The following is a 111,501-nucleotide window of genomic DNA, read 5'->3' on the forward strand; positions in this document are numbered from 1 at the left end:
TTGCTTTCTGTAGCTCTGAGCCAATACTAACAAAGCAAAAGGGGGTTGTCGGTATAGAACCAATGGAAAACAGGGAAGGAGCACGAGGCGGAGTTGCGAATCCTGTCACCAATTGGAAAGAGGGGGTGGAGCCCGGGCCTTGTCAAGCGCAGCCAACCAGAGAGAGGAGCGGACTCTAGGGGGAGGGGCCTTAATGTTTTTCCCCAATCGGACAAGGCCAGGGGCGGGGCATTCTCTAGGGTGCCCAATGAGGAACGCAGCCGAAGCGGGCCTGTCAAGAGAAGGGGCTGGGGGCGGGGGGATGGTGAGTCGGAGATAAACACTCCGCGGCGGTGGCGGCTGCTGCTCTTCTTCGGGTTCTGTCACGGTGTTGGCGGTGCCCAGCTCACCGGCCCCCCTCCCCCTTCCGGCGAGCGCGGTCGCCAAAGAGGCTTTCTCAACCCTGCTCTGCGGGGTCCACAGCAGGGTGCGGGTGTCCGGCGGCGGCGGCGAGCCCGTGGGCAGTGGGGGTTGGTCCCGCGGCTCCGGCCCCCGGTGCAGAATGGCGGCGGCGGTTCGGATGAACATCCAGATGCTGCTAGAGGCGGCCGACTACCTGGAGCGGCGGGAGAGAGGTGCACGGGGATGGGAGGGGTCCGTCCCGAGCCGGGGCCGGGGGCTTTGAGGGGCCCCGCCGCGGGTAGGGGCTCCCAGCCGCTCTGGGGGTGGTTGGAAGCGCGGAGAGCGCGACCGCGAGCGCTCCCAACCCCTCCAGCTCTCCCCACGCGCGGTCCGAAGGGAGGCCACTGCTGCCCCAAAGGCGATGAATGGAGGTGGAAAAGGGGCTGCTGCCCCCCGGGGTCCCGAGCTCCGTCCCCACCCCGAAGCGAATGGGGTGCCCGGGGTCCCCTCGGCCAGGCCCTTGGTTTACCTCACCGGGGCTCGTCCCGACCGGCCCCCGAGTGGGCCTGGCGTCCCGTCCCCCAGCCGGAGGAGCAGCTCCTGCCTTACGCGCCCCCTTCCCCGCCCTCTGGGCTCCGGGTGTATGCCCTGCACCTTCGCCTGAGGCTGGTCCCACTTAAAGCACACCAACCTGCTGGACTTTGCCAGTGGGAAACCCAGGCACCACGAGCTTAGCGACTTGCCGTGTCTTTCTCAACAATGAGCAGCTGGAATGCTCCTTACACCTGCTCCGAACTGAGGGTATTCACACAATTTTAAAAAACAATCATTGTTCTAAGAATTCCACTTTGCTTCGTTTATTTCTTTCCACGATATTCTTGTATTGAAAAATAAAATTTAAAAAGGAAATGCTGTGGAGGGGAGAGAGTATTGAATGTTCTAGGCTCATTCATTAACTGGATCCTTCGGTTTTCTAGAAGCTGAACATGGTTATGCCTCCATGTTACCATACAATAACAAGGACAGAGATGCCTTAAAACGGAGGAACAAATCCAAGAAGAATAACAGCAGTAGCAGGTAATTTGGTAAATATTTCTTTTTCTCTTTTAGATTATACTGCAGATGACACAAACTGCAGAATGGAAGTTGCCTGTTGTGATTATAACTAAATACATTAGCAATCATGATTCAGTAAGGCACACATGGTCTTAAGCCATTGGAGGAAGCAGCCCTTCTGTTTGGGTTGAGCGGACTGAAAAGAGTAATGGAAATGTTTTACATTTCTTTATGAACTTTTAAAATTAATTTTGCTTTTCTTCCCTTTTGGAACAAAAATTTTTGGAAACTTCCAGTGGGATTAGTTAATGGTAACCGTATTTTGCCTTCAGAAGTTGCAGATTCAGGGCAAGTTTTCTGTAATTGAAAATGCTGGATATTATCCATTTCTTTTACTTTTCATAGTGAAGATTTTATAAACATGTTAAAGTATCTGATTTATCATAGGTGGTAGGAATTCATATTCAACATGTAAATTAAATGCAGTTATTTGCCTGATAATCTGTCAACATCTATTGATGATGGCAAAGAGGAGTGGTTGACGTTGAAGCCTGCCTTTTTGGTGATGGAAGAATGAATAATATTAAAATATTAATATGCCACAGTCCTTTTAGGTTAGCCTTATAGTTCTTAAAATCCGTGAATCTCTCTGGGGAGTATGTGGTTAATGTCCAGTGAAGTCACATTAAAGCCCTGAATATAGTTTTCCTTATTAATGATACTGCCCCCTTTTTTCCTCTCTTTCCACTTAAAATATGTTAGCTAGGAAATCTTCTAGATCTGTTTAATTACACTTTTGATTCCAGTAAATTAAGTCATTCACATCTTCATCACTGATTTAGAATCCTTATTCCTCTCCCGTTGTCATGAATAACTCCCTGCAGGTAACTGTATTTGATTAGCCTCTGTGGCATAATACAGACCACTTAAACCTAAAACTTGTACTTGCTGTTGCTTCTGTCCTTGATTCACCCCATTGTTGGTAAAAACACAGGATGCGAGCAGCACACATGTGCTGAGCTCTTGAATAGGAAGGCACGTGAAGGATGAACCTGGTAATTAACTACCCCTGTGGTTTTTCCTTTCCCTCCCATCTTTCACATTACCTGAAGGTGGTGCCCAGTAGATGTGCGTGTGGGTCCTAAGGGCTTTTAAGAAGAATGTTAATACTGATTTGTGCAGCGGTATAAAACAATTCAGCAGTCTTGCATTTTGTTACATTATTTTTAAACTTTTGGAAGAACTTTGAAGGCTTTTGGTTTATTTTTCTTCAAAAATGTAGTCCATTTGTTGCTTTTATGCTTATCCACCGGTAATTTGGGAGGAATTGTCCACACTAATAGTCAAGGTTTAATCCTTAGCACTTTCTTTTTCCCTAAGTTTCACAGGAAAGTTGGAGGAGGTTCAGTGGTGGGGAGAGGAATATGATGTTGTTGAAAGAGAAGGAGGCCGGTCCCAAAAGGTGATTAAGAAAGAAAAATAATGATAGTTAAGAATCGCAAGCCAAGAAACAGATTCGTTCTCTTTAATATCCAGCATTATTATTGAAGAAATAGCTGTAACTTCTGTTTTGGAAAAGCTCTTTTCTTTTAATGAGCTTGGTTTGCTTTCCATGGTTATCACATGTTTCCCATATTCTTGACTAATCATGAATTAGTGTAATAACCTCGGTGGTGCAGGGATCTTTGAGAAACCATGATTAAACCTGGAGATGGCACCAAGCAGATGTGAAGCAAGAGCAGGTTGTTTTAAATGTGATCACTTCCTTCATGCCCTGTTTAGAATGACTCTTCCTGAGCAGTGAGACATCTCCCCAGAGAATGCAGTTTGACCCCTTGATTTGAATTCGACTTCTATCCAAGGCCATGTATGGTCAGGATTTTGAACTGAGGTGAGGGCTATGGAGAGATTACTTCTGGTTTACATAACCACTGGATAACAGTGTATTCTTGTTAATTCAGGTTGAAATGCTGTGCTCGTTGCTTGTAGAGTCAGGGGGCTACTTTTTTCTAGGACAATTAAAAAAAAAAAAAAGATTTAGCCACATATCCAGCTTCTTGGGAACTGAAAATGCAGATCTTAATCCAGTTTCTCTAGTTGCTTGTTTAAAAAACAAAACCAAATGGGGCGCCTGGGTGGCTCAGTTGGTTAAGTGTCCGACTTCAGCTCAGGTCATGATCTCACAGTTTGTGAGTTCCAGCCTCGCATCGGGCTCTGTGCCGACAGCTCAGAGCCTGAAGCCTGCTTTGGATTCTGTGTCTCCCTCTCTCTGTTCCTCCCCCACTTACACTCACTCTCTCTGTCTCTGTCTCTCTCTCTCTCTCTCAAAAATAAAGATTAAAAAAAAAACTTTAATAAAATAAACAAAACCAAATGAAATTTTGAAATTTTGAATATTGATTGTTTCAGAATCATCCAGAGAACTACTGGAATATAGGGAGGTGGAATCTTTTTCTTTTTTTTTTTTTTTCTTTCCTACTGATTTTTGAAATGAGTTACTAATTATTTAGAATTGAAATCCAGGATTTTTAACGGTATATTTTGTTAAATTGGTCAAGCAGGCTTTGGCATTCATGTGAAAGAGGAAGTCCACACCTGCCACCTAGCTCTTTTACGCAACCATGGCCATATAGCTGAGCTGATGTGGAGTCTTTTTGAACCCAAGGACTTTTTCCTATTCTCATACACTCTGTAGTCTGGCTTAGTTATCTTTTTGTTAGAATATATTTTTAATGGTGACATTTGACCTTTACCAGTGATTTCAGAGTTATCAAACATCTTCAATAATCCCATGAAAAATAATCTTGACACAAGGTATCTATGTGTTCTTATAATGCTTTAATTAAAAATGTTTACCCATTAACAGAGTTGGCAAGCAATCTCTGGACAGGATTTTTGAAAGGCTTACTTTTATTAAAGACACTCCGTTCCAGTCACCCAAATGCACTTCAGTATTGCTGTAGCCATTAAATAGAAGTCCCCTTGTAAAAACCATGATGTGTTCAATACTCTTAAGTAATCGAATAAGATCTGTAGTTTCAAAAACTGTTCAAAGTTTGGAAGGAGTTGTACTTCCTATGGAATTTGTTAAGTTTCTCTTGGGGATTCAGAATTTTTCTTATTTGTAAATATCTTCAAAGAATCCAGAAATTTTTGGTAAGAGTGCCCTGTGTGCTATTTTCTGTAATCAGAGATTCTATTTTCAAATATTCACCCTTCTCTACCACTGTCCTGGGATGGTCCTTGTCTATAGTTAAACAGGGAAATCCTGACCAGCTGCTGTTATATACTTTAAAAAAATCTGTCAGACTTTGAACTTGCTATTCCCTGTTAAAACTAAAATGCCACGTGCTTTAAAGCCAAAGGTTTGCGGTGCAGGCCTGACTCTTGTTAACTATGATATCCTGCTGGCCGTCGCAGGAAGTAAACCTTCAGAAAAATGTAACTGAAGAAGGCAGAGGGAAAACCAGGTGAATCAGTGTAAATCTTTTAAGGCAACTAATTGTGAGGTCCTTTATCTAGAAAACAAATATTCTAAAACTTAAAATGTTGTCGTTATTTTCTTGGTTTTCTTCGTGAATAAAAATTGGTGTCCCAGATCCTTGTGGAAGACAAGTTTTAGTGCTAGATTGAAAATTTCTCTTCCCAAGGCTGCAAACCCACATGTACACCCTGCTCCCCTTCTCTGGTCTGAATGAACTTGGTGGTGGTTGCCCACCTGATACAAATGCGTGGCTGAGTATTCGTGGAGGTCCTGTTTCTCCGTGATTACTGTGAGAAGTTCTCTGTAGGCCCAGTAAGGTTCTGATTGTGGCCACATAGAATTCATGTCCTGAGCCAGGGTGTTATCTCCTGAACTGGTTAGATTCCAGAGAGTTTCCATTAAGAAAGGTCAAGATTCAGCTCCTTTATAATGCTGGGAGGTTCCTCAAGCTTATGATTAGTTAGGGAGGAGTTGTGTAAGGATAACACTGAAGTGGCCGTGTTGACTGGCTTCTCGGGATTTCTGTGTAAACCTGTCCATAAATTCTTAGACCAGACCTTATATTCAAGGTCAGCTATAAACACATTAATAATGGTATTTCACATTCACCACAGCTTTCGTCCAAAGCTCTCTAATCACTTTTACAGTTGCTACCTCATTGATCCATGCATGTTCAGTAGATAATTGACAGTAATTTTTACTCCCATTTTACAGAAGGGTTAACCAAGGACAAGATAGTAAAGAATGTTATTTCTTCTACAGTACTGGTCAGTGACAAAACTGGACTTCAGATTTCACCCTAACTGTTGCTTTAACCAGTCTATGCCATCTTTATGTTGAGCTGAGTTTTAGAAGCCCCTTCCTGAAATCATTTGGTAGCTAGTCATCAGTAGCGTTTGTCGGGTTGTACGTGATCAAATAATTACATCAGGGAGTAGAAAGGTTGAGGGAAGAGGTACTATTTTTATCCATTTAAAATTGTGTCCTCTTGTCAAACAACTTAGCATAAAGTTTTGGCGTATATACCCCACCTAGAAAAAACTGCAGGACTAGGAGGGGGCTCTACCTCCACTGTTGTAACTGCAGCCTGAAAGCTTCGGTGTTCTATAACCCGAATTCGTATCCCATTGGGCAACTGCTTTTCTCTTTGTACGTAGAGACCCCTGTTATTTCCACCAGGGATTCCACACCTCTTAACTTTGTCCCTTCTCCTTGAACTCTATTTTAGATATTTACATTTATCTAACCCCTCAGAGGGACTAATTTATTTAGCAGAACCCACCGAGTTTTTCTCCCTTTGTCAGTTTTCTCTACTACCAACTTTGGAGAGAAAGAAATTAAAGAATTGTTCTGGTGTTGAAGTAGTCCTTTAAGACAGGAAGAATCTTACTCTTTTCTTCTTGTTCCCTCTTTCAGATCAACTCACAATGAAATGGAGAAGAATAGGTGAGTTGGGGATTTTGCGGGTGGGATAGGGGCCATTTTGATGTATACTCTGTTCGTTGAGACTTGGTTGCTTTTCTTGTCTTTTCCCACAAATAGCACCTGATACGAGAGTTTACTCAGGCCGTCTAAGCAGCACTGCCCATAAATCACTTAGGTAGATGAAGGGCTTGCAGGTTCCAATAGACCACACCCCACCCCTCACTCCTGCAACCTGCTTCTCCTGAGGAGTGCCTTTCCTGGTGACTGTTTCACAGGCCAAAGCATTTTAGGTCATGAGCAGTGTTTCACAAATAGTGTTTTTAAAAAAATTACATGCTACTGAATATAATTGGTAGTTCTGTCTTTAATCATGTACACACCCAGATATATATAAATACACATACATATGTGTGTGTGTATTTACAGTTGTGAATAAAGATTCCAAAATTCAGGCAAATCTATGCATAGCACAAAATGGTGATTCACTAGAGGAAGCCTGCCACCCTCACTGGGATCCATCTGGCTGAGCCTGAGTTGATCTCTCTCACCTGGATTGCCTCTTTGCTATTTGTTTAAATCTTTATTTTCTAAATCAGCTTTGCCCCACCTTCAATAATGTAGCCTACTGGTTCTTGACTCTGGTCGTACATTAGAGTCGTTTGCAAAGTTTTTATTTTAATGTTTTTCTAAAAATATTTTTGGGGCGCCTGGGTGGTTCAGTTGGTTAAGCGTCTGCCTTTGTTTCGGATCATGATCTCACAATTTGTGAGTTCAAGCCCCACAGCATGCTCTTTGCTGTCCATGCAGAGCCCACTTCAGATTCGTTCTCATTCTCTCTTTCTCTCAAATAAATAAATAAATAAATAAATAAATAAATAACTTAGGGATGCCTGGGTGGCTCAGTCATTTAAATGTCCGACGTCAGCTCAGGTCATGATCACACAGTCCATGGGTTCAAGCCCCACATCAGGCTCTGTGCTAACAGCTCAGAGCCTGGAGCCTGCTTTGGATTCTGTGTCTCCCTCTTTCTCTGCCCCTCCTCTGGCACGCTCTGTCTCTGTCAATAATATTTAAAAATTTTTTTTAATTAAAAAATAACTTAAAAATATTTTATGTTAAATACATTATATATGCATTTATATATTTGGGGAGAAAAATTTTATTTCTGCTGATTTTATAAAATAACTTAGAGAAATTTTCAGACACATGAGAATGAATAATGTAATCAAGTCCTATGTGTCCATCACTCAACTTGAACAATTACCAACATTTTGTAAATCTTATATAATCAAAACCACCCCTCTCCATGGAGTATTTTAAAGCAAATCTTTTATCTCTAATAAAGACTTTACAAAAAAAAAGTAACCACTTGCTTTTACCATGCTGGGGGTGGAGGAATTAATGGTAATTCTTTGTAGAGCTTTTAAAAGAAAGAGAGAAACCAATGCCCAGACCTCACCTCTAGCAATTCTGATTTAATTGGTTTGTGTTGAGACTCTGCTCTAGTATTTTTAAAAGCTCCCCAGGTGATTCTCATATGCTGCCAGGGCTGAGAACCATTGAGCAAGCCTCATTCTGGTCTCTGAGCGCCCATCAATTTGAAATACAGGCTACCCGTTCAGACTGAGTGGCTTTCTCAATGCTCTGCATGAACAAGATGATGATGTGTAATAATGGCTCTGTAAATACATATGGTTATTTCATGCAAACCTTCTATGAGTTTGAAGAGGGGGTCTGACTCTGAAAGTCAGGATCTGAATGACCTGTTTCGTCAGTGAAAGGACAGACCAGACTTACTAGGAAAGAGAATCTTGGAACAGAGTGAACATTTAGCATTCTTCCACTGAGGAATTTTGTGTGTGCACATGCGCGGGGTTGAGGGGTTGAGGGGCTGCATGTGCCTCGCCGCACATTTGCCTCTCCCCAGCCCTCTTCTTCCCTTTTAATTTCTCTGTGATTATGACTGACTGTTGTAAGTCAGAGCTTCCTTTATGCTTTAGGGATTTACATATCCTGAATTGAGAACTCAAAAGTATCTTTTAAGGTGGAAAAGCAGTCAAATGTGGCTTCTCTTTCTCCTCTTTAGATTTTCTCTCAACTTTATGCCTTTGGGTGAACTGGGGACACTGGGACTCTTTGTGCTGAAAAGTCTTCCAGTTCTCCTCCCCCATTCCCGACCTCGTAGGCATTTATTTTTTTATATTTCCATTAGCCACTTATTTTTATTATTACTAAGATTTTAACCCTTCAGATCAGGGCTCTTACACTTACTACAACTCTATGCCTTTTACCTCTGCAAGAATGTCACACGATGTCAGTCATAAATAAAGGTCATTTGGACCTTTTATTTTAGCAGTTCAGGGATATTTCTTTTTTGCCTACTGTGTCTCAAGAACTTGTGCTCCATACTAGGTACTAAATGAGGTCACACTGGGGTATTAAATCAGCATGGTCCCCATCCTAGAGAAATGTAGTTTGTCTAACGAGAAAGACACAGAGACCATTTCAGTGAGAATACTATGTGCTAAGATGGAGGTATGCACAAGAGGCTCTGGAGGCAAAGAATCTAGAAAACTGGAGTGGAAGTCACCACTGGGCAAGCTGCTTTTAATTCAGACTGCTTCTGTATGACCAGTCAACTTTTGCTTGTTGAAGGGTTAGATATCTGGTTTCCATATTGTCCTTTCTGTTCTGGAATTTGGTCTTTTAAAGTCCTGACAATTCCTTCTCTAGTCTAGAGCACATGAACAGAAAAGAAGGAAGTAAAGACTCAAATTTCTTTAACCAAGCATTGGTTGCTGCAGTCCAAGTGAAGAACAAAGTTATCAGGCTCTTCTCCCCTTATTAGTGTAGATGCTCAAGAATCTTCCGGTTTTGAAGTCAGTTGAATAGTTGCTCTTGTAGTCTCCCTGGTTTTAGCGGTTGATTCCTGTAAAAGAATCCTACCTAGCTTCATGCATATATACTTTAGCCATTCTTTACCTTAAAACGTCACATAAAAAAATTGACCTGTCTCTCAAAACCTTAGGAAAAGAACTTCTAACAATGGGAATTATTTTTCTCTTTGATATTGCAGGGTTGATTATACTTGGGTTAGATTTTTAAACAGAAACCTTTTCTGTGACACTTCAGAGATTCTGAATAATTATATTTGGTGTTCCTTTGGACTCTACTATGAGAATATTAGACTCAGCACCACGATATTGATAACCTTTGCATTGGTGAGAAGATAAAAGCCTTCTAGAATGGTGGAGGTGGGGGTATTTTCCATTCACTAGATTAGAAGATGTTAGAAGAAGCTGTGTACTAGGTGCTGGGAACACAGAACCGGGTGAAGACGAAACCCCTGGGGCGGAGGGTTCAGTAATATCACTATAGATATGAGTGCCTGTCCCTTAGCCTGTGTTTCTCTTAACCTTAACGAATTTTGTGGCTCTAGCCTCCTAAGGAAACACCCTTGAGTGTGTGGTGTTTTTCTTTGTAAAACTAATCTTCTAGAAAATTTTGAGAAATATAGAAAGTCTTTCTAAAAACAATTTATATCCTCCATAATTCTATCAGCCAGAGGAAACCAGTGAACTTTGAAGTGTATCTCAACAGTTGTTTTGGAAGATATAAAAATCACCTGTAATAGATCTTGGGACAGTTGACGGCTGCTGACACTCCTGCTAAGTTCCATATCCATCTAGACTTTTGTGTATACTTTTTTTCATCAACATGGGATCATATAGTAGATATTTTGTATCTTCTTTTCAAGCTATATTATGAATATTTTCCAGTGTCCTTAAGTCTCCTTTTCTAACATTACTTTTAGCAAAGGCCAGTATTTACCTCAGACAGATGTGCCATAACTCGTATAACCAATCCCCTGTTTATGTTCTTCCCAGTATTTTGCTAATATGAAAAGCACTTCCTTAAACCACCTTGTAGATAAATCTCTGTCCAAAATCATAATCATTTCCTTAGGGTAAAGTTATAGTTATGAAATTAACAATAATATACATTGTTCTAATTTTTAGTGTTGACAGCTGGATTGTCCACCAGGCAAGTTATAGGCTGTATCTTCTGTATACTTTCACAAGGTGATACTCTAAGACCCTTATGAATTTGGTAAATAAAAAACAAAAACAGACAACTTGTTTTAGTTTGCATTTCTTACATTATTAGCACAGTCAAATAATTTTCGTGTGTGTGTGTGTGTATCACCTGTTAAATAACATTTGCCCAATTTTCTACTCTGACGTTTCTTTTTCCTTCTTATGAAGAGATTATATAATATAAAGGATATATATGAAAGAGATTGCCCCTTTGCATATCACATAATTTTCTAATTTATCATTTCCCTTAACAGAATATTTTCTCACTGTTTTCTCTCACTGTTTGAAGTTGCTGCCTCTATTGTATATTAAATTCTTGTTTACTGCTGAGTCTGTTTCTAGACGACTACTTCTGTTCCACTGGCCATCTGCTCTTCCTGTGCCAGTGTCCATTGTTTTAGTCACTGAGGTTTTGCCATGCACTTCAAGATCTGGTAAAGCAGGGGCGCCTGGGTGGCGCAGTCGGTTAAGTGTCCGACTTCAGCCAGGTCACGATCTCGCGGTCCGTGAGTTCGAGCCCCGCGTCGGGCTCTGGGCTGATGGCTCAGAGCCTGGAGCCTGTTTCCGATTCTGTGTCTCCCTCTCTCTCTGCCCCTCCCCCGTTCATGCTCTGTCTCTCTCTGTCCCAAAAATAAATAAACGTTGGAAAAAAAAAAAAATTAAAAAAAAAGATCTGGTAAAGCAAATCCCTACTCTTCCCTCCTCCTTTTTTAATTTTACCATGATCTTAGCTATTTTCACAAGTTTTTTTTTTTTTTTCCTGATGAATTTTATAGTCCATCCATCTCCCCATCCCTCAAATTCTTTGGGGATTTTCAAAATAAATAAAAAATTTAATAATTTCAATATAAATTAACTTTAAAAGTTCACGTCCACATATTAGCTCTTTCCATCCAGGATGTGATGTGTGTCTTCATTTAGATCCGTTTTCTGTCTCTAATGTTTTATGGTGTTTCCCCATAGATCTTGCATATTTCTTTTTTTTTCTTTAATTTTTTTTAATGTTTATTTTTGAGAAAGAGAGACAGCATGAGCAGGGGAGGGGCAGAGAGAGTGAGGGAGACACAGAATCTGAAGCAGGCTCAGGCTCTGAGCTTATCCGCACAGAGCTCAACATGGGGCTCGAACCCACAAACTGTGAGATCATGACCTGAGCCCAAGTCGGACACTTAACCGACTGAGCCACCCAGGCGCCCCTTGCATATTTCTTGTAAAAGGTATTACTGCATTTATGTTTTTTAACTTTTGTTTATTTATTTTGAGAGAGCGAGCCTGTGTGTGAGTGGGGGAGGGGCAGAGAGGGAGAGGGGAGAGAATCCCAAGCAGGCTCCACACTCTCAGCAAAGAACCCAATATGGGGCTCGATCTCACGAACCACAAGATCATCATCTGAGCCAAAATCCAGAGTCAAATGCTTAACAGACTGAGCCACCCTGAAGCCCCTACACATTTTTAGATCACTACTGGATTCCCAATGTAATTGCTAATTAATTCTTGTTGGAATATAGGAAATCTTTGAATCTTTTGTTGTTATTATATGGCTTTGTTGATGATAATTGTATTTCCTTCTCTTAGCTGGGAATTCCTCTAGTCTGAATGCCTTTCAGTAGCATTTCAGCAAATGGAAACTGAGGGAATGTATATAAGCTGCAGCCAGTGGGTCAGGAGTCAGGTGCTAGAATGGACTCCCCCCTTCCCCCACCCAAAGAAGGCTCTGGTATCTTCTTTAATAATAGACACTCATTTTTCTGGAATGGTACGTATGCAGGCCTTGCTGGAATTAGGCAGCTGGTCTAGAGAGATTACCTCTGCTAGAGTCTTCTGAGCCCATGACAAAAGATTTTTGTGTGTGCTCTGTGGGGAGGACTCAGCAGCCTGATCTAAGCTATTATTTTCATTTGGTCTAACAGTATTTCAGTGGCATCTGGTCTGGCATGAGAAACCATTGCAATCAGGTCTCTTCTGGCAGGATATTGTAATTGATTGCAGGTCCCTATAGTTATTTCTTTTGGGTTTTGGCTTTGCAAATGGCCAAGCTCCTTATATCAGAAGAGGGTAGGGGCGTAGCTTTTGCATCGGGTCCAAAGTTGTGGTAGGCATTGCACCATTCTTACTGCTTCTGAACTTTCTTGACCACATTCAGATTGCACTCTAGGGTGTTGTAACAAATCCACATTGCTTTGTTGCCACATGGGGCTAAGGGCATGGCCCAGTTATTACAAAGAAGGGATGTAGTTATCAGTGTACAAATCTGGTCTGTGTTGATGGTGTGGAGGAGCCCCCAGATTTGTACCACTAGAATCTTTCTTTCTTGGACTATACCTCTTGAATAGATGGCATCTGCCCTTGGAAGAACTTGGGAGAAGAGACGTATGCTGATTATTCAGTGCCTGGAATACTGGGACTGAGAGTACTGGGAGTATTCACTGACCTTTTTGTCATAGTCATTAATAGTCAAAGGGTGAGAGAGCTATAGCAAGTACTGACTATAATATGTACTTGGATGTTTTTAAAATTGGGCTCCAGAAAGGAAATATTAATGAATATACTTATGTATTTCATACTTTTAGTAGAGAAATGATTTTATAGCTTTAAAATGTAACCGCCATGCTCCCATATAGCTATAGCACATATAACTACCTTTGTGTTTTTAACAAGGATTACTTTCACCATTATGAGAAAACTTCAAAACCTTCTAAGGTTCCAGTTAAGTTGGTAATAATGATGCTTTGGGCAATTATTTATAAAGGGATCAGTTTAGAGAAAGAAGGTGAATACTTTTTTACCTTAAAGCATGACCTGTGGTCTTCACGTGGACTTTTTGTTTAACCTGGCGAGGCTCTTTCTCAACCCCAAACCTGGAGAAAGTTAGTATCTCTTGTGACATAGAATCACTTTTAGGGTCTAATTTTTGACCCCTTAAGATTATTTGTTTCTTCTTACTCTATACTAAACCTGTTTTTCTCACTATATAGCTTATATGTACCATCTCTGAAATTTTTATTCAACCCCCAATTATCCTGTAGGATTTATGAAGCTATTTAATTGGCTGGATCTGTACCTACACAAAGATAGGAAATAAGATGGTGAAATTTCAGCGTTAAATAGGCTATTGTTTATCGTTTGGTGTATTTTTTCTTCTTCTTCAGTTAAGAATCTGAAGCCCAGGGGCGCTTGGGTGGCTCAGTCACAGTTAAGCATCCAACTCTTGATTTCAGCGCAGGTCATGATCTCACAGTTCATGAGTTCGAGCCCCACGTCGGGCTCCATGCTGATGGTGCAGAGCCTGCTTAAGATTCTGTCTCCCTTGCTCTCTGCCCCTCTCCTGCTTGCACGCCTGCACGCTCTGTCTCTCAAAATAAATAAACCTTAAAAAAAAAAAATCCAGTCCAATTTTGATGAAAAGTAGTCCTCAGTGAGGTCCAGTGTATTGTGTTTAAGTGGGGTTTTTCTCAAAGAGAAGGGGCACGAATTGCCTAAGATGCCAGTTTCTACTCTTGGATCAGCACCTGCAGATGCATTGTTATTTCTAGGCTCCAGTGGGTTAACAGGACATAAAGTCTTGGTCTTTTCCATTATTTGATAATGAAAGAATAGTCAGATACATAGGAGGACTGCAGTGTATGAATGAGTGAAGAAATGAAGGTGATCAATTTGGAAAGGGGAAGACAGGTGATGATAGTCTATGAAAGCTTGACAACCTTTGCGAAGAAGTTAAGTCAAACAAGGTATGGGTGAGGGCAAAGAATAGGTTTGGTAGAGGGCCAAGAGGACCCTGTTCTAGAACTTTCAGTGGGAGCTGCTATTTGTCATGGTCTGAAGGTAGCTCAGATCAATAATTCTGCAATAATATGTTTACGTGTTTGATCCCCAACTAAATTTTAAGAAGCTTCAAAGGCCAGGACTTGGTCTAACTCGACATCATATCCCAGCACCAAGTAGCAGTGCATAGTAATCCTTTGGAAACGCTGGTGGAGTAAATGAATGAGAGAGCCAGGTGCGTGTCTCTAGATTTCCACCAATGAACTTATTTACTTATCTACCCTTTTCACTGGCTGCCTAGCCGTACACTCTGCTCTGACCTAAGTCATCTTTGTTTTCTGCGCTTTACTGTGAAAGGAGAGTGTTCAGTTATACCTTCAGTTAAAAAAAAGTAATCTCTGATAACCGTGCCTCCCTCACAACACAGACATGTGCCTGATTTGATGCCATTCCCAATCGTGATCACATTCAAGTCAGGAAGGACTTTTGGGATAACAGCAAATTTAGGAGCACTGTCTGCAGATAGCACAGTCCACCTATAGTCTTAGTCTTTTCTCATTTATTCCCCAGTTTACAAATCTGCTGGCCTGAGAGGGAGAGAGACCCGGATAGAATTGAGGAAGCTGAAGTCTGGAGGCAGAAATAAAAAGAGCCGCATTCAGAGCTAAGGGCACGCCACCTAGCCCAGATGCCCTCTGTCTGTGCCAAAGCTCCAGTAGGAGGTAGTGCCTCTTCGTTAATGACTTCCTTTCACTTGGATATTTAGTTTCCCATAAGTCATGGCCGAACAGAGTTAAGGAAAACTGACAACAGAAATTGTGGTATCCAAATATATTTTATTTATTTATTTAAAAAAAATTTTTTAACGTTTATTCATTTTTTGATAGAGGCAGAGCGTGAGTGGGGGAGGGGCAGAGGGAGAGAGAGACACGGAATCTGAGGCAGGCTCCAGGCTCTGAACTGACAGGACAGAACCCGATGCAGGGCTCGAACTCATGGACTGTGAGATCATGACCTGAGCTGAAGTCGGACGTTTAACCGACTGAGCCACCCAGGCGCCCCGACCAAATATATTTTGTATTTAAATCTTTAATATATTTGGAATGGATTTTTTTTATTTTTTATTTTTTTTAATTTTTTTTTTCAACATTTATTTATTTTTGGGACAGAGAGAGACAGAGCATGAACGGGGGAGGAGCAGAGAGGGAGGGAGACACAGAATGGGAAACAGGCTCCAGGCTCCGAGCCATCAGCCCAGAGCCCAACGCGGGGCTCGAACTCTCGGACTGCGAGATCGTGACCTGGCTGAAGTCGGACGCTTAACCGACTGCGCCACCCAGGCGCCCCTATTTGGAATGGATTTTGATGTTAATCTCCCCACTCTCCTATTTTCTGAATAATCCATTCTTTTCCCAAGGACCTGCAGTGTTCTCTCTGTTATAGGTTCAATTCATACCTATTCTTAGGTTTATTTCTGGGAATTTTTGACTCTGTGCACTTGATTTGTATATCTATTCCTGTTTTAGTGTATACTGGTTTTTTTTTTTTTTTAATTATTGAAGCTTTATAATACAGTTTAAGATCTGGTACAGCACATTCCTCCTCATTCTTCTTCTTTTTCAAAAAGTTGGTAATCCCTCACACATTTATTCTTCTAGATAAAGTTTAATTTCCCAGCATTAAGAACACTGTTGGGATTTTTTTTTTCTTGGAATTATGTTAAATTTGTGGACAAACTGGGTAACATTGACATTTTTACTTTTAGGTTTCATATCTGGAAATGTGCTTTTTTCCATTTAGATTTTCTTAGATCTCTCAGCAAAGTTTCATGGTTTCCTTCCTAGACCTTCTTCTGAAGCTGTTTTAAGTTTATTCCTAAATATGCTACCCTTTCTTCTTGCTATTGTATGGGAGATATTTTAGGTTCTTTGAATGTAGATAGCACATTCAGAGATGTGCTTGCATTTCCAAGGTCAGTATTTGCCCCTGTATTTTCCTTCGGCTGTTGCGGTGCTGCTGTAGCTGGGAGAGGAGTGGGTACGCTTCAGACACTTCCCTCCCAACCTTTGGGTCCCTTCTATCCAGGCCTCTACATGATGTGTGGCCATGAAAGAGTCTTTCCTTTCACATGAATTAGCTTTATAAGATCCTTGCTTATTTTTATTTTTATTCCAGCATAGTTAACATACAGTGTTATATTAGTTTCAGGTGTGTAATAGAGTGATTCAACAATTCTTTACTCAGTGCTCATCATAAGTGCCCTCTTTAACCCCCTTCACCTGTTTCACCCATCCCCCAATCCACCTCTCCTCTGGTAACCACAGCTTTGTTTGTAGAGTTCAGAGCCTGGTTCTTGGTTTGTCTCTTCTTCTTCTTTTTGTTTTTTTTTCTTCACGCGTTTGTTTTGTTTCAAATTCCACATGTGAATGAGATCATATGGTATTTGTCTTTCTCTGACTTATTTCACTTAGCATAATACTCTCTAGCCCCATCTGTGTCATCGAAAATGACAAGATTTCATTCTTTTCTATGGCTGAATAATACTGTGTATGTGTGTATATATATATACACACCACATTTTCTTTATCCATTCATCTGTTGATGGCCACTTGGGCTGCTTCTATCATTTGGCTATTGTAAATAATGCTGCTGTAAACATAGGGATGTGTCCATCCCTTTGAATTCGTGTTTATTTGGGGGGTAAATATCCAGTAGTGCGACTACTGGACCATAGGGCAGTTCTATTTTTAACTTTTTGAGGAAGCTCCATACTGTTTTCCACAGTGGCTGCACCAGATTGCATTCCACCAACAGTGTAATAGGGTTTCTTTTTCTCCACACCCTTGTCAACACTTGTTTTTGTTTATTTTAGCTATTCTGACAGGTGTGAGGTGACCTCTCCTTGTGGTTTTGATTTGCATTTCCCTGATGATGAGTGATGTTGAGCATCTTTTCATATGTCTGTCAGCCATCTGTATGTCTTCTTTGGAGAAACGTCCATGTCTTCTGCCCACTTTTAATTGGATTATCTATTTTTGGCGTGTTGTATCAGTTCTTTATATATTTTGGATACTAAGCCTTTATCAGATATGGTATTTGTAAATATCTTCCATTTTCTGTAGGTTGCCTTTAAGATTTGTTGATGGTTTCCTTCTCTGTCCTTGCTGACTTTTTAAATGTAAAAAATAGTACCTTTAGCATAAGCAAGCTCTGTATTTCCATAGAAAATAGGTTAACATTTTCCATTAAATTTCTTTAATGACAAAAGATAGCTTTTCTTTAAGGAAGAATTGGATTTTACCAGATAGCCTCTATCTACCTAGTGAGACACTTTGAGTTAACTATTGATTTTAAAAGGAATTATAGTGCTATAAGTATCTGTTTGTTCCTGGTAATTATCAGTCTACAGAGGAAGTTAGGATTGAAAGAATAACTGCTACCAGCTGGAGAGCACTCCTGTCAGACCCTGGCCAGGGGCTTCCATACCTTGTCTCCATTAATACACTGGCCCTCTCAGGTGTGGCCATCCTCTATCTGCTGCTGAGGAAAGTTGTTATCTGCTGAAGGTCACACAGGGAGTGAAAAAGCCGGGATCCTAAACCCTTACTCTTACATATGACACTAACACTCGGTTGTGTAGTGACTGATCTATTCAGAATACTAAAATAACTAAAAACAAAAATGGAAATTGAGATCCTTTTCAAAACCTTACTGAAGAAAAGCTATAATTTGATCTAACTTCGTTATCCCTAGTTATAGGGCACACTTGATTCTGAGCTTTAGTGATTATAGCTCAGATCAAAGATTGGCCTCTTTATGCTACCATAGACCAAAGGTATATCAGTCCATTCAGAGTAATTAAAGCGATATTTCTGAAGAGTCAGCACATGAAGTTTGTCAAAGTTCGTGACCTAGGTACAAAGCAGTTGGATCAACGTAAACAGAAGAGGCAGCTGGGAGCAGGAGGGAGCCAGGACCTGGCACAGCCCTCTTGTGCTGGGGTGGGAGGCTGGTAGGCAGCTCTTGGCAACAGGAGGAGGACTGGCTGAAGAAGATGGGATGAGAGAAGGTCGAAGTAGGGATCAGACAGGAGTATCGAGTGGCTTCCTGTTAAGTCCATGTGGCAGAACCTCTACTGGTTCTCCAAAGGGGAGTTAGACCAGGTCCAGAGCAGGACATTAAGCCCCTCCTGGAGGACCAGAGTCCCGGGCAGGGAACAGTCAGGATTGGGGAGGAGAGCTGAGACGGGTGTTTGTGTTACTTGCTTTGGATCTCGTGCTTCATGGGTACTGTCAGACTTGGCTGAGGGATTCCAGATCCCAGGGTGCGCGCGTGTGTCTCAGGGTCAAGGAGCCGCAGAGGGGCTATTTGCTTGCTTATCTGGTTCAGGAATTGATTTTCACGACTATGTGGTGGAATTGAGACCGCCCCCGTAGACCTCACCCCTTCCCTGCATTGGCCTAGGTTCCAGCCTGTGGATGTCTGCAGGCAGGTGGTAGGTGGGCAGGGCAGCCATCGGGCTGGAGCAGCGAGGTGGCGCCGGAGGAGGCCAAGGCAGGCACTGCCAAAGACAGAAGTTGGCTCTGGATCGGGACAAAAATCCAGAAAAGGCTCCGGTCTTATTTTCATAGAACCAGGCCAGAGAACACTGAATGAACATGTATTACCCTTAGCTTGAATTATCAGATGGCTTATTTCTAGTTTCACAACTGGAAGCGTTCTTTGGAAAACCCACATTTGGGTAGTGAAAATTACACTTCCTGGGCCAGACTCCTTGTGTAACTAGAAATGACGATGCATGGAAAGATGACTTTATTATTTTATTTTTATCAGTAGACAAACTTCCTAAAAAATTTACATACTCATATTTGTAGATAAACCCACATCATAAAATGACTAATAGGACCCTGTTCTGAATCATGAAGTCTTTGCAGATAACAAGCAAGCTGAAAAATGTCTAAATCTAATTTTAATTTTTACACTTTTTTCCTAACTTGACAATTAGTCTATAAACTTTGGGAGAAATAAGTTGGGTAATTGTGTAAGTGACTAGTTCTACTTTCTCATGGTGTTTCTAATATGAGCTGTTTTCATGGCTCTTTTTGAGGAAGATATCATTCAAGGTGAACACGGACATTTTGCACACAGGTTCTGCTTTCTTCCCCTCATGTAGTAGAGGGAGGAGCAAACCTCTCGTGTGAGTCTTTGCTTGTGGCCATTCCACATGGACAGGTTTTTAGGGCAAGTGGAAGTCTTCTAAAATAGTCAGGCATTTTTGTCCCATTAAATCTTCTAGCTCAGGAGTGAAGGCTGTACTCCAGTTTGTTTAGGCTGAGCGGGCCCTTGGAGCGTCTAGGACAGCTCCTTCGAGAGCTAGACAAGGAAGGAGGCTTGGAAGCAGATGAGGCTAGGGGCAGAAAAAGATGTCTGATGCATCACTCGTTAGATCTACCTGGGGGGAACATCCTGAAGTCTTGATGAGAAGGGTGAGAATTGCCTTCCTTGGTCATTTTCATGCTTTCTGAAGCAGTTTTCTTCTTTTAGTCTGCATTCCCAACTTTCGCTAATAGGTTCAAAAATGTTAAGGCGGGGAGGGGGAGGGCAAATTAAGCTTTAAGATTGTCTCCCAGTTCCACTGGAGGGTAGCCTCGCAGGCTCCCAAGAGCTCTGGTCCAAGTGGTCGTGTATGGGCAGTGGGCATGTATTTATTTTTTTTTTAATTTTTTTTTTCAATGTTTATTTATTTTTGGGACAGAGAGAGACAGAGCATGAACGGGGGAGGGGCAGAGAGAGAGGGAGACACAGAATCGGAAACAGGCTCCAGGCTCTGAGCCATCAGCCCAGAGCCCGACGCAGGGCTCGAACTCCCGGACCGCGAGATCGTGACCTGGCCGAAGTCGGACGCTTAACCGACTGCGCCACCCAGGCGCCCCTAGTGGGCATGTATTTAAAACCCCAGGAGCCTAAGCACTGTTGGTGGTGCAGGTGTAGAGACAGACCCTGTCCTCTAGGAGCTTACAGCCTAGTTGAATAGGTGACATGAGCCATTCAGCAAACATTTATTAAGCAGGTGGGAGGGAGAGGCCCTGTGGTAACTCAGCAATGATTAAGTGGAAGTCCAACTTTCTAAGGAGTTTCTAATGAATGGTTAAGTACCAAATACCAAACAATTCAGGCAGAACAGTGAACTTCCTGATGAGTAGTATAAACAAGTGCTCAGAAAGCGGAGGAATCAACTGTGGGTTGGAATGGCCCGTGAAGGCTTTAAGGACCCAGTAGGCTGAAGCAAAAGCTCTGAATTTTGGCCGTTTCTCCCATTCTTGGGATCTGCTAGGTTCTAAAAGCACAAAGAAGGGTTTCAATGAAGTGTTAATTTCTAAAACTGGAGGGACTCTTGTGCTCCTGGCCAGCTTGCAGTAAAGGTTCTCTCTGGTGGCTTACTGCGGTTCCTGCTTCATGTGGCCTTGCTTTCTCCCCTCTGTCCCACTGCACCATTTCGCCCACTCCAAGACCTGTGTGTGGTTGTCTCTAGCCGTTCTGTGTGCCTGTTAGTGTAGCAATGCCAGTGATGTGCATTTTCCTTATCTAAAAAAAAAAAAAAAAAAAAGTAACTTTTTGAATAGCAGTTTACATAATTGAAAAACCAGAAAATATATTCAGGAAAAATCCACTCCCTTGTCCCTGCCTATTCCCTGACTTCTCTCTCCCTGCCACTAAGTTTCTTATTGATCACTCCAGACTTTATGTTCACATAAGAGAACAAAAATATATTTTTCTTCCATTTTACCAATATACAGATGGCATATTGGATGCATGGTTTGATATCGTTCTTTTCCCAATATATCTGAGAGTTCTTTCCTCATAGTAAATAGAAAACCTTCTGCTGCTTTTCATAGCTACATCATATCCCACTGTCTAGACCTACCATAATTTAACCAGCTCCCTATTGATGGCGAGTTGGGTTGTTTTGTTCTTTGCATAAAGCAAGCTGTGATGAATAACCATATGTGTCATTCACATGTATAAATACTCCATATAGCAGTGCTAGAGTTCTAGTGATCCTGAGTGGGAAAAGAGGAAATATGGGTTGAAAGGATTCTCACCTTGGCGTGTTCTGTCAGGTCACATCATAACCCAGAAAACTGGAACTAACCTGGTAAATGTGCCTCATAAGAGTAGACAGGAGTCCCTGCCCTAACACTTGTACTATAGAGACACTTTACACAACCCGAGTTTTTGCTGCTTTGTGGCTTTCACCAGAGCTATCCAATTTCCAAACATGTTTGGCTAGAGATTTTTGGTGGCATTTGCCGTTACTGGGTCTGGGCAGCCTCATACTCTTTAAAAAAAATTTTTTTTCTGTTTATTTTGCAAGAGAGAGAGGAGGGGGAGAGGGAGGCAGGCAGAGCAGGAAAGGGGGACACAGAATCTGAAGCCGGTTCCAGGCTCTGAGCTGTTAGCACAGAGGCTGATGCGGGGCTTGAACTCACAAGCCACGCGATCATGACCTGAGCCAAAGTTGGACGCTCAATCTTAGTGCTACCGTGACCTTGTTTTCCTAGGCGGGCCCATCTTCGCTTGTGCCTGGAGAAGTTGAAGGGGCTAGTGCCACTTGGACCTGAATCGAACCGACACACTACGTTGAGTTTATTGACAAAAGCCAAATTGCACATAAAGGTAGGTATATCCTTGGGATTCCTTTCAGCTTGACCTTAAGTAAAGGTTTGCCTGTTGATGCAGGATAGCAAACGTGTATCTCTAGGACAGTTCTTTCCCCTGAACTCCTCCACCTTGCCTCTTAGATGAATCCCAGGCATCCCAAACCCAACATGTCCAAGACCCCAACTGTTTCTCACTCCTATGTAGCAGAAATTAAATGGCCCATCCAGTTGTCCATTTGATTAAGCCAGGGTCACCCTTGCTAGCTCTTGCTGTGTAGCCACGGTGTCTAAGTCACCTCTAAGACCTAAACATTTCATGGGCTCGTTTACTTCCGTTTCACCCTGCCATCATCTACTGTGGTAAACTCCAGAGAAGCTTCCCTGTATGCCTCTGGCCACTGCTGAGCTAAGCTCCATGTTTCCCAAGAAGAATCCTTCGAAAGATCAAATCAACATGTCCCCCTTTTTCAGATTCTTCAGTGGCTCAGGACATACTCTGCAGCAGGCCCGCCCCAGGCTGTCCGACCTGGTCCTTACCTGCCTGTACAGCGTCTTGTGCCATAGGCCTTTTCAGCCCTTTGCACTTGTGCCGTCCTACACAGGGCCTTTGTATGTGCTGTTCCCTCTGCTTGCTAGGCTTTCCCCTCCCTTCCTCACCCAGTTCACTTCTTGTCATCCTTCAGACCTTAACGTAGATATCACTAGCTCAGGGAAACCTCTCCTGCCCTGCTTACAGGCTTCCTGCCCCAGATGGACCTATCGTTGGAGAGCATACTCTCTCAGCGCTGGTCACAGCTGACATCTGACCATGATTTGTATGACACTTTGGTGGTGGTCTCCGTTGTTGGAGGGGACCAGGTCTTTATGCTCACCTGCCAGAGGGTCTGAAACAGAGTCCTTGCTTGGTAGTAGCTTGAATAGCGGAGGGGAGGGGTATTCAAACTCCTGAGAGCCACAGCGAAACTCACTGTTTAGCGTGTTTTTGTAATCCTTTAGTCACTAGTGGACAAATGTCACTTTAGTTGTGGTTAGAGGCCTGTATACATGACAATTGTGGGGGGCAGTGGGGGAAGAACCTCTATTCAGAGCAAAATAACTACAGTTAAACAGCCTTGTAAAAACAAGTGGTCTACAGAAACGTGTTTAAGCTCTTATGTTGGACCGTTTGGAATCTGGACTTCAAAAGGCACCGTTTGGTAGCAGGAAACAAACAGAAGTTAATTGGGATTTGGCACGACTCAAAGTGTTTCTCTAATCGGAATGTGTAGCTGAATACCCGTACTTGTAAATGGCAGCGCCTCACGGCTGCCGCTGCACGCAGCGCCCCAGCTCAGAGAGGCGGTCAGGGCATCCCCCCAGCCAAGGGGGGGCTGCCGGCCGTGCCCATCCCCAGGGCCCCGACAGTGCAGGTACCCGCGGCTGAGTCAATACAGAAGAGGTTAGACGAAGGCAGGAGTCACTGGCCAGTTTCCTGCCCTGTGAGAAGCTAGATAAGTGACCCCAAATGGCTTTGGGGAAAGGCTGACACACAGCTCAGTGTGAGAGGGGAAGATGCAGAGTCATTGCCAATTTTGAAATCTGCCCATGAGCTCCAACAGCTACCCCTTTGGCTTGCAGAAACTTGAAGATTGTGACAGAAAAGCCATTCACCAAATAGACCAGCTTCAGCGAGAACAGCGACACCTGAAGCGGCAGCTGGAGAAGCTGGGCATCGAGAGGATACGGATGGACAGCATCGGCTCCACTGTCTCCTCTGAGCGCTCAGACTCCGACAGGGGTGAGCCCCCCACCCTGCGTGTCCCCCGACCCGGCCCAGGCAGCACAGGGGAGGAACTCGGAGCCCACGGGTGACTTAGACTCGTTGAGTAACGTGACATCCGGTAACAAGTCCCTCTTTCCTTTTTGCACTTAGGCACCAGGTCCAGAGAAGGGCCTGGCGGGGCTGGCTCGGATTTCTGGCCTGAGCTTTCAGAAGCATGGCTTCACCAGTGTCTCTTGTCCTCCCCACAGAAGAAATCGACGTGGACGTTGAAAGCACAGACTATCTCACGGGGGACCTGGACTGGAGCAGCAGCAGCGTGAGCGATTCCGACGAGCGGGGAAGCATGCAGAGCCTCGGCAGTGACGAGGGCTACTCCAGCTCCAGCATGAAGAGGATAAAGCTCCAGGACAATCACAAGACGTGTCTGGGCCTCTAAGAGAGCGTGGTCTCCTCGGCTGCCTCCCGATGGTTCTCTCGGCGGACGGGCTTAGGTAGTGTATTGGACCCGCCCACAGCCCCCCTGCACGTAAGCTTCCGTGTACCACCTCTACCAAACTCAGCTTTGTAAACGTTCTCGCGGAAGTGCTTAGGATTGTGGGTTTCTGATTGCATCCACTAGCTTCTCTCTCCCTAAAAATTCATCCGAGAGACTGTACATTCCAATCAATTTGAAGCACCCAAGAATTCTTAGACCGAATAAGCAACTTTCACATCTCAGCAGTTTCCCCCTCTTCCTTACCATCCCCGTGTAGTCTAGCAAACCTTTCTTAGAGTTTTCTGGCTATGTTACTCACCTAGCAGAAATGTCCGAATGTGTCTTGTGCTTAGGAACCTGAAGGAAACAAACTTTTAAAGTCGAGATCCTGATCTCAGAACTCCAAAGCAAGCTTTGAAAGCGGCGTTTAAGAGCACTTAACTGTGGACCTCACCCCCCGTGAGGAGTCAGGAATACCTCCAGAAAACACCCCCTCACACACACCCTGCGCTGCTTCCCCGACCCGCGACCCGTGACCCGCGTGTGGATGGGAGCAGTACTTCTCACTTTAGAATGGACATCTTGATGGCAGGTCTCTGGGGCGGCACAGCTTTATCAGAGCTCCAGCGGCGCTCGTTCCCACCCACCAGACGGTACAATCTCTGCGATGTGCTCTGGGCCGCGCCGTCCCCTGCTGTCCCAAGACCCGTTTTCCCCTCCAAGTTTGTTATGCTACTTGTCTCTGGAACATTTTTTTTTCCTACCTCAGAGATAAATGAGATCTCCATTTCCCACTTAACACAAAGCGATTATGCCTTTTTTTCACCCCCAAATAAGTGACACTTGGTCCAATTCTAATCTATTTTCCTATCTAACTTTCAGCAATAACTGAGCTTTGGCACTAGCTGAGCTAGTGTCCATCATCAGTGAAAGGAAAAGTCCACATTTCTACTCTGTTGCAGGTGAACAGGAGGGGAGGGTACAGTGTTATTAGAATTCCTCTCCTTATTTTTGGATACGCCCAGAATCTTCTTAATGGAGGCTTTTGGGTTGCTAGTTTAAAAGGCTGATCTTTCTTTTTGGTTATGATTTCCCCCTTAAGTGGTCTCCCACTTTGTAGCATTTTTATTTAAGCTAAAACAGAGCACATGTATATGTACATAAGACACATTAAATCTATAAATACTATTTATTCATTTTATATAAACTAATGTAATGGAAAACAAATTCTTATGACTTTGTGCTTTTATAGATGTTCTAGAAACTTTGTATGTAGGTATCTACAAAATTGGTTCGTTCCCCTTAATATTTTTGCATTCATATTTTTGACGTCGAGGTTTTCCACCTCTGACGAGTCTTTTTCATTGAATTTGAACCATTTGTAAACCCTGTGACGCTGAAACAGAGTGTGTGTCACAAAGTGACGAGAACATTCCTAAAGTCCACAGACGCACTGCAACCTAAGGGCTCCAAGGCTGCACCAGCCGGCGGAGGGGTGGGGGGGCGGGCAGCCGCCCAGCGCTCCCCGCCGCCTGCGGTCTCTGGCCCCCTCCCAGCCTCACCATGCCTCCAGCGCCTCCGCCTTCCACACAACTCAGAGTTCAAACGTGCTCCACAAGGAAGCTCATTCTGCACGTGAAGAGCGGGCCAAACAAAGATTACTTTTGTTTTTTCATTTTAATGATTCTCTATTAAAAAAATTTTAATCGGAAGTAGTCGATTCCTAAATGCTTCCAAACTCATCTGTCATTCTTCTGTTTTTGTTTTCTGTTTTTTTTTTTTTTTCCTTCATTTCAGCTTGGGTGGGGGGAGGGGCAGGTGACACAAAGGATTTTTTTTTAATTGGAATCTTTTCCAATGACCAGCTGAAGATTTGCACTGAAATACAACTTGTATGCCTTTTGCATTTTTAAAGCCTGCTTCCTGAATTTAAGCAGAGTGATAGTGTTGAAAGAGCCAGCTCAGCCTGTAACATGTTTGAAAAGATGTATCTGCACTTTGAGGTCCCTTTCGAATGCCATTCACGAGACCTCTCAAGCATTTTAATTGCTACATTCAAGCGCCTCACAAGTCCAAGATGCCAGATGCCTTAAGGCATCGAAAACTCAAGACTTTGGGCAAAGCTTGTGGGCTTGCATCGGGGGAGGGAGGGGAACAGAATTTGTGTATTTGTTTGATTTCAAAATAAGGCATCTGAGAGATGCCATTATTTTCTGTGTTTAAGTTAAACTGCATTTTTGTCTTTTGGTTGAAATGTACTGTCCCAATATAAAACAGTAATTATTTGACCTTTGCACTGTTTGTCTGGTCCTTTTCAATTTGATTGCATATAGAAATGTGGAATTTGATCTATTTTTAATGCACTTGTGATAAACTGACACCAGGGTTAGACATTACTTTTCAAAGCTCAAGGTAGACCGAATCGGCGTGCCAGATAGGCCTCTAACCAAAACTGTAAATTCAGGACCAGCAAACTCAGCCCAAGGCAGCTAATCCTCTTCCCTACGCGGGTGATCGGCAGCCCTCATTTGCCAACCTACCCTCTCATTCACTGATCCACCAGCGTGACTGTTAAGAGCTATAAAGTCTTTTTGGTTGTTTTGGTTTTTTTAAGCAAAATGAAAAACCTTTCTATTAGGGTTGTGGGGGGGAGGGGAATGGGCAAAGATATAAACCCCAGCCTTTAAAACTTTGACAATTGTACGTAAATATAGATGTGTGTAAATATAGGCACATGCATATTTTTATGTAAAATTGATTTTTAAAAACTGAAAAATCTATACTCTTACTGATACCATCGCAATGCAGATGGGAAGGTAAGAGTATGTAGTCCAATTTCATGCAGTGAGAAAATACCGGTGCGTGCTGTTAACATCCCAGAACACAGCTTTCCACGCCTGTTGGCTTAGAATGGCAGGTGAAGCACCCAGGGTATTTTGTTTGGGTTTCTTCTGCTAAGCAAAGATCTTGAATTCTCCAAGGTGCTGATAGTGACTGCTGACTCCTTTCTCTAGTCACAGACCTAATGTTAGTTTGTGATGCTCTTTGAATCACTTTTTTGAGCAGGACCTAAATTCTCCTCCCAATAAACCCAAGACTCCAATAATGCCCAGGACGATTCAAAATTGAGCACTGCAATAGGCCCCTGACCCTGCAGTTGGCCACTTGAGTGGTTTTAGTTTTTAAAGGAAGCATTTTCTTTTCGCCTCTAAAAAAAAAAAAAAAAAGGAAAAAAAAAGAAAAAAAGAAACAGAGTCCTTACCTGGGTTTCCTATGGGCCTCTCTGATCTGTCCCTTAAGTGGCCAAGAGCAAATGCTGGGGTGCAGGGGGAAAAAATGTCAACCTAGGATGGTGATGCTCAAGTAATGGTCAAGTGGAGTCTTGGGGCTCACTATGAGTATTATGGACTTTTTTTCTTCTTGCCTCTGCCCCATCCTTTAAAGAAAAAAACTATTTTTAGACAGCATATACACATTAGGCTTTTATACCATGCCATATTGGCAAGAATACCACTTTCATTATGCTTTATGACGTATTCCTGAATCTGTCTTCTCTTCCTCCTCCACTTGCTCCTCAAGCTTCCTCCTTTACCTGCCCTGAGTGTTGAACCCCAGGAAGTCAATGGCTGCAAGGTGATTTCCTGCAGGTCAATCTGTTTTTTGTGTGTGTATGTCTAACTCTTGGATGCAGTATGCTTAGGTAGCTGGCTACTGAGTTTTAAAATCCTTTCTGGGAGAAGATGACCCAAAGACCCTTTTAGAGGGGGGGTGGCTTTTCTCATTCAGATCTCTGTGACTATGGGATATTTTGTTTGCAAAGATATCCGGGGGTGGGGAGGGGTGTGTGTACTATATGTGACTTATCATGATTTCTTCATTAATATTTATTACATGGATGATTTTCTTATACTACATTCTTCTGAAAGAAGACGACACTGCCTGGCACTGCCTGAGTCAGCTATTAAATGGCTGAAGAAATTGAGTATCTTGGTCTTCTCTCAAAATCATAAAATGAGAATTAGTAAGGCACCCAATTCCAAGATTTATCCACATTTTTAAGTTTGATTTCTTACTCTATGGGGGGTGGTGACTTAATGGGGCATTCTTCAGTTTAGCTTTTACCTGAGAACCAAACTTGCCTTTACCCCCGGTCCCTAGAATTGGTGCTCTGGGAATATTGCTGTTAACCATCAGTGTTGGGGGCCATCTTCCTAATGGTAAACACAGCCTACAGAGGGGAGCAGCAGATGAGAGAGTATGGAATTCTGTTTCCAGATGTTTATTTCTTTATGTAAATATGACGCCAATGTAAATCCTGTGTCAAGATCTAGAGAATGGTGCTTTTTACTACAGTTAGCACATGCATTTTTAGAACTACTACATGTTTTAGAGAATCTTTGCTGTGTATATGTAAACTTCTGTATCGTTCCACCGTTCACAAATAAATTATTTCATTATTAAAGAAATTTGGGTCTTCCTGTTATTTTGTGCCCTTTTGGGGTTTCTTTCTACTTCCAGAAATGTGTTAATCAGACTTTTTAATTTCATGGAAAATTCACTGGCCAAAAGTTTCGAGCACTTAGGCTCTGTGAGAACACTTCAGATTGTGTGGCTCGGGCTGACCTCATGTGTTGATCGGAACCGATGCTGGTATAGCTGCCCCTCTTACCTGTTTCCTGTTCCACACTCGCCCTTGGGTCACTGGTTACCACGCAGTCACCTCTGCTGATGTGGGCGACCAAGATGGCACCCGGTCTCTCCAGCCCACGCTCTGCTGGGAAAGACAGAGATGGGAGTCACAATTTAATACCACATAGTTGTGGAATAAAGTTGGGCAGGGACAGTGCCATGAGAAGTCACAGAGGTGGTGCCATTCAAGTTGGGCCCTGGAGAAAGTAGGTGTCAGCGAGGACAGGAGCCTAGAGCAAAGGCAGGCGTTAGGAAAAGGGGGCAGGCCCGCAGGGCTGGGGCGTGGCCTGGAGGCCAGAGCACGTGGCGAGCGATGGGACACGTGCAGGGAGGACAGACTGTGAAGGACACATGAGATTTACTGAGAGGAGAGAAGGCACCTGCTTTAGGGCATTAATTTACATTCATTCATTCATTCAACATATAGGGGTTGAGCACCCTCTCTGAGCTGGGCTCTGTCGTAGAGCTGAGGACACATCTGTGGACAAAACACAAAACCCTGACCTCTGGTAACACTTTCTAGTGTCACTGGCTCTGGACCTCAAGTCCCGCCCAGCTAGCCTGATTCTTCTTGCTCCCTCAAGAAAGCACTTGTTCAGAGTCGAGTGGAAAGAAAAAGGTGGCTTTCTCCTTCTTTACTAGGGACCTCCTCTTCTTCAAACCACCTAAAAATTCCAGAAGGTTTCTGTGGGGCCCTGGAAGTTATCCATGATGGTGTACACTCGGCAGGGCTTATGAAAAAAGGATCTTTCTGGTGTTTCTACTTGGGAGAAGTAGCCTTTCTCTTCCGCTTTCTCCAAAAAGCATGGGCCGAGCACTGGGCCAGTCTAGGATGTGAGATTCTAGAATCCACCGCTGTGGACTCCAAACTGAACCCACCAGGCAGTGAACCGTCAGCAAATGGACAAAAGCTGTGCTGGCCCACAGCACCAGGCCCCTGCTCACTGTGGCTGAGGGAGAGGAAGCTCTGGGCCGCAGATAATCACGGAGGCAGCTCTCACATAAAGAGCAGCCCCCACAAGATGACAAATCTTATTCCCAAGGTTTCCTGACTTTGCTCGCTCACAGCAGTCTGGTGAAGTGTCCTTCTTTCTGCCGTATGGGTCCACATCACCAAAATGGTCAACTCACGGGTCCTGAGGGCTCTGCCTCCGCGCCTCAGGGAGCTCCGACGTCAGCTCTGCTGGTGACTGCGGCCACTGTCCCGGTCTCTCAGAAGAGGATGCAGGCAGAGGGAGGGGAGGCATTTGGCCCCGAGTCCACAGAGCTGGGGGGGCTCGAACACCAGAGCCCACCTTCCTTTGCCTCAATTGTTGCAAGAGTGGTGTCAAACTCTAATCAGTTTTCCATACATCGCATTTTCTTTTTTAAGCCTTTGGATGCGGCCGTTTTCCAAGAAGGGGCCTTAGGCCCCAGTTAATGAGGCAGAAACTGGGAACGCACAGGGCAAGTGTGGATCACCACTGCTAAGTCATCATCCTCACCTCCATCTTAACATCCCTCTCTGCCTCTTGTGAGGAATAACCCCTGACCCTTGAAACTCATGGGGGTCTTGTGACAATAACCCAGCATGCTCCTAGAGGAGGACATTCTGTATAGGACTCGAAGACATTCTTTCTACACCAAGTCTTCTTGGTTGTAGACCCTGTGACATCACTTCATTCAACTGTTATTTACTTAACACACTTCCACGCAGGCCTTGGAGTTCCCCTTAATCAAGTGCCACTTTGGTCCACCTCTTAGATGTCACCATGACCTAGATGAGGAGGAACACGGCAACCCTCTCTGTAAAGAGACTCTGGAGTAGCAGCCTCTTGTTCCCATCGCCCACCTGGGCCTTCCCATTAATTAAGGGCATTGGGCTTCCCATGGCTGGGGGCTCCAGAGGCAGGAACCCTGTAGGAAAGCACTGTTCAGGGCTTGACACAGACTAGGTGGCAAGTCGGCCCTCTGCCCACACTGTCCCATGTGGAATTCAGGGGACGTCCTTGTGGGGACCACACAAAGCAGATGGGGCTGCTCACTGACTAGAGGTGAACGCTCGCCCAGAGGAACAGGAAGCTGCATGCTGGAGGAGAGTCACTGACCTCCTTTCAGCAGACAGGGGGGCAGGCTGTGCCAGGCCACAGCTTCTGGGACCCTCCCTCAGTGTGCACAAAGGCAGCATCTCTGGTGAAGACAGGCTCAGGATTTAGTGGGACAACTGGGGCAAGAGCCGGGACAGAGCAAAGGGTATAGCCCCAAGGCCAGGACGGGGCTGGTGGACTGGGGACTCAAGGGCTGGAGAGGTTCACTGAGGCGCTGAGGGAAGAGAGAGGAGTCTTTTATCAGATGCTCTCGGCCTGACCCGGGGCAGAGGTGAGCGATGACAATCACGGTGGGGAGCTCTGTGTCAGAAATAGGTCTACCTTTAAGGAAACCATGGGCCTGGGAGAGAAGACACGTGGGAGGGCCTAGAGGACAGAGGAAAGGGAGAATCAGTAGCCCAACCAAACTTGCTGGCCAGGCTGGATAACACCCAGCAGCAGTCCCCAGCCCTGCCCCAGAAGGTCTGGGAGACCCAAACCATCTCCTGGAAAGGTCACTTAGTTAAAAATGTCTGAGAAATTCTTGCCTTGCCTTACTGATATTCCCATCGCCCAGAAGGGATAGGATGCTGTTATCATGGAGCACTGGAGTGAATTCTGATCAGCAGTGGAATGAGAGATCGTCTGGGGGAATACAATGTCCTTTAGATACCCTGGATTGGAGGGGGGGGCGGTGGTCAAGCACACGGACTCTGGTCAGATGGATCCAAGGGCCAATGCCTGGGGCAATTGTCCTGGGCTCTATGTTCCTGTTCCGTAAAGTAAGGATAATAATAGTATTTATTTCCTGTGGCTGTTGGGGGGATTATGTGAGACAGGGTATGGAAAGAACCTAGCCCCATGCCTGACTTTCAGGAACATTCAGCACATGGGAGCAATCAGGATTATTTTACCAGCAAGGAGAGAAACCCCGCACTGTCAGAGACATAACTAAGGCTTTCAGAAGACAAAATTCTAACATTCAGAAAAGAAATCAGCCTGGAAGGGAAAATTACATGAGATGGCAGGGAAGTGTTCAAATATGTTGTTCTGACTGTGCTATTTAGACAACAAACAGCAGGCAGGAAGTGGCTAAACTGACAGGAGAGAGAGGAGAGTGACTCAGGGATAGAATATGGCCAAAGGTGGGGAAAGGGGCATTTTTTTTCAGGTTATACCTCACCTAGATGCTGTTCAAAAAGTCAAAACAAATCCTAAAACCCCTCTAGCTCTGCAAAGCGGCTCAGAGACTCTCAAGGAGAGACCAGGAAGTACAGGACTGGTTAAACCAGAGACACCCTTGCTAAAATGCCTACATTTTGCAGGCACCTAATCAGAAGAGTGGGAGGCGCCTTAGCGACTAGGTCTGCAGGTGTCTTTCCAAAAGCAAATTTAGAACAATAGTTAGAGTGCTAGCCAGTCAACAAAGACTCCACATTTCGACTGTGAACTCTGCAACTGCCAGGGCTGTGACCGTTCTCCACAACTTGGCAATTAAAAGCTTTGGTCAAAGCAGCTGCAGGGCAAGCACAGACCAGCACAGGACACGGAACAGCATGGAGCCTAGAAGAGGCATTAGTGGAAACAGATGGCCAAGAGAGGACTTGGGTGAGGCACTGCTTTCTCTTTCCCACACTTAGATCCCTCAATGATGGGTGAAACTACTTTTCAGAACTCAGAGCAGGAATCTAATTGCTTTTCCTGAAGAATGGGTGTGTGTTTCCTCAGGGAAAAGGTGAGTCATTAAATGGATCACCTTTCTCTTATTGCTTAGGCTGCCAGGAAGCTCAGAGCCAAATTCACACCTTGCCTTTAGTAATTATGTGAGACCTTGAGATTTGTATATCTAAATTCCCCCTAGTCTTTTCCCTGACCTTGATTTTTATTTAAAATTTCTTTTATTTTAATATATGTAATTTTGGAAGTCATTTAAGTTCACCTTTGCAGAGAATAGGGAAGACACAGTTGTATAAGAGTGCTACCTATGTATGATAATAATTTTTTTTAAATGTTCTGTTCCTCTCTTCAGCAAGCAGAGAGAAGGGAGGTTGACTAAGCAAAGGGTAAGGTTATTGGGGTCCAGAGTGCGGAAAGGGAAGGTTAGTATGGGGTTTTGTTTTTGTTTTTTTTTTTTAAGCAATGGAAATAAACTTGCCAAAGGCTAGTAGGGAGCTGCATCAAGGCTGAAAGCAATCCTTACTTGTCTGTAGGAACTAGGGCTCCTCTGGGGGTTTCCACAGAGGCTGGAGGCAGCGGCAGAGCTGGCCTGGGTCTGAGTCACCTGTCAGAAGCAGAAAGAACACCACCCTTTCTCCCCAACTCAAGAAAGTTCATTGAATTGCAAGTAAATGAGAAAATTGTTTTCACCCCACTAGCCTGGAATCTGCTCTGTTGTGTATTTCCAAAGAGAAAATCAGTATTCAGTAAATTTCAGTATTAAAAAACTCCTTGTGGTCCCACGGAGATTAAATTAGTGGATGCAGGTCTATCTACAAGAAGGCATCCAGTGGCATGAATGGAACATGTTCCCCAACCCTGTCCCATTCAACATGAACACAATAATTTGGACTCAGGTATGGATGACACGTTCTCCACATCGGAGGATGACCCCAAGGTGGCAAGATGGCACTCAGATTGCCTAACAGAAGCAGGATCCAAAACTTCTTGAGCACTAACATGAGGGGGCATCTCAGATAAGTGCATTTGAAGAGATTAAGTGCAGTCCCCCACCCCATCCTTGGCTGTGGACATGCCAGTCCCAGAGGGGAGTGCTACCTACTGCCGCGGGTCAGAGAGGAAAGGGGTCTCAGTGGCCAGTGTCTAAAAGTGAAGGGGCCACCACAGAGTGAAGCCATGGGGAGGTCACTGGGAAGCTGGTCTCCCCCTGTCTGCCCCCAGGATCTCCAACAAACACCATTATCCTTTTAAAACAAACCTCAGATCCCAGCCTTCCTCAGTGCAAAAGGCAGCTGTGGAACTCTCTCAGTGGAACATTAGAGCCTCCTCAGTGGCAAGTACCCACCTGACCTGGCCTTGGCCACCCTCCTTGACCTCAGGTCCTGCCACCCTGCCCCATGGGCTGTTCCCTAAACACCCCTGGCCTTTGCACTTGCTACTCCTTCTGCCCAGAATTCCTTCCCCTGACACCTCCGTGGCTTTCCCCTTCCTTCACTCCTGTCTTTGCACAGAGGTCACCTTATCCACGAGGCCCCTGACCCCCTCTGTATAAAACTACACATCCCTCCTCACTTTCTACCCACTATCCCTGTCATCCAGACTCATCTTTTCGTACCACACGACATTGTTTTGTCTGTCTGATATTAAAATGGGATTCTACAAGAGCAAAGACACAGCTCTCCACACCGGTGGCGCCCCGGTACCTACACCCATGCCTGGCACACGGCACGTTCAGCTGTCCACATTTGCACACAGATGGACAAGGAAGTGAATAGGAGCAAGAGACAGACTTCAAGCTCACAGCTGAGGCAGGATGAGAGTCTCTGGGGCCATGTGGCCCAGAGGGCAGATGGTGAAACACGGTGAGTGAGGGGTTCACTACAAATGAAGGACTTTATCACGGGCGGGGTCGGACGAAGGAGGGCAGAGTGCCACGGAAAGTACCTGTGCTTTAGAATAATCCACACGACTTGGTCAAAAACAAAAGCAATTTGATAGAAAACAATCTGGTTTGAGAACAAGTTGGTAGGAGTGCGGGGAACAATTCAGCCCAAAGGACAATTCGGTGGAAAAAGATAGTCCGCATCATTTTTCAAAAATTGGGATTTGGGGGTGCCTGGGTGGCTCAGTCAGTTAGGCATCTGACTTGGTTCAGATCATGATCTCACAGTTCATGAGTCTGAACCCATCATTGGGTGACCATGAGCCCCACTTTGGGCGAGCCCCACTTATCTCTCTCTCTCTCTCTGCCCCTTGCTCACTTGCACCTGCTCTAAATAAATACACTAATTAATTAAATAAAAAGCTTAACTTTTTAAAAATGGGATTTTGATGTAGAATGGAGTTGGCATGCATCATTTTGTACCATCTCAAGTATTTTGCCTTACATTTCTAGTTAATATTCTAGCAGCCTGTCTTAATACTGTTCATTTTTAAAAATGTATTGTGAGGCACTCCTGGGTGGCTCAGTCAGCTAAGCATTGACTCGTGACTTCAGCTCAGGTCATGTTCTCAAGGTTTGGGAGTTCGAGCCCCACATAGGGCTCTGTGCTGACAGCACAGAGCCTGCTTGGGATTCTCTGTCTCTTCCTCTCTCTCTGCCCCTCCCCACTCTCTCTCAAATAAATAAACATTTTTTTAAAGTGTATTGTGAAAGGCCATGCACATAAAGGTGCAGAGAACATAAATGTTCTGATTAGTGAAGTATTGTAAAGTAAACGCCCACATAAACCCCATCCACTCAAGAATCAAGACACTGCTGGCCCCCAGATGTCCCCAGATGCCCTTCCCGACACATCATCACAGCCACCCTGCTTCTGTCGTAAGCATATACTTTCTCTTGCCTTTATAAGTCTGCCTCAATGTGTATCTCTACACACCATGGCTTCATTTGGCCTACTTGTTTTGGATTATTATCTAAATGGAATCACACTGCACATGTTGGTGTCTGGCTTCTTCCACTTACCATTATGGCTGTGAGGTTTGTGTGTTCTGTGTGGCTGCTTTACATTCCGGTTCCTCACTGTGTTGTGAGGTTTGTAATGGCAAAATGTTGAAAACAATCTGAATGTCCAAGATAGGGGATTAGTTACACAAAGTATGGAGAAAATACTATGTCATCCTATTTTTGCTAAAAAGGAAGAAAGAAAAAATAGCAGAGTAGAAGAATGAAGGAAAATGCATCCCTGTAAATGTCCATAATAGAGAAAGGTCTGGAAGAATAGGTCATGTCTGACCTTGGGAGGGGGGTGGCAAGTGGGTATAAGGTCCCTCATGGAGTTTCTTTATAGATTTCTGGATTGACCTAATTTTCTGGTTTTCCCATAATGAACACTCACTCCTTTTGTAAAAACACCAAAAACAAATTACTAAAAGGAATTTAAACAATGAAAAAAATTAACCAAACAAGTAACAAAAGGATCTGAAATTTGGGGGGGGGCGTTTAGGGGAGTTCTTCCTCCCAGTTTATTCTCAGCCAATTATGTCTCTTCTACTTGTTTGGTAATTTTTATAAATTTTTACAAATTGGCAAAACAAAAAAAAAGTTTTCTAACCACAGTGAACATGTTCGGAAGTTTCACAAATACCTTACATACTGTTTAGTTAACCAAGACCTACTTATTGAACATTTCAGCTTTTCACATTTGTTTCCTCCCACTTTGTCTTTCCTTGCTCTATTTATAATAGATGAAAACAAATTCGTTTTTACCAAGTCTGTGTGGACTGCCCCAGCAGTATGAATTGAACATTCTGGAGTAAGAGGGGCTTAAACTCTAACTCAGCTCAGCTATTTACCATTTGAGCAATGTTGAGCCAACTAACCTCCCCCAATGTCAATTTTCCCATCTGTCAAATGGAGATAAAACCTACATTGGGGGGGGAGGGGGGTTGTAAGACTTAGAAAGAAACTGCCAAATCAGCAAACTGTGAGTTACCTCAGGCCAGTTTCTCAGCCTTGGCACTGCTGTTGACATCCAGGCCTAGAGGATTCCACATTGGGGGACCACTCTGTGCATTGTGGGAGGCTTAGCAGCAGCCCTGGCCTCTATCCACAAGATGCCAATAGCACTGCCCCCCACACCTCTCTGAAGTCTGTGACAACCCAAGAGGTCTTCAGACATTGTCAAATGTTCCCTGAGGGGCAAAACCACCCCTATTACCTCAGAAATTGGTCCCCTTTCCCCACTGACCCTGCTTATTAGCCTCTTCACCCTGTACCTGGGCCATTGCTGTCTCCCCAACAGACAACCCCTTCCATCCGGTCTTATGCCTGTGCCCCTTCCACAAGATGCCGGAATGCGCATCAGAGCAGGACATGAAAACAACAGTGTGTGCTTTTGCTCCAGATTCTTCTCCTGACTCTTCCATCTCAGGCAAGTAGCCTGGCCTTTTAGGGTTTGCTTATGTTCCTGGGCTAAAAGCCAGTGTTACCTGTAAGACATGGTGCTTTTCTTCCCCAACTTTTGTATCTGCCTAAACCCATGGATGAGAATCTGTCCGAGCTCCCTGGACAGGGAGGTGTGGGATGGGCTCAGGTGTATATGAGATGAGGAAGACAGATGTGCCACAAGGGATGGATGGCGGTCAGTCTTGGAGTGAACAGGCACCCACCCATATGTCACTCAGTGGCCTCACCCTAAAGAAGTGGCAGGACATCACAGGGAGGGGCTGCCTGGTGTCCCTAGGAATGCAAGACCTGAGACCCAGGCTGCTAGTACCCCTGTGCCTAGCACAGAAAGCAGCACAGCCACATGGCCTAAAGGGATCACGTGAACAGGACATGGGCATCTCCATGATAACAGCATACCAGGTGTCCATGACTAGCCTCCCCTCTCCCCACAAGGCTTCAATGCTGCATAAGGTTCTGAGAAGGCCCCCAAAATGACTGAGACTTCTCAATAGTCCAGATGTAGTCAGCTTTAATTTTGGAAAAACATTTTAAACTGTCATTTCCCACACATCTCTGTGTTTGTGAATTGGGGCTCAGATGCATCACTCATGGAGATGTCATGTTAACTGCCTCCCTAGAACACTTCCACAGCTCCCCACTACCTAAGGATGAACGCCCTGATTGCACACAGTAGAGGAATCAGGTGCTCACTCTCCACGCTGGCTCCCAGCATGTTCTGTCCCAGAACAGACATCACTAATCGATCACAGCATCTTTCTGGCTGTGTCTGAACACAGGCAGGACCAGGATGCTTTGCAGCACCACCCACCAGACAGCTGCACGGATCTGGTTGGTACTAGAGATGAAATCAAGTATTTTCTCTACTTTAGACCTACATCCACCACCACCTCTCTCTCTCTCTCCCTCTTTCACACACACACACACACACACAGACACTTTACTGCTTCTTGAATTGGGATATACCATTGGCACATACATTTATGTTTTTTTCCAAAAATAATTATCATATTTATAATGTACTTTTTAACTGAGTGCATCTTAAAGCTGAAGGAATCCATCATCAATTATCCCAGGCCTTATGGAGCCACCTCAAAAGTCATACAAGACCCTCCACACCTGGTTCTCTGTCTCCCCATCCCCAATCACTCAGTTAGCCAGCCCAGCCCCACTGGTCCTTGCTCCCTTTCCTCACCCTCCTCCCTCCACCCCACTTCTTCTTGGGAACAGCCACTTGTCTTCAGCTTATAGATCTCCTCTGTGAAGCCCTTCCTTATCCCCACCATGTGACCTTGTGCTCCCAGCCCTGCACAGATGGGAGTGGGGAGGGGACACAGCACGGAGCCACTCTGAGGCCTGGGGTTCCTTTACAGAGCTGCCTCCTTCCTCAGACTATAAATCCCCGGAGCTCAGGGCTCACTTCGCACACTTCCTAGGGTAGGAAGATGCTCTAATAGGAGCCCAGAGAAGCGGGGCGAGGGGAGGCAAGGCTGGCTGAGGACAAGCCGCACAGACAGCATGTGCTTTGGAGAACTGCCCCACTCCAGGCTGAGGGGAGGCTGGCCCACAGTATGTGAGCAGGCAGAACTTGAGAGCCAACGTGTGAACTCACACGGAAGAACACAGCAGCTAGTTGGAAGAGGTGGTAAGCGTGGCCTGACCAGAGTTTGCCCTCCTTACAGCCCAGCCAGGGAAGCCACATTCATTACCTGGATTGCTTGGCAACAGGGGAATCTGGATAGGACAGTGACTGATGGAACTAGAGCGTGTGGTGGCATCAGCTGACAGCTGCCTCAGTAGCTCTTCAGTGGCTGGGGACCAGGTGGGCAGGCCAGGTGACTCCTCTGGGGCATGGAGGCCAGCTACTCCCTCAGCACTGCCACAAGACGTATGGCCTCCAGTCTCTAACTCCAGCTGCCCTAACAAACACCTTGTGTCCTCAAGACAAACTAATACCTTCAGGCTGACACATAGGGCCTCACACACCTGGGAGCCTTAGGTCTCCTTAAGATGACTGCAGTCTGATTTCATAATTTATTTTTCTTATTTGCTGCCAAGGACCACCCACACCTGAGTAGGTGATTAATAAGTGGTTGCTTGTAGGTTTGTTTTTCACAGTCATATGGGCTAACAATTCTGAAACTACTTTCTGGGTATTCTAACACTAAGAAAGTAGGTCACTTGGAGTCAGATTTCTCATTGGAGAAAGAAGTTGCAAATGTGGAAAGGGAGAAGGTTAGAATAAGCCCTATGGTTCTGGGTTGAAATTGGAGGTATCAGTATGAACTCATTTTTAATACAGAGATAGAAACACATAAAGATATACTGTTGGGTTTTTTTTTTTTTCCCCTTAGATCTGACCACCCCAGTAGCAATGTAATAGAAGGGTATCCCAGTAACAAGGAACACACCTAACATCCAGATCCTGGTTTCTGAATATCAGACTCCACCAAAAGGAACAAGGGCTCCTTGGAGAAATGGCCTATTCCAAGGCTGGTACAGCGAAGATACAAGATGAACCTGGAATATCTCATTACAGAAAACAAGTAAGGGCCCAGATTATGATGGGGATATGGCCCAAGAAGACAGAAGCCAATTTGAAGAGGTTCCCAAGGCCAAATCTAAAATAATTTGAGGGCCAAAATAATGGTAGTAATCGACCATAACTCATGGAATAAAATAAGAGTCTGAGTCTATGATGACATGAATAATAGACAGTAAGGGAAAACTCAGAGTTGAAGGACTGCATATAAATGTAGGGAGCAGAATTGGAAACATCATTGGCAGACGAAGATCATCCATGGATCTAGTGGTTAAGTCTGACAAGACAAGAAACAAGCTATTTGTATAGTCTCACAGGATCAACCCAGAAAACATTAATTATACACAACAAAATAGTCTACAGTGGATAAACCTGGGCAGACACTTTGACCAATGGATTTAAGTCATCACCAGTAATGAACCAACAGGCACCTCGAGGCTCCCGATGTGCACTGGGAAGGACACATCATCACTTTTCTGGGCATTCCCACCAAAAATGCATGACCCGAATCTAAGCCCAAGAAAGCATCAATCCGCCAAAGGTAGATTCATGTTCTACAAAATAACTGACCTGGCCTCTTCATAAATGTCAAGGGCATGAAAGACAGACTGAGGACTCATTCAGGTTAAGGAGGCCAAAGAGGCATGGCAACAAATGCAGTGTGTGGCTGGACTGAGTCCTGGACCAGAAAACAGTGGTTTTCTTTTGCTATAAAGGTCACTGTTGGGATAATTGGAAAAATGTAATAAGGTCTGCAGATCAGGTAAAAACAGTGGTATACCAACGTTAGTTTCCTGATTTTGATCACTGTATTGTGGTTATGTAAGAGAATCCCTTGTTTTTTAGGAAATAGACACTAAAATCTTTAGAAGTAAATGCATATCATATTTGCAATCTTCAAACAGTTTATACACATTGATACAGACAAGGAGAGAATGAGAAGATAAGATTAATTGGTAAAATGTTACTATTTGGGGAAACTAGGTGAAATGGATGGAAATTTTTTGTACTGTTTTTGCAGCTTTTCTGAAAGTCTGAAATTATTTCAAAACCAAAGTTTAAAAGTAGAATAAATGTTTGCTGGATAAGGCATGAGGAATTATGTAGCGTAGTGTGGGGAATCAGTAGCCATTTAGGATGTGGTGGTCATTATTTGAGAAGTGGGTACCTTGCAGGAGCCATGAGTTGCCCCTTAACTAGATTGTTCTTGGCCAGAGCTTTTCAACATTCCTGTGCATGAGAATCACCTGGCAAGCTTGTTCAGTGGAGACTCAGGTGCAGCTCTGGGGGGACGGGTAGAGATTCTGCATTTCTAACATGGTCCGGGGGCCACTGATGCTGCTTTTCTGCTGGCCCGGGTGTCACCCTTTGGGTCACAAGGGGGCATAGACAGGTGGGATGTAGACCACAAATTCTGCAGCCTGGCTGCCCGGTAGGACCCTGAAGAACCAGCTTTAATTGATCCTCCCAGGTGATCCTAATGTGCAGCCAGTATTAAACCTTTACAACCTTCCCTGTCTCCTTCCCATCATCTCAAATTCAGACCCTAAGTCTGAATAGTACCCTAGCTTCCAGAGCTACACTCGCCGCTGCTGCTGTACTCCCATCACACACTCAGAAGCTGGAAGGGTCTTTCTGATCCTCCACGGTTTAAATGTTTGTGTGCAGGTTACGCACAAACTCCTCACAGGCACAAAGCCCTCTGCGATGTGCCCACAACCTACTTTTCCTAGCTGCTCTCCAGGGCTCCCCCCTTGATGCTCTTCTCCCAGAGGCTCATGTCACCGTCTTGCAGCTCAGGCTCCACCTTCACGTATTTGCATTTGTAACCACACACACAGCATTTGTCTCAGGTCTCTGGCCCCCAATCCCCATCCCAGGTTAAGAGCCACCGCTTAGTTCCTTCCTCCATGGGAGCCTGTGCTTCAGAAGTCACCAATTTCCCCTCTGGCTGGACCCACCTTGGGGCTCATTTTTCTCCATGGGAGAGAGCTGGTGGCTCAGACCAGCTCCCCTCACTCAGAACAGGGGAGCAAGCATCTCTGCAGCTGAGATACAGGTTACCCTGTTCCTGTTCACATAGGACGGGGCTCAGCAGCTGCTGTACCTGGGGAAGGGCAGAGCAGGGACAACCTGGGTGTTGGCCGGGAGTTCCAACCTGGCACCCAACTCCCCATCCCCTGTCCACCTCCCTACCCTCCCACGGCTCACCCTCCCTCCTTCAGCCCCGCATGTGCCTCGGATCTGAAGGACCTGAAGGAAAATAGGTCACAGGGAGGTGCCACCTGGGTTGTCCCCTGAGGGGAGGGCTTGGCCTAGGAGAGAAGCCACATTTGTTAGGAGCTGAAAACCAAACTTGAGAAAGGGACCTGGGAGGCACAAGGAGACCATCCCCTTCCCCAGTCCTCCTACCTCCTTCTGGAGTTCTCCCACCTCCACAGCCAGGCCTCTCACAGGGCACCCCCTCTCCAGGCCTCACTTTACCGGAAAAAGACTTCCTTCTGATCCAGCACCGCCCACCGCCTCACGTGCCCTGAGCCTGGAGCCAATTCCTTTTAATACGCTTGGCTGCGCAGGGATGGGCTGCAGTAATCATGAGGATTAGGGCTGCACCTGGGCCTCAGTTTCCAGGAGAATCACAGCTGGACTCTGAGAAGGAAGCAAGCACCCCTGGCTCAGAGCAGCTTCAGGAGGGCCAGGGTCAAGTCCCCAGGGGCTTCTGAGAAAAAAAAAAAAAAAAAAAAGACTCATCCCTGCCTCTGGCTCCTGCTTAGCTATTTGTCTCTCCCCTGGGGATGGATGTCTGGGTGGAAACTTCCAGGAGAGGCTCATCCCACCTTCATGAAGGGAAGATGGCCTTCATCCTCAACAGCCCTTGACGCTTTGTACCCTTGGTCTCCCTGCAGATCTTTTCGCCTGGGTGTTTCCAAATTTCCAACCCTACTGAGTTCCAAAGAGAGAGGCAGAAACCTGGGAGCAGATATGAGGTAGAGCCCTAAAAGAGATGAACACCCCATTCCCAGATCTAGGAATGTCCTCCCCACTTCATCCCATCTCTCTCGTTTCGGGCCCCAAGTCCCTCCAGGAAGGAGCTGTCCTCCTGATGCCAGAGCCCCCACTGCTACCTGCTTCTCTGTCCTCCAGACTCCCTTGGGCTGCCCCGTGCAGGTCAACACTTGTCCCCTCACCTTTCTGCCTCCAAGGCCGCCTCTGTTTCCCCGGTGGCTGTAAGAACTATTTGCCAGGCAGGTACTTGCCCACTTGTTTACAATAACCATAATCTTCCTATCTCCAATCAGCACCTCACAAATAACTTTAGGGTCACTCTTGGGGATAAGAGGCAATTTGGATGCAAACATATTGGAGTTTGAAATAATTAGAGGAATTATGGAAGAAATAAGTAAAAATATTTGAAACTGAGGCTATCTTAGAAAATCCAAAACATATATACAGTCACTGTGTATATATTCTCTTACATCTCCAGGCTAGTCACTCACTGACTAGATCTTCCTTCTCTTTGACATTTTCTACCTGTTGTACCCAGCCTCTCACATCCATTCCATTCATCCCCAGTCAACACATTATGTGGTTTTTCCATGAGTCAATTTTTATTGGTTTTTGAAGTAATGAATTATTGGCATAAGGCTCGATGGGTTTCAAAGCAATGACAGAAGGAAACTACATCATACAGGTAGGTGGGAAGACCCAACAGGAAAGAATCCCAGAGCAGCTGTGACCCTCATCCGCAAGCACTGGGTCTTGCCTGTGAGGATCTTGCAGCCAGGACCCAGCCCAGCTGAAATAAACTGCATGCACCTCAAGGTGACTGAGCCATAACTCAGGGGATCGATCTGACGGGGTGCCCCAGTTCTCTCTCCAAGACAATCACTTCTAGCCTTCTTGGAACCTTCTTCCAGCCTTAAATCTTTGGCAGCAATAACCGCTTGACCACCACGAGGACTCTCCCTCCCACTGAGATGGCCAGCCTGTTCTCCCTCACCTGTGCCTTTTCAGATAGAAGCCTCCCCCACCAGCGGCAGCTTAAGGCCCCTGCAAAGAGGAGGCAAAACCCAGAGGGCTGGCAAAACCCAGTGACCCCAGTGAGGATATCTGCCCTTCCCCTCCATTGTGGTGGGTCTTCCAACCAATGTTTGGGGGGTAAAGAAAAGGGGGCTTCTCAGTAGGAGAGCTGCTGTCCCCCCTCCCCTGAGGAGGGCTCCTCCTCTATGAGCTCCAGGTCGAACTCATCTTCCAGGGACCCTCCAACAGGCAGGAGCCGGAACTTCTTCCCCTTCAGGGTGCACGTGCGATGCTCGAAGTCCAGGACGGCATTGTGGTCCTGGAGCACATCGGTACCAATGATGGCTTCTTCAGCACTTGCATTGGCCACTAGGAACTCTGCCTTCAGCTTCAGCTTGCCCAGGGACACCACTGTATCCCAAATGCCCAGGATCTTCATTTCAGCCCCATTGGCCACTTTTACCACATTCTCAAAGGGCCGCAGAGTGTCCAAGTCACCATCTGTGACCTCCTCCCACAAGTTGGGGTGGACCACAGAGACCTGGGCCCCCGAGTCCACCAGGAACCTCACGGGCACTTTGCCAATTTTCCCCTTGAGGTAGTAGCCCTTACCCATGCTGTTGGCAAAGACGATCTCCTTAGGCAGGTGGCTGTGGGTGGCCTCGGGCCCCCCGAAGGCCTTCAGGAGGGTCTCTTTCACAGCCCCATAGTCTTCCTGGTCCTTGGGGCTGAGTCCACTGTAGACCTCCAGGGCATCTCCCCTGAGGGACTCTTTCAGGAACCTTAGTTTGGTGACATGGTCCCAATGGTTGAGGTCATTGATGGCCTCGAAGCGGTGCAGCCAGAGGTGTGGGGCTACGTTGGCTCCATCAAAGGGATCCGGGATGAAGGCATGCTCCCGACGGCCCTCCCGGCTCCTGGCTCCACTCTCAGCCATCCCTCTGCCCTCCTCTGGAACTGCAGCAGCAACCCACACCAAGTAGAGAAAACCACAGAGCAGTGTCGGCGCAATCACGCTGGAGAACAAGGCCTCTCTAAGCAGAGTGTTGTTTGGTGCCCGTCTGGGGCAGGCAGAAGGGACCGGCGCAAGCTGGCTGACTGACTGCTGGACACAGAGGCAGGCAGCTGCGATAGCCTGCTCACTCTGCAGAGCCTTTTTGATGCCTGGCCTGGGCCCCCAGGGCTCCCCATTCTCCTTTGTTCTGGAAGCCCCGCCCTTGCTCATCCCCGCCCTCCTGCCAGCATCCTGCCCAACGAGCAGGATCAGTGCCTCACCCTTCTGCATCCATCCTGGGACTGGTACAGGGCAGCCCACGGTGCAAGAAAGTCCATCCTCAGTCAGAGGGGACCTACTCAGGTACCCTCCCCAGCCTGTGTCCCAGAATATACAGATGAGGACACGGAGTATGTTATGACATCCAGGTATCTGTCCTCAGCTGGAGAGGGAAGAAGGAGGGGAGGCAGGGACCAAAGGCCCATCAGCTTCTAGGCTGGGGAAGCCCCTTTTCCCTCAACCCCAAGTGACCACTTTGAATGGCTAAAGAAAAGGCACATGCATTCACTAGGCTCCTACTTTATGCACAGCACGGGGTAGGTAGGTGTTTTTCCTACATTCTAAACCAAGCTTGGAATCCCATAAAATTCTCCAGAGAGGCAGAGAGAAGACAGTCCCAGAATCAACAATGCACAGAGATTTTTTTTTAAATGAGGGGACACATACACACAAGCATTTGCCATGAACTCAACTGCTACAGTCATTTTCCCTCATTCATCACATCCGATCCAGAGTCAGCACTTTGTGGGGGACCAGACCTCAGCCGGAGCAACCTTGTTAAGGCCCTAAAGTGGGTTGGTGCCAACCCTGAACTTCTGGGAGGGTACACCGGGATCCAGATGGGCTCCAGCTCTGGGCAGACCCCATCCTCTATGCCACTAGTATTGTCTCCTCCCCTCCTGTTCCCTCTCACCTTCCAGGAACTTTCTAAGAGAGCCCCTTCCCCAAGTGCTACAGCCCTCCTTCTCCCCCCTCACCTGCTCATTCATGGAAAGAGCAGCCAGAGAATCTCACTCCCTTATGTTCTGAGAAGGGGAAATGTCCACCATGTTGGCAAAGCCAGTGGTGAGGTTCTGGAAGGCTTTGGATGGAGGAAGTTGGCTGTGTGATCTCTTGCTGAGGAGGGCAGGCTGCCTTGGGCCACCCCAGGGATTCCCAGAAGGCAGATCTGTGAGTCCTAGGGTTGGGGCCAGTCTGTGCAGAGAGACTGGGGCTATGGAAGTGGGGGGGGGGGCACTTTCATGACCCCATTCAAATGTTCAAGGGGTCAAATGACCCCTCCATGGAGTCTTCTACTCTGCTTCTCACATGTGTGCCCACTCCCGGCCAAGCATGTGTTGCCGTGCGGTGTGCTGGGTCATTCATAACTCTGTCTCCTGCAATGACATGGAGTGTGACGTTCACAGAAACCAGACACATGTGACCATCTCCATCCCCATAGAAATTTACTCTCAGGTCAGCAGGTGTTCCCTGCTGGTCTCCAGGCCTGGCTGAGTGCTGTCACCAAACAGGAGGGATTAAGACAGGAAAGGAGCAGGAAGAGCAGAACACCTGTAGCTCTGGGCTGTTTTTCCTGGCCCAGAGCCTGTTTCTCATCGGCTCCCTGTACCATTCATCACCCAGTGTCTGGCTGACTCCCAGAGGACCCTGCCTCTGGACAGTCCCGTGGTCCCTGGCCATACAGAAAGATATGGCCCTGCTGCTCTCTCAGCTCCTTCCACCTGACACAGTGAGCTAGCAGAGAGGCAGCTGGGTCAACACCTCTCATCACAGCTGCCTGGCTAAGTAAGGTGGGGCCCTTGTACCATTCCAGAAGCCCAGAGGAGGGAGAGATGGAGTCACTGGGAAGGAGTCAAGTACAGGTGGGTCTCTGAGAAGATTGCACAATGAAAAACCTGCACCCAGAGAAATGGCCTGGCCACAATACCAGGAAGCCCCTTCTACAAGTGGACTTTTGTGGATAGATTCCCAACCCCTGGGATGGGTGTTGTGTTGTTCTGTGGTTCAGGGAACTAACCTAGTGGCTTCCTGGCTACCTGGTGTTCATCACCCTGCACACCTGGTCTCCTGGAAGTGGGAGTGTGTGAGGCAGCTGCATGTGACTGAGGGAGGGGAGAGGCAGGGTGGCTTGTCAGATGGCAAACTGCTAGGTGCTCCAAACTAGGGCTTGTCAAACCATTGTGGTTGGCATGGAGTCAGACTTCCCCACTGCTCCAGATTAGAAATAGGTAGTCCCTGGGCCTTGGGCTGTGGCACTTCACTTGACTAGGTTTGCTGTTCACTTTGGCAAAGTCATTTCACATCCATCACCTCAGCAGCATCATGGTAAGCCGCAAGGCTGACCAGCCAGCCTTCCCCCAGGACTGAAGCACAAGGAGCATGAAGGGCTAAATGGCCTGTCTCAAGCCTGGGCTCATGCACTGTCCAGTGCGTGCATAACATTTTGCAATACAGCCAGGGAAGTGGGAGTCTAGGCTCAGAGAGGCATGCGGATGGGTCCTGGGGGCTTGTGTTGTTGACGGCCTCTGGTGGGGACAGTGAGCTAATGGGAAGTGAGTGAGAGCTGGCTGTTCAATATTCAAGAATTCTGTAAGTCAGTTGTTAAACCAGTGGCAGCTTGAAATTGGACTTGGTGGGAGTATTTACACCACAGACATTGGAAGATTCTTAACAAGGACTTTTTTTTTTTTCCTGGAAAGCCAGCTGGTCATCACACCCCTGCATGGGGGCCTTTGTCACTCCCTCTCTCTGGGGCAGGTCAAACCCCACGGCCAGTGATTAACAACTTTATCGAAATCTCTACTCCTGCTCAATCTCTTGGGCCGGAATCCCCTTTCTTGCCTACCTTGCCCTGTACACTTGCCCAAACAACCTTTACACTCCTGGGTCCTTTGGCTTAAGGCCATTGGCCTTCCTCAGGGAGGCCCTCCAGGCATTCTGTTCACACAGTCCCATCTGGAATCCCCAGGACAGAAGACCACAGGAGTCTCATGGTTACTAGGGGAGCTGGAAGGGCTTGAGTTTAGGGACCGGTCTCTGGCTAGGATCAGGAACATGGTGAAGTAACTTCTCAAATTCCCTTAACCCTTGGGAGAAACCATACCTGGAATACCCTAAGGTATGAGTGGAATACCCCACTCAGGGACCTTGGAATTGTTATGCTAATGCTACAATGATGAGTTAAACCAGCTGGGGCAGGCCGGGTGCCATTGCCTCCTCCCAGAACCTAGAAAATCATCGCTAATTATTGACAAGTATAGGTATTGGGGCGGGAACACCCTCTTTATTATCCATTAGCATCTCCTGAGTGTGCTCTGAAGCAGGCACACCATACTTAACTGGAGAGGAGGTAAATCAGGGCAATAAACAGGAAGGACTTAAGGAGTCCCCACCCTCCACACCCCCTCACTGAGAATTTGGGGCTGTGAGCTCTGCTGCCCCAGTGCTGCCCCAGCAGAAGCTGATCCCCTTTGCCATCTCTTCCCCACAGGTAGTTGTGCTATGTGGCACAAGATCAGTAGAGGGCCCATCAGGGCTCCCAGGAACTGAAGCCGTTGGTGGGCAGTGGGGGGTCTTGGAGGGGGCGTGCACATCCCCAGGAGACTATTTTTAGCGAGAAGCAGAGAGACACCTGATGGTACCCGTGATGAGGTCCAGACTGAAATGTAAGGAGGATCAGGAGATGCGCAGGCCACCTGCTATAGCTCCTCTCTGGGCTGCCTCTGGCTAACACCATACACTCCCCAAATCACCCCAGGAACTAGATGGGGAAAGAGCAAAGGGATTCAAGGACTTACCAAGGTAGTAAAGGAAGGCTGAGGGGAGAAAGGAGGTGCACACTCTCCAGCCAGGGATCGTGGGCGTTCAACCTATAAAGTCACATGGGGCTCCGCACTCAGAAAGGCCAAGCTCGGTTTGACGTGCTGCTGCAGCTGTCTTGAAATTCCCAGTAATTTTGAACAAGGGGCCCTATGCTTTCATTCTGCACCAGATCTTGTAAACTATGTAGCTGGTTTTTTCTCCAACTGATCTGATGGAGACTTCTTTTACATACACACACACACTCACACACACACACACACACACGACACAAACATATACATACACACACATACCCCTTACCTCACACCACACATATATAGGCTATCCACAAAAAAACACTCCCTGCACCCTGTACACACATTCTGTAGTCCAAAACCTATACCATCCATACACAGTCACACTACAGTTCTTATTTCAAAACAGCTAAGAAATTGTGCAACTTGCATATAGAATTCAGCTCCCACCTTTCATTTCACAGATGTATTTGCACACACATTTACACTGAGTATTAAAATCATATTTATTAGAGGCATCTGCTGTTTATTAGCCTCTGGGCACACTTGTTAGCTCAGAGAACTAGACAGGTCCCCATCACCATGGCTTACAAGCTAATGAAAACAGGATACAGATGTTTAACAGCCCCTTTTGAAGAGTTTAAGACTGACATGTATATGCAGACTGACCATGTGAAGCAGTCCCAGTCACAGCCACGCCACTCTGAAAGTGGGTCATCCTGCCCTCTGCCTCCCCCTGACTGTGTGAGGCCAAGGACATGATGTCCTCCCTTCTTCCTCTCGCTGGGTACTCACCACCATGAGCTGGGCCCCGACTGCCTGCCCCACTCCTGCACAACCCCCCCAGCCTAGGCTGAGGCCTGGGCCGTGGGGTTGGTGTGGGTGTGTGCATGTGTAGGGTGGGTGGCACAGCTCCTAGGAGCAGGGGCCACAGCTGCTGCTGGCATTCTGCTTCAGTGGGGCATGGCATCAGGTCTTCAAGCTGAAAAGAAGGGCAAAGATGTGAATTCTGCACAAAAATCTAATTAGGGATTCAGATCAGAGACCAAGAGGGTCTGGTGGGCTCTGACCAAAGCAGGGCATATGGGGAAACCCAAGACACCAGCAGGTTCCTATTTCCAAACCACAAACCCTCAGACTACAAACACCACTGTTCGGAGCAGAAACTACCCAGCACTCACACCAGTCATGGCCAAAGGTACTTAGGAAAAATAGTTTTTCCTTGACTGGTCCCCCTTCTTGGTCCCACTGCCCTGACTAAACGGTACTTCTGCCTGTAGGGCCCTTCCCCAGTTCTCCACTGTTCCAGAACTTCTTTTTTTCCCATTTGAATTGCCCTCCACCCTCCTTTGCCATCCAGTTCAGAAGCCCTCTAAGAGGAAGTCACCCAGCTTAGCCCACCAGTTGAACCCACTCTGTCAACAGGCAGCAAGATGTCTGGTGCCAATCGTGGAGGGTCCCGAAGAGTTGTGGAGGTGTTTAGGGAACAGCCATCTCAGGCCCCAATGCTACTGCCAGTCCTCCAGGCCCAGGGTTGGGGCCAGGCCAACCAAGAGTTAGAACAAATTGCTGGCTAACTCCCTAGAAGTCCAACGTGCCAAAAGTGGTTCTTTCCCTGTTTTTATCTTTCAATCAAATATGAGTATCACTTAAGATTTTCTCAAGGCCTCCCTGCTCCCCTCCTCACAGCCTGGCCCTCCCAGTTGGGTTCCCACCTTCTTCCCAAGTCCTGATGTCCCCACCCTAAACCAAGCCCTCATCTCTTCCTGTTCTGATTTCTGCCACCCTCACTCTGGGCCTAGGGGTTCCACCTGGCCAGAGGGCCTGGCTCTAAGGAAAGACCCTCTGCAGACCCCTACCTCTTCTCCCATCTCCATGGTCCCCTTCAATTAATTGAGCGAGAGAGTAGGACTTGTAAGACAGTCTAAACAGCTCTGGGGGCATTGGCCCACTTGTGACAACCGCCCCTGAAATTTATGAAATGTTCGGGCAATCAAAATATACAGATTGGGTATTCTCCAAATACAAGTGGGTTTCTAATGACCAGGAAACTTGGTTTAGAGCTAGATACATAGAGGACTTTGGTCCAACTTAAAATACCTCAAAGACAGCTTTGAACTGATCCTGAAATAGTTTTAATTACTGCTAATGATAATTAGTATTGTGAACAATGCAAAGCCTCAGAGCAAGGAACTGCTTCTTGTGAGTCCACTGCCAACTTAGATCTGCTCCCAACTTACAGAAGACAGGGGGACAAACAGGGGGCACCTTCCCTCTGGCATGTTGAAATGGTATCTTTTCTTTACCATCTGGAAGAAGTAGGGGGAGGCAGGAAAGGGAAGGAGGGAAAAACGGCAGAGCCCTAACATGTATAGAAATCCCCAGGTTATTGGTAGCAGCAGTAACATACACTTATTGGGCACCTATTGTATTCTAGACACCATGCTGGTGGGTGTAAATTAATAAAAGGCAAGAGTCTGCAGCATAGATGGGAGTGGGCAATGCCAAATAAATGGGCTGATTCAGTTCCATACATATTTCTTGAGGCCAGCTGTGCCTTACGTTGAGATGAATCAGCGGAGCCCTACCCTCAGAGAGTGCTCAAGTGAGTTGGGGAGAGAGGCTCAGACACAGATGTCCCAAATCCAGAGATGAGTGTGGGAGGCAGGCAAGATGGTGGTTCAAGGAGCACTGGACAACTCATCCCACAGAAATCAACCAATATTACCCAAGAAAAACAAAAATGAGAGGAATGTTAAGAGGAAACCTGAATTAGCACTGAAACCAAGGAATGAGGGCACCCACAAACCACAAACTTGGATCAGTTGTTGCTCTCTGCAGTCTCTGTGGAGGGCTTCGGGGGTGAGGGTCCTGGGACTGAGCCAGTTCATATGGACACACCAATCAGGAAGGTTTTGAAGAATGGGGTTATTTTCTGGGTAAAAGAAGTCCAATTAAAAATATGTACATAAGGGGCACCTGGGTGGCTCAGTCAGTTAGGCATCTGACTTCAGCTGAGGTCATGATTTCGTGGCTTGTGAGTTCGAGCCCCACACTGGGCTCTGTGCTGACAGCTCGGAGCAGGGAGTCTGCTTCAGATTCTGTGTCTCCCTCTCCCTCTGCCCCTCACCAATTCACACACACTCTCTCTCTCAAAAATAAATAAATGTAAAAAAAAACAGTTATCTTTTAAAAATATTTGTACATAAAATCACAGAAAAAAAAAAAAAGACTGGAAGGAAATACACCAGAAGAGTGATAATACTTACTTTGGGGTGGTAGGGTCATGAATGATCTTAATTTTCCTCTATATACATCCTGAGAATATATTCTCTAATAAGAAAAACATTATTTAAAAATAAAGAAACTTGTCCTTGCAATTTCTGTAAGCTTAAAATTATTTCCAAATAAAGTTTTCAACCAGGGATATATGGGAAATCTCTCTGTACCTTCTGCTCAATTTTGCTGTGAACCTAAAACTTCTCTAAAAAATCTATTAAACAATTTTTTTAAAGTTTTTAAAAAAGTACTTACAGAAGGGGGGCTCATACAATAATACTGACAACCATTATAATCACTGAAGTCTAATGATAAGAGGGTTCGTTTGAGTTTCCCACAACTTTTGGGCGTGTTTGAAAATTTTCCACAGTAAAAGGTAAATTAAGTAAACTAAAGCTCTGTGCCAAGACCCTCTCCAGCCTGGTCTGCCCAGTTCTCGGCCCAGAGCCTGCATTCTAGATGTCACCTGGTCCTGGGCACCGGAACCACTGTTCCCCCGGGACTGGCAGTCTCAGCTGTGAGTGTCTCAGGATCCCTGCTCAGCTGCAGAGATTCTCAGCTGACTCTTGCCAGCAGGAGTGGCCTGCACACTGGGCCCCAGGCTGTGGGCTCAGCACACAGCCCTGCTCCTCCTCAGTCCCTTCCCTTTCCCCATGGCAACAACACCAGCCTTGCCCCTAGCACACCAGAGGCATGCCCCTTCCTGCCTGTCTGCCCACCTGCCCACCCAGCCTATTGCAGGTCTCTCTGTCTTGTCACGGGTTCCCCTCTCTCATCCAAGTCAACGTGCACCCGTGTCTCACATCCTAAAAAAATAAACCCCTCACGTGGTCTTGGTCTATGACCAAGCACTATCCTTGGTCAATGACTCCTTCTCTCCTTCTTTCCTATTTCTGGAAAGGCTGGCCTACACTCAGGGTATTGGCATGTTGATGGTGGGGCACACAGGGCTGAAGCCCAGCCCGCATCCTCTGGCCAGGCCAGCGTGCTGGGATGAGGGGGTTAATCTGCCTGGAGGCAGGGGACCCCTTTCTGATTTGCACAAAGGTGCAGCCCTGCTTCCTCCCTGCCTCACTGTGTTACCCCACTCTCTCCCAAAGCCTCTGGCTCCTGCCCCACCACCCACCTCTGCACCCTTGCAGAGGGTGCATCACTGGCCTCCCAAATGGCCACATCCCATGGCTCCTTCAGGGAATTTGGTTTTCTGAAGCATTTGCATGACTGGTTTTCCCCCTAAGTCTTTTCTGCCCCATTGGCTCCTGGGACCCAAATTTCTGGATCTTGTGCCTCAAAGACCACTCCCCTCAGTCTCTCATGAGCTCCTTTCTCCCTGAGGCCCCCTTGATAGTGCTTTCTCCTCACTCTGCACTCTCCCCAGGCTGTATCCCTGGCCTAATCTCTCTGCTCTATTCCAGCTGTCCATTGTCATGCCCACCTATAGGTGCCATTTTCTTTTCTTTTCTTTTCTTTTTTTTTAGTAATCTCTACACCCAACATGGGGTTTGAACTCATGACCCTGAGATCGAGTCGCACACTCTACTGACTGAGCCAGTCAGGTGCCCCTTTCAACAGTGAACATGTTATCTTGTCCCTCGGACCCTCTCGGCCCCCTGTGTTCTTTTTCTGGGCAAAAGGTACCATCACCCAGCCAGTTTCCTGAGTCAGCCACAGTGGGGGTCACCCTTGCCTGCTCCCTTCTCTCAGTGCCCAATCCAATCACGGACGGGTGGCCAAGTTCTGCTGGCTCCTCCTGAGTCTCCCCCCTGCACCCCCACTGCCTTCCTTCATGCCCAACGATTGCAGTAATGGTCCTGCAGGTCTCCTCTCCATTAATCTACTCTCCTCAGGCTGCCAGAGTCCTGAGATGTAGGAACACTCATGTCATCCTTCTGCTCAAAATTCCCCCATGGCTCCTCATCCCAAAATAAAATCTCGGGGCGCCTGGGTGGCGCAGTCGGTTAAGCGTCCGACTTCAGCCAGGTCACGATCTTGCAGTCCGTGAGTTCGAGCCCCGCGTCAGGCTCTGGGCTGATGGCTCGGAGCCTGGAGCCTGTTTCCAATTCTGTGTCTTCCTCTCTCTCTGCCCCTCCCCCGTTCATGCTCTGTCTCTCTCTGTCCCAAAAATAAAATAAAAAATAAAAAAAATAAAATCTCAACTTACAACACAGCACATGAAGTCCTCCTCCCTAATTCATGCTCCACCTATACCAAGTGGCTCATGGTTCCCCAAACATGATGGGCTTTCTTGTGCCTCTTTATAAGATCCTCACTTGACCAGGCTTTTTCCACATGCCTGTTGTTCTGGCAAACCCCAACTCTCCTCATCTAAGGCACTGCCACCTCTGGGAAGTCTCCCTGATTTCCCTGGCAGACTTATGGGCTCTGTCCCCTAAGCTCCTATCACAGGTACTACAACTCTTATGCTATCTGCAAGTCCCCAGTGGCATGACCCAGGCCCTCTTGGAGTTGGACACACAATCTAGGCATGAAAGTCATGGTCTTTCTGACTTTGCTAATACTGTTCCCTCTGCTCATCCATAACCTGGACGTCCTCCAAACCCAGCTCACCTTTGCTCGTTTCCCAGGAAGCACTACCTGCTCTTCCTCAGCAATCACTCTCCCCCTTACACTTGGAATACCAGGCCTGGCAATGTCATCTTTATCTGCAGACCAGTGGCACTCAAACATTTTTATTTACCGTGATCATAGAAAGACAGACATTTTCCATCATACGCTAGTACAAACATGCATTATAATATATGAAATATATAACTAAATGAAACAAAAATGTATTTACTACATGTAATATAATCTGATATCTTCTATTTCACTTGACTTCTTTTTCTTTTTTTTTAACGCTGGTAATGACACATGCAATTAAGTTCCACAAACCAGTCCCCACCTACCATCTGAAACCTCTGCTGCAGCCAGCAGGGATCACTCAGGGTTTCTAGCAGAGGAGCAATGTGATTAGAAGGATGGGTTAGAACAGTGCTTCTCGGGGCGCCTGGGTGGCGCAGTCGGTTAAGCGTCCGACTTCAGCCAGGTCACGATCTCGCGGTCCCCCAGTTCAAGCCCGGCGTCAGGCTCTGGGCTGATGGCTCAGAGCCTGGAGCCTGTTTCTGATTCTGTGTCTCCCTCTCTCTCTGCCCCTCTCCCGTTCATGCTCTGTCTCTCTCTGTCCCAAAAATAAATAAACGTTGAAAAAAAAAAAAAAAAGAACAGTGCTTCTCAAGTGTTCTAAGGGGAAGGACTGATTTTCTAAGTTCCCAGTCTGCATGTACTTTATGTTTTAAAAGTACAATAAGAATGAGTTATTAGAAAACAAAGTAATGAAGAAACTTACAAAATGCAAGCCAATTCATTATCATTAGCTTTCAGTAGACACTGTGGAGTGGTGGCAAGAATGTGCTGGCTGGCAAACACCAGACGGGCCACAGGCTGAGGAGGCTTTGCCAGTACTTTTGATGCCCTGAAACCCTTGCCAAGTGGCTGGCCACACCTACCCTGCCGATCTCTGTCCTGAAGAGATTCCTATTTGCATAGTCTAAGGGGCTTTGCCAAGGAGAGATGTGCCACTGTGCAAGCTCCTGCCTTGTCAACAGAGCCTAGCTGCCTCAGTTTGCATCCTGACTCAGCCGCTAACTGGCTCTGGGCCTTGGATAAAGGACTTAACCTCTCCCAGAGTTGATTTCCTCCAGGATTGTCCTGGGAGATAAAATAGCAATCCTCACTGCAGGGCTTGGCCTATGGCCAAAATCTAGGTCACTCCCCCACCTTGTAACCCACATGGTTACAGTTCTGACACTATGGTCATCCCCTGGCTTCCTGAGTCAGCCTCATCCTCCCAGGTCCCTTCTCTGTGTCCCTCACTGATCACTTGGGCCAAACCTTCACCCCGCCTCGGTTCCTCACTTGTCTGCCTCTCACTCTCAGGACACAGCTTGCAAACTACTTGGCAGAGGAAATAGTGAAGCCCAGCTGCCTCCCACCCCAGATTCTCCTCACCCCTGCATCCTTTCTCAGAACTCTCTACCCCTCCAGCCTAATCCCTGTACCTAAGCCTCACTTACCCATCCCTCCTCTCTCCATTGATGGAAGCGTCTTTCCATCGATGAGTCCCTCCCTCTTCTGGGAATCTTTCCAAAGAGTCCAATCTGGTCTCTGGTCTCTCCTCAGCCTAAGGCAATTTGCCCAGTGGTGTGCTGGTAAATATATAACAACAGGCCCTCTGGAGGAAAAAATGTAGGCACATATGAGTTTATTGTAAATTTTACTGACATAAAATGTTTAGCAATTTACAAGTAGTAGTAAAATATACAGTAGTCTATACTGTAAATCGCATATAGTAAATTGAATCTTACAGAATACTTTCATTGATTTTTACCAACCTGCTAAGTCCATAACTAACCTATAATTGTAATTGACAAATGAATATAGTTCTAACATGAATATTGGTTGATATTTTTGTTTGTGCCAACTTACTGGTTGAAACAATGAAAGTGAAACAATGAAGATACATGTTGCAACTTCACTCCTTTGTCAATGGTATAAGCAACTTCTTTACTGAATCAGGTAATATTTTTTGAATACTGGAAGAACATCTGCTCAATTTCTCTGTTCCATTCACAATGGAATAGCTACAGGCACAATATGTATATAAGTTATGTATATAAGTTCAATGTGCATATTAACATTTTCTCCATAATTTTAAGTCTAGACAGTCAATAAAACAATAAATCAAGCCCTGATGTTTGGTGTTTATCAATTTCCATGGCGCGAATATTCCTACCATGGCTGATTTCAAACTACCAACGTGATGCCTCTGAATGCAGAGTTAGGAAGAAAAACACAGTAACACAACATCATATAGTATATTCATAGATATAACAGATGTAAATCATCTTAAAAGCATAAACAAAATACTCTGAAATCCTTAGAAGTGATGAGTTTCTGTTTTTAATATAATTTACTTAATTGTAATTTTATATAATTTAATTTTTTAAAAATAGCCAAATTTAACAATTGTCTCACAAAATTCCTTAATATTTAACTTCAGCTCTTAGGATCATCTAAGCACACTTGGATCTGACCCCATCCCTCCAGCTCTGCCTTGAACTCACAAAGCTCTCCAAACCTGATGGTCCCTTCCAATGTACATTTTTCATGTCTTTTTTTTTTCAATATATGAAATTTATTGTCAAATTGGTTTCCATACAACACCCAGTGCTCATCCCAAAAGGTGCCCTCCTCAATACCCATCACCCACCCTCCCCTCCCTCCCACCCGCCATCAACCCTCAGTTTGTTCTCAGTTTTTAAGAGTCACATTTTTCATGTCTTATAAGCAAAACTGAACTCATTCTCCTGCTCTCAAATCTGCTCCTCTCCAGGCTGCCATTTTGGTGAGGGGCTTCACCACCCACACAGGAACTCAAGCCAGAAACCATGGAATCACCATCCCACAGCCCTCAAACCTCCTCTGACTGCAGGTCATGGCCATCTAAGCCCCACTGGAGTCTGCCCCTGATCTTTGTCCCTTGGCCTGCTGCTCTGCTCACACCCCCATCACCTTCTTCCCAGTCCCCCACGGCGTGGCACTGCCCGCTCCTGTCCATCTTCCTCATGGCATCAAAAGCACTCACTATGTCCTGCTCTGTTCTGTACTCAGCAAAGTCAGGCTTCCCAGAGCCCAACAGTCATTGCCCCTTGTCCCATCTCTCCAGATCCACCTCTGGCATATCCTGCATACTCAACTTCTGCCCTAGCTGCAGAACTAGCTGCAGTTCCCTTAATGCATACCACTCTCCCAAACCTCCATGCCTGGCACATACCATTCCCTGTCCCTGAAATTAAAATTCCTGCTTCACAAATTCTTAAGTCATTCTTTTGGACTCACCTCAAATATTATCTCCCTTGTGAGCACCCCCTACTCCAAGCAGAATTCATTCATTTGTTCACTAATGCATTCCTTCCTTACTAATTTTTATTTATCACTAACTATGCGCCAGATTCTACGCTAGGTACTAAGGATGCAGAAATGAGCCAGGCTCTTGGAAAACTCTAATAGGAGAAATACAACTAAGGCAATCAGCCCCCTGATAGAGCTCTGTGGAGGGTTCTGGGGAAGAGCAGAAGGGGGACACCTTTACACAGGCTCCTGGGAGCTGTAGCCCTTGATCTGAGCTTTGTAGGCAGGAGTTAGCTAGGGGAGGAATGTGAGAGAGTGCTCCAGGAAGATGGTGCAAAGGCCCTGAGGCATGAGAACGCAGGCCACTATATGTGATTCAGTTTGGCTAGCCTTCAAGGGTCAAGAGAAGACCATGAAGGAAGGCAAGACCAGATCTAGAAGAGTTTTAACTGGCACATGGAGAAAGCTTGATAAATAGTGATTCTGACAGTGATAAAGGCAATGGGGAGCAATGGAAGTCTTCCCAGTCTAGAATTACAGGCCTTTCAGAAGGATCGATTTGAGAAATATAAGGGAGAGATACAGGGTAAGAAGACGCTGGGTGATAGAATTGGCCACTGGGTTCTCAGAGCAGCTGTGGTGGCAGTTTTCCTTGGAAGCCAAGATGACTGGACTGAGATGTGAGGAAGAAATGGGGTGTTCTAGGTGAACATGGGGGATGGTGAAGTGGGATCATGAGTGAGGCACACAAAGAGATCCCACTTACCCATCAAGAGCCCAACCTGCAAACTTGCCTTTCCTTTCTTGTCACACTACCTTCCCTCAGTTTTTTTTAAATGTTTATTTATTTTGAGAGGGAGAGAGAGAGAGAGAGAGAGAGAGAGAGAGAGAGAGAGAGAAAGTGCACATGCATGAACGGGGAAGGGGCAGATAGAGAGAGAGAGAGAGATTCCAAGCAGGCTCCGTGTTGTCAGAGCACAGCCCTGAAGTGTAGCTCAATCTCACAAACTGTGAGATCTTGACCTGAGCCTAGATCAAGAGTCTGACACTTAACTGACTGAACCACCCAGTAGCCCCTTCCTTTAGGTTTTTAAAGGGGCCTTGCTCCCTTTAACAGAGGGCCTTTGACCATGCTGTTCCTCTCCCTGAAGAGCTTCCCAGCCTCCTCCCCCATTCTTTAGGAAATTGGTAAGTTTGGAAAGCACCCAGAATTACTTGAGGAAAAGGATCTATTTGCAGCAGATACATTTGAATTTGCCAAGAGACTTTACTACCAGTTTCACTCACTTAGAGACAGAAGCCAAGTCATGGTTTTCTCCCTGTGGCCCATGTCTTCATAAATAAAATTTGGGCCTTGTCCTTCACTGTGCATCACACAAAGCAAATGCCCAAAAATTATTTGCTGAATGAACAGTCAGATGAATGTAAGAGCCCGGCCAAGGCTGCATATATAATGTACCCCTAACCTTTTCCCCATGGTCAGCGAACTTGTTTTCGATTAGAATTTCCAGATGTTCTTAGGGCCACAGGCATATATGTTGGAGACTGCACACCTCAGGACACAAAGGGTTATACCTGTTTTTGCTCAGAAAGTAGAGGAAGTTGCTAAATGGACCAAAAGAAGAACAGCATGCTTGCTGCTCTCCATCTCTCCTCTGGTCCCCAGCTGTTGCCTCATGGAGGGTCAAAACAGGCCAGATAAAACCTGTCCGACTCATAGCTCCAAAATAACCGAGGTTCTGTCCCACCCAGCCCTGTTTCTCCCCACTCTGCGGCCCAGGGAGGCTCTGACCCAGGACTGCCCACCTCAGGCCTGCCCCATTCCTGCACCAAGTTCCCCAGATTTCTGTTTTGAGACTCTATTCTGATCTCTCATGAGATCCAAATCTGTGTTCACTTTTGGGTAGTGGGCCTGGTTTTCATCTTCTCTGACAAAAAGTCAGGTGTAAGTCAAGGAGGGATGGAAACCCATGATCCTCCCACCCCTGCTTCTCCACCCCCTAGCTTCTCAGAGGAGCTACAGTAGCGGCTGTCCTTAAAAGCCAGACTCAGCCCCACAGTACCTCCCTCTCTCCAATCTGATCTTGGTGATGTGGCAGTGTAGATGAGCAGTCTTCACCCTCATCCCAACCCCAGAAGGCAGAACCAGTCAGGACTCAACCCCAGAGCCAATGAGGTGGAGTTGGGAGCCCTCATGAAGGCCACGGGACCTGAAGGAGACTGATTCTCTCCCATAGAGCAGAGACCAAACAAGACCTATCCCTGGATATAGAACACATCCTTCCTGGAACCTGATACAGGGCCTTTGCCCAGAGGTGATTTTAGACCATTATGTATTGAATGTTCTCCAGAATTATTTGAGTGAATGAATGACTGATATTGACACTGAGTCAGGAAGCCATCAAAACCTGTATACTTCTGGGTTAAGAAAGGGGCAGTCATGCAGACCCCCTTCTCCCTCCAGGTTCAGAATGTCACAGTCAGTAAGATGGCATGACATCTCCTTCCCACATGGGCACAAGTTACCTCTTCCCCATACTTCATTCCCACTTTCCTCTTTGTCACTGTGCCCTGTGCAAAGCATACATGGAGAGCCCTAACCCAGATCAACCTATGTGAAACTGTCTGAGGACAGGAAGTCTAGAATACCTCCCATAAAACACACACACACACACACACACACTCTCTCTCTCTCTCTCTCTCTCTCTCTCTCTCTCTCTCTGAAAAAGCACAAACTGGGCAAAAATCTGGGAATTCAATTTCAACAAATCATTTTTTTAAGTTATGGGATTTCCCAGTCTCTCAAAAGAAAATTACACCCCAGACAAACATATATAAGTAAAAAACATAAAGACACTGGCAGCAAGCCAGTGGGTGGGAAATCACCAGCAAGGGGATCTCTGTTCCCCTTAGAGTTCTATAATTGTTCCAAAGCCATTGTTCCTGCTCCTGCAACCAACCATACTGTAAGTTGTGTAAGACGCTGTCGAAAGAGCACAGGACTGAAAGGCAGGAACCTCAAGTTCCAAACCCACAACTGCCCCAAGTAGCTGTGTGACCTTAAATGAGCTCCTTAGCATCTCTGGGTTGTCCTATTTCCATCTATAAAATTACGGGTGTCCTTTAAATCTTCTGTCTTGGATTTCAACTATATTCACAGTTCCTGGCCCAGTGCCACCCAGGAAGCGATTAACAAGTACAAATGAGGAGAAATGGTCCAACACGATTTTTGCATCAATATAACCCCAATATGAATTAAGATACCATTTCCCAACAAGTTCATCAGGGAAGTTGCACAGAAGGCATCTTTGGAAGGTCACAATGTCTTGGGATTTTCTCCTTTTCCATAGCCAATTTTTAGCCCATGGCATGAAAAAGAGAGAAGTAGGAGTAACTCTGTGGGGACAGTGAAGGGACTAACTTTACAGAACCACTAAGGCAGAGGCTTGCTTGTGTCAGTCTGAGCTGCACCACTCCAGGCCCTCTTGGACCTGTCTCTAGGTAATGAGCCCTAAATGTGGGTCCCTGCCGTTGAGTGGCGATGACAGTGTCATGTGTCTGCCCAGGGAGTGGATGCAAACCCAAACATCATCAACCCCACCCCAGCCCAGGCTAGGGTACTCTCAGACCACTTTTGCATGAACACAACTAGTGCCTGTCCCCAGCCACTGGAGAAGGGAAGACAGCCCTTTGCAGGGTTGGCATGCAGCCAGGGTCCTGGGCCTTAGTCCAGGTAGCGACCCCAAACTCAGAATACTTCCTCAGAATGCTTGCTCTCATCTCCAGAGAACCCTAGGGAGAGAGTTCTTGTGTTCCTCCCAACACTCTCTCCATCTCTTCAGCATCCAGGGAGACACAAGCACCTGGGAGTTGTTTGTTTCAGGGTGGGTTTTCCTAGGTTAGTTCTGAGGATGGTCACATAGTGTTCCCAGGACATTTGCCTTCTGGTCCCCTCTGCATCCCTGAGGGGACATAAGCCAGTGGGCTAGAAAGCTTGGCTTCAGAAGGACAGCTCTGCCCCTCACCTACCATGTGGCTGTGGGAAAGCTACTTGACCTCTGTTTCCTCTTTCATGAAATGAAAGTTATCTGGACTGAATGAGCACTCAGGCAAGCCCAGAGCTAGCTCATATTTACTGTGATGATTACACAGAGCCACAAGAGAAACCCTCATAGATTAGACCAACAACAGGCCTCAGGGAAAATCCGTCAGCAATGCTGCTAAAGGGGTCCTGGTCAGGTCACACGATAGGGACTGGGAAAGGTCAAGAATGTCAAAATAAAAGAAAACCTTGCCCCCTCCCAGGAAGACTCTGGGATGGTGAGTGTCCAGAAAGCTCTAAAGCAGGGTGACTGCTTTAGAGCTTATGGAACCCATCCCCTCACTGCACAGCTGAGGAAATAGCCTCAGAGACAATGTATGGCATGCCTGAGGACCCACCACAGGTTTGTGACAGTATTTGGACAAGAGGACATATCTTCCAATTTCTTCTCAGTGTGGCCAGATTATTTTTTTCAGACATTAATTTGTGTTTAGATGACTGCATTTTTTTCTTTTCCTTCTCATTGCAAGAAAGTCTTAGATCTGTCCTCTTTTGAGTTTCAGAACTAGACAGAAGTCACCCTGGGCCCTTTTCTCCTTTGCATCTATTTTCCTGAGCCTGAGTTTCTTGCAGACTCAGAGGAGTGTCTTGAAGGCCACCCTGGGAGGGAGAAAATGAAAGTAGAGAGGGAAGTGGGACCCTGAGGAGTAGGAAGAGAATCCAGACCAGTGCCCTGCACCTTCAAGAAGCAGTGGGCCTCAGAGGTGGGGAGGTAGGGTCCAGGGCACAAAGCCTCAGGCATGGCCTGAGGGCAGAGTCTGAGCCTCCCAGGCTACCTGGGCCCGTGAGACAGAGCACAGCCTATAGAAGTACCTCTTTCCTGGGCACTATGAGCCTCCTAGATTCTGGGGTGACCCTTATCAGGAAGGGGCCTATAATGATAGCAATAGAATTTCCTCCCCATCAATACAATTGGAGCTCAGGGTTAGAACTGAGTCAATCCCAAGAGCATTTCTTGTCCTTCTGGGATGGTGAATTGAGATTCATACTATCCACATAAGGCACTGCTCAGTCCCCTTCATGACATCATTCCCTATAACCGTATCACCCACCCATACAGTGCTTTACAAAGTGCTTCACAACAGTCCATTCAGTCCCTGAGATCCTCACCATTAACCAGATGAAAAAGAGAGAGCCCAGAAAATGGACCAGATTTGCTCAAGTTCACATAGGTGGTAAAAGAACCAGGACAAAATCCCCATTCTCCTGACTACTGGACAGAGCTCTTTATGTCACTGCCTACCCAGTACTGCTCTTTGTACACAGCTGGCCTCGGGTTACTAGCAGAGCTTGCTCTCTCAGAGAACACACCTCACTGTCACCCAGGTTCCATAGCTCAGGGCAGGCCTCTTCAGGAGAAACAAGGCCTGCAGGGAACATCCGGCAGTCCAACCCTTCCTGGGTGACACTGCCTTGGTGACTTTGCAGGATGCAGTGATGACTTTCTAGATGCTTACCTGACATTGGCTGTATGTCAGCTTGAATTGAAGCTAAAAGCTTAGACATTGACAAAACCCCCCATCAATGATTGGGAAATCAAAAACAAAAAGTATAAGTGATTACCAGACAGATGAAAAGAGTCTATAAACCCACTAGCCATTAAAAAATGCTCAACTTGGATGCCTGGGTGGCTCAGTCAGTTAAGCATCCAACTCTTGATTTTGGCTCAGGTCATGATCCCAGGGTTGTGGGATTGATCCCTATGTCAGTCTCTGTGATGAGCATGGAGCCTACTTGGGATTCATTCTCTCTCTCTCTCCCTCTCTCTCTCTCTCCCCCCACCTTGGCCCCTCTCTCTGGCTCACACTCTCTAAAAAAAAAATTTTTTTTTAATTATTAAAAACAATGCTCACTGGATGCCTGGGTGGCTCATTTGGTTATGCATCCAACCTTGGCTCAGGTCATGATCTCATGGTTTGTGAGATCGAGCCTCACATCAAGCTCTGTGCAAAGAGCACAGAGCCTGCTTTGGATCCTCTGTCTCCCTCTCCCTCTGCCCCTACCCTGCTCACACATGCTCACTCCCTCTCTCTCTCAAAAATAAACATTTAAAAAATGCTACCTTAAAAAATGGGCAGAAGACATGAAAAGACACTTTGCCAAATAAGACATCCAGATGGCCAACAGACACACGAAAAGATGCTCGGTATCACTCAGCATCAGGGAAATACAAATCAAAACCACAGTGAGATATCCCCTCACACTTGTCAGAATGGCTAAAATGAAAAACACAAAAAGTAACAAGTGTTGGTGAGGATGTAAAGAAAAAGGAACTCTCATGCACTGTTGGTAGAATGCAAACTGGTACAGCCACTGTGGAGAACAGCATGGAGGTTCCTCAAAAAGTTAAAAATAGAACTGCCCTATGATCCACTAATTACACTACTGGGTATTTACCTGAAAAACACTAATTCAAAGGGATACATGCTGTTTATAAGCAGCATTATTTACAACAGCCAAATTATGGAAGTGGCCCAAGTGTCCATGGACAGATGAATGGATAAAGAAGATGAATGGATAAAGAATGGATAAAGAAGTGTAATATTATTCATCCATAAAAAAGAATGATATCTTGCCATTTTCCATAATGTGGATAAATCTAGAGGGTATAATTCTAAGTGAAATAAATCAGAGAAAAATAAATACCACAAGATTTCACTCATACGTGGAATTTAAGAAACAAATGAACAGGGGCACCTGCGTGGCTCAGCTGCTTGAGTGTCAACTCTTCACTTCAGCTCAGGTCATGATCTCACAGTTATGAGAGCAAACCTGCGTCCATCTGTGCTGGGCATGAAGCCTGCTTGAGATTCTCTATGTTTCCCTCTGCTCTTCCCTCTGCTCCTCCCCCACATGTGTGCTCTCTTTCTCTCTCTCTCTCTCAACAAACAAAGAAACAAATGACCAAAGAAAAAAAGACAAACCAAAAACCAGACTCTTAACTCTAGAGAACAAGCTAATGGTTACCAGAGGAGAGGCGTGGGAGGGGATGGGTGAAATAGGTAAAGGGGATTAAGAGTACAATTATCTTGATGAGCACTGACTAACATATGAAATTGTTGAATCACTGTATTGTACACCTGAAACTAATATAACACTGTATGTTAACTATACTGAAATTAAAATTTTAAAAATTTTTTTTCATTTTTTTTTAATGTTTATTTTTGAGAGAGAGAGATAGATCACGAGCAAGGGAGGGCAGAGAGAGAGGGAGACACAGAATCCAAAGCAGGCTTCAGGCTCTGAGTTGTCAGCACATAGCCTGATGCGGGGCTGGAACTCACAAACTGTGAGATCATGACCCGAGCTGAAGTTGCACACTTAACCGACTGAGCCACCTAAGCGCCCTGAAAAAAAATTTTTAATTAAAAAAAGAAAGAAAAAATCCAGAAAGAACAATATTTAAAATTTTTAAAAAATGTTTATTCATTTTTTGAGAGAGAGAGTGTGCGCACAAGTGGCGGGGGCAGAGAGAGAGGGAGACGCAGTATCTGAAGCAGGCAGCACAAAGCCTGACACAGGGCTCAAACCCATAAATGGGGAGATCATGACCTGAGCTAAAGTCAGATGCTTAACCAACTGAGCCACCCAGGTGTCCCAGAAAAAAACAGTACTTGAAAAGTGACAGGGGCACCTGGCTGGCTCAGTGGGTAGAGCATGTGACTCTTGATCTTGGGGTCATGAGTTTGAGCCCCACTTGGGGGCTTACTCAAGAAAATAAATCTCTAAAAATGAATAAATTCATTAAAAATTAAAAAAAATAAAAAGAGTGACAAAACATTGTTTCCAAAACTGTATGCTTGTTTCTATAGCTGGCATCATAGCATTTATATTACATTTATCATTTATGAAGTTTTTTAACTTCCTGCATATATGATCTAATAAAATATTCATACACTTAAAAAAAGAAAAAAGAAATGCCCACTAAATTCACACTATTATTGCTGCTGTAATACCTATTAGCTTGGCAAAGTCCTTCCCTTATACTACTGGTGGGAATATAAATTGACACAACCTTCCTACACAAACATCAAAAGCCTTGAAAGTATTCACATGCTCAAATACAACATGGTATCCCAGACTGGATCCTGGAATGGATAAAGGACATCAGTAAGAAAACTAATAAAAGTCAAACTCAGGGGGCACCTGGGTGGCTCAGTCGGTTAAGCATCTGATTCTGGGTTTCGGCTCATGTCATGATCTCATGGTTTGTGAGGTCAGGCTCTGCACTGACAGCAAGGAGCCTGCTTGGGATTCTCTCTCCCTTCTCTCTGCCCCTCCCCCACTGAAGCTTAGTTAATAGTAATGTACCAATGTTAACTTATTAGTTTTGATGAACATACTCTGTCCGGTTAGATAAGAAATTAGCATTAGAGGAAGCTGTGTGAAGGGTATGTAGGAACTCTGTACTATCTTTGCAACTTTTCCATAAATCTAAAATTATTTCAAAACAAAAGGTTTATTTCTAAAATTTTTATAGATTCTTTTACCCGGAAATTTCAATTTCTAGGATTTTATCTCAAATCTTATCACAGATGTATGGAGCACCTGCCTGGCTCAGTCAGTAAAGCATGCAACTCTTGATCTTGGGGTCTAGGTTGGGGGCATAGAGCTTACCTAAAAAACAAACAAACAAACAAACAAACAAACAAAACCCTTAAAAAAACCACAACACCTAGCACATTAAAAAAAAACACCTATTAAAAAAAACCCACAAAACTTATCAGAGATGTAGGTGGACATTTACATACAAAGATACTGCACAACCTGTGATAATCACAAAAATGTGGAAATTATCCACATGTCCAAGAATAGCAGGTTAATTAAATAAATTGTGATGCATCTAATGATGACAGAATGTGGTCAGAAACAATATTACAATATTTGTTGACATGAAAAATGCTTAGAATAGAAAGTAAAGTGAAAGAATTAAGACACAAAACTGTATCTATTTTAAGCTTAATACAATTTTTTAAATGATGTACATAAGCAAGATATGAAGAAATACACAATATATTAAAGGTAGTTATTAATGGGTTATATAGAGAATCTTATTTTCTTCTGAGTATATTTGTATATCTTGTAAATGTTCTACAATGAACATATATGGGGTTTTTGTTTGTTTTTTTGTTTCTTTTTATTTTTAGAGAGAGAGAAAGTGCAAGTGGGAGAGATGGGCAGAGAGAGAGAGTCTTAAGCAGGCTCCACACTCAGCACAGGGCTTGATTCCACAACCCTGGGATCATGACCTGAGCCGAAATCAAGAGTCGGACACTCAACTGACTGAGCCACCCAGGTGCCCCATGAACATATGTTTATAATCCAGGAAAAAAAGGTATCAAAAATCCCCAACCCACAGCACTTCCTCAAAAATTTAAGCACAGAATTATCATATGACCCAGCAATTCCACTACAAGTATATATTCAAGAAAACTGAGAACATACATCCACAATAACACTTGTGCATAAATGTCCATAGCAATATTATTTATAATAGCCAAAAAGTAGAAACAATCTACACATCCATCAGGGTAAATAAAAGTGGTATATCCATACAATGAAATATTATTCAGCACTAACCAGAGATGAAGTACTGACACATGCTGCCACATGGATAAACCTTGAAAACATTATGTTAAGTGAAAGACACTAGACACAAAAGGCCATTTATTACAGGATTCCATTTATATGAAATGTTCAGAATAAGCAGATCCACAGAAACAGAAAGTAGACTAGTGGTTGCCAGGAGCTAGGGGATAGTCTGTAACTACTAAAGGGTCCAAGGTTTCTTTTTTGGGTCATGAAAACGTTCTGCAATTAGTGATGATGGTTGCACAACCTTGAGAATATACTAAAAAACATTAAATTGTATACTTTAATGGCTGAATTTTGTGGTTTGTGATTATCTCTCAAAAAAGGAAGGAAGGAAGGAAGGAAGGAAGGAAGGAAGGAAGGAAGGAAGGAAGGAAGGAAGGAAAGAAGGAAGGAAATTTCCCTATCCAAATGCTACATTTCACTGCTTCTCATAATTTTCTTTCAAAAAACTGTTTTCTTACCTTTAAATAATGCTCAGGCTGGTGGAGTCCAACTGGCCCACCCCCCAGGCCAGGCCTGTGTACACAGAGCAGACAGCCATCCATTTATGTGGTGGATAGAATCCTCAGAAAGTGATTTTAATTGTGAATCTCCCCCCATCAGTTCCTTCCTTCCTCACTAGTTCATTCACCTGTCTGTCCATCCTTCCCTCCCTCCTTCCCTTAAGCACTACAGCTATACTACCCAGGGGGCCCCCACAAGGAGGAGCTAATCCTTATAGTTACCCTCTGAAACCGACACTCTGTCCTTTTATATCTCCCCTATAAAATACAAGTTTTCTGGGATTTTAAATTTACCACAACTGTGGAAATTAACTGATCTAACATACAGCAGTCTGAAAAGACAAGAGATACAGAAGAGAGAAGCTTTAACAGAGGAAAGGGGAAGGGGAAGTCTTGCAGCAGGCAATACTGGAATACTTGGAATGGACAAGCCTTGGTGAGGTATGAGGGCACCGGCACTAGGAATCTTCCAGGAGAGAGGGGAAGACAGGGCACAAAGGCAAATAACTAATCAATCCTGAGAAGATAGGCCTGCTTCTTTCCCTTACTGGGCCTGAGACTGTTTGCCATGAAATCTTACATCTCTGAAGTGTGTCCCTCACACCTAGAGGCCTTTTAGATACCCCGAGTAGATGGCATTGTTGTGGAAGAATACTGGGAGCAGAAAAGAGGAGAGGAGGAAAGCAGAAAATACTGGCAAAGCTAGGGTGTCAGTCTCTCCCTGGGGCCCTGTGGAGGGCTTAGTACTTAAGGACACTTGGCAATTCTCAGTATTTGTCTCTATTTGTCTCGGTTGAGCCTTCTCATCCTACTGGAAACCCAAGATCTCCCAGCAGCCTTCCTAAGAACACATTTCTTGGGGCGCCTGGGTGGCGCAGTCGGTTAAGCGTCCGACTTCAGCCAGGTCACGATCTGGCGGTCCGTGAGTTCGAGCCCCGCGTCAGGCTCTGGGCTGATGGCTCAGAGCCTGGAGCCTGCTTCCGATTCTGTGTCTCCCCCTCTCTCTGCCCCTCCCCCGTTCATGCTCTGTCTCTCTCTGTCCCAAAAATAAAATAAAACGTTGAAAAAAAAAATTAAAAAAAAAAAAAAAAAGAACACATTTCTTGCAGGTCTGGGACAAGAATAAAGTAAAAAGAAAAATCAACATTGAAAAAGTAAAAGTAGGAAAAAACAAATGAAAATTTCAAAACCGACTGGAGGCTCTTGTCTGTAGGGTGTATAGAACTTTGTAAACAGCAGGTGAGGATTTGGGTCTGGAACTCCTGAGAAGGATTGGGGAGGAGGCTGGAGGCTCCGGAGCAGGGCAGCCCTTTGGGTAAAGATGCCACCCTCCTGCTCAGGGTGGGGCTGGGCTGGGCCAGCAGACAGTGTGTTGAAATTAAAAATTGATGGAGGAATTTGAACAAAGTCGGTGGAGGAAGCAGTAGTTTGGCACATGAGGGCTCACCTAGCAGGCCTACATACATAGACCACCAGGGTAGGGGTGGCGCTGAGGATGGAAGGGGAGTCTCATGTATGATAGTCAAAAGTTCTGCCTGTCTAGCAGTCTCCCCTCCTTTCTTCTGGATACAGCACCTCACTTTTTTCTTTTTTTTTAATGTTTATTTTTGAGAGAGCATGAATGGGGGAGGGGCAGAAGGAGGGAGACAGGATCTGAAGCAGGCTCCACATTGACAGCAGAGCCCAATGTGGGGCTTGAACCCACGAGCCATGAAATCATGACCTGAGCCGAAGTTGGATGCTCAACCGACTGAGCCACCCAGGCACCCCAGCACCTCACTTTTCAGAAAGAGAACTCCATCTTCCTCAATCCCCCACGAGACTGTTAGCACAGGATCCAGACCTGCCAATGAGACTGTCTCAATCACACAAAGAAGCTGGCACTGCCTCTACCCAAATGCAGCCTTCCTTTTCCTGAAAATCCAGGCCCAAGTTTCCTGTCCTTCCTGAAGCCTCAGAGTCGACCCTTTCTTCAAGGCTATGAGCTAGGATTCTTCAAATAAATGATCTTTTTTGGCTTATGTTAGCTGGACCCTCACTGACACAGCCTAAGATACATGATGCTATGGTACTAATAATTCTCATTATTTACTGAGTGTCTACCATGTGCCAAGAATGGCACGGGGCCTATCACATGTATTAACCTAACTCTCATTCCACAGATGCAGAAACTAGGACTCAGAGAGATTAATACCATGTCTGGTAGTTCTAGATTTAAAGGAGATGAAAAGGCGATTCAGGTCCACTTTGATCTAGCTTCCAAGCCTAGGTTCATTCTTTCTCCCTTCCTTCCTTCCTTCCTTCCTTCCTTCCTTCCTTCCTTCCTTCCTTCCTTCCTTCCTTCTTCTTTTCATCCTTTTAAATTTGGATATTGGGGGCAGAGAGCTTAGTTAACCAAATTCCTCAGTTCCTGGCCCTTGAGCACCAATGATCCTCTCCCTGTTTCACTACCTAAGTTTTTCCCACCTCACCACGCTACCTTTCGAATGCCCAGCATCACAGCTCACACGTGATAGGGTCTGACCCCTCCCTAGTAGGCACTCCAGATATTGGAATTTGGTATTTTTTTTTCTCCTTGAGGATCAAAATCTAGTTGGACCTGAGAAACTTTTCCAGGTGACTCTCGAGCACTCCCACCCAACAGCCAACCTATTAGCCTTATTATTGGTTCAGCTCTGGGCTAGACTGAAATGTGGGATTGATAAGAAAGGGAAAGACTCAGTCTCTACCCTCAAGAAGTTTAAAATTCACACATTGGTCCACTCCACAAAAACATATGGAGACCTGACCTCATGTGCCAGGTCCAAGGATAGAAGGATGAATGCAACAGTCGCTGCCCTCTGAGAGCTAAGAGTCTACTAGGCGAGAAGACAATTAATTAGACTTTTGTCACAAGGCTATGGTAGGGGAGATGCAGCAAAGTGGGACAGACAGAATCCAGACCTGGGCATGGCTCAGATAGTAACATTAATCCAAGAAATCATTACGAAATATAAATCCATAAGTACATTTATTTCTGCTCATTTGCCTCAGCATCTTGCAACAATGGTGGATAGAATTTTCATCACTTGGGGTGCCTGGGTGGCTCGGTAGATTGAGCGTCTGACTTCAGCTCAGGTCATGATCTCGCGGTCCGTGCGTTCGAGCCCCGCGTCGGGCTCTGTGCTGACTGCTCAGAGCCTGGAGCCTGTTTCAGATTATGTGTCTCCCTCTCGCTCTGCCCCTCCCCTGTTCATGCTCTGTCTCTCTTTGTCTCAAAAATAAATAAACGTTAAAAAAATTTTTAAAAAGAATTTTCATCACTTGGAGGGAAAGTGTGGGACGGCTAGAACTAAACTAAAGACAACATGGCATGCAGTAAATTAAGTGTGAGGAGTTCAGGGAGACACCTCAGAGAAGGAAGCAGTCATCCTAGACTAGACCTGTGAAGACTGGGACAAGGGAGTCCTGCCTATCGAATGGGACACAGATGTCCCCATACATAGATACCTTCACTGGAGAAAACAAACAGGGTATCTAATATAAATCCCAATCAAAAGGCACAGCATAGGGGCACCTGAGTATCTCAGTCAGTTGAACGTCCGACTTTAGCTCAGGTCATGATCTCACAGTTAATGAGTTCAAGCCCTGTATCAGGCTCTGTGCTGACAGCTCACAGCCTGGACCCTGCTTCAGATTCTGTGGTCTCCCTCTCTTCTCTGCCCCTCCCCCACTCCATTCTGTCTCTCTCAAAGATAAACGTAAAAAAAAGGCACAGCAGATGGGAGTCATGGTCGGGCTGCTGCCCACATGGGTAACTTTTTACACGGCCCAGGATAGGTGGCAGTGGGGGTAGATTAGCTAACAGTGGTGAATGGTCCTCCTACACAGCCCAGCTGCCCAGCAGGTAAGAAAGCAGCACTGAGAACTCCTACCACCACCTTCCCCATCAGGTTAGGCACAAGCGTGCCCAGGACAGAGTCTGTTCACCAAAGGCTGAGTAGGTCGAGGCCACCCAGATCAGCAAGTGCATGTGGGGACTCTAAAAGGTTCTTTAACTTGGGCCGTGGTATCCCCAGCCCAGCTGCGTTGAACAACAAAAAACCCACACTTGTTAGTGGGATGACAGTTTCCCAGACCTCAACCAAGCAGACCTCAGGAGGTGGTTCTGACATCAGTCCCCAGCCCCTCCTTACTCAGGGCCTGGGGACCACTTGACCCAGATGATGAGGGACATGAGGGACATGAGAAGCCCCTCCGGGGGCCTCACAGCTGGCCTCATGCTGACTTAAACACACTGATTGGGGCCCCTGCCATGTGTGTCTCTCACTGGGAGCCAGGAAGTAGGAGGGGATTGTGAGGTCACGCAGTGGGGAAGACTTTTGTCCTGTGCCAAACTGGAACTGAAGAGGGTTCCCATAGGTGCAGTGTCACAATACATGCCAGGAACACCATTCTTCCCACCCCTGCTGGTCACAGACAGTGCAGGGCTGGGCTTGGCAGGGATGGGAAGTCAGAAAGGTAGGGAAAGCCTCATAGTGAATATGGGCCTTCCTTTGGGCCTTGAGGGATGAGCCACCCTGGGTTAGGAAGAAAGAGAAAGGAGCAGGAATGATGTTCCAGGGAGGGCGAACAGCCTGGACAAAGATCTAGAGGTGGTCCAGTCTGAGTAAGAAGAAACCAGGAAAAGGATTCCTGATAAGACTCTCTTCCCCACTCCCAGCCCTCTGGCAAAAGACGCCAACGTTTCCCCAAGTGTCATATCCTCTAGGCATCTCCTGTTACTTCTATCTCCAACCTCAGGTCCAAACAGCCAAGCTCCAGGATCCATAGAAAACTAGGGTAGGTTTTCCACAGTCTGTCACTGCCTCCCTTCCTTCTGTTCCTCTAGACCTCCTGACTCTGATCTTTGCCCTGGATGTACTTTTCCTTTCATGTAAAAATAAATAATTTCTCTCAACCTGTCTCTCTCTCTCTCTCTCTCTCTCTCTCTCTCTCTCTCTCTCTCTCTCTCACACACACACACACACACACACACACACACACACACACACCCCGCTACACCTCCTTAAACTCCGGTGGCTTCTCACTGCCCTTAGGATAAAATTCTAAATTCTTACTCTAGGCCTGTCCCACCTTGTTCCTAGGCCTTCCCTGAGCTGGCTCAGCCACACCCACCTCCCCTTCTCAGCTGCCTCTTGTTCCAAGGTCTTCTGGGAGCCCACAGCCTTTGCTCATGCTGCCACCTCTGTGGAGAAGGCTCTTCACTTGCAGGTGGCAACTTAACCATTATTCCCTCACAGAAGCCTTCCCTCCTAGTCTAAACCAGGGTACCTTTCTCATAGGACCCTGTTATTTTCCATCACACTGCTCATGTCACTTTCTATAACCATTTGTCTCTGTGTGACTCTTACTTCATACCAACTCCCCACACTGGGGTGATGGCTTCTCAGGTTTCATTCACCCTAATTCCCCAGAGCCTAGTACACATCCTGACAAGCATTTGTCTTCTAAATATTCAAAAGACACCCCTCTGGCTGTACGGTGAAAACCTAAGCTCTTGACACAAAGACCTTTTCATATCTGAGCTTTGCTTGCTCTTCTGCTCCATGCCCTCCAAATTGCACCCCCCCCCCACCTCTGACCTCCTTAGGGACCCTGGACTCTGGCCAGACCAGGTTACTTGCCATTTTTTGAACATAATCTGCCCTTTCTCATCTCCATCCTTTCCCATAAGCTTTTCTCTTAGTGGAGAATAGCAAATTCCTATTCACCCTCCAAGGCTCATTCTGGCTCCTTCCTGGACTCCCCTGGGCAGCATTCCCATCCCTCCATTTCCACATCAGTCTATCCCTTTCTTCTTCTCCTACCTGTCTTCTCCATTAACTCCTGTAGGCACCCTCTATTCCTCTTCATCTCAAGTGCCTATTACAGGTTCTAGCACACAGTGGGACTCAAAGGAAAGATCTGTCAGCTGAATGGTCTCCACTCAATAAAGGAGGAATATTCGTGTTTCAGCAAACCCCCAAGCAGCATAAGTTTACTTGTGAGGCAATAAACTCCCCACCACAAGGAATTCTTTAAGCAGAGGCTGCACACCCTATCCAACAGTCTTTTTCAAATTCTTTGTGATCCATTACAAACATACATAAATATCACATTAAAAACAAAGTTTCACAAAATGATATTTACTCTTTCTTCCATGTGGTATACCCTGATATTTTTTTTCTATTTCATTTTTCATAAATGCTGGTTTTAACCACTAAAAATGGGGTTTCAGGAGCCACAAATAAGTTGAGACCCACAGTCTGAAAGACTCCCATGCTGGCCAGCATGTTAGATTCACTGATCTCCAGTGAACCATTTCCTCTTTGACACCAGTGGGCACATTTAGGTAACTTACCTCATCAAAAGGGTGATCCTCCTAGAGCTGAGAAGGGACTAGAAGGAAGTCTGTGTTGACTGCTTAATAGGTAGGAGGGCTCCCTGGTACAGCTGCCCAGAGACCAAGGCCTCCCACTCATTCAACTCAACAAATATTTTTAAGTCCCTACTACATGCTAGGCACTGTCCTAGTCTCTGGAGATACAGCCATAAACAAGATATTAAAAACTCCTGGGGCACCTGGGTAGATCAGTCAGTTAAGTGTCCAACTCTTGATTTCAGCTCAGGTCATGATCTCACAGTTCATGAGTTTGAGCCCCACGTTGGGCTCCATGCTAATAGTGCAGAGTCTGCTTCGGATTCTGTCTCCTTCTCTCTCTGCCCTTCCCCTGCTCATGTGCTCTCTCTCTCTCTCTCTCAAAATAAACAAACTTTTTTTTAATGTTTGTTTTTTAATGTTTATTCATTTTTGAGAGAGAGAGCATGAGCAAGGGGGCAGGCAGAGAGGGCGGGGGGGGGGGGCAGAGGATCCGAAGCAGGCTCTGACCTGATAGCAGCAAGCCTGACGCGGGGCTCGAATTCACGAAACATGAGATCATGACCCGAGCTGAAGTCAGACGCTCAACTGACTGAGCCACCTAGGTGCCCCAATAAATAAACTTAAAAGGGATTAAAAACTCCTGCCATGATGGCAAGGCCGTAGAGAAATTGGAACCCTTGTGCATTGCTAATAGGTATATAAAATGGTGCATCTTCATGGACAATGGTATGATGGTTTTTCAAAAAGTTAAACATAGAATTATCATATGATCCAGCAATTCCACTTCTGGGTATATACACAAAAGAATTAAAAGCAGACATCAGAACACATATTTGTACACCGATGTTCAGAGCAGCGTTATTAACAACAGCCAAAAAATGGAAGCAACTCAAATGTCCATCAACAGATGAATGGATAAATAAATGTGGTATATACATATAATGGAATATTATTCAACCTTAAGGAAGGAAATTCTGACACATACTACCACATGGATAAATCTTGAAGACATTATACTAAGTGTTTGATTCCACTTATGAGGTACCTAAAATAGGCAAATTCATAGAGACAGAGTAAAATGGTGGTTGCTAGGATCTGGAGGGAGAGGAGATAGGGCATTATTGTTTAAAGGGGTACAGAGTTTCAGTTTGGGATGATGAAAAAGGTCTGGAGATGAATGGCGGTAATGGTTGTAAAACAATATGAATATACATAATGCCACTAACCTGTACAGTCAAAAATGGTTAAAATGGTAAATTTTATGTTATGTGTATTTTACCTTTTTTTTTTAACCTGGCACTTGGAACTTAGGTTCTAGAGGCACAGACTGGGAAAACAGCTCATTAATAGAGTAGCATTATTTCTCCCCACCTCAGAGCAGGAGCCATAAACTACATCTGGGTTCTGGAGAGTCTGCGTGCGGTAGTAGGAGGGGGTCAGGAAATGGGAGGCATGCACAGGTTTCCCCACAATCTCTTGGCACAGAATACTTCTCTTTGTATCTGTTTTCAATTTTAAGCATATTAAGATGAAATTTTGTTTGGATAAAAGGGCCACAACACAGATTCATCAATTCTAACAAATGTATCAATCTGGCGGGGGGTGTTGATGACAGGGACAGCTATGCATGTTTGAGGGGCAGAGGGTATATGGGAAATCTTTGTACCATCCTCATAATTTGCTGTAAACCTAAAACTGTTCCCCCAAAAATAGTTTTTACAGGTGGGAAAGACCACTGCTGCCTAAAAACATGTTTCTAGACTACAACCTTCCTTTTCTAAAATGACCACTGGTTGAGAGATGTTTTCATGAAGAGTGGGCAAGGACCAATCTGCAGGAGGGGTCCCCTAAGCATTTCACAGGCAGGTGTTGGCTCTGTGGGGCGGGGGGAGGAGTGGGTCCCATGAATGGACAGTGATCTGAGGAGCTGACTGACCTGGAAGCGTAGGCCTCACAGAACCATTCTAGCCTTTCCCCTGGGCTGAGGTGGTCAGTTACTGGACCTCTGGCTCTATCTCCTCCCAAAGGCAGGTTTCTCAACTGAGTCACTTCCGGTCTTGCCCAGGGTGGGGTATGGAAACAGCACCCGATTTTGGCCTTGAAAACTCTGGCTCCAAGTCCTGGCTCTCCCCTTTATAAGACACTTAACGTCTCAGCCTGTTTACTTAGTTATAAAATGGGGATGACCTGATACCAACCATCTCCCAGGATATGATGTGTCATGACACCACTGGAGAACGCCCAGCACAATGCTAGGCACAGAAGAGACACACACAGGAAGCTTTAGTGTTTGGGCCCTGAAGCTCAGGAATGGTATTGTAGGCCCCATCTGTGGGGCGGGGCCCCACACCCTTAGACCTGCCAGGCCAGCCTGGCCAGTCCTAGCACTTGCTCTGGGTGCACCTTGTGCACAGCCACCCCCACAACAAATAGCCAGGGAGAGCACTGGACTGACAAAGACAGCAGACCTCATGCCTTCAGAGCCAAGTCACGGTTTCAGGAGCTGGTTTCCAAGGAAGGAAGCCTCTGCCTGCCGCCCCGACCCACCCCTTTCCTGAGGGACCACACCCTGCACTGCCGTGAACTCATCTCTACATATGACAGTTTCTACACTGGGCTGTGACTTCTTGAAGACAGGTGAACTTTGCCCCAGGCAGGGGTTAAGAATATTCCACTAACATCTCCTCTACTATTGGGTACTTCATTTCACTCCATATGATCTCTGTTGTTACTCCCCCACACACACCCCACCCCCCACCATTCGACGACTATTTTCAAGGACAACAAAGTTGGAAACAAATGGAAATAGGGCACTTTTTCTTTCTCTCTTACATTAACACTCTGTGTCTCTCCCTGACAGAGGGCTTGTTTTTGCCTCTTTGCCTGTTCATCCTCTTGCTCATAATAGACTTCAATAAGGAAGCAGACAAGCAACCTCTGTGCTAGACGGGCTTCCTTTACAATCACTGCTAATTCTGGACTTCGGTCCTTCTGGACATTCTGACATGGGTGTATCACACCAAGGAATCACATACATGTGAAAAATCAGTAGGAAAATCTAAGCTCATCTGTCTTTTGCTGCTGCTGCCCACCCTTCTCCCTGTTAAAATCATTTTAATTTCATCATAAGAATCTAATTTCCACTAGTTAGAATTGGGTGATTTTTCTCTACCCCTCACATTATATTCCTCCTGAAAAAAAAATAATTTTATTATGCAGTTTCTTAGAACCGCCACTTGCCCAAACCCTACTCCACTTCTGGCCTTGGGGACACATCAGTGAATGGCTCTGCAAACCTCTGAAATCTTTTCAAAGACTTTTGATATTGTTATTTTAGTTTACTATTATTATTATTCTCCCCCATTAGGAGAAATGTTTCATCGTTTTGTAATCAAACAGCATTTGCAAATATCAACAAGAGAATGTGTAATGTATTATGCACACACACTATATAACCATCTATTGTTAAGACAGAAACCTCCTGATGGTAGAACACATCTCTAACCCCACTAGCTTCTACTTAATGTTCGCTTTCTCAGATGGCGTGGAATAAATAAATAATCTTTGTCTCAGAAATACTTGGCTTTTCTCTGAGGTCCCCTCACTGATTGGAGCACCCTTGCAGTCATTCGGGGTGACTCACAGCAGCAGATCTGGGGACTGGGTGGCCAGGGAGCCTTGAGTGGACAGGCAACAGAAGAAACAGATACCTGGCCCTGCCTCAGCCAAGTAGTCCATCTTCAGGCAAAGCAGTGAACAGGGTGGAATTGGTCTTCCAAGTCCATCCCCTGCTACTCTGTAAAAACTCATTCCAGACCAAATCCCAGTGGCTTTGTCCTGTCCTCTGGTCATTTAGGCCACTCCACCCAGGCCTGCCATCCCCAGGGAGTATCCATCTCAGAGTGTCCTCTCTATACCTATCTTCAGGGCATCAGGGAGCCACTATCAGCGAGCTTTCAGATGGGAAAGTATTTATGCACGATTTCACTCTGATGAATAAAGGAATCCAACAGTAACAGAGAGATTTTAGGCTGTGAAGCAGACTTAGAGCTGAGTGGGGAGGACATGCTCTGTGAACCTGAGATCAAACCCATGAGGAGTATGGCTAGCCCTAATCAGGATCAGCTCGACAGCATTGAATTTATCCAGAATCACTTGGGTTCCAATAAAATACTTTTCCTAAAAAGTGAAGCTTCAATTGCCAAAACAGTATTTTAATCACCTGGAAGGGAAATGTTGCTAAAATATGGCTCACAGTCCCCCGGTGCCTTAAAAACTATCCTTTTCCCACTGAAGTTGTCATCATTACAAGCAGTCACTGTGAAACTAGACAATAACATGATTTTTGTTTCCTCACTCTTCCTCTGTCCTTTCCCATGGCTTTCACTTTCCTGTCATCTACATGTCTGTAGATGTACATGTACATCTACCACCACCACCCTTCCAGGCTGTTTCTTTTCTTCTGCAGGAGTCAGGAAATCAGATAGCCACTCTTGTCAGAATAGTGTGCTAACTAAGTGTCAACAGACTTGAGGCCCTCAGAAGGTTAAAATACACCTGGTTTAGATGCAAGGATTTTGATGCAGTTATTTCTGCAGGTCCTATTTTCAATAACTTCCAGATCAGAGTGCGAGTCCAAAGAGAAATGAGGCTTCAAGACTTAATTCCACCCGGAATGTTCCTGCCATATATTTGCCATCCATCCTCTGGCTAGTAACATGTTTCTATGGTTGTGGCCTTGCATACAGAGCTCCATGTTTTGCTCTTATTCTAGTTGTTATTTCATAGCCCTACTAGGTGAGCAGCACTGATGAGCCCCACTAGGCCTGGAAGCTTTGCCTCCCTGAGGAGCTTCACCAAGAGGAATGAGATGTACAGCCCTGTGATACCTGACACTGAGCTGGCATCTTTCTTCCAGGTTTCTGGAGCGCTTTACAGACTTCAGCCTCCTGCCACAGCACTGAGACAGCATCTATGACCATGGCCACTTTATGGTATGACCAACTGGGACCCTGGTCCACCACCAGGTAGACCACCACCACGGGCACGTGACTGCCAGTGCCATCATGTGTTGGCTCTTTAAGGAACCCAGTGGGTGATGTCTAGACAGGGTCACTTGGCCTGTGTTTGGAACAATGATCTCACTCTGCATTTTTTACCCTGTGGGTTGTGACCCATTACTGGGTTATGAAATCAGTTTAGTGGGTCACAACCAGCAATTTTCTTTAAAAAATAAATAGAACCGAAAATATCCAAGTGCATCACACACAGTGAGGGTGTTATTTTTAGAAAACTTATGCTTCGGTTTTATAGATCTGTATGTAGGTGTGTGTGGTAGCTGGGACATGAAATATATTTCTCACAGGGAGTGGTGGTCAAGGAAGTTTGAAATGCAGTGATCTAACACACATCCATCCTGCACCTACATCTTCCTGACAACCCACCCCTGCTACTTGCACCCCTAACGAAAAGCCAAAAAGAATCTGTTCAGGGTCCTAAAAATGGCCTCATCTGGAAGGCACCGGAGTCAGGAAAGCCTTCTTGGAGGAAGTGGGGCTTGCTGTGTCATGAGCAGGAATAGGGAGGGGGCAGCATGGCAGAAGGAAAGGCATGGGCAGTGTACTGTGGTAAGTAGGAATGAGGTGAACAAGGACCGGGGAAGGCCTACAGGGGATAGCTATAGATACCTGCCTTCTGAGGGAGGCAAACTGAGGGGCTGAAGCTAGAGGAGTGGAAGAAAGAAAGCTGATTTGATTCCAAATACCCATTTTCAAAGTTACCTTTGGGGGACATGTGATAGTGGGGAGTGAAGTGGCGTGTCAGGCCTAGTTCCCCTATCTCTCATTGATCCAGTGATAGTGCCTGCTTTCTTTTATCTTTGTAAATTTAACTTTTAATCAATTAAAATGAAAAACCTTCAGTTCCTCAGTCACAATAGCCACATTTCAAACACTCAATAGCCACATATGACTAGTGGCCATATTCTATAACACAGAACATTTCCATCAATGCAGAAAGGTCTACTGGACAGGGATGTTCTAGAATGAGCAAATGATTAATTCATTCCAGGACTTCCTTCCCTCAGGAATCCAACAGCTTCCATTATTTCTATTACACCCATACTTCTAAATGCAAATATCTCTGGGAGAGGTACTGGGATGGCTTGAAAGAGTAACTGGTTGATATTAACGGCCTGAGGAAAGCCAGAGTCTAAGAAGCCATCCACCATAGGCTGAGTATATGTGACAGACAGAATACGGGATGAAGGGATGTCAGAAGATAAGACACTGCCGTAGCCAAATGTGCTGTCTGAGGATACTGAAGAGTAAGGATAAGCTCCTATATCAGGGGATGTGGAAAACTTAGAGAACTGTGAGGAAGTGACCCGCAGTTATTACTCATCTTCAAGTAAGAGTTTATGCCCCAACAGTCCTTGGCAAGGGGGTTATTGTATGGGAAACAAGCACTTCGCTACTTCTAGGGAAGGAGTAAGAAAAAGTGCATGCAGGCCTTCCCAGAGGTGGATGCCTATGAACTTGGCCCTCTTCTGCCCTCTGTATGTGCTCTATGACCACGTCCATGGTTCTATCTCCTTTATACCAAGGGCTCTCTGAAAAATATCACAGGCCCAGGCCTAGAGACCCAAATACTAACTTGTTATTTCTACCAGGAGCCTCCATTAGCAATCCCAATGTGAATTTTAACAATCTCTGGCCCACTGCCTTCCCTACCCCGCTTCCTGTATTCTGGCTTCTGGCTCACCCTCCACCTGCTCATTCCATCATCCAGGTCAGCACCCTATGAGTCACCCCAGACTCCTCCCCCTTTTTCTTTGCTCCCCACCCAAGGTCACATCTTGGCCACTTCTCCACTCTGCTGTGAATCTGCCCAGCTCTGATCCTCTCCAGCTCTCACTATCACAGGGACCACCCGCTGGTCTTCCTGCTTCCAGTCACAGCCACCTCTAGCCTAGTGTTTCTTAACCACAGATAAGCAACAGAATAACTTGGAGGCAGTTAAAATATAGATTCTGACTCAGTCGATCTGGCCAGGTTGAGCACGTGTATTTTGCGAAAGTGCTCCAGGTGATTCTGACGTGCACCCTTCATTAAGAACCACTGCCTCCTCCTCCTCGTTACTAATAACAACAAAAACAACAATTAACATTTTTTGTGTACTCACATGCACTGCCTCATGTAATCTTCATGACAACCTTGTGAGGTAGGAGCTATCATCTACTCCCATTTTACAGTTGTTGAAACTGAGGCACAAAAGTGTCATAGTTAGAGGCAGGACCAGAACATGACCCACCACTTCTAACCATTCTGCTCTCTACACCACTGTATAGACATGACTTGATGTGTAGCTCCCTCCTTAGCTTGGGGACACACTCATGATACCCTTCTCCATCCAACCTCCCACAACAGCTCCTTCATGCAACAAGAAAAATCTTGGGGGTGGCGGGGAGAGGGGAAAACAGGTGATGGGTATTGAGGAGGACACTTGTTGGGAGGAGCATTGGGTGTTGTATGTAAGGGATGAACCACGGGAATCTACCCCAAAAAACAAGAGCACACTTTACACACTGTATGTTAGCCAATTTGACAATAAATTGTATTTTAAAAAAAAGAAATATCTTGATCATGGTGGTGGTTATAGAGTGTACACATTATAAAAATTCACTGAGATGTGTGCTTAGGATTTGTGAATTTACAGTACATTCACTACTCCTCAATAAAAAAGATCCTGAGGGGCGCCTGCAGTTAAGCATCTGACTCTTGATTTCGGTTCAGGTATAAGATCGAGCCCTACGTTTGGCTCCATGCTGATAGCACGGAGCTTGCTTGGGATTCTCTTTCTCCCTCCCTCTCTCTCAAAATATATTTTTAAAAATCCTGGAAAAGTCACTTAAGAAAGGACTACAAAAATAAAGGAATAAAATAAAGGGGCACTTGGGTGGCTCAGTTGGTTAAGTGTCCAATGCTTGATTTCAGCTCAGGTCATGATCTCATGGTTGGTAAGATTGAGCCCTGCATGGGGCTCCATGCTCAAAACAGAGCCTGCTTGAGAGTCTCTCTCTCCCTCTCTCAAAATAAATAAACATTAAAAAAAAAAAAAGAAATAAAATAAAAAGAAAGACCCAAGCAAATGTGAAATTGGTAAAAACAGGCATGCACAGAAGAAACTAGGAAAAAGCCATCACAGTGCTGGTGATTATGAAGAATTCTTTCTGGAACAACATATTTAAGAACAGATTAAGAAAAGATTCCCAGAGCTAACCCACAAGAAATCCTTAGAGGAGACCAGGGTTGAAGACAGCACTACCTGGAGGCAGGATCCCCTGCAAGATGGACAGGAAAACCCCAGTATAGGATGGCTTGGCTACAGTGGGGAGCATGTGGCTAGCCACAGCAGCAGAGACACAGGAGCTCTGAAGGTCCACAGGACTGTCTTTGGGTCAGAGACTGGGGAATACCCCCAAGTAGAAGTCAATGGCAGTGAGGGGCTTCTTCCTTAAAGGACCATGTGATTTCTGCATCAAGAAGTCCAGCCCCATCAAATCCAGCTCCTGTTATGGTTGGATAAGGACTCCACTGGGATCACTCATGTTTCTAGCTCCCCTGTGCAGTCCAAGGGAGAAGGACTTGGCACATTGATTTTGAAGTCTATCCTAAAAGAACAAAGAAAAATCTGAGAAGTGTGATGAAGTATACCTCACACTAGCACCTATTAAGATATATTTAAAGAAAATGTGATCAAAACAGACGGTAGGAACAGACAATTCATTGGAACAGACCAGAGAATCCCAGGTATACATGGAAATGTAAGATGCAATCAGTATTTCAGACCAGGAGGCTAAGAACAGGTATTTTAATTATTAGTGACCAGGAAAAAGAAGTTAAATCCTTAACTCTCACAATTCACCAAAATATGACAAATTCCATCTAGACTAAGAATTAAATGTAAATTAAAAAAAAAAGAAACCATTTAAGTATTGAGAATTTATGTGAATATATAACTCTGTAGCAGATAGAGCCTTTCTAAGCCTAACACAAAGACAGAAACACACGCCAGGCCTAGAGATCAAAATACCAAGTTCTCTCCACCAGAAGCTTCCATCAACAATCCCAAGGAGAATTATAATAATCTCTGCCCCTGTCCCCCACCCCTACTTTTTCATGCATTCCCAATTCTGGCTCATCCTCCACCTGCTCACTCTGCCATCCAGGTCAGCACCCTGTGAATCACCTTACACTCCTCCTGCTCCTTCCTCATTCTCCCCCTTCCCATGGTTACCACTTCTTGGCCACCTCTCCATTATGTCTCGAATCTGTCCAGCTTGATCTTCTCCAGACTGACCCCCACTGAGGGCCTCATCCTGCCACCCCTGTTAACAGCTCAAGGATTGCCCATGGGCCTCTCTGTTTCCAGTCACAGCTGCCACCTCCAGCCCAACGGTATGGAAAGCCTATAAAGACTACCTTGATTACATGGACATTTTAGATTTATGAATTCTTAAACAGTGAACAAAACTAAAGGGCAAATGACAATCTAGGATAAAGTATTTGTTATATAAGAAAGAAGAAGAGTTAATAGCCTGAATATGTATCAAGTTCTCTCATAAATCAAAAAGACAAAAAAACAACATACACTAAATAATAAAATACTGCACAAATGAAATGAAAAAAAGAAAATAATATACCAGTAGAAAACTGCACATACTCAATTCTTCAAAGAGAATTACCAATGACTAATTGGCCTGTAAAAAGAGTCCAAGTAATAATTTTTTAAAAAGAAAGCAAAATAAAGAAGCAACAATGAGGGGCGCCTGGGTGGCGCAGTAGGTTAAGCGTCCGACTTCAGCCAGGTCACGATCTCGCGGTCCGGGAGTTCGAGCCCCGCGTCAGGCTCTGGGCTGATGGCTCAGAGCCTGGAGCCTGTTTCCGATTCTGTGTCTCCCTCTCTCTCTGCCCTTCCCCCGTTCATGCTCTGTCTCTCTCTGTCCCAAAAATAAATAAACGTTGAAAAAAAATTTTTTTAAAAAAAAGAAGCAACAATGAAATACTATTTTTGCTTATCAAATTTGCAATTTAAAAAAATAATAATGCCTAATATTGGAGAGGATGTAGTCAAAAAGATGCTCTCATAGGACTGGGGTAAGAGCCTAAGCTGATACATCTGGAAGGCAACTGGGTAATATGTATCAAAATCTTTGAAAATGTGCATATTCTTTGATCTAGCAATTCTACTTCAAGACTATATACTAAGGATAAAAATAAAGATGTACACAAAGTCAGTATTATGTATAAGCCACAGCTGTTAGGAACTTAAGGGGCAATAATAAGGGATCAGTTAAATGTTGGTAGGTACACAATGAAATACTACAGATCTATAAGAAGTTTATTGCCAAGGAAAACCATTTACAACGTATTGTTAAGTATAAAAAGCAAGTCATAGAACAGTATGTACAATATGAACCCATTTATGTAATGAAATGTGTAAGGGTATATACATCCATATATATGCACACAAAAGAGATCTACAGGCATGTAACTAAAACAGTAATAATAATACAAACCTTTGTCTAGTATTTTACTATGATTTCTTATTTCCGTCTTTGTTCTTTGTATTTCCCACTTTTATTTTTTTTAATTTTATTTATTTTTTTTAAATTTTTTTTCTAACTTTTTTTATTTTTGAGACAGAGAGAGACAGAGCATGAATGGGGGAGGGTTAGAAAGAGAGGGAGACACAGAATCTGAAATAGGCTCCAGGCTCTGAGCTGTCAGCACAGAGCCCAATGCGAGGCTCGAACTCACGGACTGCAAGATCATAACCTGAGCCGAAGTCGGACGCTCAACCGACTGAGCTACCCAGGTGCCCGTATTTCCCACTTTTAAAAGAAACCCGGTGGTATGATATAGACCTCCTTCTCTACCATCCACCTGGTATGGGGAATTCCTATCCAGCATTCCCACTTGACTCTGAGCATCTACATCCCTTACATTTGACATATATGGTATTTCTTGTGTTCCTGTTTAACTTTTCAAACTTTATCTTGTCTCTTCAATTCTCTAGACCATGGGTAAGAGACACCATGGGTGTCTTACAGTGCCTATACACAGCAAGTTCTTGGCAAATGGCCCAAGAAAGACACGTCACCTCTGTGCCCATGCCCCTGTGGACTGCCAGGGCATGGACTGGTTGGCTCCATAGGTGTGACATTCAAGCTCAGCTCCAGGCCAGGCTTGAGGCTGCATGTTGTGGGACACCTGTCAATCTGGTCCTGTTGAAGTTGCTTATTGTTGCTGCTAATTATTGTGGAGTGATGGGACTGTTTGTTTAAAGCATAGGCTGCTGCCCCCACACCCAGAGGCAAAGCCAATCCTATGGGCATCCTATAATTAATGAGCCAGTAAGTATTTCCTCTGGTGTGAAGTTGGCTTTGATCCAACAGATCCCTTCCCACTTCTTCCGCCACCTTCACCCCATTTACGACCTCCCATCTTGGCTGCTGGAGGCCTTCATTGGAGAAGCACCCCCTTCATCAAAACTATGGGCCTAGTCAGAACAGTCCAGTGTCCCTGGTGTCCCAAGCTTGATTCACCAGCTCCTCCTTGTCCTCCTAGGTGACCAAGTTTGCTCTCATATCTAAGGAAATCTGTTACCCAACCAGCCCAGCCTGTAGGCCAAGAAAGCAAAAAAGCCCTGGGAGACTGCTGTAGGAAAGACACAGGATTTTTTCATGCATATTCAATAAGTCAACTTTCACAGTTGTCCACAATTTCTGTGATCAGTACTCACTTTGATCAAACTCTCTGGAAAAAAAAAATACAAAAGCCATCAGACATGGAAGAGTCAGGATCTGGGAGAAAAGGCCATCAACTGCTTTTTTCTCTCTCTCTCTCTCTCCCTGTATAGATCTAAACAATCTCTGGTGCTCCCAAGGCTCTAGAAGGAGCAAAAAGAGAGGTCCTGGATGGAGTACTTGCCATGAGCATGTGTAAGAGGCATATGGAGACCAAGCCTAGACTGCCACCATGGAAACCTTGGGCTAGGTATTTTACAGCTCCATGCCTCAGTTTCCTCATCTGCAAAATGGGATGATAATAGTGGAACCTGCCTCACAGACTTGTTGTGAGGATTAAATGAGTTAATGGATATAAAGCACTTAGAACAGTGGCAAGCTACAAGTGAACAAGACGTAAGTGTTTGCCACTGTTAACAGAAGCAGGAGGAGTCATACGGTGACAGCCATATGCTCGGCACTGTCTGCCCTTCTGTACCTGATGGTTTCTCAGCCTCAACGCTATTAACATTTTGGGCTGGATAAGTCTTCGTTGTGAACAGCTGTCCTGTGCACTGTAAGATGTTTAGCAATATCTCTAGCCTCTCTCTACCCAATATTCCAGTAGTATCTCCCAGCTCTCCAAATGAGGTGAAATTGCCCCATTTCAGAACCAGTGGTCTAGTCCTATAAAAGCCACTGTCATGCGGGCACCCAGCTGGCTCAGTCAGTGGAAAGTGCGACTCCTGATCTCAGGGTCATGAGTTCAAGCCCCACACTAGGCAAAGAATTTACTTTAAAAAAAAAAAAAGCCACTGCCATGGAGAAACTATGTCTCACACTCTGAGCAGGTCTGGTGTGGATCCAGGCCTAGAGGTCCCACAATGGAGCCCCTTGTGGTTTGATGCAGGAGCTGCAGGTGGGGAAGTAGAGAGCAGTCAGTTCCGGATCTCTAGGTGGCTGCCATTTTCTCTCCTTGCAGATGGAATGGGAAACTGGGGCCTAGGCAGCATTCTATTTGGGAGGTACCTCACCCATGAGAGACTAAGAGGGTGCAGAGAGAAAAAGAGTCGAGGAGCTGACTTCTTTGGCAGGCTGTGTCTATAGCCTTAATTAGAGGGAGCCCTGCTGAGTCCAGAGGGGAGAAGGCCAGATAGGATTCAGAGCTAAAGCCTTGGCCATGGCAGAAAAAACTCCCCTAACCTAGTGAGGCCTCTGGGCATAGGAGCCTCTGCAGCCCCTCTCTTCTCAGGAAACAAGTGGGCTCTGCACTTGGTTATGAAAAGAAATACACTGCTCCTTAGATAAAATAACCTCCTGACCATTTAGCACTATTAAAGCTTAACGTGCATTTATTTTGACCTAGGAGTTGCTACAAATGTATTCTATGGTTACATTAGCACAGATGCACAGCATGTCTGCAGGGACCTCACTGCCCGGTTCAAATCCCAGGGTTCAAATCCCAGATCTACCACCTAGCAGATACATGACTATGGGAAAGTTATTGATCTCTTTGTGACTTAATTCCATCATTTCTGAAGCAGGGGCAATAACAGGACCTATGTCACTGGACTGTTACAAGGGTTATATGAGCTACTATATGCAAACAACAATGTGGTCAACAAATGCTAGTTATTATTGTGCTCACTGTGTCCTTAGCTGGTAATAGCTAAAAATTTGGAATTTTATGCCAGTCAACTGGTTAAATGCATGTGGCACATCTATTCTATGAAATACTAAGCACCATTAAAAGAAATGAAGTTGAGGGCACCTGGGTGGCTCAGTCGGTTAAGCATCCAACTTCAGCTCAGGTCATGATCTCATGGTTTGTGAGTTCAAGCCCTGCATCGGGCTCTATGCTGTCAGCTCAGGGCCTGGAGCCTGCTTCGGATTCTGTGTCTCCTTTTCTCTCTGCCCCTCCCCCACTTGTGCCCTGTCTCTCTCTGTCTCTCAAAAATAAATAAATGTAAAAAAAAATTTTTTTAAAGAAATGAAGTTGAACTGTATCTAGTTACATAATAGAATTCATTTAATAAGATCAAATTGCTAAATAAAGAATCGAACATGTTACAGATAAGTATATACAGTTTGGGATTATTTGTATATAAAAAGAGCTATACAGAAATACATGTATGTCATTTTATCTACATAGAAAATTTCTAGAAGCACCATCAAGCTGTTAGCAATATTATATCTCGGGATTGGGAATGGAGGACTGGAGAACTTTTGCTTTCTCCTTTGGTACTGTTAAAATTTCCAACTATGATGGGGCACCTGAATGGCTCAGTCGGTGGAGCGTCTGACTTCGGCTCAGGTCATGATCTCAGGGCTCGTGGGTTCGAGGCCCATGTCAGGCTCTGTGCTGACCACTTGTTCAGAGCCTGGAGGCTGCTTCAGATTCTGTGTCTCCTTCTTTCTCTGCCCTTCCCCTGCTCACGCTGTCTCACTCTGTCTCTTAAAAATAAATAAATGTAAAAAACAGATTAAAAAAAATTTCAAGCTACAAGCATGTATTTTGTTTAAATAATATTGTTTAATTTTTTAATGTTTATTTATTTTGAGATAAAAAAAAAAGGGAGAGAACAAGTGCGTACATGAGGAAGGGGTAGAGAGGGAGAGCGAGAATCCCAAGCAGGCTCCACGCTGTCAGTGCAGAGCCTAACCCAGGGCTCAATCTCACAAATGTGAGATCAAAACCTGAGCCGAAAACAAAAGTCAGATGCTTAACTGACTGAGCCACCAGGCAACCCGAAAATAATAATGTTTTTTTGTTTGTTTTTTTTTAATTTATTTTTGGGACAGGGAGAGACAGAGCATGAACGGGGGAGGGGCAGAGAGAGAGGGAGACACAGAATCAGAAACAGGCTCCAGGCTCTGAGCCATCAGCCCAGAGCCTGACGCGGGGCTCGAACCCACGGACCGCGAGATCGTGACCTGGCTGAAGTCGGACGCTTAACCAACTGCGCCACCCAGGCGCCCCAATAATAACGTTTTTTAAAAGGAACAAGATAGGGGTGCCTGGGTGTGTCAGTTCAGTGTCCACCCCTTGATATTTGCTCAGGTCATGGTCCCAGGGTCATGGGGTCAAGGCTTAAGATTCTTTCTCTCTCTCCCTCTGCCCCTCTCTGCTATTTGCAGGTGATCTCTCTCTCTTTCTGATAGATAGATAGATAGATAGATAGATAGATAGATAGATAGATATCTACTGATGTGGAAACATTTTTAAGATACTGAAATTTTTTTTCAAAAGTAGAATATGAATAGCACAAGCCACAGGAATGAATCTCATTAATAAATTCAAGTATGCGGGAAACCAAACTTTAGTTTCTATAACTCAACTCAATGTTTATGGTAAGTTTCCATCGTGCCAACAGGAAAGTTAATTCTAGGTGTGTCTGAGTTTTCCAGAACACTGAGAAGTGCCAGTCATGGGACAGAGGAGGTGGCTGTGAGGCTGGCTGAGGCCAGATATAATAGCCTCCGCTACTCTGTGCCACCCATGGGCAGCCAGGAATCTTGCACTTGGCCCCACCATATGGGGCTCTCTGAGCTCTTACTCCGGCCTGCCCAGGTGATCTGCTAGAAGGCAAGGTGGGACTCTGGACACCACAAGATCTTTCTCCCCTGTCTCTCCTGCCCCCACCCCCCCAGCCAGTCTGGGGAGGGGAAGTCTACAAAGAGTTAGGGGTCTTTCCACTCCAGGTGAAATCCTTCTTCCATCTTGTCTCTTGCCAAGGTATTGAGTCTGTGTAAGAGAATCCTGTTTCTTTCTTTCTTTCTTTCTTTCTTTCTTTCTTTCTTTCTTTCTTTCTGCATATTTATTCTTGAAAGAGACAGACAGAGAATGAGTGGGGAGGGTCAGAGAGAGAGGGAGACACAGAATCTGAAGCAGGCTCCAGGCTCTGAGCTGTCAGCACAGAGCCTGATGTGGGGCTTGAACCCACAAGCTGTGAGATCAGGACCTGAGCCAAAGTCGGACACCCAACCAACTGAGCCACCCAGGCGCCCCAAGAGAATCCTGTTTCTTCACTGAGCTATTCAGCAAACCCTAAAGTTTTCCTCAGTATGTAAACTTTTGGCATACAAGTGCCAGAGATACCTGAAACTTGATTCCATTTTCTAATCTGGGGAGCTAGCTCAGGAGGAAATGAGCTCCAAGAATGTGACAGTGGGAAAGGGGAAAATCCAAAGGGAGGAAAGAGATTTATTCCTCAAATATTATGCCAGCCACACATATGTGTAAATGCAGAGCAAAAAGTCTGAATATTCCCATCAAAGAATTAATAGTGTCTACCAGTAGAGTAAGTTTCAAGACAGGGGAAGGGCTAGAAGGAGAGCTTTACCTTTTTATTTTATGTATTTCTAAACTGCTTTTTATGCTTTAAAGATGAAGTTCTACTGAGTATTGCTTATAGAATCTACTATTTTAAATATATAAATACGCATATATCTTTTGCCTCCAGGCTGAAGTTGGAGGTTGATGCAGCTCACACCTATCTGGCCCACTGATGGGCAGAACCTTGGGGGGTGTATTTGCATGAAGAGTTGAGAGACTAATGTTAGGAAAAAACTCTTTCTAAGGGAAGAAGGCAACAAGCACAATAAGCTGACCCAAAGCCAAAACTTTGCTCAGTGGAAAGGAGGAAATAATTCTGAGCTAAAGTGGTAGTTGTGATGTGCACGTATCAGTGGAACCAAACCTCAAGGCTCTCTCTGTAAGGCAATGGGGGTGCCAGCAGCCTCACAGCCCTGCTCCTACAGTAGAGCCAGCTGACCTCATGCCAAGAGGAGTGTCAGTGGCTCCCAGCAGGCGTCGAGTGTCTGATGGGTGTGGCAATGTCCAGCAGAACTGATAGCTCCATAGGGTGTGGCAGGGGCAAAGGGAGGTTGCAGAGCTGGAGGAGGGGAAAAGATAGCTGGGAGTGGGAGGGTGTAGCTGTCTAACCTTATCCACCAGCACATGGGAGACATACACCCTGGGGACGCCCAGAATGCTCTCAGGGTGTGGGTGTGGGAAGTAGGCAAGACCTGGAATTCTACACTGGCAGGGAAGTAGGGGTAAGAGTCAGAGATACACGTGGACGAGCTATAATGATGTAATGAGTGCACAGGTGTTCAGGTGCGTGCACAGGCGGGGAGCACAGAAGAAGGAGCCACAAAGTCTACATGGAGGGGGGGGGTCAGGGAAGGTCTCCTAAGTCAACTGACGTTGGTAATTCAGAGTGGGTGGAAAGGGTGGAGGGCATGAGGAACTGTGTGTGCAAAGGCCTGGAATACAAGGGAGCTAGCCAGAGTTTGGGGGAACTAACTGAAAGCAGCTCAGACTAAATACAGGGGAGTGGTCAATGAGGCCACAGATTATGTTCCTTGGTAAGGAATTTGGACTTTATCCTGCTGGCAACAGTGAAACTCAGAAGAGGGCTTTATGCAGGGAAATTAGATGAACAAATTAGCAAGAAAGCTTTTCACCGCTACGCTCCCACCACTCCTAGCTAACTCCCCCTGGTCTCAGAGGGCTGCTTCCTCCAGTTAAGTGTTCCCTGACCACCTCTTGGACTCAGGCAGCCCTCAGCTCAGGCTTCTAGAGGTTCCCAAGCACCTCCTCTTTCCCTTTCCATCACACTGTGTCTTGATTACCTATGCCCTGTACGTTTTTCTCTCCCCTCATACACTGTGAGGGCTGGAAACAAAGAACTATGTCTATTGAGTTCTACATTGTATCCCCAGCACCCCACACAGTGCTTGGCATAAGTATTCCATATGTATTTACTTAATAGGGAAAAAGAAAAAAAAAAAAGCCTATGAGAAAATAATCCTGTGGTTTCCAGCCAGGGCTGCAGATTACAGGTTGGAAAGGGGAGACAAGGGGACCAGGGACAAGGTTTTTGCAGTAGTTTAGTTAAGGAGTGATGCAGGCCTGACCTCAGGCGGTGGTGGTAGAACTGGAGAGCAGAGAGAGATTGAGAAAATATTTAGGAGGCAGCACTGGTAGGCTTGAGTGACTACATGAGGGAAGTGAGGGGATCAGATGAGGAGAGGAGGGCTCCTGGGCTTCTGATTTAAGCAGTGGGTAGATGCCAGATTAACCAACAGTGGCTATTCTGGAAGAAGAGGCAATGTGTTGAGGAAGATGATGAAATCACAGTTTAGACATGTTGACTTTGACATGCCTGTAGGGCACACAGGTGGAGGGGTCCCAGGGGCAGCTGGAATCATAGCACTGGAGCCCAGGATAGACATCAGGACTAAAGATAGAGATTTGGGAGCTGTCAGCCTACAGCTGATTAAAGATCAAGGAGGGGACAAGATACCCCAGGGAGCAACAGAGAAGGGGAACAACAAGGAGGATCCCCACCTATAAGAGGCAGGTTCAGGGGGGGCTATGGAGGGAAAAGGAGACATGAGAGAGGGAGGGAGAAAAGAAAGAAGTATCACAGGGGAGAAGTGACTTTAAGGACTAGTAAACAGGGTCCAACAGTGTGTAGAAACTTAGAGCCAGCCCCAGCTCTGGTCTCCCTTAACAGTTGAGAAAACTGAGGTCCAGGGACACTGAGGTGTTCAAAGCCACAAGCTATTATTGCCCATAGTCACATACATCAGTGGCTCTCAATTATGATCCCTGGAGTCCGGGGAAGAGGGGGGGGGCCCAAAGACCCTTTCAGTGTGGTCCAAGAGGTAAAGAACATTTTTATAAGAATACCAATACTTTTTTGCAGTATTCAGTTTGTTGACATTTGAACTGATAATGCAAAAGCAAAAGTGGGTAAAACTGCTGGGGACCTAACACAAACCAGTGAAGTTATATTCTTCACCGCAGGACTCTGGTTTAACAAAAAGGCTAGCTTCACATAAGAATGCCCGTGATAGAATAATAATTACTGATTTTTTAAAAACATGACCCTTGGGACACCTGGCTGGCTCAGTCAGTGGAGACTGTGACTCTTGATTTCAGGGTTGTGAGTTCAAGCCCCACGTTGGGTGTAGAGATTACTTAAAAAAAATCTTAAAAAAAGAAAAAAAAACCATGACTCCTGAGTACATCTTGTTAATGGTCTATGCATAAAGCACTTCTGTTACATATCAGGACATACCAAAGTACTACATACATGTATGTGATTGTTTGCATTGAGAAGTGAACCACCTGCTTTTTTCATGAAACATCATTTTATTAGAAAAGCGACAAAAAGAAAAAAGGAAAGAGCGCTGACAAACTGTGATTACTCAGACTTGGGTATCTGCAGCCATTTTCTCAAAAATGAATGAAGTGAGCTTATCATGTCAAGGGAAACTGATAGTATTTTTTTGCCAATGATAAAATTTGAGCTGGCAAGTGAAAATCAGAATTATAGAAAACTTGTCCCCACACCATGAGCTTCACAGCTTCCTGGTACTTAAAGACTTTGCTGAGGAAATAAGTGGTAATATTAATGAATGTAATACTATGGATTGAAATGTGTCTACATTTGGAAGATCTGCATAAATCACTGATCCAATATTTTCCAAATGACTAATGCATGATGTCACAAAGAATGAACAAAAGACCCATTCAAACTACAAGACAGATCAATGGAGTTGAATATAGCTGAGGATGAGAAGTTCATTGATATACTTTCAGATCTCACAGGGTGATTAACCTTTCAGAAACTGCCATTAGTCCTATTTTGGTGAAATATCAAAGAAGATATCCACAATTATCTGAAAAGTCTATAAAAAATACCAACTACAGGGGTGCCTGGGTGGCTCAGTTGGTTAGGCGTCCAACTTTGGCTCAGGTCATGACCTCATGGTTCATGAGTTTGAGCCCCATGTTGGAGCCTGGAGCCTGGAGCCTGCCTCGGGTTCCCTCTGCGTGTGTGTGTGTGTGTGTGTGTGTGTGTGTGTGTGTCTTTCTGCCCCTCCCCTGCTCATGGTCTGTCTCTCTCTCCCTCAAAAAAAATAAACATTAAAAAATTAAAAAAAATATACCAACTACAAATCTGTATGAAGCAGGTTTTTAGCAATGTATCATAAAAGACTGGTAAAGAAGCAGATATGAGAATCCAACTGTCTTCTTTTAAGCCAGTCATTAAAGAAATTTCCAAAACTGTAAAATAATGACTCACTGAGTTTAAAGTGTTTTTTTTTAAGTTTTATTTATTTAAGTAATCTCTACACCCAAAGTGGGGCTCAAACTCATGACCTCGAGATCAAGAGTTGCATGCTCCTCAGACTGAGCCAGCCAGGTGCCACTGAATTTTTTTATTTTAGACGATATATTTTTATAAAAGGTATGTTGGGGCACCTGGGTGGCTCAGTTGGTTAAGCATCTGACTTCAGCTCAGTTCATGATCTCTGGCTTGTGGGTTCAAGCCCTGATCTCATGACTTGTGGGTTTGAGCCCTGTGTTGGGCTCTGTGCTGACAGCTCAGAGCCTGGAGTCTGCTTTGGATTCTGTGTCTCCCTCTCTCTATCTACCCCTCCCCACTCATGCTTTGTCTCTCTCTCAAAAATAAACATTAAAAAACATATATATATATATATGTGTGTGTGTGTTTTAATATATAAAGGATTTATTACTGTTATTTTTATATAATTAATAAGTACTTCTAAAGCCTGTTTCTAATGTATGTTTCCATATTTGTATTATGGTAAATATCTATAGCTACAGAACACATAAATAAAGGCATCTGAAGTCTTCATTAATTTTTAAGAGTGTAAAAGGGTCCCGAGACCAAAACATTTGAGAATGCTGATACAGACCACCCTTTCCTGCCTCCCAGTTCTTGGATCTTATTTCTAGTACACCCACCCCTCCCATCCATTTCTCCACAAAATACAGAATTATAAAAACTAAAAAAAAACAAAAACAAAAACAAAAACGAAACTCAGCTGAGGAACTAAACTGTGAACTAAACAGACAATAAGACCCTTTCCTTCCCTTCAAAATAATGTTCCTTTAAGGGCCAGGTCCTGTTAAATAGCCCTGCCAGGCTAGGCTGGGTTCCTCCAAAAACCCTTCCTACTGCCACCTGTGGGAGAAGAAAGACTGGGGGCGGAGGGCTCAATGGGAGTTCAGGTGTCATCTCCTTCATGTTCAGTATCTGAACATGATGCCTCTCTTCCCCACTCAAACCTAGAGGTCCATCAATCATTAAAGATGCATTATTTTACTTGCAACTAAGGTCTTCTCTTTAGTTTATAAGCCACATAGGTTTCTTTTTTATCCTCTGTTCATTCTTATGGGTAACTGGTCTTTTTATAATAATTTGTAAGAAAAAGTGACTCTCTTACTTTTCAATTGCAAAATTAGTTTTTTTTTTTTTAATTTTTTTTTTCAACGTTTATTTATTTTTGGGACAGAGAGAGACAGAGCATGAGCGGGGGAGGGGCAGAGAGAGAGGGAGACACAGAATCGGAAACAGGCTCCAGGCTCTGAGCCATCAGCCCAGAGCCTGACGCGGGGCTCGAACTCACGGACCGCGAGATCGTGACCTGGCTGAAGTCGGACGCTTAACCGACTGCGCCACCCAGGCGCCCCGCAAAATTAGTTTTAAAATGATTAAAAGTTGGGGCACCTAGGTGGCTCGGTCAGTTAAGCATCTGACTTCAGCTCAGGTCATGATCTCACCGTTTGTGCATTCAAGCCCCACGTCAGGCCCTGTGCTGACAGCTCAAAGCCTGGAGCCTGCTTCAGATTCTGTGTCTCCCTCTCTCTTGGCTCCTCCCCTGCTCACACTCTGTCTCTCTCTATCAAAAATAAATACACATTAACAAATTTTTAAAAATAAATTTTAAAGAATGATTAAAAGTAAAATTAATGAAATAGAAGACAAAGAAACAACAGACATAATGCAAAAGTCGGTTCTTACAAAATAGACCTCTAACAAAATTATCATGAAAAAAGCATGAAGCATTAAATATGCAATATTAGGAATGAAAAAGGGAAGATAGAGTACAATATAGGAAAATAAGACTAGGAAAATTTTATGCTAATAATTTTTTTTTAAGAAAAATTTTAAATTACCAAATTACTTGACTAGAGGAGGAAGTAATAGCTTTACTAAGATTTATATAGTAGTAGTAGTAGCAGTAATATCCTGGGGTCTCCTCTTAAATGCAAACCCCTCAGGGAAGTAAGTGCTAGTGAGTTCCTTCTTAGGTTGCCTTTTGTGACACAAAAGATGGGTCTTTGGAACCTAGGCCTATCTGGATGGAAGGAAAGAGGGTGCTGAGAATACAGAGAAGGTGCTGGCACTTACTCTTGTTTGACATCCCTGGTTGGCCTGAAGTCAGATTACCAGGTTATACCACGCTGCCAAGACATCCCCTGCTTGCTTCCACAAGACTCAGCACCTCAAACATGAGATTTTGCCTGCCCTGTCAGCCTACAATCCCCTCTTCCTTACCTGCTTCCTCCTTCCCTCCCCTCCTCACTCCTTCCTTTCTCCTTCTCTTCTTCTTCCCTCTCCCAACCTCCTCTCCCCCATCTTCTGTTGAAAGACAGAGTAGCTTCAGGTGTGGTTGGAGTCCTGTCAGGTTCTGTACCACCTCTCCCCACATCCAGTCCTCTACCTATGCCCATCGCCTGGTACTTCTGGCCACCGGAGTTGCAGCAAATATGTGGAGGCCTGAAGCCTAACCCTCAGCCTGTCTTCGCCCATTCCCCAAACTCATTTCTGAGTCTGATGTCAGAATGGGATAGAGAAGGTATCCAAGGAGTGTGATGGTATGTGCAGTAAAGAGAAGTAGTTGTCTAGCTCTGAGCCCTGGTATTGAAGTTAATGCAAGAGATCTATCATTTATATCTTATACTGTCTGTAGCTCAAATGAATGTCTGAAACATATAAGCACTACTGTGTCTCTAATTTGTCAGTTGGATGAATAAAAATTAAATCTATTTAAATGTGTTACTCTGTCAGGGCACCTGGGTTGATCAGATGGTTAAGCATCCAACTCTGAGTTCAGGTCATAATCTCACAATTTGTGGGATCAAGCTTCGTGTTGGGCTCTGCACTGTCAGCATGGAGCCTGCTTGGGATTCTCTCTCTCCCTCTCTCTTTGCCCCTCCTCCACACACACTGTCTGTAAATAAATGAACATTAAAAAAATAAAATAAAAATGTGTTACTCTGTCTATACCAGCTTGTGACCACTAGCACTATCTTAAGCAACAGACTCTAGAAGCACCACCACTACTGTGTGTGTATGTGTGAGCGCACACGCGCATGTGCATGAGAACATGCATGCCCTCACATTGGCAGTGGAAATCCATTAAATATTTTAATGATAGAAAAGATGACCTCCTTCAGAATGGGGATGACCAATATATACAAAATTGCTGTGGTCAAGTTGTGAGGTCATGGCGAGTAGGAGTAGGAAGGAGGCCACAACAGAGAATTTAGTTTAGCTAGAAAAGGTTCCTTGGTGAACTTTGCAATGATTTAGTCTTGGATTGACCCTAGCCCCTAGCAGCCCCTAGGGCAGGTACTTCAATGGACTCTTAAACATTGCTCAAAGCCTCAGGGGTGGGATAGGATGTGGAGGACAGATACTCACTGAGACCTACAACTTCTGCTGACTACCTGGGTCTTGAGTAGCCAGCCGGTCCAGGTAACAGAAAACTGATGCTGTAGTGACACTGACCACACCCAAGGGCAGGACACTTGACCTCGCATGTTCAAGTGCATTAACAGACACAGTGAGTTGGAACAATTTAAAATCTGGACCATACCAGATGTTCAGTGGTCCTTACCAAAGTCAGCCTCTGGTGAGAATGTAGATAGGAACCCAACAACAGAGAACTAAAAACCTACAGGAAAATTAGTGCCACAACATGAGCACTTCCTAGTCCAGATTGGTATTATGATTTGAAAGGCCCTAAGGAAGGTCCCCAAACCCTCCACCTATTTAGTAAAATGATGCCTAAAATCCCCAAATTAGAGTGCTCTTCCTTTCACTGCACTTCCACTACTTGGGGCAGTGCTGGGTGAAGCTGGGACTAGTGTTACTCTGAGCTGTTGGCACTCTTCCACCCCAGATCAGATGAAGATTCTGAGAAAGAAGTGTGATGGAAGTAACAATCAGGACACAACTTTCTAACATTGCCTGCAACTGATTCTATTGCCAATCTAGACTTTTGGGTCTCTCTCGCTAATTCCACCAAACCTATCTGAGTTCAATATTCACCAACATCAAGGTGCTTCTTCAAAGTACCCAGCACTCCCTGCCACCTGAGACCTACTAAGTAGAGTGCTCTCAGCATGGGCTCTATGTGGGTCCAAGAGCTAGAAGTGAGTAACTCCAGACCTCCCTCTGCAGCTGCCTCTCTATCCAGTATGAGGTAGGGACTTTGGAGGTGACACAGTAGGAAGCCTGGTATATTTTGGTGTGATCTGTCAGGCCCTTAGAATAAGTCCCCCTTCCAAAAATATCCCTCCTTCTCCAGACCCACCTGGCACCTAATATTTCACCATTAGAGGGCCCTTAAAGTTACTCAATAAGTCTCCAGAGAAACACAGAGATCTCTTAACTTGGAGTGGGGGTGGAAGATTAGTGAGAAGTCACATAAAAACAAATCAATGATAGCCCTGGAATTCCTAGATGAGGGGTTTAGAGGTGGCAATCCAGTGGGAAGAGGAGTGAGGGTGGGGAAGTCAGAGGGTCGGGAGTATCTATAATAAAAGCATGTTTTCATAACAAATACAGTTTTTAATTACATCAAAACCAGTCACTTCCCCCCTGGGTCATTTTGCCTGTCAGAGGCAGGCAGACACTCAAGGCTGAGCTGAGGAATATTATAATTCTCTGCAAAGTCTCCTCCCTGGAGGAGGCTGAGGAAGGGAGTGCAGCCCCTTGGGCCAAGAATGGCAGGAAAAGAGCAAAATTGTAGGCTGGATTGCCTAGTCACATGATGAGACCTCACTGCTTCTTGTCACGTAATCTCTTTTTCCCTCCTCCTCTGGTCTCTCCCTCTCCTCCTTTCCCCTCCCTCTGCTCTGTTTTGATTTGGTTAAAATAGATGCAAACGCTGGTCTTTTCTATTTTTAATACCTAGCCATTACATAATCCACAACGTAATTGCTGACTTGAAAAACTACTGGCAAGAGTAGAAAATCCCCAGAGTTTTAAAACAGGAAAAGGATTATTACAGCACAAAAGCCTCTGGCAGTTTTACTGACTGGTAAACTGTCTGTAATCGTCACTGCCAGTGGAAGTCACATGGGCCCTGGGAAACACTCTTCCCACCCCAGGAAAAGCAGGCTGGGGGAAGGGATGAGCCACAACCTTAGCTAGAGGGAGGCTGCTTTTTTGGGGGGCGGGGGGGGGGGGGGGGTGGATCCTGGAGCTCCTGCCAGCCCAGACACCAAGGCTGATGGAGTGAGCTTTAGGTTATCTGCCCTCCCCAGGACTCCATTTAACTGCTTTTGTTTCTTCCTAGAGAGTGAAGTCTCCAGCAGTGGACATCCCTCATTAACTTCCTGGGCCTTCTACAGCCTCCAACATCCAGCCCCTGAGTGAGGGTGGACTATCCCAGTTAAATATATGAGTTTTTAAAGACAGAGGAGCAAGGAAGACTGCTTGTTAACCACTGAGACCTGACCCATTCCTCTGCTTTCCACACATTAGGCCAACCCCTATACTATTTAATTATTCAATAAAATGAACCAATAAAAGTATAATAACTAGAGACTTGATAAAGGGTTGGAAGGGAAGATTTTGCCGCCCCAAAATACGTCTCTGGCATAAGGATTTTTCTGAGCTAAAAGTAATCAAAATGTGGGGCACCTGGGTGGCTTGGTCAGTTAAGCCTCCAACTTTGGCTCAGGTCATGATCTCTTGGTTCTGAATTCGAACCCCATATAGGGTTCTCCACTGTCAGCCATATCAAAATTACCTCATTAAGACAAAACTGTCTAGGGGCACCTGGGTGGCTCAGTCGGTTAAGTGTCTGACTCTTGGTTTCTGCTAAGATCATATCTCACAGTTCGTGGGTTCGAGCCCCACATCAGGCTCTGTGCTGTCAGCTTGTGGCCTGCTTGGGATTTCTCTCCTCCCTCTCTCTCTGCCCCTCCCCCACTCACACTCTCATACTCTCTCTCAAAATAAATAAACTTAAAAAAAAAAAAGATAAAATTGTCTATGTGTGTTAGGGGTATGGCTATTGCAAAAGATACAAAGGGGACACGGATAGCTTTCCCTGATTTTGGCAATTCTGCCACAATCCCAACCCCAATAATCAAGGTCAGTCCAATTTAGGTACTTACAAGTGACAATTCCTTCAAAAAATGTTTGCTGAATGCCACACACTTGGACTAGTTGCTGTGGACATAACAGTGAGCAAAATCACTGCCCTCATAGAACTGCCAATTCAGGGGCACCTGCGTGGCTTAGTTGGTTAAGAGTCTGACCCTTGATTTCAGCTCAGGTCATGATCTCAGGGTCATGAGTTTGAGCCCTGTGTCGGGCTCTGCACTGACATGAAGCCAGCTTGGGATTCTCTCTCTCCTTCTTTCTCTGCACACCCCCCCGCCCCCCCGGACGCACATGTGCTCTTTCTCTCTCTCTCTAAAAATAAACTTAAAAAAAAAAAAAAAAAAACCCTGCCAGTTCAGTGAGAGAGATAGGCATTAATCAAAATATTACATAAACATATTATTACAAACCATGATAAAGGCTTATGAGGGTAAAGTATAGAGTACTAGGGGCATTTAGAACAGGGGGGCCTGATAGGGCTTGAGGGTTCCTAAAAGATTACCTTAGGGATCTCAGGGTCCTTTTAATTCAGCACCTGATCTTCCTTCCCTTCCCCCTCCACTCCCTCCTTCCTTGCTTCCTGTAGTCAGTATTTACTGGGTTTTTTTCCTATGTACAAAAGATAATGCTAAGTTATTTATTTTTCAAAATGTTTATTATTTTGAGAGAGCGTGCACATGCGCACAAGTGGGGGAGGGGCAGAGAGAGAGAGAGGGAGAGAGAGAATCCCAAGCAGGCTCCATGTTCAGTGTGGAGCCCAATGTGGAGCTCAATCTCATGATCACTTTGCTAAGTGATCTAATGCTAAGTTCTTCTTCATATGCATGGTCTCATTTGATTCCTACAACAAACTTACAAGTTAGCACTTTAAAAAAAAATTTTTTTTTACATTGATTTATTTGTGAGAGACAGAGAGAGACAGCATGAGCAGGGGAGGGGCAGAGAGAGAGGGAAGAGACAGAATCAGAAGCAGGGTCCAGGCTCCAAGCTGTCAGCACAGAGCCCGATGTGGGGCTCGAACCCACGAACCGCGAGATCGTGACCTGAGCCGAAGTCGGACGCTTAACCGACTGAGCCACCCAGGCACCCCATAAGTTAGCACTTTAAAAGGGTCTGATGAGAAAGGCCAAATCATACTTTGTAATGACGGCTATATACAATTCATAATATGAATTAAGACTCTACTGGCTGCAGGTGACAGAAATCCAAATCACACTTTCAAAAATAAAAAAGGAGAGCCTGGATCCATATAAATGAAATGTCCAGAGTGAGACTAACATAGAGTACGGTTAGATCCTGGTACTCAAAAGAAGCCTTTCAGGCTCCATCTCCATCTCATAACTCAGCTCTCATCTGTGTTGGCTTCAGCATTCCCCTTGGAGTGGCAAGATGACCACTTAGGAACCTCAGAGTTATTCACATTCTACAGGCTTGGCAACCCAGTTGGAAAAAAAAAAAAGAGAGAGAATTCACTTAATGGTTCCAACAAAAGTCCAGAATCGTAACTGGCCTGAATTTGAGATCATGCCCATACCACCTGCTGTTCTCTGATTGGCATAGTCATGTGTCCTCCCTCTGGAACCAAGGGATGGACTCGACTCCACCAAAACCCAGTCTGAGAATGGAAAAGGACATGGTCCCCCAAAGGAAAATCAGTATGTTCTAACCTAAGAAGAGAGAAATCATGCTGGGCAGTCAAAGTCCACTAAGCACTATTGTCCTCAAAGTTTGGAATAAGAGTGGATTTTAAAACTATACTGTAAGTTCTTCCATCAACTGGGTCTTCCTCCCTAAGACATGAACATGAGTCCTCATTTAGTGTGACAGTGGCTGGATTTGCCATGGTCCTACTCCAGCTGTTCAGAGAACTTGGCTTTTTGCTCTAGGGCACTTACTGGAGTCTTAATAGATGCTTAAATACTTACTCAGAGCAGTCTCTAAGTCCCAATACTTTGTGGAAGACTTTTCTGCCTCCCTTCAATTCCCAAATGAAGTGCCCTACTCAGTGCCGCTGTGGCCAGCGAAGCTGCAGCTCTCTAGCCCTTTGACCAGCATCGCAGGGTCTATGTAAATTATGAGGAAGAAAGGGAATAACAAGTCCTTTGTTGGGAAGTTCTCCTCCCCTTTTGGAGTCTGAACTGAAAATGGCTTCCATTGAGCAGAAAGAGGAATATCAAGGTAGTTCCTGAACTATCTAACAAATAGATCTCCATAAGAAGGATCTTGGGGGAGGATCAAGACTAAACATTCTATGAGTTGTACAGCAAGTACTACAGCAGCAATCAGATGTCAGCTGCAACCACTTTGTGAGCATGTTTTATTTTTTTTTTTAATATTTACTTATTTTGAGAGAGAGAGCACACATGCGTGGCAGGGGCAGAAAAAGGGAGAGAGAGAATCCCAAGCAGGCTCCACACCATCACCACAGAGCCCGACGTGGGTCTTAATCTCATGAACCGTGAGACTGTGACCTGAGCCGAAATCAAGAGTCAGATCCTTAACCAACTAAGCCACCAGCATCCCCAGGCATGTTTTAAAATCAGCCTGGATCCCCCCATCCAGTGACCCTCCCACAATTTCTGTGAATTCCCAGCAGCTAATGCTTTTGGCTATGATTCCAGCTCCTGTTGGAGTCCTTTTTGGCTATGACTCCAGCTCCTGCTGGATTTTTTATCTCACTCACATCACACTTCCTGAGGCTGATCTCTTTCTTCTGCTCTGAGCTGTCCCCCCAGAGGTGGGACTCAGCTCCCTTGTTCCATGCTTTATTGAAAAGAAAAAAATATGCACACACAGACAGACTTAAAACACTGTGTGTTCATCAGACTTTCCTAAATTTATGAAGAGACAGAGGTGTTTATTGTTATCATGCTTCTTGGCTCCTTTACCCTCTCCAAACATTGCCTATATTTAGGGGGGGGTCTTCCCTTCCCTCAGGAAACTAAATTCCCCTTATATTATTCAAAGAGACTTAGCTCTCTATCCCCCTTCCTCTGACATACAATGACCCATACCTGGAGTCAGCCCCACTGGGAACCATCCACTCCAGGTTCCACTCCTGACCAGCACTGAGGAACAAAAAGAAAATTTGAACTTCACTCTCTCACCACCACCATTCTGTACTGGTGAAGAGAATGGAATAACTTTTTTCCCCTATGAATATGAATTGGCCCACCTTCAGAACAGAACTGGCTGGAGTCAGTTTTGGTTTTAAATAGGTTTCTATTAAACCACTCTATGTAAACTCTCTAGCTCACAGAAAAACCTATGTTACGTCAGAAACAATTCCCATACACCCATACTGGGGTCTACTGACACTGGTAATGTTATTATGGAAGGCAGTGTTTCTGTCCCAAAATGTTGCCTGTCTTTGAAAGACAAAGAGGGGTTTTTGTTTTTGTTTTTGGCCTTGTGCCACCCTCTGATGGCATTCCTGATGCTTCCAAGCTAGAGTTCTAGAGCCTCAAATTCCAGGGAAATAGGTAAAACTATGATGTCCACTTCAAGGTCTCCTTTCACCTAGGTTGGCAGGAGCCTGAGACGAAGATTAAAACTGGCTGAGAGGCTTCCCCAAAGGAGAGGCAAGGACAAATGCAAAGAGCAGGTTTCCTCCCAAAATTCAGGCTGGCTCTAAGTCTTGCCTACCTGGGCCAAAAAAGGTAATTTTCTGTTTTCTTCCAAGGTAATGAGCAAGCAAAGCCTCTCAAGCAGAGGAGGCCCCAGCCCTTTCCGCTGCATCAGAGGCAACAGGCAGAGAGATTCTACAAGGCCATGAATACTAAAATGTAGCCAATCCTGGGAAAAAAAAGAATTCTGAGCTTTGAATTCCTTTGTTCCTCACACCAAGAGGTACAACTGCAGACACCATGGCCCAGTAGCCTCATTTTAGTTTCTGGGAAGGGAAAGGTAGTGAGGAGTCTCTAAATTCTTCTCAGAGGCTAAGATTTATAATACTAGATCAATCTTTTACATAAGAGGAAGACAAAAGTGGACATTTCATTCATTAATGTTGTAATTAGCAAAATACAGCCTTGGAGTGCCTGGGTGGCTCGGTCAGTTAAGTTCCCAACTCGTGATTTTGGCTCAGGTCATGATCTCATGGTTCATGAGATGGAGCCCCACATTGGGATCTGCTCTGCACTGACAGCGAGGAGCCTGCTTGGGATTCTTTCTCTCCCTCTGTCTCTCTGCCCCTACCACTCCTCCATGCACTCATGAGCTCTCTCTCAAAATAAATAAATAAACATTTTAAAAAATTAAAAAAAAATACATCCTTAAATATTTTTTAATTCCAAGGAATCTTTTAATAAAATTTAAAACAGTATAAATACATTCCAAATCAAATAGGAATGTTTTTTAAAAATAAATGGGAACACTGTATTCATATTGCTCTGCACCTGCTCCTTTTGCTGATAAAGTTACTTCAAAGTTTTCACAGCCACACAGTATTACATTGCACCATATTAATGGATATTTACCAACACAGTGAACATTCCTATCCAGAGGATTCTGTGCTCATTTCTTAAATGAAATTCCAGTTTCATCTGGAATAGATGAAATAGATAAGCTTTTTTAGATGAAATTACAGTTTGCCCTGCTGTGTCTCACCTATTGTATTCTTCACCCATTTTCTATTGGGTTTGTTTTTTTCCTTACTGATTTATAGAAACCTTTTATAGATTGTAGGCATTAATCCATCATCTATTACATATATTGCAAAAATTTTCTCCCACTCTGTTGGTTGTCTTCTAACTTTGTTTATAATGACTTTTTTTGCCAGACAGAAGTTTCTCATTTTTGTGTGGCAAAACCAGTTAAAAACAATTTAGAAAGTACTGCCATGGGAACAGTGCACCCTGAGCTCTGAGCCACACAGCCTCTTCTGCTGGGGGCCACACAATCTTGTTTGGATTCCTGTGCTGAAATGGTGGATTGGGCAATCATTTTCTGAGCTGTTCACTTCTGGTCAGGGTGGTGGTGTAAATGAATCAACTCAAGAAGGAGCAAAAAGAATTGCTAAGATTTGGTTTGTTTCCAGCTATTTGGAGGCCCTTTCTTAAATGTTTGGAATCATATACTAACAATGTCAAAAGAATCCTGAAACATCAAAAACCCAAAAACATCTTTATAAACAATAATCTGAGTGTTTCCAGACTCTTTTCAAACTGTGTGGGCTTTAGGGCATTGTTTGCTGTCACTGTGCAGGGAAAAATAAATTCCAGACCCCACAGGAACAAAAAGGCTCAAGAGTCTACTGACCTAGAGTTTTAAGCAAAAAACCATTAGTTTCCTTTCAGCCTCTCATAGATAGCACTGACTCAATCTGATCCTGAACAGTTCAAAAACCCCTTGTGGCCAAATAGGATTTTCCCTGCAAGCGTTCTTAGTCTGCAAACTCTGCCTAAAGGCCCAGTACTTTGTGGAGATTGTCCCACTTGGCCAGAGTCTCTCTCCTCCCACAATTCCACGGTATTGAGGCACACAGTGCAGGCCTAATAGATGGTTCTGGCCTCCTTCCCCTATCTGGGACCTGGCATTCCTTGAGGAACTTGGTTCCAGGCAGTGAAGGTTCTGCCATAAAATCATTTTTCAGTACCCAGTAGTACCAAGAGGAGAAACAGATGGTCTGTCTCATTGTGGCTTCAAAGCCATTACACCTACAACCTTACCAAAAAAATCCTTTCTTTGCCAAAGTCTGTACCAAACAACCACACTCTTCCTCACTGCTGTCAGCTCCTGACCTCTTGGTCATTAAGACCTTTGGCTCCTTGATCACAGTCTGCCTTTACACTCCAAGTCAGACCTTTTGCCTGGTAATGATCTCCTGTATCTTTCTACATTTCTACCTCTCCTTGTCTTTACTTCTACAGCTTCATTCTTCAGCTTCATTGAGATTTCCAGCCCCTTGACACCCAACCCCATCATTTAGTTGCCTATCAGTCCTTCCCTAAATTCAGTCCGTTCTCTAACCAACTGGACAACAACCACTTTATTACCAATATCCTAGACCCCCATTATTCCAAGTCTTCCACTTGCCCCACAAAACACAGCTCCCAGTTGAATACAAATGTCCTCTGCTTTAACCCTGCTGAATACGGCTAAAACCACGATTAAGTCATGAAGGCTGCTTCCTCTAAGAAGTCATTGTCTGCAACATTACCTAGTCCTTCAGTGCTACTCAGCTATCCACCTACATGTCTTCAGATCACGGTCATTAGCTCAACAGCTTTTAAAAACTAAGTCATTGTCCCCACTATACCACCTGCTCCTATCAGATGACTTTAATTTCTTCTGTCCAGAGAAAACAAAGCCAAACAGAAGGAAACTCCAACTTTCTGTCTCTCCCAAATCTCAACAAATCCCTCTGCCCCATCACATCCTTTGCCCCTATTAAATGAGACTAGAAAATGCTCAACGGAGTGCTAGCAAAAGGTAAGAAAGTTATAAATGGTGGTGATGGTGGTGACGGAGTTAAATTCAGTGGTAGCCTTTGTCCTTTCTTCAGTTCAAGTTTAATCTCTCCACCAGTGTTCAGGATATAGTAGACCCTTTCCCCCAGGGGCCTTGCTCAATTTTTTTTTTCTCTTTTCTACCTTCAACTTCTCCCTCTCAACTGGCTCTTTCCCCCACAGCACAGGGACATGCTTGGATCTCAAAAAATAAATAACCCTCCATAGACCCTGTATTCCCCCTTCACTTTTCTCATTTCATAAACAAGCTTCATGTAAGACTGGCCTCCATGACTGGGTCCATACCCTTGCCTCCATTTGCTAGCTGCAGAGGTACTGTCTAGTAAAAGAAAATGGACTGCTCTTATTTGCCAAAGTTCTGCTCTTTGGGAAACTGCTTTAGAGATTAGCAAAGAAGTACAGAAAATACATTATGTTGCTATTAATTCAAAGTTTTAATAATATGAATAAAAATAAATTTTAATAATATAAATGAGAATAGACTTACCTTTGTATCAATACTACCTCCAACTAGAGTATAAGCTAGATTACTTAAAATGTTCTTTAAAACACGGGGCACCTGGGTGGCGCAGTCGGTTAAGTGTCCGACTTCAGCCAGGTCACGATCTCGCGGTCCGTGAGTTCGAGCCCCACGTCAGGCTATGGGCTGATGGCTCAGAGCCTGGAGCCTGTTTCCGATTCTGTGTCTCCCTCTCTCTCTGCCCCTCCCCCGTTCATGCTCTGTCTCTCTCTGTCCCAAAAATAAATAAACGTTGAAAAAAAAAAAACAAAACAACAACAAAAAAAAAAAACAAAGAAATCCTGGGATGCCTAGCTGACTCAGTCAATAGAGCATGCAACTCTTGATCTCAGGGTATTGAGTTCAATCCCCACGTTGGGCATGGAGTCTACTTAAAAACAGGATAGGATAGGATAGAATAGAATAGAATAGAATAGAATAGAATAGAATAGAATAGAATAGAATAGAATAGAATAGAATAGAATAGAATAGAATAGAATAGAATAGAATAGAAAAAAATAAAATAAAATAAAATAAAATAAAATAACCTGTTTTCACAAAAGCACACTGATTCTCTAAATCTAAAAACTAGAAACAATCTCTCCTCTGAGTTCCCACAGCACTGTCTGTACCTGTAATACCCTACCACTTCATCTTCAGTTATTATAGAACTTTCTGCCGTTAATACATATTTGATAAATTAATATATTTTACAAGTACCTATTATAGATCAGATAATTTTAATCAAATAAATTCAAATCAATCTAATCAAATCAATCTAATATTGCCTAATTAAATCAGCCCCCCTGAAGAATCTCTATTGACATTTTGCTAACTTAATATAAGGCTTTTTTTTTAACACATTGAATTTAAAAAAGTTGCATTCAATCACTCACATCCTGCAATTTTTCACTTACTTAAATGTGCCTTGCAAAGTCTCAAATACTGAGGTCATTATCACTTTGGGTCCAGTCTGAGAGGACAAAGGTAAAAGTCAGTGAGGTAGGAATTACCCAATCCAAAGGCTGTGAGTGGGGCATTCAGGGGGAAGGAATGCATTTTTCCTCTCCCTTACCTAAAAAATACCCAAGAAATGCTCCTCCTGGAGGGACTGAGACTTCCTTTCACACAATGTCTACTCCATTCTGCTTCAATTACTTTCACATAATCTGAATGTCAGCTCAACAAAGACACAGCTTTGCCCTGCTGGACCTCCCAAAGTTTGCTCATATCTGAAATAAGGAAGTTTGCCTAGAAAATCTACAAAGTTTTTTATGTAAATAACTGCACATTACTTACAGTGTGAAAATCAAATTTTATTTTGAAAAGCAAGTTCAATTCTTAAAGAAACCCAGTTGTAAATTCTTTTGTGATACGAAAGAATCTTCACATCCACAACCACCCCCAACATAACTGTTAGATTATCTACATGAGACCAATAATTCTCCTAAAGCAGGACACTGAGATGGGTATTAGGAGCTTCTTCCAAAGCACTGACATTCCCGCCCACACAGTCCCTCTGTAGAAGCCAGTCCTTAATCCTTACCAAGGCAGAATTATGGGCTTAAAAGACTGTGCTAAGGGTAAAAAAAGGTAGCCAGGAATACATGCCAGGAAGCACAGGGCAGGGCCAGGTGACAGGCTCCAGTCCCTATGGAGCCAGAGCCAGAACCTCCCAGTTTGCTTTACCCTTGCAGAGGGTGTAATTTCCAGCAGGGCTAAAAATCGCCAATGGCATACAGCCAGAGGGCAGGGCCAGGCTGGGTAAGCAAAAGTCAGCGATGAGCCAGAGAGACTCCAGATTTAGAATGTAAGCATTAAAGAAGGGTAGTAGAGAGCCTCCTACAGAGGACTTATAAAAGTAGCTGCCCTCTTTGGGTAAGATCCAGGTTGCCAATAGGAAATCTCCTACCTCTATGGGCCTCATCACTTGCTCCAGAGACTTTCTCAGCAGCCTCATGTTTTTTAGAAAGAGATCAGCCTACTGATTTTAGAAACATCCCTCCCCTGTGGAGTCAACAGCTCAAGAGCAGAAACTTCCCATGGTACCTCTGTTTCCTCCCTCCCCAATACAAAATCCATGTGATAAGATTAGTCCCAAAACCACCCAAGCCAACCTATAGTATCAAGCTGTCGGAAGATTGTTTTACACAGTTCAACATGCCTCAGGGATAAAGATTCCTTCAGTCCTTGACTTGCTCACTCACTCATTCAGCCAGAGTTGTCTGACTGCCCACTATGCTCCAAGCACAGGGCTGCAAAGACACCTTACAGGATTCTTAGCAGATACCAGTCTAGCAATTACCCAAGAACCTCTCTAAAGTGGACCCTGTTGGTTCAGAATTTCTGACAGGAGATAACTTCTTTTTGTGTTTGTGCTATCAGGAAGGGGTTAGCAAAAATATTTAATTGCATAAATACGATTATCAGTTGGAAAACTGAAGTAACTTAAGAGAATTCTGATTTTCTACTCATTAAAGCACGTCGTCTTAGGATCTCTACTAGTTAGTACATATATACATAAGTGAATTAACATGTGACTCCAAAAGTAAACAAACTTAATGACTTCACAAAAAAAATTTTTTTCCACATAATTAAAGCAGATAAGACCTTCCCTCATAGGTCTAAGTCAATATGCTTCTACTATATTTCTTTCAAAAGAATGAAGCCAGAATTCAATAAACTACTAAGTCACCACACCAACTTGGCTGTAACCAAATTGGCCAACCTTACATCCAAAACACCTCCAGCTATTTGAAAAGATCAGGACTTCTTTTTTCCCCCTTAAGTTCAATAGAACACCCGACATTCTCTGGTTTAGAGGAATGTCAGGACCTACAAGGGCCAAGAGGATAGGACAATGACCATGAGTAGCATGGTATCTTCCCTGGCTGTCTTCTTCCTCTCAACTCTTCACTGTGGCTATCCCTAGCTCTAGGCTGCCACTTTTGCTCCAGTCTTTCCCTCCTTGGAAAATTCATCTCTAAAATGGAAAGTGGAGAATGAGAAACGGAATCTGAGGCCTCAATACCTGAGTTTGAGTCCTAATTCTACTCTCTGAGATTCAGTGTCCACATAAAGGAAGAAAAAAAATAATGCATAGCATACAAGACTGTGTTAGCCAAGTCACTATACAATGGCCTTTGTAAATTGCAGAGTGATCTCTAAACAATGTTGTGGCTGCTGTTTTACTATGGTGATTACTGCTCACTCCTACCTCCTCTCAAAGCTCTACTCTCAGGTTCCAGTTGACACCAGTACTACACACTCCTCTCCAGAGTCTGTTAAGACTACCAACAAGAAAGGGAGAACCAACACAATACCACCCTCACCCAAACATCTCAAAAGGTCAAATCTAGAGTCCCACTCATACTTATTACCTCTGCTTTAGAAGTACCTTTTTCTCTAAATGGGAATTCTTGGCCTACAGAATACTTCCTATTGGCCCTTGAAATTCAACTCCAAGAAACAAATTTGTCTCCCCCTTCTAGAAGAGTGGTTCTCCTTTCCAGCTACCCCCTTTTTGTCATGTCGAGTAATTTTCCAACTTCGAAGGGTAGACACACACTTTGACATAATATAACTAACTGTCTGGTTTCAACCAACCCACCACCTCAAGTCAGAATCTGTTTCCTTTTTCTTTTTTAAGATTTTATTTTATTATTTTAAATTTCTTAAAAATGTTTATTTTTGAGAGAAAGAGTGCAAACAGGGGAGGGGCAGAGAGGGGGGAGACACAGAATCTGAAGCGGGCTCCAGGCTCTGAGCTGTCAGCACAGAGCCCAGTGTGGGGCTCGAACTCACAGAGTGTGAGATCATGACCTGAGCTGAAGTTGGACACTCAACCAGCTGAGCCACCCAGGCACCCCTAAGATTTTATTTTTTAAGTAATCTCTACACTCCATGTGGGGTTTGAATTTACAACCCTGAGATCAAGAGTCACATGCTCTACCAACTGAAAAAGCAGGCACCCCTATTTTTTAAGTGCCTTTTTTTTTCTGAATCAGAAAATTTCTGTTAACGATGTGTTGTATGATTTTTTTTAAATATATACACATAGCTACAGCTGTATTTATTTCAATCAAAACAGGTTCATTTGCTACATATTTTTTCCTGTATATACTGTAGGCACCTTTCTATGTCAATAATTATAGATTGGGGAGCCTCAGCTCAGTTGGTTGAGCATCCAACTCGTGATTTTGGTTCAGGCGATGATCCCTGGGTTGTGCTGAGCGTGGAGCCTGGTTGGGATTCTGGATTCTGTCTCTCTCCTTCTGCCCATCTCTCCTGCTCATGTTCTCTCTCAGAAAAAAAAAAAAAAAAAAA

The 111,501-nt window shown here is 44.9% G+C and overlaps 2 protein-coding genes across 3 annotated transcripts; one reads left to right on the forward strand and one right to left on the reverse strand.

Moving 5' to 3' along the window:
• Positions 1 to 281: 281 nt before the first annotated feature.
• Positions 282 to 26,399, forward strand: MXD1 (MAX dimerization protein 1). 2 transcript variants are annotated; one of them, XM_043603578.1, is made up of 6 exons: positions 282 to 614; positions 1,359 to 1,458; positions 6,338 to 6,367; positions 21,768 to 21,882; positions 23,484 to 23,643; positions 23,877 to 26,399. In XM_043603578.1, exons 1-6 carry the CDS (start codon positions 542 to 544, stop codon positions 24,062 to 24,064), a joined length of 666 nt encoding a protein of 221 aa, XP_043459513.1. In that variant the 5' UTR covers positions 282 to 541; the 3' UTR covers positions 24,065 to 26,399. The 2 variants fall into 2 exon arrangements, with proteins under 2 accessions (XP_043459513.1, XP_043459514.1); XM_043603579.1 differs by having other exon boundaries at positions 312 to 614; positions 23,880 to 26,399.
• A 16,672-nt stretch (positions 26,400 to 43,071) lies between these two features.
• ASPRV1 (aspartic peptidase retroviral like 1) lies at positions 43,072 to 57,300 on the reverse strand. The gene is made up of 4 exons (XM_043553326.1): positions 57,246 to 57,300; positions 54,243 to 54,337; positions 49,191 to 49,377; positions 43,072 to 44,936 (listed from the first exon to the last, which is right to left on the reverse strand). The coding sequence occupies exons 1-4, from the start codon at positions 57,298 to 57,300 to the stop codon at positions 43,663 to 43,665; spliced, it is 1,611 nt and encodes a 536-aa protein (XP_043409261.1). The 3' UTR covers positions 43,072 to 43,662.
• Between the last annotated feature and the right edge of the window lie 54,201 nt (positions 57,301 to 111,501).

Source organism: Prionailurus bengalensis, chromosome A3 (assembly GCF_016509475.1).
Source record: "Prionailurus bengalensis isolate Pbe53 chromosome A3, Fcat_Pben_1.1_paternal_pri, whole genome shotgun sequence".
Classification (NCBI taxonomy): domain Eukaryota; kingdom Metazoa; phylum Chordata; class Mammalia; order Carnivora; family Felidae; genus Prionailurus; species Prionailurus bengalensis.

What these genes read in the sequence shown, in the direction of transcription:
- ASPRV1 (XM_043553326.1), bottom strand. Translation starts at nt 57,300, where the DNA reads ATGAGGAAGATGGACAGGAGCGGGCAGTGCCACGCCGTGGGGGACTGG. An exon ending in CGTGGGGGACTGGGAAGAAG is followed by an intron (nt 54,338 to 57,245) that starts GTGATGGGGGTG and finishes ACTGGTCTGCAG; the next exon opens with ATAAAGATGACATTGCCAGG. An exon ending in TTCCTGGGAAACGAGCAAAG is followed by an intron (nt 49,378 to 54,242) that starts GTGAGCTGGGTT and finishes CCTTCTTTTCAG; the next exon opens with CTTGAAGACCTGATGCCATG.
- MXD1 (XM_043603578.1), top strand. Translation starts at nt 542, where the DNA reads ATGGCGGCGGCGGTTCGGATGAACATCCAGATGCTGCTAGAGGCGGCC. An exon ending in CCTGGAGCGGCGGGAGAGAG is followed by an intron (nt 615 to 1,358) that starts GTGCACGGGGAT and finishes TCGGTTTTCTAG; the next exon opens with AAGCTGAACATGGTTATGCC. An exon ending in AAGCCAAATTGCACATAAAG is followed by an intron (nt 21,883 to 23,483) that starts GTAGGTATATCC and finishes TTTGGCTTGCAG; the next exon opens with AAACTTGAAGATTGTGACAG.